This window comes from Brachypodium distachyon, chromosome 3 (assembly GCF_000005505.3).
Source record: "Brachypodium distachyon strain Bd21 chromosome 3, Brachypodium_distachyon_v3.0, whole genome shotgun sequence".
Lineage (NCBI taxonomy): Eukaryota > Viridiplantae > Streptophyta > Magnoliopsida > Poales > Poaceae > Brachypodium > Brachypodium distachyon.
In genome coordinates, this window is record NC_016133.3 from 44,216,811 (window position 1) to 44,355,421 (window position 138,611).

The 138,611-nt window shown below is 47.4% G+C and overlaps 11 protein-coding genes and 1 long non-coding RNA gene across 37 annotated transcripts; 10 read left to right on the top strand and 2 right to left on the bottom strand.

Moving 5' to 3' along the window:
- Positions 1–491: 491 nt before the first annotated feature.
- LOC100832571 (gamma-glutamylcyclotransferase 2-2) lies at positions 492–3,863 on the top strand. Of its 3 annotated transcripts, none has more exons than XM_010237111.2 (9): positions 544–745; positions 1,047–1,182; positions 1,287–1,363; positions 2,535–2,591; positions 2,675–2,731; positions 2,828–2,868; positions 2,949–3,020; positions 3,123–3,202; positions 3,423–3,863. In XM_010237111.2, exons 2-9 carry the CDS (start codon positions 1,074–1,076, stop codon positions 3,578–3,580), a joined length of 651 nt encoding a protein of 216 aa, XP_010235413.1. In that variant the 5' UTR covers positions 544–745; positions 1,047–1,073; the 3' UTR covers positions 3,581–3,863. The 3 variants fall into 3 exon arrangements, with proteins under 3 accessions (XP_010235414.1, XP_010235413.1, XP_003574952.1); XM_003574904.4 differs by having other exon boundaries at positions 547–745; positions 1,057–1,182; XM_010237112.2 differs by lacking the exons at positions 1,047–1,182; positions 1,287–1,363 and having other exon boundaries at positions 492–745.
- Positions 3,864–18,990: 15,127 nt separating this feature from the next.
- Positions 18,991–24,433, top strand: LOC104583758. Of its 3 annotated transcripts, XR_002964270.1 has the most exons (5): positions 18,991–19,278; positions 19,383–19,470; positions 19,940–21,770; positions 21,861–22,094; positions 23,907–24,433. It is a non-coding gene; the product is annotated as an uncharacterized LOC104583758 (long non-coding RNA). The 3 variants fall into 3 exon arrangements; XR_002964269.1 differs by having other exon boundaries at positions 18,992–19,278; positions 19,940–22,094; XR_001406865.2 differs by having other exon boundaries at positions 18,992–19,278; positions 19,940–21,957.
- Positions 24,434–30,853: 6,420 nt separating this feature from the next.
- On the top strand, positions 30,854–32,432 carry LOC100839314 (inositol-tetrakisphosphate 1-kinase 4). Its single transcript, XM_003572467.4, has one exon. The coding sequence runs from the start codon at positions 31,032–31,034 to the stop codon at positions 32,115–32,117; it is 1,086 nt and encodes a 361-aa protein (XP_003572515.1). The 5' UTR covers positions 30,854–31,031; the 3' UTR covers positions 32,118–32,432.
- A 12,672-nt stretch (positions 32,433–45,104) lies between these two features.
- LOC100832881 (cytochrome P450 CYP73A100) lies at positions 45,105–47,167 on the top strand. Its single transcript, XM_003574905.4, has 2 exons — positions 45,105–46,050; positions 46,173–47,167. Exons 1-2 carry the CDS (start codon positions 45,182–45,184, stop codon positions 46,915–46,917), a joined length of 1,614 nt encoding a protein of 537 aa, XP_003574953.1. The 5' UTR covers positions 45,105–45,181; the 3' UTR covers positions 46,918–47,167.
- A 3,786-nt stretch (positions 47,168–50,953) lies between these two features.
- LOC100833191 (UDP-N-acetylglucosamine transferase subunit ALG13 homolog) lies at positions 50,954–54,441 on the top strand. Of its 2 annotated transcripts, none has more exons than XM_010237114.3 (4): positions 50,954–51,234; positions 52,320–52,580; positions 52,807–52,918; positions 54,000–54,441. In XM_010237114.3, the coding sequence occupies exons 2-4, from the start codon at positions 52,416–52,418 to the stop codon at positions 54,254–54,256; spliced, it is 534 nt and encodes a 177-aa protein (XP_010235416.1). In that variant the 5' UTR covers positions 50,954–51,234; positions 52,320–52,415; the 3' UTR covers positions 54,257–54,441. The 2 variants fall into 2 exon arrangements, with proteins under 2 accessions (XP_010235416.1, XP_003574954.1); XM_003574906.4 differs by having other exon boundaries at positions 50,956–51,234; positions 52,822–52,918.
- An 8,024-nt stretch (positions 54,442–62,465) lies between these two features.
- LOC100833504 lies at positions 62,466–66,199 on the top strand. The gene is made up of 6 exons (XM_014900975.2): positions 62,466–62,807; positions 62,937–63,087; positions 63,617–63,877; positions 64,489–64,570; positions 65,240–65,433; positions 65,695–66,199. Exons 1-6 carry the CDS (start codon positions 62,578–62,580, stop codon positions 65,995–65,997), a joined length of 1,221 nt encoding a protein of 406 aa, XP_014756461.1. The 5' UTR covers positions 62,466–62,577; the 3' UTR covers positions 65,998–66,199.
- Positions 66,200–68,175: 1,976 nt separating this feature from the next.
- Positions 68,176–70,595, top strand: LOC100833812 (NADH dehydrogenase [ubiquinone] 1 alpha subcomplex subunit 2). The gene is made up of 3 exons (XM_003574907.4): positions 68,176–68,347; positions 68,466–68,572; positions 70,323–70,595. Exons 1-3 carry the CDS (start codon positions 68,262–68,264, stop codon positions 70,418–70,420), a joined length of 291 nt encoding a protein of 96 aa, XP_003574955.1. The 5' UTR covers positions 68,176–68,261; the 3' UTR covers positions 70,421–70,595.
- A 12,531-nt stretch (positions 70,596–83,126) lies between these two features.
- On the bottom strand, positions 83,127–91,295 carry LOC100834637 (ubiquitin carboxyl-terminal hydrolase 2). 6 transcript variants are annotated; one of them, XR_002965221.1, is made up of 6 exons: positions 91,170–91,295; positions 88,233–91,002; positions 86,624–87,140; positions 86,133–86,210; positions 85,471–85,611; positions 84,385–85,016 (listed from the first exon to the last, which is right to left on the bottom strand). XR_002965221.1 is itself a non-coding variant. In XM_024461907.1 (3 exons), the coding sequence occupies exons 1-3, from the start codon at positions 90,995–90,997 to the stop codon at positions 87,135–87,137; spliced, it is 2,805 nt and encodes a 934-aa protein (XP_024317675.1). In that variant the 5' UTR covers positions 90,998–91,224; the 3' UTR covers positions 87,005–87,134. The 6 variants fall into 6 exon arrangements, 2 of the variants coding, with proteins under 2 accessions (XP_003574957.1, XP_024317675.1); XR_001406986.2 differs by lacking the exon at positions 84,385–85,016 and adding an exon at positions 83,127–83,750 and having other exon boundaries at positions 88,233–91,222; XR_001406987.2 differs by having other exon boundaries at positions 86,133–86,206; positions 88,233–91,222.
- Positions 91,296–96,211: 4,916 nt separating this feature from the next.
- On the top strand, positions 96,212–100,265 carry LOC100834942 (pentatricopeptide repeat-containing protein At1g11290, chloroplastic). Of its 7 annotated transcripts, none has more exons than XM_014900183.2 (3): positions 96,212–98,171; positions 99,056–99,213; positions 99,754–100,265. In XM_014900183.2, the coding sequence occupies exon 1, from the start codon at positions 96,262–96,264 to the stop codon at positions 98,056–98,058; it is 1,797 nt and encodes a 598-aa protein (XP_014755669.1). In that variant the 5' UTR covers positions 96,212–96,261; the 3' UTR covers positions 98,059–98,171; positions 99,056–99,213; positions 99,754–100,265. The 7 variants fall into 7 exon arrangements, with proteins under 7 accessions (XP_014755669.1, XP_003574958.1, XP_014755670.1 ...); XM_003574910.4 differs by lacking the exon at positions 99,754–100,265 and adding an exon at positions 99,349–99,748 and having other exon boundaries at positions 99,056–99,235; XM_014900184.2 differs by lacking the exon at positions 99,754–100,265 and adding an exon at positions 99,349–99,748.
- A 2,993-nt stretch (positions 100,266–103,258) lies between these two features.
- On the top strand, positions 103,259–113,691 carry LOC104583759 (transposon TX1 uncharacterized 149 kDa protein). 5 transcript variants are annotated; one of them, XM_010237118.3, is made up of 4 exons: positions 103,261–103,939; positions 104,077–104,380; positions 105,158–105,269; positions 107,552–107,894. In XM_010237118.3, the coding sequence occupies exons 1-4, from the start codon at positions 103,891–103,893 to the stop codon at positions 107,654–107,656; spliced, it is 570 nt and encodes a 189-aa protein (XP_010235420.1). In that variant the 5' UTR covers positions 103,261–103,890; the 3' UTR covers positions 107,657–107,894. The 5 variants fall into 5 exon arrangements, with proteins under 5 accessions (XP_024317680.1, XP_024317682.1, XP_024317681.1 ...); XM_024461912.1 differs by having other exon boundaries at positions 103,259–103,939; positions 104,069–104,376; positions 105,158–107,894; XM_024461914.1 differs by having other exon boundaries at positions 103,259–103,939; positions 104,069–104,337; positions 105,158–107,894.
- Positions 113,692–114,105: 414 nt separating this feature from the next.
- Positions 114,106–138,040, bottom strand: LOC100840834 (protein IRON-RELATED TRANSCRIPTION FACTOR 2). 6 transcript variants are annotated; one of them, XM_024461917.1, is made up of 4 exons: positions 137,492–138,039; positions 137,028–137,381; positions 129,463–129,522; positions 114,106–114,408 (listed from the first exon to the last, which is right to left on the bottom strand). In XM_024461917.1, the coding sequence occupies exons 1-4, from the start codon at positions 137,744–137,746 to the stop codon at positions 114,313–114,315; spliced, it is 765 nt and encodes a 254-aa protein (XP_024317685.1). In that variant the 5' UTR covers positions 137,747–138,039; the 3' UTR covers positions 114,106–114,312. The 6 variants fall into 6 exon arrangements, with proteins under 6 accessions (XP_024317685.1, XP_003572517.1, XP_024317683.1 ...); XM_024461918.1 differs by lacking the exon at positions 114,106–114,408 and adding an exon at positions 123,450–124,003 and having other exon boundaries at positions 137,492–138,040; XM_003572469.4 differs by lacking the exon at positions 129,463–129,522 and having other exon boundaries at positions 137,492–138,031.
- On the top strand, positions 118,011–118,839 carry LOC112271792. Its single transcript, XM_024461921.1, has 2 exons — positions 118,011–118,135; positions 118,246–118,839. Exons 1-2 carry the CDS (start codon positions 118,043–118,045, stop codon positions 118,630–118,632), a joined length of 480 nt encoding a protein of 159 aa, XP_024317689.1. The 5' UTR covers positions 118,011–118,042; the 3' UTR covers positions 118,633–118,839.
- Positions 138,041–138,611: the final 571 nt, after the last annotated feature.

The following is a 138,611-nucleotide window of genomic DNA, read 5'->3' on the forward strand; positions in this document are numbered from 1 at the left end:
AGGGAGTATCGCTGTAGCCAACAGCTAGCTATAAGCTTTTTGTAACCAGTCTGCTAGCATGTATAATACTCCACGCTTTAAGATGTAACTATTTTATTAAAACATGGTCCACATTTTAGTCTCACAGACAACCTATGAGTTTATATTGCAGTTGGCTGTAACTTACAACCTACTTGCTCTAAGTACAAATATTAGATTTAAATTCTTATAGCTCTGACCGAAGAAGTGACCGTCCTCGACGACCTAAGGCTAGGCAGACCGAAGAACCGGGTTCATTGAACCGAGCCCCAACCCCTCTGCAGCCCAGAGAGCCGTCCAGGTCCATGTTGCCAGCCACGGCTCCGCCATCCCGCCCGTATCTCCGTGCATACTCACGTGCCTGCCCTGCCGACTGCCCTTCCCAAGCAAGGTCAGCTCGTTTTCCGTGGGAGCGAGTGACACGCCTTCACGGATCCACGTGCAGCCCACCCACACCGCATCCCCATGACCCGTCCTAATCCTAATCCCCAAAAGCCAAGGCCGCTCGATATAAATGCCCGCTGCCACGCCACCGTCTTCTCCCCTCTCTCCCCAATCGAATTCCCCACGGAGGCCGAGGAGAGGAGAGTGCTGCAGTGCACCCCGCGCGCTAGGGCTCGGGAGAGGCGGAGGAGACGCAGTCGAGTCAACTCCAATCCTTACTCCTCCTCCTCCTGCCCCGCCCCGCCAACCCACACCCGCGGCATTCTCTCCGGTGTTCCTCAAGGTGAATCCTTCTGGCTACCCTTTGTGCTCTTCTCTACTTCTGTTCAATGCGGGACCAACGCGGGTAATGATGCCGTGCGGTTGCGTAATGCCGCTGCCGAATTTGAGATCTCCGTCGCCCGCCGGCTGTTCGCCCAAGATGTGGGCCGGGGATTGTGATTTTAGGGGCGATGTTCACATTGGGAGCTTGGGTGGCTCTTCTGGACGGCTCATTGTGAGATTGGGACTTTAGCCAAGTTCCCCTCAATATTTTTTTTTGGTACAGTAAGAAAGCTCCCCTCAATATGTGTTGTCTGTACTAGGAAAAAAAAGGCAAGAGAGGCAGCAAGATGGTGCTGTGGGTCTTCGGGTATGGCTCCCTGATCTGGAACCCCGGTTTCGATTTCGACGAGAAGATCCTGGGGTTCATCAAGGGCCACAAGCGAACGTTCAACCTCGGTATGGTTGGTTGCGCCTCATTGGAAATCCACAATCGCTAACTGAGCCTTGGCACTATGTCTTCAGTCTGAAGATTTATCATCTATGACCTCCTTTTCGTGCAGCTTGCATTGACCATAGAGGCACACCAAAGAATCCGGCGAGGACTTGCACGCTTGAGTCCGAAGATGAAGCCATATGCGTAAGCATCTCTTAGTTGCAGCCATGAGTTAGAAGTTTACTGGATATGACACTGCATTACTATGCCGACACTGTTGAACATTCTTCTTTAGGACTTGCATTCAGTGTTAAAATGGGCAATACTGAGTGACACTTCTGAGACTTGCTGCACCTTTAAACACGCTTGTGAACCTGCATGCTCCTTGCTGCACAACATTAGTTTCTGAACCCATGATTTACCTGCGTGGCTATAACACTGAGTTTGCTAAAATAGTTAAACTGCTTGTGTGCGTAAGTAAAGGATGCTAAATGAAATTGACTTCCTCTTCTCGTGTTTTCTATGAAATGAAGAGATTTGGATGATCCTAAGATCCTTATTATAAGGTATGACCCAATCCCTTTAGCTGCATTTTTCTCCAAGAAAGAAAATTTGATCCTCCAAAAGTCTTGTTTTGTCTTCTCCTTGCTCCTCATCCCTATATAACTCTCTGGATGAAATTTATTAATAGATTTTGAATCGCAAATGCACGGTTCTTATCACCATAATGTTCTAGCATTGCATGCCTTCAATCCTGTAGATAAAGTACACAAATGTGCGAAAGATCGGAGGAGATTCGCTTTGGAAAAGTGAGATTAGGAAATACTTTTTTCTTCTGTGTAGTAATGTAGTTAGATTTTTTAGATGAAGTGAAACCTTCACAATCCCAGGAACATTGGTTCTCCAAGTGTGGTGCACTCTTATTGGAAAGCTAGACACAGCAGATAAACACATGTATCTCACATATAGGTAACATCCCCTTGAGATTGTTAAATTCCTGCCAGGCTCATAACTAACATCTGGGATCTGATGGCAGTTCCTCCACATTACAAAAGCAACAAGGCTCATAGTGTGTTACCGCTGACACTATTTTTGCTATTTCCTCACCTGTTCTTAGTTTTTGATGTACAAATAGAACTCCTGGGAAAATGTTTGTAGACATGACCTCAAGTATATTCGCTATTGACAGTCTTATTCACCAAAATGAGTAGGGCAACATGCATAATGTTCATATAACTGCACCAACATCACAAAGGTTTTACTACTTTACTCATGATCCAATTATGAAATGCCTCTCAAATGCTGTGATATGGCCCTTTCTTTTTGGTTTCCTTGTTTGAAATGTATTTACATTTGCAGTTGATTTTTTTTTCAGTGGGGAATTGCATATTGTGTCAAAGGTGGTCTAGAAAAAGAGCGAGAGGCAATGCAGGTGCAGTGACTTCACTTCTTGTTTTTTCCTTTAAAGTAAGGTTGTATTTAGCATGTATATTAATAATGTATTTGACATTATAGTACTTGGAGAGAAGAGAATGTGAGTATGACCAGAAGATTTCAGTTGATTTCTACAAGGTATTAGTTACTTGTCTAAAAAGGCAAAACATTTAGGCAAGTTTCTCGTTTTTCGTTCAGAACTCTCATTATCTCTTGCTGACATCAAATGATCAGGATGGAGATTCTCTGAAACCAGCTGTGACGGGTGTATTAGTGTAAGGGTCAAGCTTGACTAGTGATTTTTTTGGGACATTCCATGTTAATTTTCTGTCAAACTCACTTGGTCCATGTACAGTTTCGTATCCACTCCTGATCCAGTTGGCAACAAATACTATCTTGGCCCTGCCCCTTTGGAGGATATGGCAAGGTGGACGGTTGAACCATTTGTTCCTGATTTATGGATACTTTGCTTTAGTAAGCACCCACCTCATTCTGACTTATTTTCTTATGAACTTGTTTACAAAACCAGGCAAATTGCTACAGCCAATGGCCCTAATGGAAATAATAGGGACTACCTGTTCTCAATGGAGAAGGCACTGTCCAACATAAGTAAGAAACCAATTTCCATGGTATCTTATTTGATCTAGGATGTATTAAGTACTTTTTTTTTCTCATCCTTCTATTCCAATTGTCATTCCAACCGTGACAGTATAGTTGTCAGTAGTTTGTTCTGGTTACTACCCTGTTCCTTGCATATCATGAGAACACGACTGCATGAGTAGAGTCATATAATCGGTCCTTACAAATAGTGCTATGTGACTTTGTTCAGGCCATGAGGATGATTCGATCATTGAGCTTGCAAATGAGGTGAGGAAGGTCCTGAGCAGGTCAGAGAAGATTACCGGCTCCGACATATCACTAAAATCACATACTCCTCTTGTGCACTTGTCTGCCCTTCCAGAGGGCACTGTCGTGGATTCAAGATAGTAATAAAGAGCGGCATGGCTGGATCAGCGGAAGGAAAGGCAATTTTGCCCGACCATACTCACTCTTGACATTGTCTGGTTGAAGGATCTGCATTTTGATTCAGCTCTGGCATAACTGAGGATCCGTGTGTACTGATTGTCTTCCAAGGCTGTAAACCTTTGGAGTGCTAGTGTGAAAGCCTGAGACCACGTTATGTTGGTTCGTTTGATACCCTAATAAGAAACGCTTTTGGCGAGTTTACACACTTTTGTGCTGTTAAGTTCTGATGCCTGTTTCTGGATCCTGCTTTTCTATTTGACTGTAGTGTTATGCATATGATTTAGTAGAGTACCGTTCATTCTGTGTATGCGCTATATACTTGCATTGCATCTCCACCATTTGTTCTGTTCAGAACATTATGGGCCTATGGTAGGCAATTAAGGCCGGGTTTGGAACACAGGAATTCGAAACACAGGAGCAGGAAAAAACAGATGAACGGGAAAGGAATGCACGTGCAAAACTAAGGAATCTAAAACACATGAAAGTTTTACAAAAATCTGTTTGGAACACAGGAAACTGAAAACACATGAGTGTATCAATATTAAGCATAAAACAAGGTTAGATTACTCATTTCACTTTTCCTAAAATTCAATAATTATTGCATTTGCATGGAAAACTAACTTATAGTGAAATAGTAATTCCAGTTGTTTCAGTTACCTGCCGAAGGATTAATCTGTGGTAAAGCAAGTAGTACATGAAGCAAGAAAAAGCAACGTGTACTGAAGCAAGAAAAAGCAAGTAGATTAATCTGTGGTTCAACGGAGAGCAAGGGCTGCTGTAGACGAGGGCAAGCAGATGTCGTTTCTTGGTCTTACGCGTCTAGCAAGAAAAAATGGGATCGGACTGCATGTTTAGAATCCTGTGATTTACCTCCAAAACAGAAGGAAACCAGTTCCTATCCCGCCAGATTCCTGTGGCTGTTCCTGCGTTCCAAAGGGATAAAATGTTTCCTTCCTTTGTGAACAGTATCCCTCCATTTTTCCTGCATTTTTCCTTTAAACCAAACGGGCCCTAATCTACTTCTGTTCCGTCAATACAATGCCACTTGCCTGATGCTCCAGTGTCTGCGACGGACGGTATAGGTGTTTCTTAATTTTTACCCCAACGGCAGACTAGGGTGCTTAACCCCACAGAGAGACACTGTGCTACAAAACTGTAGCCTAAATGCTTAAAAGTGCTTATGCACTTATTGTGATCGTCGGGAGCGCACCGTCCTGCGTCGTCCGATTCACCCTGGGCGACAGCCTCTGCTTCTACTCCTATGTCAGCGACTGTGGTTTTGTCTGGAAAATACATCGGGCCGTCTCTTCCCTCGTTTCCCCATTCTCCGCCGATTTTTCGCCAAGGTCGTCGGTGAGTCTCTCGCGCGCGGGCTCCTCGCGGTGTGGTTAAGGCGACTGGAGTGGCGACGGAGAGTAAGGGCAGCAGGGAGCGGCTGTGTGGGAGCGCCAGAGGTAGGCGGCGCCGGGAGGAGGTGTCGAGTTCACCGTCGAGTGCAAGCTTCACCGGGGCTGCGGAGGCTTCTGCATGTCGCTGGGCGAGGTGGTGGGTGCTGCGCTGAGAGGTTTCGCGTGTTGAATCGGGATGGCGGGCCGCATCGAGCACGGCCGATGGATTGGGCACACTGAGAGCAGCGAGTTGTATCAAGGTTAGGTTAGATTCTTCTCACATCTTCCCCCAAACCCTCCAGATCTATCCTAGATTTCTCTATTGATTTTTTGGGCGGGTTCTATGTTTGCCCCTGATTCGATTTCGTTTTCTGTTATGTATCGAGATTGTTGTTGTAAACTAAGAGCCGAAATGCAGATTAGGTCAAGCTATCCCTATGTTTTCAAATCAGACTAGGTTAATTTGATAGAGATAAGCAATTTTGCATGTAAAATAGCTTGCAATTTTACCACTGTCATGGGGGGATGCCCGTGCAAGGTGTTCATCCAAATGTGCCCTAATTATAGCTTCTATTTGCAATCCTCTATGGAAAATGGATGCCACCTAATTGTGCTGGTTCAAGGTTTAATCCCCAATTCGATTCGCCGTGTGCCAATTCAGTTATACTAAAGCAACTGTGTTGAATTAGAAGTTGTACCAAATTAAGCTAAAATTAACTTCCTAAACTTTGTTAAATCATGAGTTGCTAGACTAAGTTTATAGTTAGTTGCTTTTGGGCCACTCAACTATTATTGCTCCATATATAGACTAAAAGTCTGCCTAAAGTCTGAAACTAGTTCTCTTTTTTTCAGTTCTGTTATTTGGTTGTTATTGTCACTTATGCTCGTTTTTTGTTGCCTATATATTAACTGCCTAGCCTAATGTTAGCCTAAACTGAATTATTTTTACTTTCTGTATATTAGGGCTCATCGTTTCTGTCGGAGCACGGGTCTCCGGCACCGGGGATGCTGAGCACCCTCTTCTTTGGTTCAGTGGAGGGCGAGGTGATTGCTCCGGCGATCGTTGACGTGACGAAAGACACGAAGTGTCGACGCGTGAGTTTACCCAGGTTCGGGCCACCTGAAGGTGTAACACCCTACGTCCGGCTTGGAGTTGTATTCAACAAAATGTGTGTGTGTTCTTACAGGTTGCCCCGTGGAGTTCTCGGGGGAGCTACTTGTTCTCCCGAGAGATTTTGCTATGAACAGGAGCAATACTCCTTGCTATTACTAACTGGGGTTCGGACCCTTTGACCAGTGGCATTGGTCCTCTTTTTATAGTCAAAGGGATACCACAGGTGCCAATGCATGCAGCGTGACACGTTTCCTATACGCGTGTCATTGCCACAAAATTCATACTATTGTTGATCCATGCTGAGCGCCATGCAACGCCCAGGCCACTGTACACGGTAGATAAAAATGGATTATAGGGTAGAAGTTCTAGCCTTGCTGAGCAAGACTAGCCTTACCGATGTGACTCCTGTCGGTGCATTAAATGCACTGCGTCCGCTGTCTCGTCCTGTCTCCACTGTTCTGCGGGCCCCACTTGCACCCCCGAGCGCGGGTTGCTGGGAGCCCCTTCCCGGCTAGCGCACCCAGCCAGTTGCTGGGACAGCGTTCCTTCCACTTCCCGGGACCAGAGTTCCCGCGCACCACCAAAGCGGGTGCTTCTCCTGTTCCGGTTCTTGGCTTTGTCTTCGCCAATGACCGTCTCTTTGGGGCGGGCTTCCCGGGTCTATCCTTCCCGGGAGGCCAACCTGGCAGGGCTTTGTTACTTGCGACCCACGCGTCCCGTATCAGTGGGACCCTGTGGGCCACTGGTACGACAGTAGCCCCCGGGCATGGGCCGGCAACCTTGAGGCCCCGGTTAGTGCTATCCTTGGCCGGTTGCTGGGCTACGCCCTATCTGACTCGTGGGTCCTGGGGGAGTATCCCGGTACCCGGCCTTGTGGGCCGCATTTCTAGTTCTACTCTCCCAAGCGAAACGGTCGGCCGCACGATCTCATCCCTTATCCCCCATAATCACTAGAGAGTTAAGGCCACGTCGCGCACCCCCATCTTAATTCCCGATTCTTTAGGACACTTTACTACTGATCGTGGGGGTGTCCGTTGCAGCCCGCACTGTTTCCTGCTTCCGCCATTGCCTCCCAAGCTCTCCGTGCCCCAACTCCAGCCAAAGTCACTCCCCACTCCCGCCAATGTCTTCCAAGGGCCAGAACCGTCCCAAGGGGAGGACCAGCAAAGGAGAGAAGCGCGAGAAGGCCATCAAGGAGCTATCGGAGCGAGCATGGAAGGATGAAGAGATGCGGGCCAAGTTCGCCTTCTTCTCCCCCGGGTAAAACGGCGAGGGGGTGGACAAGCTGGTCTTGGCGCTCGCCACCAAGCACAACGAGTATGGGCCGACGCGACTGGTGCTAGGTGCACACCGACAAGCTCCAGGATTTTCACGATGAGCCCCTCGGACCCCCAAAGGGCTCTGACGACTGGACACTCCACGACCAGAAGGACGAGGAGCTGGCCCCGATCTATGCCAAGATCAAGGCGCTCCGCGAGGCTGGGCTCACGGACACGGACGTGGCACGCCACTTCATCGGGAGGCGTGTGGCTCCCCTACAACGACGCTCACATCCGGCATGGATGTACACTAGGCTGGGCGACCAAACCCAGCTGCAGTGCATAGAACTCTCGCTAGACGAGATACAGTTCTGGGTGAAGGGCATCACCGGTGAGGATGAAGCCTTTCGGTTGCTGCCGCTTGGAGCGCACCCGCTCCATGCCGGGATCCCGGGATTTCCCACTTTGCGATGAGTGGGGGATCGTGGAAGACCCGTCGTCGCAGCTCTCCCCCCCGCAACCCAGGCCCCGCACAGGCAAGGAACCGGCTGCCGAGTCGGGGAAGGGTGGCCAGGACCGGGGCTCCGCCAGGCCGGAGGACTTAGACTCCGACGATTCCTCACCGGGCGTCGAAGGAGACTCCGACGACGATGATGACGATGACGGCGACGCTCCCCGGAAGCTGACGGGGTCGCGCCGGAGGGGGACGTCCCCCTGGTGAGGCGGTCCGTGGCTGAGCGGGCGAGCAGGCAGGAGGCCATCCCGCAGCCTCAGGCGCCTCACGTTGATGCGGGGATTGTGGCCTCCGTTGGCAGCAGGGCGGCTGCAACGGCCGCCCCGGCTACCCTGGCGGCTCCGCCAGTTCCCTTGCACGAAGCGGCTCCCCGGCGAGAATCATCCTGGCAGACAGGGTGCTCAAGCTCAACCCACCAGGGTAAGTTTGACGTTGCTCTAAATATTTTGGTTTTCACGAATTTTACATATTCCGCTAGCTTACTTCTGCATTTCCAGGTCTTCGAGAAAGAGGGGGTAGGCCAGTACTTTGCCGGCGGCCCCGGCCAAGAAACCCCGCCCGGCGTCGGGTGGCAGTGACAAGGACGCCGTTGATGCAGCTGTTACTGCGGCGGCAGCTGCCGCTAGAGACACGAGGGTCCCCGACCCGAGCTTGCAGGGCACCGGCCCAACAACAGGTACGCGCAAGCTCAAGTACTTCCTCTTCTAACTTATTTTCTCCACTGTCTTCTGACACGGAGTCCCCCGCAGGGTCCATGACGTCCGGTGAGAGTGTCTCGGCAGCTGGCGGGGAGGCGGCTGGCGAGGCCGCACACCAGGCCGTTGGCGAGACACGGCAAGGTACAGCCTTCTTTCACTCATCTGCGCCATCTTCTAGACTGACGCAGGTGTTCTTCGTGCAGTAGCGGGGGATGTCCTAGCTGCGCCCGCGCCCACCGAGTTGCGGGTAATCGACCTCACCGGCGAGGCCGACGATGATGCTCTGGAGGAGGTTGCCTCCGCCGGAGCCCTTCAACAACCTGTCCCGGAGCTTGCCGGGGACGCGACTGCTGCCACAGGTGACGCCACGCAGACGACGCCGTCTTCGGCAGGTGACATGGGGCAGCCTCTGCCAACCGAGGCAAGCAGCGGCGCCCTTGAGAAGCCCCCGAGCCCCCAGCCCGCCCCTTTGGGCGGGCAAGGAGCGGCGGGACTCGGCCAAGCAGGAGGCACGTCACCGAACCCTGACGTGGCCTCGGGGTCGTAGACGGTTGCAGTGGGGTCCTCCTCCTCCGCCGGAGCCGCCATCATTCTGGGAGTAGGGGAGCTCGCCGGGCGGTCATGGGGTCGGATCACTTTTGACCCCAGCGTGTTCCAACAGGTACACCAACTAAACGATAACATCCAGCAGCAACAACGGATGTTCGTTGATTTCTTCAATGATGTGCAACAGCACCATGCTCGCGTGGTGGCGGAATTGGGCGCCGCGCGACGGGAGGCAGAGGAACAGCGCACTAAGCTGCAACGGCTCCAGGGGGAGCTCCAGTGGGCACAGCAAGCTAGGGCGGCGCCCGCCGTGCATGGAGTGCCGGAGGCCGAAGTCCTCCGGCAATTGTGGGACCTGTGGCAAGAGCACCAGCGGGAGCTCGAGCTGGTGAAGGCCACGCACACCAAGAGTGAAGAGGAGCACCAGGCGGCCCTGGACTCGTTCTAGGGGCGTCTTCGGGGGAAGACGGACTTGTTGTCTACCTACTCCCTGGAGATCCAGCGCCTCCATCGCGAGGTCGGAGAGCTGGAGACGGTGGCTGTGACGGCAGTCGAAGTCTCGGCGTGCCGGGAGAAGGAGCTGCAAGACCAGGCTCGCTCCCGATAGCGCGAGCTTGCGGGGCAGCTCAAGGCTGCCCAGGATGCGGGCTCGTCCCTTCAGGGCAAGCTTGACATGGCGCGGAGGGAGCTCTGGCTCATCGACGAGGACAACACCAAGAAGGCGTCCGAGATCGGCAAGCTGAAGGCCGAATGCCGCGAGCACAAGCTGCAGGCCTAGGAAGCTCGTGGTGCATGCACCGAGCTGTGGGCCCGTAGGACGGGGGAGGTAGCCAGGCTGAAGAAGCTGGCAGACTCGGCGGTGGAGGCGCTGCAGGGGTTCGACATCCCGGTGACCTCCTTCATGGGGCGAACATCGGTGCTTCATCTCCTTTTTTGCAGATTTCGTTGGCCGGCTGCACGGCCTGCAGACCCGCGTCACGGCTTTCGGGGACCGGCCTCGCAGCCGAGAAAGTCGCCGGGCAAATTCTTACCCGGGTCCACTCCGCCCACCCTGACTTCCCGTTCGAGTCGGTCTTCGACGCCTGGTCAGACGAAGAAGAGGCCAAGACCCATCTGGGAAGTGGTGCAAGGCGTGGTGGGCGAGATGGTGGCGCGGATGCAGAGAAAGGCTGATGAAGCTGAAGCTGCTGACGAGGAAGCCGCCGGAGGAGGCCCCGACATCGAGGGGGCACCTGACGCCGACGCTGCTGCCCCGGGAGCACCTCCTGCGTAGTTATCTGCTCGTTTTTCTTTTGTATTTACCTTCCTGCAAGTGGCGCAAGGCGCCTTAGAACTTACTTTGTGTTAGCCTTTTTGTCACTCTGAATGTTATCCGTGACCTTGTTCGTTCAAATTTTATTTTATCCAATGCCATTTTACTTGCTTTTCCGCTTACGACTAGCTTGCCGGGTTGAGGCTTTGTCTCTCAAGTGCTTTAACCTTGTGTATCCGGGGACTTACCAACTACATGCTTGGCCAGACTAGGGACCCGGGACGGACCCGTGGTGCCAACCTAGGGCCAAACAGCAATGGCTAGCCACTTCGCCTGCGGGTTAACTACCCCAGCGCGCATGCCTTCAGGACGGACCTGCGAGCCACGTGTGGGGGGCGTCCTCCCCCCGCAAGTGTCCTTCCTATACTCCGACTACACGGTTACTGAGCTTACCTTGGCAAACCAGTGTCACGAAAGGAAGAACCAAGGACTCAAAACAAAGTACTTAGCTTTCCGTTCTCTTTGCTCTTGGAGCACCTCGTTGAGAGCCGTGGCAAGGACGCGGTGGCAGTGCACCCACCAGCGACACACGTGGCGGCATGCACCACCACCGCGTCTTCGCGACGCCTCTCGAATCTTGCACCGCCATTTCTGGTGTCCTTCCATAAGAGATGTGGCAGGGCCGTGATGGTGGGAACACCCTCAGCGACAAGCGCAGAGGGATGCACCACCATCGCCTCTCTGCGACATCTCTTACTTCCTTGCCTGTTGCTGGTGTCGCGCTTGCTCCGGTCTTTAAATAGCCAGAGCGCTGCCCTTGCCGCCACACGCACGGGACCGCCGGTTGAGGGGTGGAGGCACTGGCTCTGTCTCAGAGTCCTGCATCAAGCCTCGAAGTAATTGCCATATACGTACAGCTTACCCGCAAGACGATGACACCCGTGACCGCTCCACGAGCGCCACAGTGCGCCTTCATCCCCGCTTTTATCCTGCATGTTAGATCTTTACAATGCCCTGATTTTTTTTCAAAATGCATGAAGAAGACAACATTGATTGGATAACCTCCTGCCTCCCAGCCCTCGGGCACAGAAAAGTCAACCTCAGGCTTGGGTGTGAGCATCTTTTCTATTCCATGGTGTCGTGCAGGCACGCAGCACGTTGTGAATGGGTTCACCAACTGCTGGACCTCGTTCCAGGGTGGCCCGGGAACGAGCTTGGTTTTCAGGGTTCCGGCAGCCCCCTGTTCACAGCCAAGGATGAGGAGGCAATTCTGTGCACCTAGAGCAGGAGACAGAAGCACACATTAACAGTAAAGTACAATACTTACTGAAGCAACACTTATCTTTATTCAACTTTGTGTTAGTGGATTACAATCGGGCCTTGCCCAGCTACACTAGCTTAAAGAGGTACGCTGCCGCAGCGTCACCCGTGGGTAAGGCACCACCGTTTGACGGGTAGAACTTGCGCATGTGCTCAATGTTCCAACTATTGTGCACGGGCAAGCCTTCTTCGGTTTCCAGCCGGACAGCCCCCGGTCTGGTCACCTGCACTACCCGGAAAGGGCCTTCCCAGTTTGGAGTTAGCTTGTTCCCGGCCTTCGTTCCTTGTATCCGGCGCAGGACGAGGTCTCCAACCTCGATCCCCCGGGGACGGACTCTCCTGTCGTGATAACGACGGAGCCCCTGATGGTAGCCTGCAGCTCGCACAGCAGCCCGGCATCGAATCTCCTCGATGAAGGTAAGGTCATCAATTCTTTGCGCGAGTTGGCTCTTGTCGCCGTGCGCGCATACCCGAGGTGACCCATGCTTGAGCTCGAGGGGCAGCACAGCTTCTGCCCCGTAGACGAGGGCAAACGGAGTTTGGCCCGTCGCCCGACTTGGTGTGGTCCGTATCGACCACAGCACGGGCTAGAGTTCTTCAACCCAGTGTTTCCCGTGGCCTTTGAGCTTGTCAAAGGTTATCGTTTTGAGCCCCCGCGGTACCTCTGCGTTGGCGCGCTCCACTTGCCCGTTGCTCCTCGGATGAGCGACGGAGGCAAAGTGAATTTTAGTGCCCATGTCCTCACACTAAGCTTGGAACACCGCACTAGTGAATTGTGTGCCATTATCGGTGATGATGCAGTTGGGCACACCAAACCGGCACACAATGCCCTTGAAAAACTTGATGGCCGCCTGTGCTGTGACAGCTCGAACAGGCTCCATCTCGATCCACTTCGAGAACTTGTTGATGGCCACGAGTAGGTACTCATAGCCGCCAACTGCTCTCGGTAATTTCCCGGTGATGTCCAGCCCCCAGACCGCAACGGCCATGAGGACGGGATGACTTGCAGGGCTTGCGCTGGCTGGTTGCTCTTCTTGGCGTGAAACTGGCACGCTTCAAGGGTCTTGGCTAGTTGCTTGGCATCGGCTAATGTTGTCGGCCAGTAGAAGTTGTGCCTTTGGATGGCAACGGGGACGAAACCCGCCGGGTAGTGGCTGCCCAAACCCATCCCCGCGACCTTCATCCCAGATCCGTCCCGTCCCCGGTTGCGGGTTTCAGTTTTCTCCCAGCCCCGTCCCCATCGGGTTTTTCATCCCCGTCAGGGAACCCAAACCCGCCAGCATTTCAGCACCAAACCAAAGTTGCAGGAGGTTTAAGACAAAACATTATAATTTAGGCACCATTTCACACATATAACAATATCATATAGTTCTCACATATAACAACGGCATTTGGGATAGAAATATGGGCTGTATCGGGCCATTTTTATGGGCCATATTGAGTCTTCATGGGTTTCACGGGTACCGGGTTCGGGGAGTGCTGGACCGGGTTTGAACCTGTGAAACTCGTTGGGTTTCACTTTTGACCCATGAGCAAACCCGTGGGGATTGAATTTGACCAAAACCTGTCCCCTAATGGGGTAAAAACCCGTGGGTTTTCGGGTTTCGGGGCCCCATTGCCATCTTGAGCCGTGCCGGAATGCTTTTCCAGCTAGCGCCCTGGAGGCCACATGAAGCGAGCATGTGCCTCGATAGATATCCTCCAGCAGCGTGCGCTGTTCCTCCTGGGGCACGCAGAGGAGCATAACTCCGTTAGGACGCCTCCGGTAGAGATCCCCATCCGCCAGAGTGTACATTTTGGCTTGCCAGGCCACTCGCTCCGCGGCAATGTCTTTCTCCGGGAGGGTCCCGTCCCTGAGGCAGCTAACAATATCCGCCCTGCAGGGTGGCGGTTCCCGGCTCGTGCATGCCACGAGTTTGGTGGCATGGTGCCCCGCAGCTGCGGGGTCTCCATGGGTTGCCGGAGGGGCTTCGTCGGCAGCCGTCTTGGGATCGACAGAGGGATTTAACTGCCTCTGTACGAACACCCCAGGAGGCACCTTGCTGCGTTCCGCTGCCCACTTGGACAGTTCATCTCATCCGCAACAAAGTTGTCCTTGCGGTTCACGTGCTCAAACCGAAGTCCCTTGAACTTGGACTCCAGTTTTCGCACTTCTTCCACGTACGCTGCCATTTGGGGGCAGACATAGTCCTTGTTCACCTTGTTTATCACGAGTTGTGAATCCCTGCGAACAATCAGGCGCTTGATGTCGAGGAGGGCAGCCTAAGTGGACTGCCCCTCGGCTCCCGGGGCAAAGGTGGTAGCCGGGGGTTCCTCCGGCTCGCCGGGAGCCCCCGGCCCCCCTGTTTCAGCCCTCGGGACTTGTTCTTCCCTCTCGGCAACGAGAAGGAGCTCACTACCTGATCTGTCGCTGTCAGGTACAGCAGCAACGTCTCGCCTGGCTTAGGAGCGATGAGGACTGGCGGCGACTTCAGGTACTGCTTCAAGTCCTGGAACGCCACTTCCCCCTCGGGGGTCCAATTGATTGGGCCCTTCTTCTTCATTACCTTCAAGAAAGACAGGGCTCGCTCGCCCAGCCTTGAGATGAAACGCCCGAGCGCCGCAACGCAACCGTTGAGGCGCTGGACGTCTCTAACCTTGCGGGGTGCCTCCATCTTCTCGATTGCCTCGATCTTCTGTGGGTTAGCCTCGATTCCCCGGTGAGACACCAAGAAGCCCAGCAAGTGCCCCGAGTCCACGCCGAACGTGCACTTCTCGGGGTTAAGCTTGAGCTTGATCCTGCGGAGATTATCGAATGTCTCCTGCAGGTCGCCGATGGGCGAGTCCCTACGCCACGACTTGACGATGATATTGTCCATGTAGGCCTCGATATTGGGGTCCCAGACACTCGCGCAAAGCATGCTGAAATGTCGAGCCCGCGTTCTTCAGCCCGAAAGGCATGCATGTATAACAGTAACAGCCAACCGGGGTGATAAACGTTGTTTTCTCCTCATCTTCGACCGCCATCTTAATCTGATGGTAGCTAGAGAAGGCATCCAGAAAACATAAAGACTCACAACCTGCTGTGGAATCTACTATTTGATCGATCCGGGGTACAGGGAAGGGGTCCTTAGGACATGCACGATTGAGATCAGTGAAATCTACACACATGCACAATTTATTTCCAGCCTTAGGTACTACAACATGATTTGCTAACCAAGTAGGGTACAACACTTCCCTGATCGCCCCGGCGTTTTTGAGCTTCTCCAGTTCTTGCTGGATGAAGTCCTTGCGTTCCTGCGCTTGCCTTTGAACCTTCTGCTTGACGAGCCGCGCGTCTGGCTGCACCGCCAGCCTATGCTCGATCACCTCTCTGGGGACTCCGGGAAGATCTGACGGCTCCCAAGCGAACATGTCAGAATTCTCCCGGAGGAAGGCAACGAGGGCGCTTTCCTATTTGTCGCCGAGGCTCGCACCGATGGAGACGGTACGTGCCTTGTTGCCAGCATGCACGGGCACCTTCTTGACCTTGGCACCCTCCTCCTTTAGCTTCATGCCCTTGCTAACACGCGGGCTGGAGATGGAGCTGCCCCCGATGTCCTGTCCGGGAGTGGCTCGTGCCTTCTTCTCTACGGGCTGTTCACCCGCAAGTGGATACTCGTTTCCAGCAACGTCGTAGTCGCCAGGATCCGCCACTGCGGAGGCCTTTACGACCTCGCCCACGCACCAAGCGGCGTGCTTCAGGTCGCACTTGATGGAGAGTACACCGTACGTTGACGGCATCTTCATCACGCCATAGGCGCAATGGGTTGCCGCCATGAACTTGATCAGCGCCGGCCGACCAATAATCCTGTTGTACGGTAATGGGGTGTGAGCCATGTCGAAAACGATGTGCTCAGTCCGGAACGCCTCCCGAGACCCGAAGGTCACCGGGAGCGTGATTCGCCTCATGGGCTGCACCTCTTCGGGGTTGATTCCTCGGAACGGGTCGGTGGGCTTCATCTGCTCCAAAGGCAGCTGATGCTTCTCTACCAACTTGGCGGATAGGAGGTTAAGGCTTGCCCTGTTGTTCACCAATACCTTGGTCACCGTCACATTGTTTATGATCGGTGACACCACGAGGGCAGTACCCCTGATCCCAAGGAACGAATCGGGTGATCGTCCGAGTTGAAGGTGATTGGCACATGCGACCACCTCAACGGCTGTTGCAACTCCACGCTGGGGAGGAGGGCGCAAACCTCACGTGTGAGCCGCTTAACGGTAGCGTGACATGTGAGAGCGTATGCTCCCCCGTGGATGCAGGCGACGTCGCGGGGTTCCTGAAAGCCGGGCTCGTCGGCGTTGTCACTGCAGTCGTCCTCGCGCTGCTCGGCGCGAGGCTTGTCGCGTCCCCGGGGAGGCCGGTTCTTGCCACTGCAGGCTTGACCGCGACCCCGCGCGGGTTCTTCTTTGTCGCCGCCGCCGGCTGCGACCCGTCCCGCTCTGTTGTGGGTGTTGTTCGGGCAATCTCGGGAGAGGTGCCCGATATCCCCGCAGTTGAAGCAAGCCCCGGCAGCACGGCGCTCCTCGCGTTTCTCCTTGATGGTCTGGAGAGTGCGGCAGTCCTGCGTATCTTGGGTGGCGTTGGTGTGGATGGGGCAGCGGGCGGCGGGCGGCCGCCGCCGGCTTGCTACCCGATGCTCCCGCTGACGCAGCCTTCTTGGTGGGCCTCTGGGGAGCCCCCGGTTCCGCGGCAAGCACTTGCTTCCGGCGCGCTTCCGGGAGCCCTTCTTCCCGGAGCCCTCGGGTGGGTTTGCCGCCGCCTTGGCGGCAAGCTCGGGTGCTAAGCGCCATTTCTCGGCCATCGCGCACTTGTGCGCGAGAGCGTAGAGATCTCTCGTGGTCCGGATCCGGTGCGTGTTCAACTTCTCACGCATCTTCGGGTCACGTACGTTGATGGCGTAAGTGTTGATGATGGCAGCCACTTCCGCCTCTGGGATGGACTAGGAGATGTTGGAGAACCTGTTGGTGAAGTTCCGCAAAATCTCCCCCGGTTTCTGCACTACCGTGTGCAGCTCCGCCATGGTTCATGGGCGCTTGTAGCCACCCTGGAACGTGTTAACAAACTGGCTCGCGCAGGTCAACCCAGGAGGCGATGGACCCGGCGGGCAGGTTGAGCAACCAGGTTCTCGCTGATCCTTTTAGGACCATCGGGAACTAGTTGGTCCTGACCTTGTTGTCGTCACCGATGGGGTGCATGCCCAACGTGTAGGTCAGGAGGAAGTCCTTGGGATTCACGGTCCCATCGTACGTCCCGAGCGCTGGCGCTCGACACTTGCATGGCCATGTCACCCGACGCAGCTCGTGAGAGAACGCGGCGCAGCCGTCATCGGCGCCCATGGGTTTTCCTTCTCCTCTGGGCGTTGGCGCTCCACCTCACGCCGGCGGAGATCCTCCTGCCGGCGGGCGTTCAGGACGCCCCGCGCGTCACCTGGCGTGACGGTCGGCGACGAGTCCGAGTAGTCCTCGGGATCCTCGTCACCTTGTCCTCCCGATGGTGGGGGATGTTGTCCATGCCCCGAGACGCGGGGCGCGTCTCCGCGTCCCGGGTTCTGTCCTCGGTCTGAACCAGCTGGGCCTCCCTCACCTTGCGGTTGTTGGGCAGCGAGTGCGAGGAGCGCATCCAGCTTCGCGCTCCACGCGTCGTGTGCTGGCGTGCCTTGCGGTGGCTCGTAGCGCACCATGACACGCGCAGCGATGATGGCTTCCGCCGAGGTTTGGGTGGGGGGCTGCCGGTTCTCCGACCGGCTGCCATCCGCCCGGTCGCCCAATGCCCTCGGATGTGAGGGCCGAGAATCCGTTGGCGTCGCACGCGACGCGCTGTGGTCGCGGCACAGTTGTTGCTGCGCTTCCTCAGCCCGTGAGTGAGTGAGCTCGCTGGCACGTGAGACGTTGAGGTCGCCCGTGCGATTGGCTTCGGCGCTAGGCGCCGCAGGCCCCCTCGGATGGTTGTCTGTCGACGCCCGAGGAGGTGGGGGTGGCAGTTGCGGTTGCTGCTGCTGCCGTTGAGGGGACCAGGGTCCCCTTGGCCTTGCGACGCACGCGTGGCGCCGTGGGATCGAGTGCGCAGGGCTAGTGAGTCGCGCAAGTCGACCCAGGACTTGTCTGCCTTCTTGGGTGGCATGGCGAGCTAGTCATGGACGATGTCGTTGATGAAGAAGCCAACGAAGAAGCTGATGACGAAGACGATGACGTAGCCGATGACGTCGGCGGTCACCCGAAGTTCTCTGCATGCCCCCTACCTGGCGCGCCAGATGTCGGAGCACGGATCTCTGGCACCGGGGATGCTGAGCACCCCCTTCTTTGGTTCGGTGGAGGGCGAGTCGATTGCCCCGGCGATTGCCGACGTGACGAAAGACACGAAGTGTCGACGCGTGAGTTTACCCAGGTTCGGGCCACCCGGAGATGTAACACCCTACGTCCTTCTTGGAGTTGTATTTACAAAAAATGTGTGTGTGTTCTTACAGGTTGCCCCGGGGAGTTCCCGGGGGAGCTACTTGTTCTCTGAGAGATTTTGCTATGAACAGGATCAATACTCTACTAACTGGGGTTCGGACCCTTTGACCGGTGGCATTGGTCCTCCTTTTATAGTCAATGGGATACCACAGGTGCCAATGCATGCAGCGTGACACGTTTCCTATACGCGTGTCATTGTCACAAAATTCATACTACTGCTGATCCACGCTGGGCGCCATGCAGCGCCCAAGCCACTGTACATGGTAGACAAAAATGGATTATAGGTTAGACGCTCTAGCCTTGCTGAGCAAGACTATCCTTGCCGATGTGATTCCTGTCGGTGCATTAAATACACTGCGTCCGCTGTTTTGTCCTGTCTCCACTGTTCTGCGGGCCCCACTTGCACCCCCGAGCGCGGGTTGCTGGAAGCTCCTTCCCGGCTAGCGCACCCAGCCAGTTGCTGGGACAACGTTCCTTCCACTTCCCAGGACCAGAATTCCCAGGTACACACCGAAGCGGGTGCTTCTTTTGTTCCGGTTCTTGGCTTTGTCTTCGCCAATGACCGTCTCTTTGAGGCGGGCTTCTCGGGTCTATCCTTCCCAAGAGGCTAACCTGGCGGGACTTTGTTACTTGCGACCCACGCGTCTCGTATCAATGGTACTCCGTGGGCTAGTGATACGACAGTTTCTTACGCCCAATAGTGCAAAACCAGTTTTATTGTGATGATAGCTTTGTGCTCTGTCTCTGTCATGTGTTGTTACAGCAGACGAGACGATATGCATGCCAGCTTCTGTAGTTTTGCACTATATTACCGCCACTAGCTGGTCGCTGCCTCCGATTTGCTCTTGCTGTTTCTGATATGATCGGCGTCTGACGAGCGAGCTAGCAGAGGAGCGGAACGACCTTTACGATGCGGACTAGCTAACTGAATCTTTCTGAAGAATATTCATGTGACATGTCTGGTCTCTGATAGCGTAAACATGGGGAAATGAGAAGACAACGGGGAGTAGAAATTAGGGGAACCACGGGGTGGCAGATGGACAAACCGACCACTTGGAGAAACATCCCCCTCTTCCCATGTCTGACGGCGCCAGGTATTTCTCCGCCAGCGAGCAACGCCATGGCCTCACTGATCTTGTCCTTCCTCCTCTTCTGTGAATTCCTCTACTGATGTTCTTTTCTTTTCGTTGCTATACAGGTTTGGTTGATCTGCTCGGAGGACATATAGATACGGTTTCTGGTTTTCTGACGGGATCCTCTCTGTTCGACTTGTTTTTCATCTGGAGGTGAGCCAAATGCATTATTCACGCGCTCCTCGGTTATTTTGTTTTTGCTCGCATTGGTATATAATTTTTGTTACTGCTTTATGCTTGCTTTGATAGAAAAAAGAGATGCTGCCTATGTAGTTTGTGTCGTTTTAGGCCGCTTAATTAGTATTTTTGGTTATTAGATGTAAGAGAAGCCACTTCCTTCCCTGTTAGCATAACATGTTTGTTAGGCTGTTCCTTACCACTGTCTTGGACATGTTTGGGTGCTTCTGATCTTTTTGATAAATTTGTGATTAGCTAGAAATGACAGGAGATAGGAGGGTAACAAGCAGGTTTTGTTTTTGGGAACCCCTGATATAGAGAATCACAATAAGATGTGACGATGTGGTTCGGTTGCTCGTGCTTCTTTGTCATAGCTGCAGAGTTTTTCCGCAGTCTTTGTTGCTATGATTTGGTGAAGCTGAGCTTTCCCATGGCTGTACTGCAGTGGTGGCGTTGATAGAGATCAAGATGGAGCTATGGGACCACTACAACATCCTCAACAACTTGGATATCGACACTCCTTGAACTCCCAGTTGGAGGAAGGTTACTTGCTTGGCTGGCCGTCTACATGTCCATGCTCTTTATGTACATCATGTGTATGTTGAAATACCCCTGCTACCTCCCAGTCCTCTCCCTTATGTCTGGAGGTACTTTGCGTGGATACAGTTTGCACAATTTTTTATATAGTCTCATCTTTTGTCATTCGGTGACATAGTTGGTTAGGAAGCTCACTCGTGTGTAGATTACCTACTTTTATAATATTTCTGTATTGGAAGTTGAATTTTAGCTTTGCAAGGTTCTTTTGATTTCGATATTGTTACCATCCATAAGATCAATAGCTACTATTTACTCAGTATCAGAGAGCACTAAATATTTTCATCTTTTCACAAGTGACATAATGAGAGTTATTTTTTATCTTACAAAAATGAGATTGTGTGTTGTTTGACTAATTCGCTGTGAGTACGTATTATATTTGGTTTTACCTGAAAAATATTATGTCTTTGTATTTCTTTAGCTAACTTCTTACCAGTAATTTTAGGGAGCTGACATATATTAAACATAGGTTGAGATTTTGTAACTAATCTTATGCTTTGAGAAAACAAGTATTTTAAGTTTTAGTAAGTATTGCAACCTTATTACCTTTCTGTATAGATTTGCATTTTTATTGCTAATATAATGTTATACATCTTCCATGTTTATCTTACATTAATGTAGATATCCAATGCATCGAACAAAGAAAAGAGTCAGCACAAAGAGTTCATCGAGGAATGGTTTCGGTGCTTTGACTATTTAGTCATTTAAGTTTTTTTCCTCTCTATGTTGTCAACTAAATAAATAGATTATGCCATAATTCTTCAGGAGTGTTACAATATTAAACATACAATCAAGGCTACTATTTTCTTCTTTAGGTTATTTTGTAACATCATGATAATTGTCTGATGAATATATTTTGCTTCAAAGCTAGCAATTGCTTTGGAGTTCCACAACCCAAATAGAACATAATGGCTAGCTTGATATTGAAGTTAAGAGTGTGTGGTTTGTAATTTTGATATACCTTTGCAGTTTGTTTAGCTACAACATTTTTGCATCTTAACATACTTCTATTCTTGAAGGCTTTTCTTAAATGGAAGCCCAATGAGATCAGAAATGGTGGCTCCTCTAATTTCCAATGATATATAAAGTCACAATGAAGTCGGGATGTGTTTTGGTACTCCGTCCGGTCGGAATTACTTGTCGAAATATTACATTACCTATATATATGCTTTTTAAATATAGATACATCAATGTTTGGGCAAATTTGAGACAAGTAATATGGATCGGAGGGAGTAGTAAACTTTGATGATAAGGAATAAACGAGGCTGCTGGTAATAATCGCCGAAAACCTATTGATCCATTATATTTAATCTTTATAGGATTATGTAATGTTCTTTAATGTTCCGTACTCTGACTTGATTTGTATTTAGAGAACTCTTAGCTTAGAATATGTGGGACAATAGAATCATGTTTTCTTTTTGGTCCATATTATTGTTTTGGCATCTTCGGTGGTCAAAAGAAGCCTACAAGGGTGGTTAGATAGCTGGACGATTATGCTCACAGTTTGATACAATTCACGGAGTATACTTTGCTGTGTTTTTTCTTTTTTGCATATGCTTATTGACTAATTTTGTAACAAGTTATCATGTTGCCTCAATAGTGTATACATATTATGAATGAACATTGTTGAGCTACTATTATCCGGCGCGGCAAGGCGCGCTTACCCATCTAGTACAATCAAGGTCCATCTATTACTCTCCTTTGAGCCTCTATGGTAGTAGTTCCAGTATAGCTCAGTGTGTCCGACAACAGACTCTAAATTCTCAACTTAGGGACACTTGAAGACGATGATGGATCGCAACGGAAGCTAGCGAGAAAAGGAACCTGCTGCATGTGCTGCGACAACCAAATCGACTCGCTTCCTTACAGGTTTTTGCTTCAACTTGCCAGCTATATCTAACTGTCTGCACTTGTCTGCCGACTTGGGTTCGGCACATCGGGGGGACGGATCGAGAGGTGCAGCGGATTAGGGGCGTGGTCGTCGGGGAAGTCGGCGGCGACAGGGGGTGAGTTTGCTTTTGAATAGACTAGGGTATTGTAAATTAAGAGCTGAAACACCTATTAGGATATGCATTTCGAAGGTGCGTTTTTTATGGATATGCATCTTTTGTATGTTAATTTAGCTTGTAGTTGGTATGCATTATTTTTCTTTCTTGAGTAAACAATTATGCTCAATTACTGAGTAGGAGTTGCATGTTTTAACTATGCAGTCTTTTCCCATTTCATTTTTGTGTGAATACAAGTTGCCTGGACTAATCAACCTTGCTGAAGTAAAAGCAACTTATAGTCCGGTAACTAATACAAGGCTGATGATGTGTTGAGTTAGAAGTTTCTAGACTAAGTGTAGCACCCTTTTCACTTAATAAGTTGCTTTCTGATTAGTCAATTTTTTCTATAAATTGTATTCACAAGCCAACCTTTTTGAGAAGTAGCGCATGGCTGATCAGCTTTTTTATTTTTCAACCATTGTTTACTTAGACTGAAAGCAACTTATTCAAAGATTAGTTGCTTGACATAGCTTCCTAGAAGTTGATATAGTTGCCATTTTCTTTCTTTTTTCTCTAATAATGACAATGTGCCCATAACACCCATAGTATATGCCTTTTTTTAAGTATTTGCTTTTCCTAATAGCTATAAATAGTTGCTTGACATAGCCGCATAACGGTTGATATAGTTGCTTTTCTTTTTTTTCTTATAATAAATGTGCCCACAATATAGTTGCCATTTCTATATATAATTGCTTCATATAGATGCATAGTAGTCGATTTAGTTGTTTTTTTGTTTTCCAATACATGTGCCCATAACACCTATACTATATGCCTTTTTCCGATGTATTTGCTTTTCCTAATAGCTATAAATAGTTCCTTGGAATAGCTGCATAACGATCAATATAGTTGATTTTTCCTTTTTTCTTCTTCTAAATTTGCCCACAGTGTAGTTGATCCATATAGATGTATAGTAGTCAATTTAGTTGCTTTTTTATCTAAGTAGTTTTTGCTAATGTGTATCCGAAATTGGCAGTACCCAACACTAACTTTTGCTTGCAGATTTTGCAAAATTTTACCTATGTGTTTTTTACGGTACCCAACATTTTTATTTGCATACATATTCATACAGATATGTGGAAAAGATTCTTGCCTATGATATTTTTTTTGTTGCATTCTTAACACTAAAGTAGTCCCTAGGCAATTATGGGTGCATTAGGTCTAATATAGTAACAATTTTTTGAGGATAAGTTGGCAACATTGATTTTTGCCTACAGTTTTATGTTGCAAACATTTATCTACGGATTTATACTAAAGTTGTTCATGGTTAATACTAAAGTTGCAAATGTGAAGGTCAAATTGCGAAATGTTCTAACCAGAGTTGCAAAGGCGCCTCTGTAATTTGCACTAACCAGCATAAATTGTTGCCCGCACTATATAGACTTTGCAAATATCTAGCTATGTTTTTGTACTATAAAGTTGTCCAACGTTAATACAAAAGTTGCGAAATGTAAAGGTTAAATTGCTTACGTACATAACCAGATTTTGCAAAGGTGCCTTTGAAAATTTGCATGACTATATAGATTTTGAAAATGCATTTTTAGAAATGCCCATGCTGTTAATGATAAGTTGCTTTTAGTCTCTTTGAGCAACTTCTCCGACTTTACTCGCATTTTGCATGACAGATTTGGCAAATTCGGCCAGGAGTCGCCTAGGTGTTCAGTTTTTGTAGATTCAGTATGTGCTTTGCATTTAGTTGCTGCACTAATGTTTTTTCCAATGGCTGTTTTTAAGAGGTTGCTTTTAACTTGTGCTTCATGTTTTTTGTAACAGCTACCATGAACATAATAGAGGATGAAGGAGCATGGGGGTACCCGAAGATACTGAAACAGGGAATCTAGTGCCTCGTCGCAGGAGGCGGCTTGTACAAAAGGATCTGATTCCAGTTGATCCAATTCCAGAAGTTTATGGTGAGAAGCAAAAGACTCTAGTAGGCTGGGTGTGTGCTAGCAAAAATATCGGGGGATCCAGCATGTGTGTGCTGGCAACTAGTTTTTCGGGGGTAGTTTACACGTTCAGTGTTTGCTTCCAATGAGTGGCTGAAAACTAAAAAAAATCTACCTAGCAGGAGGCTTTGTACATTTTTTGGGGGATTCAGCATATGTGTGCTGGAAACTATTTTTTCTGGATGAAAACCACACTACTCCTTGTATGCACCGGAGCTACTGCTTGTTTAGTTTTTTGTAGTTGAAAGGTTCAGGGTTTGCTTTCAAATTGTTGCTGGAAACTAAAAGCTAAAAATGACCTGTACAGGTGATACTCCCTTTGTGCAGTTTTATTTTACATGACAGGTTCAGAGTTGCTTTTTGGTATGGGTTGCCTTTTTGGTATGAGTTGTTGCATGTGTTTTTGTTTTGCTGAAAATATATGTTTTTGTACGCATGCCAAGTTTCCTCCTGAACCAGATTTTCAATTATGGGTGTAGGATCATGGATGCATATGACATAGTGAGGGGAGAGGTTGCAGAATCAAGCAGTTTTTGGTTAGGAATCAGGTTTGATCTGCTAGGGTTTTTGCTTATGTTTGATACACGTTTGCTGGGAAGAAATTGCACATCGGTGTCATTGCCAAAATACCTCCAATCAATCTTTTCTCCTTTTTTCTTCAGCTAAAGTAGAGCATGTTCACGGGAAAAAGGTGGTGGGAGAAGGAGATGATGCGAGCTGGGGGACGAAGTAGACGAATCTGATCGGGGGAGGGCGGGGTTTGTTTTGCTTTGCTTTTTTTATTGTACGGGACAGCGGGACCAGAACTTCGCGTGGGAGGGGGGCCGCGCGGGTTGGCCCCGATGGTCATGCGCGCGAACGGACTGGGACACAGAGATTTTCTATTTTAGGAAAGGGGACAACGAACTTTCCATATATATAGGGTGTGCGCTACATGGGATCAAATAGTGCACGAGCACCCCCTAGCAACGTCCATTATTCAAAGACTGTAGTACCACACGAAAATACTGTAGTACCACACAATTTCACGAAGTTACCGAGTACTACTTATTTAGATTAGAAGGAACAGGAACAATATTGTATCATTCAGAATCTTCCTTTGACAACAGAGGGAAGAATGATTGAATAGAAGGAAACAACGGGTGAAGGAGGGGCGAAACATACCTAGCGATCATAGGGCGACGCTGAGGGGGAAGAGGGCAACGGTGTAGGGGACACGGGTGCCGAGGAGGGGACGGTGCAGGCGACGCCGAGAACAAGGGACACCCCAGCGAAGAGCACAGAGTCGAAGTATTATCTCTCGATAGAAAAAAGCGTTGTGCCCTAGCCACTCCCCAACGGCCGGGAAGGACATCCCTCCTTCTTCTACGTTTGGTGATACAGTAGTTTCTAAAAAATTAGGATTTGGTCAACCGGCAGCCGAGCTATGGTGGTGATGGTGGTACTGTGCAGGTCAAGAATAAGGTGTTCCCGACTCCTCGTCCACCTCGTCGACGGCGATCCTGCCGATGGCGTTGAGGAGTGCGTGACGGTTGGTCGCTACTCTTCGGGAGTGATGGATCTGGTTATGTGTTTGTGTTTTGCAGGTCGTCTACGCGTATCGATTTATTGGTTGCTTTTCCGATCGATGAGATTCGGCCAGCTTCGACCTCATCATGGAGTTAGTGCGGCCAGGTCTTCTCGGATCCGTTTGGCCGGATTTGGGATGGTCATCCAACCCTCTCGCCGTTTTCTTCTCGGGGACGGTTGTCTATTTCTCAGATCACTGTCGCCCGCGTCTTCTGGCTCCGACCAGCGACTTCCCGGCTGCTACGTCAACAACGGTTTCCTGGCACCGACGTGGTTCGGAGGTCCAGAGGCAGCATCGAGCTTCGCTCACGGTGCGCCACCGGCGAGTGCAGGAGGAAGACAACGATATTTACCTACAAGAACTTGTGTGTAATTTTTTTTTTACTTTAGAGATGGTTCTGTAAGGGGGTTGATTTTAATATATGACTTGGCCTTCTCGAAAAAAAAAGAAGAGCACGGAATCATCAGGCTTTGGAGGCGGCGGCATCGCCGACTCGCGAAGAAGAAGTCGAGACCCTGTGGGTGGTGGGCCGGCGCTTAATAAATGGTGTCGCCAGAATTTGGTGCTTCTTTCCGTTTCTTTTGTTAGCAGGCTTCTTTTCCTTTCTGAGAGGAAACGACGTGTCGCCAGACGAGAGGCTGGCTTGCGCACGCTGATCGGTACGGAGAGGAAGGCGAAAGACCCCTCGAGTAGCTGCTGGGCCGCGTATTGGGCCATGCAGAGTATAGCCAGTTCTGTATTTTCTTTGCCGTTTTTACACACCCAAACCTACTTGTGGATGCCATTGATCAATGGCTCCGGAAATAATCCTAAGAGACCTGCTCTCTCCAAATTTTTTTTAAAAAAGACACTTGCTCTCTTCTCATCATGTATAAGACCATGTCCATCTTATAATATGTAGAAAAATTCTTGTATTATAATCATGATTATTATTTTTTCTCACGTCTCATGCTTTGAGATTAGTTTTAAAAACATCATGATGATGCACGTGGTCTCTCGGAAAGACCAGGTCACTTTACTACTCCTTTCGTTCCGAAATAAGTGATGTGGATTTCACGTCATTTATTTTGAAACGGAGAGAGTATTATTTTCAATGCATTCTTTATGTGCTAAGATCATCACGTGGACTCTAACTCTAGTCCCATCCATCCGATAATTTGTCAGCTGCTGAAACCTCGGGATACACCCTGTGGCCTATGCTCATACTTTTGTCTTCTAATTGTCCCATGACTCAAATTTATCAAATATAGATATATTTATTTTTAAAAAGCGTTTGGATACATGTAATATTTCGATAACAATTTAGAACCGAAAAGAGTAGCATATTGAGCATACCACTTTCTTGCCTTGTATATACGCATAAAGGCCCAGCTTTATTAATAAGCCGTGCTCGTTACGAAGGAAAGCATTTTTCTATATCATAAGTCAGTGCGAGTGGGAAGAAAGAGGTCGCGTATCTGCCGATATCTTGCTTTTCACCGCAAAGCAGGACTGCAGGGGAAACGCCATTCACGTACGTCCATACATTTACAACCTGCAGTATAAAATAAAGCACACATCAACAGCTAAAGCAAAGTAGATAATATAGGGTATGATGGAATATGGATGACTCGGCAACGCGGGCAGCCGGGCATATTCTCACCACGAACCGCGATGCTAACTACTCTCCGTTATATAATTTTTGTCAGAATATTACATATATGTAGACGTTTTGTAAGAATAAATACATTTATTTTTAACAAATTTAAGAGAATAATGATGGAACGGAATTGCTCGCCGACGAATAAATATGCATAATTCATACGGAAGTGCGAGAAAGGAATATCTATCTAGGTAAAAGGGCGCATATGCTTGTTATTGGCAGCCTCACCAGTTGATCACCATGTTGGGATGGAATCAAGGGCTTTTAATTTCGCACCACGATGCGCACGTAAAGTCGCAACTTCTTTCCATGTAGTACATCACTTGTGCCGGCCTGCCAAAATCAGAGAAAAAGTTGTGCCGGCAAGGTTGTAACACTGTATAAAAATCGTATTCCGTCTGTTTCAAATTATAAAATGTTTTAGGTTTTTCCTAAGTTAAATCTTTAAAAAATTATCCAATATTACAGAAAAATAAATTAATATTTACAATATCAAATAAGTACAGAGACCTGATTTAATAGCCCCCCTCCTCCTCCCAAACTTAGAAAGGTAGAATGGTCTTTTCATGTTTTTCTTTCTTCTTTCTCTTGCTCTCCAGTTGCCTGCTCTTTCCTTCTTCATGTCTCCTTTTTCTCTCGCAAGAACTGTTTCGACGATCCCTTCCATGAGATTGTTTAGAATTTCGTCGCGATCTAGCGGTGAAATCTCCAACCGATACCAAAATACCGAGTTTTGTTTGGATTTCTTGCGGCCATGCGTGATATCACGATGTTCACATGTTTTCCCGATGATTTGAACAATGTTTTAACGATCCCTTCGGTAGAATTGTGCGAAATTGTGTCTAGTACAACTGTGTGAAGTTTCATTACGATCCAACGGTAGAATCTCTGGAAAACTTCAAAATACCGCGTGTTGTTTGGATTTCTCGCGACCGTGCGGGACAGCACGAACATCCGACTTGTTCACATGTTTTCCGATGCCTCAAAAAAGTTCTCGCCGATCCCTTCGGTGGGATTATGCATAATTTTGTCTACTACTACAATGTGAAATTTCATCACGATCCAACGATGGAATCTCCGGAAAACTTCAAAACAGCCAGTGCTGTTTGTATTTCCCCTGTCTGTGTGGGGCAGCACGAACATCCAACTTGTTTGCCTGTTTTCCGCCGGCTCAAGAAATATTTCACCGATCCCTTCTTTGTGATTGAGTGCAATTGTGTCTACTACTATTTCGTAAAATTTCGTGACGATCCAACGATGCAATCTCTGCCAAAATCAAAACCACCGAGTGTTGTCCGGAGCCGGACGTAAAGGAGAGAAGGAAATATTGTTTAATGTCCATCGTGTCCTTTTTTATGAACTGGTATGGAATGATGTGGACCGTCCTTATGTTTTTCATAAAAATAAGGAGGTGTATTGAATAGTATATTATGACGATATATATCTCGGTAGATTTATTGAGACTAATTTAGTGCCATAGATGTGGTCTTTGGTGACAGGCTGGCATTAATGCCGTTTAGGTGTTTCTTTTGTGTTTGATACTTTAGGGTGGAGAGAAACAGCTAAGGGCATGTTTTGTGTCTGGACTTTGCTACTCCCTGCGTCCCATTTAACTGACTTTTTATTACATGTATGTAGACGTTTTTTTAGGCATAGATACATTCAAATTTTGGCAATTTTGAGTCACTTAATATGGGACGGAGGGAGTACATCGCAGCTTTTGTTTAACAAATTGATAATACACCATCTTGGTGTATTAAAAAAATGGTTTTTCTATAAACGTGATCAATTTTAAGAAATTTGACTCAAATGAAGGTAGGACATCTTATCATTTGAAGTTAGTGATACCCGCTCCATGACCTACAGTAAAATTCATGGATAAATTAGAGAGTACTCTAATAATTTTCCATAGGAGAATTAAACAAGAACAAACTGTTTTGGGAAGAAAAAAAGAGCCAAAGAAGCTTAAAATATCTCTACAAAACCAGCAGCAAATTGTTTCAATTAGGACAATGGGTTGTCTTATTTATTTTAGAAGTAAAGTAGATGACCGTCTCCACTAGAAAAGCCATATCTCGAAGTCATTTAGACGTCATTGTCATGCTGCTTCAACATGTGGTCACTTCTATCCGAGGACAAAGATGGGGAGGGCAAGCAGGGGGCTACTCAGCGCAGACACAAGGAGGGGGGAGCAGGAGCCGGGTGAGGTGCCCTCCATATATTTTTCTTGGAAGGAGATCGAGTAAATTTAAGAGGAAAACGAAAAAACAACACTAATTACTCTCTCAAATATATTTAAACAGTACCTCTAACTGGCGTTGGAAATTTAACTCGAAACTTGTGAGCTAAACAGGTAGCTCGTTGCTCAACTCGATTTCGCTTGACCTCAAAGCTTAATAAGTTGATCCGATTTTAATTTAGATCTCATCAAGAAAACACAATTGAGTTTGACCTGAAATTTTAAACATACGTAAAACATCACTTTTCTAACATATGTAATTTTTTGAGAATATTTTGAACTTTTTTTCGATGAAATTTGCACTGTAAAGTTGGTTTTGACCGGATACGCCGCCTTGAAAACCTCCATTCGGTGCAAACTTCATAAGAGTGGGAAAAAGAAGAGAGGAAATAAGATGCATACCGTCAGTTAACAACCAACTACATTACAAGTTCTTAGACTCTTTGTGAGGGTGGGATTTGGGTCAAGTATTGATCAAGTAGTAAGTACTCACCACTATACATACTCTAGTCAAGAACATCAGGTACTGAAAACCATCCTTACAGTGCAGTTCAAACTAACTTCATAAAAATTATGTTTGAAAGTTATAGAAACAAGAAAAAAATACCATATGTTGCATATATGATGTTTTGCAAACATGCAAAATTTCAAGTCGAAACTCAGTTACATCTAGAAGGTATAAAAAAACATACAAGTGAAAAGTGTCAAATAGTGGAGAACCTCGTGTTGAATTTTTTTTTCATTGTCGTTAAACGAGATTGAATTTGAACTTGAAATTTTACACGCATACTCCCTCACATTCGTAATAAATGTCTCAGGTTTAGTACAAAATTAGTACAAAGTTGTATTAATTTTGAGCACTTATTATGGATAGGAGGGAAAACATCACTTCCCTAGCATATGCAATTATTTTGAAATTTTTTAAACATTTTACAATGGTTTTCCCAAGCACTAGAAAGATGGCTTCTATCGAATACGTCGCGAATTTGCTACTATATGCTATCGACTATACGGAAACAAGATAAAAGCATAGGTTGTCGCAACTAGAAAACGTTCCATTGCATGTTTAGGTTTGCGCGTCCTCGACGGATCAAGGTAGTGACCGCCGGTTATTCGCCGCACGTCAGCTCTCGCCATCGATGTAAAAGTAAAAAACCTGTAAAGTTGGCCCGCTTTTACATGGATCGAGGGAGGGAGGAGATCGACGAGGACCGTGCGAATGGTGGGGAAAGAACGTGGAAGGCGATCGACATCAATGCCCGGTGGGTGAACCGAACACGTACGTACAAAGGTCCCCATCTCTCAGCTTGGTCGACCAGCCAATCAACCACGCAAATGCCGATTCCCTTTGTGAACAAATTAAGTTTGCGGAGGATAGTACGTAGATGCCCAGTGCTGCCCTGAGTATAAAAGGCATGCGCGCCCTGCACGGGGCAAGAAGCCAAGAACAGGGGCCGACTACGACTAGTCGACTGCACACAAGCACACACAACACAAAGTCATGGTGACCGAGCAGTCGTCCGCAGCCTCAGGGCCAGGCCCAGCTTACAGCTACACCATCGGCTACGCGCTGCCGCCCAGCAAGGTGGAGAGCGTGATCCAGCCGTCCCTGGTGTCGCTCGCGGCGGAGCGCGGCATGCGGCTGGTGGCCGTGGACGCGTTGCGGCCGCTGGCAGAGCAGGGCCCCTTGGACCTCCTCATCCACAAGCGCTACGACAAGCCATGGCGCGCCCAGCTGGAGGCGTTCTCCGCGCTCCACCCATCCGTCCCCGTCGTCGACCCCCCCGCCGCCATCCTCCGCCTCGTCGACCGCCTCGCCATGCTCGACGTCGTCTCCGAGCTCCACCCCGTCGCCGTCAACAGCGCGGCCGGTGCCCCCGCAGCAGAGTACTGCTTGTCCGTCCCCAACCAGGTCGCCGTCCACGACGCGGCCGCCCTCGCCTCCTACGGCGCGGATCAAGAAGACCATCCGCTCGGCGCGCTCCGGTTCCCGCTGATCGCCAAGCCGCTGGCGGTGGACGGGAGCGCCGGCTCGCACGCCATGTCGCTGGTGTACCGCCGGGAGGGCCTCCGGGAAGTCCAGGCCCCCGTCGTGCTCCAGGAGTTCGTCAACCACGGCGGCGTGCTCTTCAAGGTCTACGTGGTGGGCGGCCGCGCCACCTGCGTCAGGCGCCGCAGCCTGCCGGACGTGCCCGCGGAGCGCCTCCTGGACCTCGGCCAGGACGCCTCCGTGCCCTTCGCCAACATCTCCAACCTGCCGCCCACAGCCGACAGTACCGCTGCGCCTGGCGGAGGCGCCGACGACAAGGGGGGCCCGATCTGCGGCGACAACGATGTCGAGATGCCGCCCGCCTGCTTCGTCGACGAGGTCTCGCGCGGGCTGCGGCGGGCGCTGGGGCTGAATCTGTTCAACTTCGACTTGATCCGGGCGACGGAGCTCGACGGAGATGGCCGGCGGAGGTACTTCATCATCGACATCAACTACTTCCCAGGGTACGCCAAGATGCCGGGCTACGAGACTGCTCTCACGGATTTCTTCTCCGAGATGCTTCGCGCTAGGCCCCCCGTTGACGATGCGCACCTTTGACACGCCTCCAGCATAGGTTCCGTCGCAGCCCACGTGCCGGGCATCGACTTGGTAGCAGAAACGGAGCCGGCGGCGCAAACTCGAGCCTAGATTTCGATGCTGGCTTTGGTGGACTTTGGAGTTTGGAGCCCATGTTTGACCGAGCGATCAAAATGACGTTGCTGATTAACAAGGTTCCAACTAAGACACCATGGCGGCATCTCATAATTCTTTCTCAAATGTACTTTGTGCTTACCCCTTATTCGCTTATTCCCCAGTCAAATCAACTTGTTGCTCATAATAATTCATTTATCCTTTCATTAGATATTTACTTGCCGTATTGTGTGCACCTACATGAACTTAATTATACTTCCTTCCTTTTTAAATTCTTGTTGTGGTTTTAGTTCAAATCGAATTAAAACCACAACAAGAATTTAAAGATGGAGGAAGTATTAAATATGTCTTATATTTTGGGTAAAATGAGTCTAATCTATATACCTAATAATAAAAAGAATAAGGTTTCCTTGGTTGGTCCGTGCGTCTTCGTCCGTTTGTGGCCGTCATCGTACAGACGAAACGGATTCTCCTAAATTCTGAAGAGCAGGAGCGCTCTCCTTTTCTCACGCGGCCTTCCCTGATTTCACGCACCCGTCCAGTCAGCCTCCTCGGTTCTGTCCCCGGTCTTTCTCCTTCCCGACCTGGCAAATACAACAGCAGCATGCCAACATCGCCTCTCCCCTTTTCTGCTTTCCTAATCCACCAACAGCTCCTCTCCTCCTTCCCAACGCAGCGGTCGCCTCCCTCGGCAGCGAGGAAGAAGATGAGAAGCACGGGCTCAGTGAGTGCGTACGTGGGCTCGGCGTAGACATGCACCGTTACATGGAGCCGAGCTGCGTGGACTCAGCCAAAGCGTGGCAAGCTCGACGCCAGCCGATTGGATGCGGCCACGGCGAGCGTGCTGCCTCTCGGCGTCGGCATGTTCGTCAGGCGTGCTGCGCGCTCGTCGGCTTCTTCGCCCGCAGGCTGCTCATTGGTGTCATGGTGTTCTCCGGCGTGCTCCTCTTTGCGGTCGACCACGACTCTCATGGCTGGTACACCACGTCCGCAGCAATGAGTCCCAGCCGGATGTGCCTCCACGGCAGCCGCGACGGGGCGTAAAGTTTCCGCGGCCAGCAAGCATGAGACATGCCTTCCTGTGTCTGGCAAAGTTAAAATTATTGAAAATCAAAATCATGTTGTTGTCTTTTTTATAAGCAAGTGAAAGCAGAAAGATTGAGGGGCCGTGACATCGCACGGACATTGTAATAGTTAAACCTTATGAGGGAAGATTCACAGTTTAGGTCTAGAAATCGGTTATCTTGCGGTCATGTACTGTAAAGGCTAAAGCATTGCGAGACAGTGTTCCCAGACGTTGGATTCTTCCGATGAACCACAACTTGGTCTCTCTAGATTTTTCCCTTTGTCGGCGAGTTTGGTGTTAGAGTGATCTCCATACCATGTGGGCCCAACGGCCCATCGGGTCTAGATCTGACGCGTCCTGATCGGGATGCCCAACCTAATATGGTTGGCGGCCCCCTGTCGCTGCGCTATATAAAGAGGTGGGGGGCCAGGGCACGTAACACGAGGTTCGTCTGCGTTCGCCACCACCCCACCGACATCCCTACCGGTTTAGGGTTGCGCAGACAGCGATGGGAAGCTCCGTTCCCGTCGTCACTCCCTCGCCGTCTCTCCTTCGCCGTCATGTCTTCCACGCCGGGATCCTCTAGGCAAAGAGAAGGTACTCTCTCTCTCCTCTCCCTCTCTTAATCCCGAACCAAATTGAATCACAGAAATAGCTTTCTATCGGCTAGATCCATGCCTAGTCTTATCTAGGAACTTAACATTGGTATCAGAGCTTGTTAGAAAGGTAGATTGGCTCGGGTAGAAAAGAGAAAGAAGAAAGAAAACGCAAAAGAAAAAATAAAAGAAACACTAACCCTAAAAGCTCACCGGGAGCATGGCCGCCGGTCGGCCATGGCGCAGCCGGTCGCCGTCGCCGTCGCCCGGACAGTGGCACGGCCAACGGCCGCTTGACGGCGACGCGTGCACCGTCGGGTGCACGCGCACGCCGGCAAGAGGCCGGGGACGACGCCGGCCGGGGAAAGCATGGACCGGCAAGGGAGCCTTCGCCAGAAAGAGATCAGGGAGGTGGGGGGAGAGGAGCCGCGCTTCCTCGCCGTCGCCGGCGGGCGGAATCCGGCCGTCTCTCCCGCCACCGCCGCCAGAGAGAGATGAGCATGAGGGAAAGAAAAGGAATTAGGGTTTTTGGCTGATTGGTTTCGGTCGTGGCTCTTATATGAACGAAAACCGCGCATGGCCGTTCGATCGGCCTGGACGGCTGCGATCGGAGCTGGCGTCGTGTGCCCTAAATGGGCCACGGGCCGCGTGCGCGCTAAAGTGGGCCGCAGCGCGGCGGCCCAGTGCAAAAGATGGCCGCGGGAGGCTGGCAAGCCTCGGGCCAGGCACGACAGGCCGTGCGCCAGGCAAATTCTGGGCATTAAAGTTCTTTTGTTTATTAACAGAAGTTGTTTATTTACAGTATATGCTCAGTTTTTGTTGTTTTTGGTATTATTTTTTCTCCTATTCAAACTGAACCAACGAGATGTTTGTTTTAGGAAATTGAAAAGTACAAATTTATAACTTTTGTTCATAGTTTCCGCTGCGAATAATTTAAAAGTGTTGTTTAAATGAAAAGAACATGATTAAAGTGTTTATGATAATTGGGATCATGTCATTTTTTCTTGACCAACGTCATTAATAGCATGATCATGATAAATGGTTAATATGTGCATTTAATTTTATTTTCTGCCCAACGGTGATATAGATTAAATTGCACAAACAATTGTATGTATTAATTTTGACCAACATTGGATTAATGCGTGCAATTGTTGTTAGCTTCTCACGTCATTGTGGTTTTAGGAGGGTACTACTTCATGGGATGCATCAAAGACGTGCTCACTCTCAGAGGTGACAACTACACTGAGTGGAGAAAGAAAGTTGACATGGCTTTTGTCTGTGCTGAGGTGGACTGGGTGGTTGACACTCCACAGCCACCAAAACCGACAAAGCCAGTCAGGGATGATAAAGATGATGATGCTACTTGGGAGAAAGAGAAGAGAGAGTATTCTCCATTGGAGATGTCATATACCCTTGAGAATAAAAAGTGTCTTTCATAAAGAACACAATTGAGCACGCAGTTGTGGGCTCAGTTGCAGAGTGTGCTTCCGTAGGGGAGTATCTTGAAAAGATATATGCTACCCAGCTGCTAAAGCAACTGATGACAGAAAAGTACACTGGAGGAGGACATGGCATAAGAGAGCATATCCTCAGGATGAGCAACATGGCATCTAAGCATGGATGTTGATCTAGAGATTAAGCCTGTAATGCTTGTTCATCTGGTTATGGCTTCACTGCAAAAAGAGTTTGACACTTTTGTTGTCAACTACAATATGCAGCTAGAGCAGCGGGATATTGAAAAGACTATAGCCATGTGTGTGCAAGAAGATGACAGAATTAAATCCTCATATGGTGGTTCTCTGAACTATGTGAAGGATAATAAAAAAAAGAACTTCAATCAAGGCAATCAAAGTTCCCCTTCAAAGCCACATGGTAAAGCTCCCATGCAACATCAGCATCAACAAAAGTCTTTTTCAGTGCACAAAGATACATTGCCTCCACTGCAAGAAGACCGGGCATTACAAGAAAGATTGCCCGACATGGCTAAAGTCAGTAATGGCGAAGAATGGTATAAACTCCATTTCTTTTGTAAATGAATCCTTGTATACACAGTTTTTGAAATCTACTTGGTGGATTGACTCTGGTGCAACAGTTCATGTTGCAAATTATTTACAGGGATTCTTTTTGACGCGGACTACGCAAAGAAACAAAGATGCATTGAAGTTGCAAATGGAGTCCAAGCGGACGTTGAAGCTATCGGCGACATCCCTTTGGAGCTTGCCGCCGATGGATTCATGATTCTACTTAGAGATGTTTTTTATGTTCCTTCGTTACACAGAAACTTGATTAGTGTTTCACGTTTGGACAAAGTTGATTATGAATGTCATTTTGGACATGGCAAGTGTGCCATATGGTTTAATAATGATTGTGTGGGTGTTGCCTTCCTTCACAATGAGCTTTATTTATTATCCAAACGTGAAAAAGTATATTCTGTGTGTAATGTGAATGAACATGTTGCCGCGTCGGAGAAAGCACAAAAGAAAAGAAATAGGACTCATGAATCATCGAAATTATGGCACTGTTGTTTAGGCCATATTTCGAGGGGGAGAATAGAAAGACTTGTTAAAACCGAAATTCTTCCTCCATTAGAGTTCTCAGAAATAGAGCAATGCATAGATTGCGTTAAAGGAAAGTATGTAAAGCAAATCAAAAAGGGTGCAACACGCAGCACCAGCACACTAGAAATTATTCACACTGACATTTGTGAACCATTTGCTGTGAACAGTGTGGATGGTTATGATTCGTTCATAACATTCACAGATGATCACTCCCGTTATAGTTACATTTATCCAATAAAAGAAAGGTCAGAAGCCTTGGATAAATTTAAAATATTCAAGGCTGAAGTTGAAAATCAGCATGATAAAAGAATAAAGATAGTGAGATCTGATCATGGGGGGGAGTACTACGGTCGTCATACCCCATATGGCCAAGTCCCTGGACCTTTTGCAAGGTTCCTACAGGAGACTAGAATAGTTGCCCAGTATTCAATGCCGGGCGAGGCTCAGCAAAATGGAGTAGCTGAAAGGCATAACCGTACCCTTATGGATATGGTGCGCAGTATGATGAGTTATTCCACATTACCATTAGGATTGTGGATGGAGGCACTAATACCGTCATTCACATCCTCAATAGAGTACCAAGCAAGTCGGTGCCCAAAACACCGTACGAGCTGTGGACAGGTAGAGTGCCCTCCGTACAACACCTACGGGTGTGGGGGAGCCCTGCTGAGGCCAAAGTATTTAACCCAAATATTGCAAAATTGGATATCAAGACAGTAAGTTGCCATTTCATTGGCTACCCTGAAAGATCAAAAGGTTTTCGTTTATACTGTCCAGACAGATACACAAAGTTTGTGGAAACAAGACACGCCGTCTTCTTAGAGGACGAAATGATGAGGGAGAGCACGGCATCTCTAAAAGTTGATCTTGAGGAGAAGAAGGTGCATGCACCTAATCCGATGACTCAAAAGCCATTCTGTTGTTGCCCCACCAACAATCCCTGAGATTGTGGTGCCTACACCTGTTGCAACTCCACACATGGCAACAATGAGTGAAGGTCCGGAACCTGTCCGTCAGGAGCCGACTCAACCCATTATTGCACATGAAAGGTAACTGCAACAACCACCTCCAGAAGATGTGCCGCAAGTAGAGACACAGAATGTGCCAGAAATTGAGGCCCCTAGAAAGTCTCAAAGAGTTAAAAAGTCATCCATTCCTAAAGATTATAAAGTTTATAATACAGAAAGAGTTCATATGGAGAATGATCCCACTTCATATGAAGAAGCCATGAGTAGTTCTCACTCATCGAAGTGGCTGGAGGCCATGAAAGATGAGTTCCAACAAAGTTTGGGCTTAGAGAAATTTCTAAAGGAGCCAAAACGGTAGGCTGTAAATGGGCCTACAAAACCAAATATGACTCTAGAGGGAATATAGAAAAATACAAAGCACGACTCGTGGCAAAAGAATTTACACAAAGAGAAGGAATATATTACAATGAGACATTTTCACCAGTCTCATGCAAGGATTCCTTCAGAATAATAATGGCACTAGTGGCGCACTTTGATTTAGAGCTACATCAAATGGATTTAAAGACGGCATTTCTAAGCGGGGATTTAGAAGAAAAGATCTACATGAAACAACCCAAGGGTTTTATCATGTAAGGCAAGAAAAACATGGGATGTCGCCTATGGAAATCCATTTATGGATTAAAGCAAGCATGTAGACAGTGGTATCTAAAATTCAATGAGACTATTAAGAAATTTGGGTTTAAAGAGAATGTTAAGGACAACTGCATTTATGCAAAGTTTAAAAATGGGAAATATATTTTCCTAATTTTGTATGTGGATGATATCCTGCTTGCTAGCAGTGATGTCAGTCTACTACTAGAAACAAAGAAGTTCTTGTCTTCAAATTTTGATATGAAAGATCTTGGTGAAGCGTCATATGTCTTGGGCATAGAAATTCACCGAGATAGGAAAAATGGGTAGGCATATGATCAAATGAAAGCAGTTCCATATGCTTCGGCCGTTGGAAGCCTAAAGTATGCACAAGTGTGCACTCGCCCTGACTTAGCTTTTATCACCGGGGTACTCGGTAGATATCAAGAAAATCCAGGCATAGAGCACTAAAAAATGATAAAGAAAGCATTGTGTTATGCGCAAGGCACAAAAGACCTCATGCTAACATATAGAAGATCTGATTCTCTAGAAATAAAAGGGTATTCAGAAGCAGATTTTGCGAGAGAGAGAGAGATGATAGAAAATCCACGTCAGGGTACGTATTCACTCTCGCAGGCGGGGCTATTTCGTGGAGAAGCTCCAAACAGTCAATAGTTGCATCATCCACGATGTATGCAGAATTTATAGCATGTTATGAGGCCACGGGGCAGGCGATATGGTTAAAGAAATTTATACCCGACTTGAAAGTGGTGGATTGTATCGACAAACCACTAAAGATGTACTGCGACAACCAGCCTGCGGTATTCTATACTCACAACAAGTCGAGTAATGCTACCAAACCAATAGAGATAAAGTATTATGTGTTGGAGATATGCCCTAGAGGCAATCATGTGATGATGTTATTTCCTATGTATTCATGAGTTATTGTTATTGTCCTTGAACATCATCACTGATATGTATCAATAAATACGTGATTTGTTTGTGAGACTATGTATTCTATGGTGTTGTTCTAATGGTCCCTGGTCATTGAGGTTATGCGGACACATAACCTAAACTAGCAATGTGAATCAGTATGATGACTATGTTTCACAAGTCATAGGGCAAGGTGTTGCCGACTGATAGCATGGACTCGACAATGAGATTGTTGAGTCGGACAGACCCGCACTGAGACACAACGAGATGATTTTCATTTGTTAATCTCAAGTACGATGTATATGCCAGTCCTAGACCTGAGGTCATCGCATGAGCTTGGGATGTGAATCGGTCTACTTAGGGGTTGCCAAACGCTACTCCGTAACTGGGTGGTTATAAAGATAGCTTTCGGATTTGCTGAAAAGCATGCTGCAAGTCATGGTTGATCAAGATGGGATTTGCCCCTCCTATTCGGAGAGATATCTTTGGACCCTCTCGAGTGATCAGATTCAGAAAGCATGGCCATGCGACTTGGGTTAAGTGTTAACCCGTTCGGAAATCTGTATCACAAGAACGAGAAGAGAGTCGAGCTATCCACAAGGATGACAAGCACTCGCCTTGAGCTCGACACACATATCGTGAGGCAAAAGGAATGTTGCATATGACACATTGTATGGTTCGTCAATATACCTTCTGGTTACTCGGGAGTTGGCACGTGCTGCTAGGCGCCGCTACCAACTATCGACTTGAGTCGGTGCCAGTGGACGAGTAAGGTGTTACTCGGACCCGCAGTCCGAGCTCGTAGTCGTGTCCGTCTGACCGTGAACCTGTAGGGTCGCACGCTTAAGGGGATGGGACCGAATTGGATCGGATCCAACTCATATCGGGCTTAGACTCCTAATGGGCCTCAAGTGTTGAAGCCCACCAGGGAGGTCTATTTAAATGGAGGAGGCGTACCCGGTTAGGGTTACACCAGTCTAGACGCGAGTTAGACTCGGCCGTCACACCTCCACGCCCAAAGCCTTGCGATCGGATCTAGCAGTCCGCCGCACGGAGTTCCTCTCTGTACGTGTGGATACCTCGGAGGCGCTGCACCTGCGGCGCTTGGACGAACTGTTCGTGGGATCGGCGAGGAGGAGCAGGCTGTTTGACTACTCGGCATCGACGCGCTACATCGACTCTACTTCCGCTACGGATCTGCGCGTGTGGTGGTAATCTCGTGATCCATTACTTACAGCATTGATCCGGGCGGAAGCGGTAGAAAATTTTATTTTATGCTAGCGTAGCATACCGCGTTCCCCAACATTATGTTGTGAAAGATAAAATCCAGGATCACACCATAAGTCTCGAGCATATAAGGACAAAGGACATGCTTGCGGATCCGCTTACGAAAGGCTTACCACCCAGTGTGTTCAAGGAACACTTAGCCGGCTTGGGTTTAAGGGAAAGCCTATGATTTCTGGATCAAGAATGGCCCCAAAAGAAACAGAATTTGTTTCAACACAGAAAGGTATGTTGTAGCTGTCTGATTCTATCGGCAATTGAGCTGAGACGATGAAACATGACCTACGTACTAATCTGTAGTGAAACGAGTAAAGTAAAAAGTATATAGTTAAAAGAAAAAATGTTGAGATCAAGGGGGAGAATGTTAGAGTGATCTCCACACCGTGTGGGCCCAACGGCCCACCGGGCCTAGATCTGACGCGCCCTGATCGGGGGCGCCCAACCCGATATGGTTGGCGGGCCCCTGTCGCGTTGCGCTATATAAAGAGGTGGGGGGCCGGGGCACGCAACACGAGGTTCGTCTGCGTTCGCCATCACCCCACCGGCATCCCTACCGATCTAGGGTTGCGCAGACATCGACGGGAAGCTCCGTCCCCGCCATCACTCCCTCGCCGTCTCTCCTTCGCCGTCATGTCTTCCACGCTTGGATCCTCTAGCCAAGGAGAAGGTACTCTCTCTCTCTCTCTCTCTCTCATCTCTCTCTCAATCCCGAACCGAGTTGAACCATAGAAATAGCTTTCTACCGGCTAGATCCACTCCTAGTCTTATCTAGGAACTTAACACTTGGCACTTATGTAACGACATCGTCTTCGACAAAGGGACTGCATCCGTGGAAGCATTTCCTCACTTTCTCTTCCATTGTGCTGACACTTTCCCTGTTGTTTAGTTGCCTTTGTGGGTTGTCTTTCTTTTGTGTTTCTCTTTGTTTTGTACTTGCGCTTTCTTCTTAATGAGAATGACACGTCGTTGGCATGTTCGAGAGAAAAAAGGGAAGGCCTACATCAGCGCTTAGGTCAGCAAAGTTTGTTGCCAATCCGGCTCCTTGGCCCTCTGACTAGAAGCCTCTGGATCCAGGTGCCCCACAGCTCAATGTCGATGCAACCTTAGGGCATGTATAATGGTTGATAAGACTGTCTTATATTAGGTGTTCCACATCATTTAGAAAAGACAACAAAAATGTTGTACAATGGGTTATCTCTTAGTGTTATATCTTAAAATTAATGCTCAGATGAATAAAATTAACTAAATAAATGTTAAGAAAAGGTGAAATCTAGTACAATAGGAAAATTGCCTTATCTTTGCCTTATCATTTTTGTGAAAAAATCATCTCTTAATTAAGAGAAGGCTTGTGACTTTTCTTCGTTTCTCTTTCTTCCACATCAGATTTTATCCTATGTGACACCGTTAAGAAAAGGCTGACGTCACCCCATTGTACACACTCTTGGTGTCCAAGTGCTGAAATAGGAGAGGCACTCGCATGTCTTGAAGGTCTCAATCACGCGTCTCAGACCAAAAGTGTGATTGTGCCACTGATTTAGGTTGCTCTTGACTCGATGCCTGATCGGTCATCGATTAGTGCTATCATTGATGATATTAAACATGCGATCAATTTGACCCAGGCATTAGATTTTAGAAAAGTTAAGCGACCGGATAGTGTTGTAGCTCATGAACTTGCTAAGTTTTATGTTAGTGTCAACTGTCAAGTGGGGTTGTTACATGATTCTGCGTGTTCTACCAGGTTGCAAAGACTTGTTGAAGCACGGACGCTCCTCACATCCTAATAGCACCAAAAGTTGTAGAGTCGGTTGTCTGAAGCCCGAAGCAACTGTCAGGTAATGGTATCAGCAGACAATTCTCCGACCAAATAATAATTGCTCCGTCCGGAAATAAGTTACTCGGATTTGTTTAGATCGTATATATATAATCTAGACAAATCCGGGTCACTTATTTCCAGACAGAGGAATTACATTTTTTTTTGAAATGGAGGAATTACATAATTTGTTGATTTAACGCACTGAACCAAACTAGATTTATCATAGAATTTCTACCCATTGCTCGGGGATAGTAGCATAGTCTTTACTATTACTTAATTTCATGGTTTTAAATAGCGCTATGGCATTTAGCGCCGGTCTCATTCAGATGCTATAGACGCTATAGCGTGCTATAGCGCACGTTATTTCAAATAGCGTTTTTCAAAAAAAATCAAATTTAGCCCAAAATTAAATGTTTCAGCATAACAACGTACTTCCTCCGTCCAACAAAGCATGTCTCAAGTTTGACCAAATTTGAATGCATTTATACGCTAGTCATGTCTAGATATATTCAAATTTTGACAAACTTGAGACATCTTTTGTTGGACGGAGGGAGTACTAAAAAGTTCTCCAATCAGTTCAAAGACCAAATCCATGACATAAACAAAAGATACGAGGCATAATTGAAGCACTGGAGCTGACGCTGCTAGTCGCAAGCTGGAGGAAAGGCGGTCTGTTGTGAGCTGGAGGAAGGAGTCGTCGCCACTGCTGCTGGTCACAAGCTGTGCGGATTTGCCGCCTCCGCCCTCATGGTAGAACCGGTTAGGTCTGAGAGACCGAGACTGGGAGATTTTGAGCATGGTCTTTAGATGGTCTTTAGGCCGACGTGGTACTATTTGAATTCTGGACGCTATGATATTTGGCGACGCTATAGCATATTTAGCGTCATTTAGCGTGCTAATAGTGAGAATAGCGGCATAGCGAAAAAAATTGCTTAAACGTAGCGCCGGGTCTTCAGATATGCTACAGCGACGTTATCGCGAGAAAATAGCGCGCTATTTAAAACCATGCTTAATTCTCAGCTACGTTAGTGCGTCCTCCTCCTCCCTCGCACGAAGGAATCCCACTTCCCTGATCGCGCCCGCTTCCCACGGAGAAAAAAACGAGCCCACATTAAAATAATACACTGCCTCCCGTTCGCCCCACCCTTGAGGCCATGATCCGGATCTCCTCGCCGCCTCCCGTTCCCCGCACCCCCGATCCGGATGGCGCCCGGGGGCACTTCCCGGCCCGCCTCCTCCTCGTCCTCCTCGAGGTGGCGCCCGTGGGCTCTTCCCACCGTTGACCTTCCCGAGTTGACGCCCCCGTCTTCGAGTCCGTGCCGCCGCCACGGTCGTCGACTCGTCGTCGTGGAAGAGTCCCTGCCAGCATCCCGTGTCCGCGCGTCTCCGACCAAGCGGACAAGGGCAACAACATCTCCTCCGCGCTCATGCGACCGCCGCACGTCTCAATCCTCATCTCTACGCACGTCTTCCCAGAGTCCACCACGACCCCAGCACTTTCCGTGTGTTGCACCGCCAAGCTGCTACAGCGCCAACTGCTTCGTTTGCGCTTGGGAGCTGTTGCGGCCGATCCCCTCAGGTAATGTCACCCTGCACAGCTGCTGCACTGTCGCAGTTATATGTCAAATTTCTTCCCTTTGTAAATTAGAAGTTGTCATGCCTGTAGTGTATTACTTTTATTTGAATGTAACTTGTTTGGCAAGTGCAATCATGCTATCGATCATGTCCGATTCAAGAGGTTCATTCTCCCGTTTAAGTTTTGTTTTGAAATTTGACCAGTGTAAATATTTGTTTATAATTTGGTCAGGGTAAATGTTGTGTATGCAATGGAAATTTTTATAGAATTAGTTTGATATATTTTTCTCCTGAAAATTTGTAGTTTGGCACAAATCGAGACTGATTGCAAGAGATGCAAAGCTATTTAAGGTGGTGTTATGCCACCATTTTTATGCTGCCTTTATTTTACACTGAGGTTACAGCAGCTGAGGGTATTTGTTCGATAGAAGGACATGCTTAGGACCCGGATATTACATTGATGTTTCATTGTTTTCTGTTCTCTATCTAAATATCGCCAAGCCATGCATGTGTAGGGTCTGCCATATTTTCTGCTGATGTGCAATATTAGTTCCCAACTTGGTCATGGTTTGCAGGACTGACACTAGGCGTGCTCTGCAAATAGGCTATGTCATGTCTTGCGGCACATTGAACTGAAGAGCAGTGTACCAAAGCCTACGGCGAGTTCCAACTTGATGTTCAACTGAAGAAAATAGTACCAAATCTTACACTAAGTTCACATTGGAAGCAAGGAAATTGTGATGGTGTGTGATTGCATCCAGTTCTTAGGGATGAATCATGTAACAGATATGTTTCCTATACTTACAAGTTAATCAGAATGGCATATTTTTTTGGTGAAATGGTCGGCTTATGGGTAGCTTACGATGTTTAGCAAGCCTGGGTTTGCTAACTTCCTTTGTTTCATTCGTAGTTGAAGATTTGTATCACGGTGTTGTACTTCATGTAAGATCATTTCTGCGTGTTATCAACATTTTGGTGTTCTTGATCTTTTATTTTTCCTACCAGTTGAGTTGTGTCATGAAATGTATTCCGTAACGAAGCACGGGCTAGTAGTAGTATAATACCGAGTACTGCACATTTGCCATGCCGACGGGTCCCAGGTAGAAAGGCGAGCTTGAGCAGGTCAGTCCAGAGCGCTCAAACGAATTGCCTACCAACCACCGTCTCTCAACTTTGACCACACGCTCCTGAAGAAAAGAAAAACTCTGAGCGCACAGGCACGGGGCTTCGAGTCTACAGACTCTACACTAAGTCTCTCCACAGCACGCGGCAATTCCACGCCCCCGTTCAGCCAGCCGGCTCGCGCACTCGCGCCTACCCTGTTTCCCTCCCCGGTCCCCGGCGGCACACAGGTTTGGTCCCAAAACCATCAAATGTTCTGGCGCAGCCTCTCGTGCCATATGCGCCCTTCCCCTGCCGCTCACACGTCGGCCCACCTACCATCCACGGTGTTATATAAGCACGCCCAGCATCCAACAACGCATCACCTCAGCGCTCGCTTGAACCCACACGACACAGCACTTCCATCCAACCTGCAGAGGAGGCAGCATGGCAGCCTTGGCGATCAGGGCGGCCTTCGCTGCGGTCGCCACCTCCTTAGCCGTCTACTGGCTCCTCAATTCGTCATTCCTGCAGACGCCGAACATCGCGCTGAGCCTGCCGGCAGCAGCAGCCGCCTTCGTCGTCGTCGCCATCGCGGCGAGCGGGCCCGGTCACCGCAGTGACGGCACGCCGCCCGGGCCGGCGGCCCTGCCTGTGTTGGGCAACTGGCTGCAGGTGGGCAACGACCTGAACCACCGGTTCCTGGCCCGTCTCTCGGCGCGCTACGGCCCCGTGTTCCGGCTCCGGCTCGGTGTGCGCAACCTGGTGGTGGTGTCCGACCCGCGGCTGGCCACGGAGGTGCTCCACACGCAGGGCGTGGAGTTCGGTTCCAGGCCCCGCAACGTGGTGTTCGACATCTTCACGGCCAACGGCGCCGACATGGTGTTTACCGAGTACGGCGACCACTGGCGCCGCATGCGCCGGGTCATGACGCTGCCTTTCTTCACTGCGCGCGTCGTGCAGCAGTACAGGGCCATGTGGGAGGCCGAGATGGATGCCGTCGTGTCCGACCTGCGCGCCGACCCCGTGGCGCGTGTGGCCGGCGTCGTGGTGCGGCGCAGGCTGCAGCTCATGCTCTACAACATCATGTACGGGATGATGTTCGACGCGCGGTTTGAGTCCGTGGACGACCCATTGTTCGTGCAGGCCACACGGTTCAACTCCGAGCGCAGCCGCCTCGCGCAGAGCTTCGACTACAACTACGGCGACTTCATCCCCATCCTCAGGCCTTTCCTGCGTGGCTACCTCAACAAATGCAGGGACCTGCAGAGCAGGAGACTCGCCTTCTTCAACAACAACTACGTAGAGAAAAGAAGGTAACTAATTAATGTGTCATAACACTGCTCGCGAGCATTCTATTTGTTGATCTTATCATTTTGCTACCGGATAAGCGAATATTAAGATATTGATATCGAATTGAATACCTTCCTGTATGCAGGAAGGTGATGGATAGTCCAGGAGACAAGGACAAGCTCCGATGCGCGATCGACCACATCCTCGCAGCCGAGAAGAACGGCGAGATCACGGCGGAGAACGTGATCTACATCGTCGAGAACATCAACGTGGCAGCCATCGAGACGACGCTGTGGTCCATCGAGTGGGCGCTGGCCGAGGTCGTGAACCACCCGGCCGTGCAAACCAAAGTCCGGGGCGAGATCAAGGACGTGCTCGGGGACGACGAGCCCATCACCGAGTCCAACATCCAACAGCTCCCTTACCTGCAGGCCGTGATCAAGGAGACGCTGCGGCTGCACTCCCCGATCCCGCTGCTCGTCCCGCACATGAACCTGGAGGAGGCCAAGCTGGGCGGGTACACCATCCCCAGGGGCTCCAAGGTGGTCGTCAACGCCTGGTGGCTGGCCAACAACCCGGAGCTGTGGGAGAAGCCGGAGGAGTTCAGGCCCGAGAGGTTCTTGGACGAGGACAGCGGCGTGGACGCGGCCACCATCGGGGGTAAGGCGGACTTCAGGTTCCTGCCGTTTGGCGTGGGCCGTCGCAGCTGCCCCGGCATCATCCTGGCCATGCCCATCCTCGCGCTCATCGTCGGGAAGCTCGTGAGGAGCTTCCAGATGCTGCCCCCGCCGGGCGTCGACAAGCTCGACGTCAGCGAGAAAGGTGGGCAGTTTAGCCTGCACATTGCCAACCACTCCGTCGTTGCCTTCCACCCCATCGACTCTGCATGAATGTGGGATTCAGAGACTACTCCGTACAGTTAATTTCGTTTTGTTTTACAGGTTATACAGTAAACAAAGTAGTACTACGGTATGTTGGTTGGATTAAGGCCAGTTCTATTTTATCGTTTCCAGCTTTCAGAAATGTATCTATGAAATCCAAATCATTCAGACTGAAACTGGAAAACAAACGTGTTCCTTTTAAACAGCCCTGTTTGATTTAAGAATTTTGGTTGTTTCCAAACAAAGCTGGCCTTAATTTTGTATCATTCAGACTACAACTGAAAACAAGAAATCAACTGTATGGCAAATATTCGTATTTGAAAATTTTGTAACAATAAAATGTTAGTTGTTTAAGCAACAACTTGTTGGATTAAAACAATCTCATCCGTGTTAAATGTTATATTTGTAACCAAATATTTAACTGGAAGTATTCTTATCTTTTTAGTTCTATATAATCCAAACAAATGTATGTTTGTGTCCGATATTTTCTTGCGGACCAAAACTTCTTAGATAATTTGTGTCATATATTCCCGTGGCAACTAAAATTGCTTCCAAGAATACTGAAAAATCCATTCCACCAATCATATGAATGTTTTAAACAAATGAAAATTCATTTCTACAGAAAACGGGAATTTGCTTCCATCTAACCATGGCAAAATGGCTCTTAGCATTAGGTTTGGCTTCGGCCTTCGGTGCAATGTGGACGCCGCTCGTGCTCTGTGGTGGTTGAGAGTCCCTTTGTTCTCACGCCGTCTCTTGCAGGCAACAACATCGCCAACTAATGGACACAACGTTAACCATGATGCACAAATTTGTTGTGCCACAACGTTAATGTCGCCCCATGGCATGCCGCAACAATTGTTGTTGCTGCTGCCCAAGGACATGAAGTCATATCGTTATTACCTTCGCCTTTGTCGGACGGGTGAAGCCTAAAATCTGATATTACCATTTTTTAAACCCACAGCAAAAATGTAAGAAGCACAGTACTAGTGCACACACTATTTTGCACATGCCACTCATGTGGGGGTCCTTTTTGGTGTAGGGTTAGTGCTGATGGCCCGGCTTCAATACAATGCACAGCTCTTGTCTGGTATAGCCGTATAGGTGGCCAACAGACCGGGCCGTTTTTTTTTACGGGATGACAGGGCGGTTTCCAAACGCCCACCGGCATGGCAGCCCGGCTCGGCTTGTGCATGCTCGACACACAACTAAACGGGCCGTGCCTCGGCCTCGTCGGCCGGCACAGATTGACCCGTTTAGCGCTTTTCATATTTTTTTAATATTTTTTTTTTGCATTTTGTATGTGGCCTGCCAGGCTAAACAACCCGGCCCGGCCGCCTGGGACTGGTTTCTTTTAAACTAAATTAAAAAAAACACCGTATTAAAGGTTAGGATTTGTAGCGGTCTACGTTTTTGTTAATAAAACCACCGGATTAGACTAAGCGTCCGATTGCTAGCGAATAACCCTGAAACTGACAGGGTAGGTCCACCGATCAGACCGACATGGCGTACCACCGTGGTAGCTGAGAACCGATGCATCTCTCTTCTCTTCCACCCTCTGTTCCCGATCTGCCGCGGCATCAGAGCCCTGGGCGGCCATGGTCACCGGTTCCGGCGGTGGAGCGATGGCGGCGGCGGAAGACTAGGTCGACGCGGCCACCAGTGACAGCGATTCCCCATCAGGAGGAGGAGAAGGGGATGACGATGAACCCGTCCACCATCCGCACTCGCTGCTGCTCCTTGCCACTCATGCCGACCGCCCTGACCGACCAACCAATCAACCAAGTAATCCGGACAGAGGGGTTGGTTATTCCTCCGCTCCGATGTGCGCCGGCGGAGCGACAGCAGCCCGACTCGACCAATAGGTCCTCCTATGTTTCCTCCTCCTCCTGGCCTTCCTAGTGGGCACGGATGGGAGACGGCGGTCGGGCGGGCGGCCATGGCGAGCGGGGCTGCACGGTGCACGAGAAGAGGAGCGGAGGCGGTTGGATGTGCACAGAAGACGTGCGCAGTCATGAGAAGAGGTGCGGGGCCGGGCGGTCATGGCGTGGCGGGGCTGGGCGGGGGCGCGCAGCCGCTGTTGGAGAAGAGCCGGCGACGGCGAGGTCGCGCCGGCGACCACGGGCGTCGTTGTGGGGCTCGCTGCTTTCCAAATCAAGGGCGCCGGAGACTTCCCGGGGACGAGACGGTGCTCCAGCTGCTCCCCGGCTTGGGGTCGGGGAAGGCGGCCGGTGACCCGCCACTCCCCGGCGAAAGGCCTCTCCACGTCATCCGCGGCGTCGAGCTCTCTTAGGGCCTCTCCTTCGCTTTCAGCGCTGTCAAGTACATCCGCCGCCGGCAAGCTGCAACTCGCGGCTGCTCGTGCCGCTCGCTCCCGCTGCGGCTCACCTACCTCGCCAGCGCCCGCCGCCCCGCGATAGCCCATCGGCCTTTATCTTTGCAACTTTTAGATCGGGAACACACAGAGAGTGCAGGGAGAAAAAAGTGATTTGCCGCGCTGGACGCAGGCCTAATCGGTGGACCCGTCTCGTCAGAAACATGTTTAACCGCTAGCGAGTAAGGGGTTAACTTCCAGTAATTTTTAGTCTTTTTTAAACAACCATCTGGCTTTATTGATTCGTAGAAGAAAGTACGATAGATTGAAACCAGCTAAATGAACATAAGGAACGAAAATCCACTATAGAACTAAGAGCTCCATCATGGTCTTTCGAAAACAACCTTTCTAGATCCATCTTCCACATCTTGAAGTTTCTCCATGTAACCGGTAACGAAATTACAAACACCATGCTTGCCTGTACTAACCTTATAGGTTTTGAAAAACCGCTTAAGTCACCCACCTCAAACAATGAGAACCTAAGATCGTTGAACGCACCATGGCTGGAGACACACCCTTTACAAGGAAAGCTGTGAAACTGCTTCTTTGTTGATGAATTGACAAGGAAAAATACCAAAAACACCAAAAGAATAATTGCGAGAACCGCTGACTCCATGGAATAGGACGCGATGCCTACGCCAAGACGAGGACAGAGCCAGGCCATAAATCTTCTAGACGACGTCATCTCCACCGTCAAGATGACACCGCAAAGAACACACAAATTTAATCAAAAAACTGCAAAATTAATGCTAAATGTTGATCCGTGGTTCTCCCCGTCTCTCAACGCCAAAAAGGCAGTCAGAAACGAGGGGAACCGCCGGAGATTGAAATTTCCTTCAACGAGGATGGCTAGGTCTTCTTTCATCCTTTTTTTTTGGCGGCAAAAACCCCCTTTATTGATTAATAGAAACAAGAGTTACATCATTCAGTAAGAGAGGGATTAAGCAAGAGGGAGCAGAAGACGCGCACGATCCAACCGGCGAGAATCTAGCTTGACGGGCAAGTTCGTGAGCCACGTTATTTGTGTTCCGACTGCAGTGAACGAACTGTGCAGAACCAAACTCTCCCAGCAGATGGAAGCAATCTTTCTGCAATGTCTCTATAACCACAAAATTATCACAGTTAATGATCACCTTCCTACAGCCCTGGGACACCGCCAGCTCCAGCCCCAGTTTGACGCCCGCAACTTCCGCCGAGACAACGTCAGCAACAAGAGGAAGCCGACCATTCGTCGCTGCAATGAACTCCCCAAAAGAATTCCAGATAACAGCTCCAATCGTTCCACTCAAATCATCGGCTGAGAAGGTTGCATCCACGTTGATCTTCACATAATCAACGGGTGGTTTCAGCCACATCTCATTTTTCTTTTCAGCTTTGTGGGAGCTAGCAATACTGCAGTTCCTGGCCATAGATAATATCGCAAACACAGACCTAGAAATGTTAAGAGTAGGTTCATCATGTACAAAGCAACGCCGTTGCCGCCAGAGATGCCAGGCTGTAATCACAGCAGTTTCAAAGAATAGGTCGATCATAACTTCAGTAGCTAGGGTTTCATCCTCGTGCCTTGCCTTTTCCATCCGGTAATTTTTAGTCGAAAAACGTCAAAATCATCTTTCCGCCCATTTATAAACGGGCCCGGCTTGGCCAGGTGCTTTGCCCATTTATAAACTGGTACTTACGTGAAATCACAGCCCACGGACGTTCTCTCAGGGAAAAAAAAGAAGCCCAGAGACGTGCCATCGTTCGCCTCGCTCTCCCTCCACCTCCAGTCTCCAGACGGCGCGCCGCCATCAAGCTCCGACCAGCAGGCGGCTGCTCCTTCCTCTCCCTTCCTGTACTGTTCCGGTATCCCCCTCACGCCCTGGCCCGCTCCATCCGGCTGCGCCTGCGCGCTCCTTCTTCCGGCGATTAGAATCGGCATCTGCACCCCACCTCCGCCACCGCCCACCTGCGTGAGTCCCCTTCAGGCCTTCACAGTTGCTCTGTCTCCCGAGTGTTTTTTTGTAGGTCTCAGATCTTTTGTCTTTAATCTGCGAGGCTGAGTAACTATACCGTGAATTGTGATGTTTAAGGGTAAATTACACTCTAGCTCACCGATTTCTCAATTTGCACGTCTGTTTCACTAAATTGTAGTGGGTCATTACACATCACCACCACGCCACTATCATCAGTTCATCACCATCCCCTCCACATCAGATGGCTGAACCAGCATAATTCTTGACGGCCGTCACTGCGTTGATATTTTTGTTCCAACCCACTTGCCTTTGAGACTCGTATTTATTGGGTATTTCTATACTGATCACATGGAGGAGGCAGAAAACGTTGATACTATTTACTAGGCCTGCTTACATTCAACTAAAACTTGGATACTAATCACAGAACATGTTGAATTTCAATCATCAATTAAATATCCCCATTCTGCTACTGCGAAATTCTAAATTCGAAACAACATAATCCTAATATTGCAAATCAATATTGACTCCTACTATGTTGGAGGTGGCACACCTGCAGCACTTGGTTGGCCATCTAGGCACCTATGCCCACCTCCTGGCTGGAGCCAACTCTGTCCTAGCCCACTGCTATCTGGCAAATCCCAATCAACGCCGCTTACTTGCCTGTGATCAAAGTCATGGTCAAATGATCCAAATAGGGACAAGGTTGATGTTGAAGAGACACATACTCTTGCTAGCCAGATGAGCTCGAACAAAACATTATGTCTTGAGATTGTTGCAAAATTTACGAGCCTATGTACCAGAGCTCTGGCACGGCGGTGATGTGTAATGGTCTACTTAATTTAGTTAGTGACCTACACAGGCAAATTAAGAGAATGGTGACCTGCTTAAGTTTAGTGGCGCAGAGTGTAATTTGTTGGTTAGTGCTTATGCTTGATAAAGATATTATTTTCCTAGAGTTAAGCTTTAGTTCATTCGATTCAGTTTCATAAAATAGAGGTAAGATGAAGCGGAATAGGAAATTGGCATCTTGTTTTTCATAACCAACTTTCCCTCTGTTTAGTTAAGAAATTTTGTTTTTGCAGGTTCAGGTTCAGGTTCTTGTTCTGTTGTCAATGAAGACACAATAGAATCAGATTAAAGCAAAACTTCTACAGGGCTATGTGCTTGTTTCAAAAGAAATGGGAGATAGAGAGAGAAGAATGGTGTTTGTCACAGTAGGGACCACATGTTTTGATGCTCTTGTCAAGAAAGTAGATTCTCCGCAGGTCAAAGAAGCTTTATGGCAAAAAGGTTATACTGATCTTTTTATTCAAATGGGCCGAGGGACATATGCTCCATCTAAGGTTAAGCTTATCCTTTTTATTTCAATCAGCATGTTGTTCCTACATAGTCAGGATGCTAAGTTTTTTTGTGATTAATTTGGTTATGCAGCTTGATGTCTTGTGAACAATTTTGTTCATACAGTTGCATTTTCTGAAGTAGACAGTCCATGACAGATTTTGTCATGGAAATGATATTTTCCATAAAAGGAACTGATAAGAGGCTAATACATCACAAACATTCATGTAGTATTCTCGAATACAGGTCTCAGGAGATGCAACTCTTAAAGTTGATCATTTCACGTTTTCGTCAAGCATTGCCGACTATATAAGAGAAGCTTCCCTAGTGATCAGTCATGCAGGTAAACATAATTTCTTTCTATAGTGGAAAATCTTAAAGGAATTGGACTTATTTTCCATGGCATTAGCTATTGTTTGTACTAATCCTCAATTTTTTTTTATCATGATAACTAAGTCTCACGAAACTTTGAGGGTTTTCCTTGCGTGGCCTTGTATGGTTTGATAAAGAGCATTTCAAATCTTCTACTGTCTATCTATGAGAAGCAAACGAACCCTTTTGCCCGTTCATACGCTAGCCCCCTTGCTGAGCAGTTCCGAGGCTAGAGCCAACCAGAAAATTGGTGTAGGGAAAGTAATCCAACCGGTCCTCAATACCCTCGGGTGGAGGCCTCAACATTTTTTGTACTGTGCTAAGTGCCTAAGTTTCTACTCCGTATTTTTTTTTTTTTTGCTTTGACATTTTCCTGCATGTTTTCTTCAAACCCGAAGTCATCTCTTTATGCTACACACCAGAAAAAGAACCAGATGTACATATGGTGTGCTTCGAGTTCATGTCATTGCCGGAAGGCTTTAGAAGTTTAACCCAATCACATGACATTAAGTTATATGTTGGAAAAAGGAACAAAACATTCAAGTGACATGGATAGCAATGAGCTACATGCTGTATAATTTGATCTGATACAGCTTGCATTGGGGTATCATAGAATAATTAATGCAGTATATTGAAAATGATAAAGCATAATTAATTAGTTTAAGTGGTTGTATCAGAAGGAAATTGGTTGTGTGCTCATGGGTGTATGTACTCCCACTCCTCATGTGCCACTTATACACATGTGTTGTGCTTCTTTATTACTTTGAGTGTACTCCATTAGTAATTACTACATGCTCCAAAGGTGATTCATTTGAAAAATTTCCCATGTTGCATATGTACTATTTTTATGTAAATAAAATGGTATATTGCCAAAATTGACCAGGGTGAAATTTTTACTTGCATGCTTTTTAAGGCGTCATCTATTCAACAGAGATATTAACACAAATGCGTGGAAGAATAATCAAGTGCTACGTGCTTACTTAAACCCACAAAACATCAAACATGTGTCATTATGCCATCGGAATTGTTTATATTCAGTGAGTTGTTGACAGGTTCAGGGAGCATATTCGAGACACTGCGATTGGGCAAACCTCTAATCGTTGTTGTAAATGAGGATCTGATGGACAATCACCAGATTGAGTTAGCAGAGGAATTGGCAGAAAGGAAGCACCTTTTGTGTGCACGCCCACAGACACTGGAAGAGACTATCCAGGGGATGGATCTGGAGACTCTCCTAGCCTACATTCCAGGGGATGCCAAACCAGTTGTTGCACTGATCAATAAATTTCTTGGCTTTCCAGCTGATTGATGTCTTGTTTTCCTTTTGACGTTTCTAGTCAGCAAATCTCTTTATTTTTGGCTAATTTTCGATTTATGGATGACTAGACCATGTTATTAGTCATGCTGCTTTGAGTGAGATAATTGACCGAATCTGTATGATATTGGAAGTTCATTTTATGGTGTGTTCAGTGATCTTATGTTTCCATTTTCTGAGGTGAACAGCTCATGTGTCTTTTCAGAACCTACAAAAGTTACTCTAGCTTGTGTGAACATGATAATTTGCAGTTTTGTCACCAAATATATGGATGACGTCAAATGCGAAGGGTGGAGCTAAACACGTTGACTTCGAAGGACCATGATGGAGCTTTTAGTTTTATCGGGAATCTTTGTTGTTTATGCTTTCTTATGTTGCTTCGATATATTATACCTTTTTCCATTTTCTTCCATGATTCAATAAAGTCAGATCTTTTTATTAAAAAAATAAAACCAGAACTTTGTTTCGGAAGTATAAAGAATTTTAAGACAGTTAAAAAATAGTCGGCAATGTTAAAAAAAACATTATGTTTTATGAAAAATAATGGGAAAGCTAAAAAAAATCAGAATGAACAAGTTAGTAAAAAGTGGGAATTAGACAATTTAGAATGGAAGGAAGTAAACGGCAAACCCCACAAGAAATTATGAACATTCATGAAACATAAACATAACACCATGTGTCTCCATAATATTTCAGGTTTCTTATGATTTGTTCATTTTTAAGAAAAATCCAGGATTTCTCCAAAATAGTTTCCTGGGTTTTCATAAGGGAAAATGTAGTATCTTTATCTTTACACTTATAAAAATCTGAGTTGGTGGTCATCAATTCACCCTACCAAGACTTCGTAGTTTGTTAAATGATCGTCACTTGATTGTTTCAATGTAGTAAATTTATTTATGTATCATGATCTTTTGATTGGTTTGATGTATAATTTTGGGATAATTATTTCTTAAATAAATATTTTGAGAACTCTTATTTAGCGCCAAATTAGAAAACACGATCGCATAAATATTTAAAAAACTCATACATGGAATATATATTTTTAGTTTTGTAGCAACGCATGTGCATTTAGCTAGTAGTTAGAGATAACCTACTTTTTTTTGACCCAGATTGATCGAGATTGCCGACTTCATTTCCCATACTTTTTGCTTTGACAAATACGAAGCTAGCAAAAAAAAGGATTAAAAAGCCAATTTAATCAAACATGGGAATCAGAATGAACCAAGATCGGCCCATTTATACCGATGGTCCCAAAAGAAAACTTTAATTGTCGAGCTCAGAGCAACGGTGATCCTAAAGCTATAGCTATGGCCGCCAGCGAATTAGAGCTTGGATATAAATACTCTCCCGATCTATTACATATTACTTGTCGCAACTGCGTGTTGGAATCTGATCCAGATTCCCAGGGGCCAGAAGTTCCGGCCCAACTTCCGGCCGAACCTTCGGTCGCTCTTTATTACTTTCAGGAAATTGCAGAACTTGCTGCGGAACTTCCGGATATTCAGGAATATGCGGAACTTCCTGCCTCCAACCGGAACTTCCGGTGTGACCGTTACGGATCTGACTTGCCCTAATGTTCCTGCTATATATATACCCCTTGTATGCCGCCGTTTTGGGTAGAGTTCGCACGAGTTGAGTTCGTGAAATCTCCCCGGCGTTGTAAACACTCCCATATAGTGAAATTTCGCTGGCTGGCGCCCGTGGTTTTTCTCTCTCGTTGTTTGAGAGGGGTTTTCACGTTAAATCTGTGTGTCCTTGTGCTGTGATTTCTTCTTCGTTCTTCGTTCTTGCTTGTCGCGTTCATAACAAGTGGTATCAGAGCCCCAAGTTCCGCCTAGGGTTTGCGACATGTCTACCTTGAAGTTCGATCTGCCGCAGCTGGACTACACCACACGATTCTCGTTATGGCAAGTGAAGATGCGGGCGATTCTCGCCCAAACTTCAGATCTGGATGAAGTGCTTGATTCCTTTGGCAAGAAGGATGAAAAGGAGTGGACTGCCGAAGAGAAACGCAAAGATCATAAGGCTTTGTCATTGATTCAACTTCATCTATCCAATAATATTTTGCAGGAAGTATTGGAGGAGAAATCCGCAGTAGCCCTGTGGCTGAAACTGGAATTGATCTGCATGTCTAAAGATCTTACCAGTAAGATGCATGTAAAGATGAAGTTGTTCACCCATAAGCTGCAAGAAGATGGATCGGTAATATCTCATATAACTGTTTTTCGAGAGATAGTTTCTGACTTGCAAACTTTGGAGGTTAAGTATGATGATGAGGATTTAGCCATCTTACTCTTATGCTCGTTGCCTAGTTCCTATACAAATTTCCGCGATTCAATTCTTTATAGCCATGACTCTCTAACCCTTAATGAGGTTTTAGAAGCACTTAGACAGAAAGAAAAGATGAAGTCTATGGTGCAGACCGATGGGTCGTCGTCAAAGGCAGAAGCTCTGCAGGTTCGTGGCAGGACCGAGCAGAGGAACAACAACTATGGCAACCGAGATAAGAGCCGGGACGGAAAAGCTCGTTCAAAGTCCCGTGGAAAAGATAAGTTCTGCAGGTATTGTAGGAAAAATAATCATGTCATTGAAGATTGTTATAAACTGCAGAACAAGGAGAAAAGGAACGATACCTACAAACGGAAAGATAAGTCCGATGGTACTGGTAAGGCCGCTGTCGTTTCCACCGACAGCTCTGAGGGTGAATGCCTCGCTGTTCTGGTTGCTTGTACTTCCCGTGATGATGAATGGATTCTTGATACAGCATGTTCCTTTCATATTTGTTGTAACAAGGATTGGTTCAGTTCTTATGAGTCTGTGCAGACTGGAGATTTTGTGCGTGTGGGCAATGACAATCCTTGCCATATTGTTGGCGTTGGGTCCGTTCAGATCAAGACCCATGATGGCATGACATGCACGTTGAAAGAGGTGAAGCACATACCAAGCATGGCAAGAAATTTGATCTCACTTAGTACCATGGACTGTGACGGGTACAAATACACCGGTGGGCATAGACTTTTGAAGGTATCTAGAGGTTCTCTTATTCACATGATAGGTGATATGAATTCTGCAAAATTATATGTTCTTAGAGGTAGCACTTTGCCTGTTTTGCTGCTGCCGTTACACCTAATGATTTTGATGGTTGTTCAAAAACGAATCTGTGGCATATGCATCTTGGGCATATGAGTGAACATGGGATGTCAGAGTTGGTCAAGAGAGAGCTCATCGATGGCTGCAACTTGAGTAAGCTTGAGTTTTGTGAGCACTGCGTTTATGGTAAGCACAAGAGGGTTAAATTCGTTTCTTCCATTCATACCACCGAAGGCATATTAGATTATGTGCATGCTGATGTTTGGGGACCTTCCCGTAAGACCTCTATTGGTGGTGCTAATTACATGCTTACCATTATTGATGATTACTCAAGAAAAGTTTGGCCTTATTTTCTGAAACACAAGTCTGATGTTTTTGGTGCTTTTAAGAAGTGGAAAGTTATGGTAGAAAAGCAAACTGAAAGGAAGGTGAAAATTTTGCGTACTGATAATGGTGGTGAATTTATTTCTGATGAGTTTGAGGAGTTTTGCAGCAATGATGGTGTGGTTAAGCACTACACGGTTGCCCGTACTCCACAGCAAAATGGCGTGATGTTGGGAATATGCCCTAGAGGCAATCATGTATGATGTAATTCCCAATGTATTCATAAATATTATTAAGTTGTCCTTGTTTGAACATCTGATATGTATCATTGAATATGTGATTTGATTGTGGAACTATGTATTCATGTTGTTCATACTAAATTGTCCTTAGTCATTGAGGTTGTGCTGGACACATAACCTAGACTAATGTGAAAGTTGGCTGATGACTCGGTTCCACTTGTCATGGGCAAGGTGATGTCATTCCAGCTTACACGGACTCGGCTAAAGAGTTTAGCGAGTCGGACTGACCCATATTGAGATGCAACGAGTAGGTCGTCATTTGCATGTCTCAATCAATGTAATCCTTAGACCTGAGGTTATCGCACAATCCGAGTTGTGGATCACCAACTTAGGTTCTGTCAAACGTTGTTCCGTAACAGGGCAGTTATAAAGGCAGAGTTCGGGTTGACTGAGAATCAAGCTGTGTGATGTGGATAACCAAGATGGGATTTTGCCCCTCCGACTGGAGAGATATTCTCTGGGCCCTCTCGAGTGATATGATTCGGGAAGCATGGCCATGCGCGACTCGGTTAACTGTTAACCGGGTCGATCGACTAAGAGTTAGTCGAATGAATCGTATATCACAGATCGAGAAGAGAGTTGAACTATGAAAGGGATGACGATTAATCACCTATAGTTTGACAAGGTATATCGTGAGGCAAAAGGGACTAAGACGTATGTCACATTGGAAGGTACGTCGTCATGACTCGATGGTACTTGGGAGTCGGCACGTTCTGCTAGGAGCCGCTACCGATTGATCAATTGAGAGTCGGACTCCAATCGTGTCCAAGTCGCCATGAGCCTGCGGGGTCACACACTTAAGAGCGGGAGCAAGTATTTGGTCGGGTTGGACCCGAACCGGAATTGGGTTGACAATGCGAGTTGGACTCGCAAAGTGGATGGGCCACAAGTGCTGGAGCCCACTTCCACTCGGTATATAAGCAGGGGCGTGGGATGCCTAAGGGGCACGTTTTTTCCACTCTCATGCGTTGAGAACCCTAGCCCCATTCAGTCCAATCGTCGCACCTGACCTAGCAGTCCGCCGCCGGAGCTCCTCCTCGCACGTGTGGATACCGGCAAAGGTGTTGTACGTTCAGCACTTCGACGATCGCGGGATTGGATCGGCTGGATCGGATCGAGGGACTGCACTGCATCAAGGCGTCGCATCGATAATCCGCAACTGCGCGTCTAGTGGTAATCCTCGTGGCCTTCTACCTCGGCTAGATCTTGGGAGTTCGCGTAGGAAAAGTTTTTGTTTATCTCTACGCGTCCCTTCACGTGGCTGAACGCATGAATAGAACCATCATATCCAGGGCCCGTTGCACGTTGTCCAATGCAGGTTTGGGCAGGCGTTTTTGGGCTGAGGCAGCTTCCACCGCATGCTACCTCATAAACAGATCACTTTCTATTCCACTTGACAAGAAAACTCCCATTGAGGTATGGTCTGGTAAACCTGCTGATTATTCACAGTTGAGAGTTTTCGGTTGCACTGCTTATGCTCACGTTGATAATGGAAAGCTAGAGTCTAGAGCTGTTAAGTGCATTTTTCTTGGCTATGGTTCTGGAGTTAAAGTTTTCAGGTTGTGGAATCCTGAAACTAAAAAGATTTTCTGAGCAGGAATGTTGTCTTTAATGAAAAAGTTATGTATCATGATACATTGTCCACTGATGCGTCTCGCATTGAAGAGGAGAGACTTAAAGTGCAGGTGGAGCACGTTGATGAAATTGTTGACAACGATGATGCTCAGGTTGATCATGGTAATGATGATGGAAACAATGATGATTATAATGGTGATATTGTTCCACCCTCACCACCTGTTTTGCAGCAACCCACACGGTCTATTGCAGCTGACCGTCCAAAGAGTAATAAAAGTCCTCGTCCACGTTTAATTGAAGAGTGTGATCTTGTTTATTATGCTTTGAGTTGTGCAGAACAGGTGGAGCATGATAGTGAACCGGCCACATATAGTGAAGCAGTTGTTTCCGGCGACCGTGTGAAGTGGTTGTCTGCCATGCAAGAGGAGATGCAATCTCTGGAGAAGAATGGCACATGGGATGTTGTGCCCTTGCCAAAACAGAAGAAGGTCGTTCGCTGCAAATGGATTTTCAAGAGAAAGGAGGGTCTGTCTCCTAATGAGCCTATGAAGTTTAAGGCAAGGTTAGTGGCAAAAGGTTTCAGTCAAATACCAGGTATTGATTATAATGATGTGTTCTCTCCAGCGGTAAAGCATAGTTCCATCCGTACTTTCTTTGGTATTGTTGCTATGCATGATCTTGAGGTTGAGCAGTTAGATGTGAAGACTGCATTTTTGCATGGAGAGGTTGAGGAGGAAATATACATGGACCAACCTGAAGGGTTCATAGTTCCTGGTAAAGAGGGGTTTGTGTGTAAGTTGAAGAAGTCCCTTTATGATTTGAAGCAATCTCCTAGACAGTGGTATAAAAGGTTTGATTCATTTATGATCTCACGTGGTTTTAGTACATCTCAGTATGACAGTTGTGTCTACATTAAATTTGTTGATGGATCACCTATATACTTGCTGTTATATGTTGATGATATGTTAATTGCTGCCAAGAGCATGAAAGTAATCACTACTTTGAAGGCACAACTAAGTAGTGAATTTGAGATGAAGGATCTTGGTGCTGCTAAGAAAATCCTAGGTATGGAAATTAAAAGGGACAGAAAATCTAAGTTGCTATTTCTTAGTCAGCAAAGTTACATTGAGAAAGTACTTCACCGTTTTAATATGCATGATGCAAAGTGTGTTAGTACTCCTATTGCTTCTCATTTCAAGTTGTCAACGTTGCAATGTACTACTTCTGATAAAGATATTGAGTATATGTCACGAGTTCCCTATTCTAGTGCTGTTGGTTTCTTGATGTATGCAATGGTTTGTTCACGTCCTGATTTATCATATGCTATGAGTTTGGTCAGTCATTGCATGGCTAATCCCGGTAAAGAACATTGGAAAGTTGTTCGGTGGATTTTCAGGTACCTCCGTGGCACATCCAATGCTTGCTTGAAGTTTGGCAAGACTGATGAGGGACTCGCTGGTTATGTGGATTCAGATTTTGCTGCCGATTTGGATAAGAGCAGATCCCTCACAGGTTATGTGTTCACGGTAGGTGGATGTGCTGTGAGTTGGACGACAACACTGCAACCAGTTGTTGCTCAATCTACAACCGAAGCAGAATATATGGCTATTGCTGAAGTTTGCAAAGAATCTGTTTGGTTGAAAGGTTTATATGCTGAGCTTTGTCAAGATGTTTCTTGCATTAACCTGTTTTGTGACAGTCAAAGTGCTATTTACCTTACTAAAGATCAGATGCTCCATGAGAGAACCAAACACATTGATATCAAGTACCATTTTGTTCGCGACATTGTTGCACAAGGTAAATTGAAGGTATGCAAGATCAACACTCATGATAATCCTGCTGATATGATGACAAAGCATGTTTCTATTGCTAAGTTTGAGCTATGCTCAAGCTTAGTTGGTATAACTGTTTAGCCCCTAGTGGCTGTCGGCGCCGAAAGTGTTTTCTTTGTTGTTTTAGGAGTTGTTGTTGTTCATGCTACAAGGAAGAATTTGCTATAAGGAAGAATTTGTCTTAAGGTGGAGTTAGTTGGAATCTGATCCAAATTCCTAGGGGCCGGAAGTTCCGGCCGAACTTCCGGCCATTCCAGGCACCGGAAGTTCCGGCCCAACTTCCGGTCGAACCTCCGGTCGCTCTCTGTTACTTTTCGGGAACTTGCGGAACTTGCTGCGGAACTTCCGGATATTCAAGAATATGCGAAACTTCTAGCCTCCAACCGGAACTAACTTCCGGTGTGACCGTTACGGATCTGACTTGTTCTAATGTTCCTACTATATATACCCCTTGTATGCCGCCGTTTTGGGTGAGTTCGCACGAATTGAGTTCGTGAAATCTCCCTGGCGTTGTAAACACTCTCATATTTTGAAGTTTCGCTGGCTGACGCCCGTGGTTTTTCCCTCTCGTTGTTTGAGAGGGTTTTTCGCATTAAATCCGTGTGTCTTTGTGCTGTGATTTCTTGTTCGTTCTACGTTCTTGCTTGTCGCGTTCATAACAGTGCGTATGTTTTACACAATGGAACACGCAGAATTGGGACAACTCAAGAGATGTTTTGGCTGGATTTATTGTACAAGCTCGTTTTATGCCAGTAATTTGTAACCCAGAAATTTATGAATATATCCAACGGATCGTGCCATGCAGCTCATCCAGAAATATTATCAAGATTCAGTCACATTCGTCCGAAGATTCCTACGGTCGATTTCTTGGAACTCACTCCAGTTTAGCATGGACCAATTGCATTGAAGCCAGAAAAAAATACTACGAAGTATTGATTTCTCAGCGCATAAACCCAGCTCCTCACCAAAATTTGTGGACACTTATCCCAGCACTGCTACCCACCTCTCGCTTTTCCTATTTTTCTCCGATTACTCTCTGTTTAGCTTTTCTTTTTCCGTCCTCAATCCTCCTTACCACGAAAGGAACAAAGGGAAACCCCCGCAAGCCAACAAACCCGGGCGGCCGGGTCGCCTCTCTCGTGGAACACAGCACTCCCCACCGCAACGCGGACCGATCGCGCCACCGGGACGGGCCATGCCGCCGCCGGAGATCCTCCTCGGCGCCGCCGAGCTCTGGCGCCCCACCGCTCGCGCCGGTGGCTGGGCTACCGCCGCCGCGCTCCTCCTGCTCCTCTTCTTTCACCTCTCCGTCCTCCTCGTCCGCCGCGCCCGCGGCCGCCGCGGACGCCTTATCCAACCAGAGACCACCACCGCGGGTTCCGCCTCCTCCGCAGCCGCCTCGCTCTCCTCCGGCTCCAGCACAGGGTTGGTCAGATACAACCTCCGCCTAAGCCTTCCTCCCCTTGGCGTGGTTTCTGATGGAGATTACCTGAGGATTGATTTGATGGGTGGAAGGATGATGGTTGTGCCTTGTTTGCATTTCACGGATTGCAGGATAGAGGAGCTTGTGACGGAGGACGATCTGAGGCAGCTGGTGAGCAGTTTAGGGGTGGGCGCCCGAGAGCCGGAGCTTGAGGGTTGGGAGCCTGTCATCGCCAAGGCGAACGACGCCGTATCGTACAAGGCTTGGTGCGACAAGCCCGCGGTAGGGCTGGCTCATTTCTCTCTTCCTTTTTGATTCATCGTATTTCTTATCTTGTGCTGTGTGCATCAGCAGTTTATAGTGTTTGAGTAGAGTTGTTGGGATTAATGTTGAGATACTAGGATGGAAACACGTTAAGGATTTGTGCCTCATAAGTCACAGCGAGGATGTTAAATTCACTCTAGGAGGACTTGTCCGTGTGATCAATTAGTTGGTCAGCACGTCTGAAATTTCTCAAAGACCACAATCCGATTCTGAATACTAGTTATGTGTGCTTCAGTGAATTGATTTGGATTTGTGTTTTTTTCCTGATAACTGAGATGAGAAATTAAGGTTCTCCAATGTTGAGAACTCATATTAATGTTTTCCTGAGACAAAGAGTAATCACTAATCACTGATTGACTATTGTAGTCTGCCTGGAATTTCCTAGGGCCTAAGTTTTTTTTGCTGGATTCGGAAGAGGAGTTTGCCATGATTGGGTGCAGAGTCTAGTTTAAGAAATTATTTATGTATATTATGCTCTCAAATGCAGGATGGCCCGCCTAAATATCTTAGCGTGACAACTTATGAGGGATGCACAACAGAACTTTTGAGGGACTTTTACATGGATAATGATTATAGAATGGTGTGGGATAACACTGTAACAAAGCACGAGCAGCTGCAATGTGATGAAAATAGCGGAATTGAGATAGGGCGTACAGTTAAGAAGTTCCCTCTTTTAACACCAAGAGAGTACATATCGGCATGGCGAGTTTGGGAATCAAATGAGAATTCTTTCTATTGTTTGGTCAAGGTTAGTCGCATCTCCCTCACCTTCCCTGTAGCCTGCATAAACTATTCATAGTACTGTGCATCAGTGATATACTGATATGATATCTTTTCATCAGATATCAATGGTCTAACATAGTGTTATTCTTGGTTTTGGTACATATGCACTAATTTACTTACAATACATACAATCATGTACACTTATCCTAATCACGAAGACTTATCTTTTTCCAAATGAAATGTTGGCTAATTCTTGCCACCTGGAAGGTTTTATCAATGTTCATGGAGTCAACTACAGAAAAGTTGATGAAAGCCACTGTTACATCAAAAATTGTCAATGCTAACCTGCAATTGAAGATTCAACTGGTTTACATTACAGCAACGATGCATGTCCATTTTAAAAGACATAAAATCATTTGAACTGAGGATGACTGTCAAAAAACATAAAATTACTTGAAACGAAATTGAACCAAAAAACATAAACACATGAAATGAATTGAGCTGGCATTCTTTTTTTTTTAAGTTGTCACTTAATCAATCTACACCTGAGTTAATCCGTATGCAGTCTGAATGAGAATGATGCTATTGCTATTGTATCATAACCTAATGCCTTGTTTAATTTGTTAATCCTGGCAGGAATGTGAACACTCTCTTGCACCAAGACAGAGAAAATTTGTTCGAGTACGACTTCTGAGATCGGGATGGTGTATTAGGAAAGGTAAGTCAAGATTGATACGAGGCCTTCTGTTCGGTATTTGTTGAGCTTGGAATAAGCTATCTTGTTTGGGTGACACTTTTGGCGTTGATGGTAGCTTTTTTTAGAAGGGGCATACAGCGTTGAATGTTTGTATTACATGCCTAACTGTGTTACAAGACAAAATATCAGCCTTTAGAATTTCTGCAAAATATTAATGTATACGTAGTTTTCAGATTCAAATGCAATCAATATACTTCTTGATAGAACAACTTAGTATCTAAATCGATCTGAAATTAGGTCAACTTGTTGTCTAAATAAAAGAATGTAAAGCTTTGCAACTTTCTTGTACCCATGAGGTGCGCTGGATGCTACATGCAGGTTTGATATCAGCTCAAAGGCATTCCTATAATCTGAATTTGTATTTGTTAATTTCTTGGAACAAATGCATGACAATCAAGCATGACGGCACAATTCTTCTTCCTGTCCCATTTCCTGTATGGCCTGATACGTGCCACTCTGATGGAAATGTAAAGTTTGGAATGAATAGGAATGCCATTTTATAGGCGAATCTTGTCTTTTTGTTCAATTTTCATAATAAATGCATCTGTCAAGTGTTCTTTTTGGGTTTATCTTACTATATCATAAGTGTGTGCTTTGTTATCAATTTTATATTCACTCTTAACCTTACAGTCCCTGGAAGAGATGCATGCCAAATCACAGTGTTGCATCATGAGGACAATGGCATGAACATCGAGATGGCAAAGCTGGCCTTTTCCAAGGGCATCTGGAATTACATTTGTAAAATGAACAATGCTTTACGCCGGTATCCTCAGAACCATGGCCCATCAGTATCAATTCTAACCATGCAAAGACTTATGAAGAAGGTTGGTGCTCTTTACTAGTTTATCAATTTATGTTAATTTATTGCTTGTTATCGATTGTAGTTTGTTTCCCGTGTCCTTCCATGCTCGAAATATAACAATACAATTTCTTTTAGAGATTTAATATGTTTATTTGTAGCATAAGTCTATTCTCTTGAAATTTAAATTATTTACCCACACATTCTGTGAATGGTTTACTGTTATATTATTGAAACATGGTCATTTACAGTACTTGCTCTGATGAAGCTCTCTCTTGTGCATCAGTTTTCCCAGGCCTTACAGACCAGCATGGACGAAGGTCATCTATCTCCAGTGAATACAGCTGCAGCTGTTGTTCCTTCTACACATTTAACGGGAACTTCACCCTGCAAGCTGGGGAAGAAGTCTTCACGGGAAACAATTGCAAGTGGACTTTTGCTTATTGGAAGCATCGTTTGTCTGTCCAAAGGCCGGTCTAATCTTGGCGCTCAGCTTGCGATGGCATTCTTCCTGAAGAAGGCGTTTAAGCAAGACAAAGGATCAGGCTCGCCGAGAGGAAGAACTGATGCCACTGTATCCAGGCACTAGTAGTAGGACTGGCTTAAGCTGCGAAGACTACCGTTTTATGATCCGTATTATAAACACACTGAGTACTGCTTACCTTTTTTCTTTTTTGAGAAGAGAGTATTTCTTACTTGAAAATGCACGACTATACAGCGTTTTCAGCCTGAGTTATGTAAATAATAAGTTTTGAAATAACCTTCTTCCCCAGTTAGCGCTTGGGATGGTATCCTGTTGTTTCCTAGTCTTCTGCCGTACTTTCCTTCCCCACGCGCAGACGCCCAATTCAGTACCGGGAGTTCCAAAATAACACTGAGAAAATCAAACTTCAAAATACCATTACACCTTTGGTTTTTATGCCAAAATACCACTATGTACGGAGTAACTGGGACTAACAGCAATGTAAGATGTCCTTGCCTCTTCCGTGCTCATTTCCACTCATTCGTGCAACGCCGGTGCTGACTTCAGAGGGAACATGCAACAGAGTAGCAGACTGACGGCAGAGCAGAAGAGGAAAGGGCGAGCTGCTCGTGGGCGGCAGAGGGCGCCCCGCGTCGGCATCAGGAGTGGCCGCGACCTGCAGGGAACCAGCGACCGACTCGTGGAAGGCAGAGGGCACCCTCGTCGGCGTCATGCGTGCTCGCGACGGGCAGTGAGCGGCGAGCATGGACGCGACGGACTCGTGGGCGGTGGAGGGGCATCAGGGGTGGCCGCGACGGGCAGAGAGCATCGGATGGGTCGGGCGTGGCCGCTGGGACGAGATGGCGGCTGGGGCGAGGTATTTAGAGGGAAGATTCGTCAGAGGCTGAGAGCGGCGGTGGATCGAGGGATTCAGAGGGAAGAGATGGCGGCCGGGGCGAGCCATCGCCGGCGCGGCGATGCGGCGGCCGGGCGCCGCCATGGTTCGCCAGGAGAAGGGGATGGGGCAGGCCGGTAGGGGAGATCGGGCTGGGCTAGGTGATGAGGGCAATTTTGGCATTCTTAAAAAACTGACAAGAAATATCTTGTTTGACTAACGGGAAACCTTTGACATCTCACGGCAGTGGTAATTTGGCATGGAAAGCCTTAACGGCAGTGCTATTTTGACAACTTCAGTTTTTTCAGTGCTATTTTAGAACTTTTGGTTTTGACTAGTGGTATTATGACTATTCTCTCAATTCTTTCCCTCCCTCGATTCCTTCGTATCTTCAAAAATAAAATGCAGCCCAATTCCCCTTGCTGCCCATCGCCTCCGGTTATTTTGCACAGAACAACGGCCATGGATGCATCGCGAAGGCCGAATACTGTCGTCGCCCGTCCCCTTGGCGCGCCCTAGCCACAGTCCCGCCGCCCCTTCCCCTCCCCGCACCCTAGCTGCCATGGACGGTGCGCCGAGAGGCTCCGCCTCCATTCTCCTCCCCACGCCCTAACCGCCATAGACGGCACGCCCAGAAGCTCTACCTCCGCTGCTGTCAACCACGGTGCGCTAAGAAGCTCTGCCTCCGCTGCTGTCGCCCACGACGCCTCGTCACAGGGAAGAGGACCTCATATTCTCACGCGAGGTGTGCGATCTTGATTTGACATTTCTGGGGCCAATGTATTTCTTGGGCTGATGTGGGAGACAATCATACAATGTATACATGTTTTTGTTTGGTTTCAGATGTCACGGCGTGTTGCCATAGTGAGTTGCACGTGTATCAAAATGCAATTAATCGATTTGGTTGTTTCGCTATTTTTACATGTAATTTGTTTGTATGTTTTTTAAATTTAACTAAAAGTATGTATGTGTGCAAATAGCCAAAACCAAAAAGTCATTTTCAGACATCTCCGTTTAGGGGATGCATGTCCATTTGGAATTTGGTGATACCATTGAAAATACAGTATCAAACTTTTTCAGTCTCGTATCGTATGTAAAAAGGTTACGGTACCATAGTTTTAAATAGCGGGCTAAGCCATTTAGCGGCAGCCTACTCCAGAAGCTATACGTGATATAGCGATGCTATAGCGGCGCTAAGACATTTAGCGGATTTTTAAATATAGCGGTATAGATTAGCGAAGCTAATAGAGTTTTTCTTAGGTTAGCGCTAAAATTGCATAACTTTAGCGGGAGCCCTCCCCAAACTACATAAAACTACGTACGGTACCCATACTATACCATAGTAGTTAACCTTGTAAACAAAAAAAATACATTTTAAATATCTATAAAATGATATTTGTGCGTAAACCACATCTCGCAACTGTCACGAGGCCGCAACCCAATAGGTCACCACAGACCGACGTGGTAGAGAAGAGAGGTTGAGAGTCAGGCGGCCATGGCGTGGCGGTCGAATCTGTCTCGCGGCGTGAAAGAGCTCCGCTTCCTCTTCTGCCAGTCCTCCCCCGCGAGCGCCGCTACCCGGTATTCCTCCACCTCTCCTCGTCTTCCTCCCTCTGCCCCCCAAATCTCATCCCTCGGCTTGACATCTGATGCGTTCGATCTCTTCGTGTCGATGCTCGCGCGCGTTCTGCCGCCGCAGCGATTTCGTGCAGAAGAACTACGGGGAGATCAAGAGCCTGAACCCGGCGCTCCCCATCCTCGTCCGCGACTGCTCCGGCGTCCAGCCCCAGCTCTGGGCCCGTTACGGTGCATATCCCCCGCTTCTCTACTCACAATCTTGGGCAAAATTGGTTGATGGTAGCTGACGCGGGACAAATTGACGTATTTGATCTGCACTTTTGTTTTCCCATATGGATTGTTTTGATTAGACCTGATAGATTTGTGCCCGCTGAGGTTCTTGGAATCTGTTTGACCTTTGACGATGGGTAACGATTTGACTAGAAATGGGTGGACGTTGGGTAAAATTGGGAGTAGAATAGGGAGGTCTGCGGAGCTCTGTTGTATCCAGGAAGGAATCCTCTGTATAATCGGATCAGTGGGTGCGAGGATCTTAATTCTGCCCATCTCAGGTAGGGATGCTTGTTGTAACTGGATGATTATTTTTTATGCGTGCGTGCATAGCTTTGCAGGGTAGTTTGGATTTTGTCAGCTATGGAAACAAGTCCTAAAATCTTCAGGAAACATAGTTTGCATACTTCCTACAAACTTCAGTACAACTGCCACCGGTTTTCCAAAAAGCCAGAAATATGTATTTATATCAAAATCTTGTTGGAGCTGTATTTAACAAAACACAGATATTGCAGTCCTCTTTTGTTTTGGCTGTCTTACGGTGTTGTTGCTATTGTCTCTCCAACTTCCATCTATAAGGTCACGGTCAGCATGAGTGGAACGAGCTTAGGACTGCACGACTTAAATAAATTAGGGATCCAAATATGCATTAAAAAAATTAGGACAACATCTTCATAATAATATTAGGACTGTGGGCATATTTTGCTCTTTTTTATTAATGCCTTTTTTTAATTTGTGATAATAAAAATATACATTTTGTCATTATAATCATCACGAATACAAGAAAAACATTTCATTTGAAAAATTACAATGATTAAATTCCTATCCAGATTGGCTTATTAGGTTGTAGGTTCACAAAAGGGTGGATACTGGCCCTAGGGCCTGGATGGGGTAACCTGGACCCAAGGGCGCGCGATGGCACCATGAGAGGCAGCCACACCTGAAGGGCAGGGAGGAAGGGGATGGGAGATACTAGATTGAAATTGTTCTTGCTTGATTGATTATAAATGAGTACATGGTGTCCCTTCTACAGGGAAGACTTGACTTGAATGCCTAAGAATCTAGTTATCCTCAATTAAAACGAAACCATCTCTAATTGAAAGGAAACTAATCTTATCTCTACCTATATTTTCCTAACTATTTCCATCTCTATGTATAACTTGGCAATTAAGATCCGTATCTCTTTATTTCATTCGATGAGATTAGGGTCTGTTGTAACTCTGCCTGTAACTTGGGCTAGGCGCTGGGTCCTCGTGACATCCCTACTCATCGATGGTGACTACTACTACTGAAGTCTGAAGTCCTGATTCATCGATGTTAACGGCCACCACCTCTGTTGACACAAAACAGACAGCGTGGAGGATGTCGCTTGACGGAAGTAGGAATGGAAAGGCTGATTCCTCGTGCCATGAAAAACGCAACTCAACATTTTGCAGAGCAGAGAATTTGGATATGGTATCTTGTTCTGTTAAAAACAAGCTGTCCTCGGTTTTATTGGAACTGAACAACTTGAGCACAAGCAAGTAATATCCAAACAGGGTCAATACAAGCATACAATGTAATTGCAATAACATTTTTCAATCCATGATAACTCAATATAATACTAACAGGTCCATTCTTCTTTTTGGTTGAACAAGCAATAGTAATGGCAATGACATCATTTGTGCTACTGTCTGATTTCCGTTATGTGTATGTTTGTTTCCTTCAGATAAGGGTGTTGAGAGGTGTGTAAAGTTGGATGGTCTGACGGAGGCTCAGATTAACAAGAAGCTGGAGGAACTTGCCAAGTCAGGAAAGGCTATTTAACAGCTCATAATATTGGCTGTCGTTTATTTCTGTGTGTTAAAGTGCATTTTTAAATTAAAAGAGGGCATCATCCTTCGACAGATATTGTGTTGGCATGATTATTGTAGAATTCAAATGTGAAATGTAAACGGCTACCATTTCCCCAATTTAGCTGCTTTCACGGTTGGGCATTGTAGTTTTGACCTCTCGGTGGATCCGATTTTATATTTCTGTCCAATGCTTCATTTGGCTTTGGCTATGAGCCTATGAACCTATGACGTATCGACGTTGCGATGAATGGAGTTTGGAAAATTTGCATCGATGAACCGCCTGGTGCCTGCCCCGATCGAATCGTCACAATCGAAAAGATTGCCCCAGCGACTACCTCCGCACCCGCTGCCATCCTCGGTGACTACCTCTGTTGCTAAAGAAATCTCCAACCGAGCTGGCCAGAAGCAGAGCCGTGAACCGAACAAAATTGAGTTGGGGCGTGGAGTACAGAATTCATGGATTTTGGGGGAGTAGAGGGCTTCCGAACAGAAAAACAAAAGTAGAGAGCAGCCATGGCGGCGGGCGTTCGCCACATGCGGCGGCGAAGCCGCCGCGCTCCTGGGGTTGCCTCCGCTGCTGCGGCGGTCGATGAAGGGGAGGAGCATCACCTCAACCCCTTCCACTTCGATGCAGCGGCTTCCTCCTCGAGGCTCGAGAGTCCAGTTTAGGTGCGTGCTCATCTTGCGGTTAATGATATGCTTGTTCTGCTGCTACCCTTCTGGATAGTTCATCGGGTTGTATACTGTGCGGACCAGGAATGTTGCGTCGCGAGCGCGGTGGGTGGAGGAGGCCGGCGCCCGGTGCGGCGGAGGTGGTCGATAGCAATGGAAGCTCTGGCTGACCACAGGTGTCACCCGGGGCAGCAAGCTGTACTACAACGTCGAGGAGATTGGGTACACGACCTGTTTGATGAAATGCCGTAACGGTGCAGCATTTCCCGGATTCCTCATATTTGGTTGTGCATGACTTTTTTGCCGCACATTGGGATTTGGAAAATCAGGCTGCATATATGGTACTGCGGTGAATTCTCATAGTGAATTCTCATAGTCCTGCCTTTGCCTGTTTTATGATTTGGCTAACCAACTTTTGATGCACAACATATTATAAAATAAGTTAAGCATAGCATGGTTCAGCAACCGCAAATTGAGATTTACATGATTCCAAAATAAAAAAAGATAAGAACTCATTGCGTATGGATTATGCATGAACTAAATGTCATGGGTTTTTTTATTCAAATACTTTGATTTCCAAGTTGACGCTTGTTGGCTGATGAAACTATGCAGGTTCTTAGCAGAAAGAGGGGCATTGGTTCTTCTTGATGACAAGGATGAAACGATAGGAATGCAGGATCTCTACGTGTTGCACCAGTGGCACCCGGGGTACCACCGTTGCGCGACGCGTGGACCCCTCTCCCGGGTTCCCGGGAAGGTCTCATCCTGGGGAGCGTCTATGAGCTCCCCGGCAAGCTACCAGCCCGAAAGGGGCTAGCGGGGCTTCGGGGAATATTCCCGCTCGGGCACCTCCTGGGAAGCTGCTTCCCGGGAGGAGGTTCCCGGGTGCGCTGGGCCCAGGTACTTCTCGGGGTCGACTTGCGGGGACTGGAGGTTCTCGTGCCCCCGCCTCGGGTCGTGGGGCCCAGTGGACAGCGCCACGCGGGCGCGTGGCGGGCGCGGGACGCGCGGTCCCACCAAGGCAAGGAGTAAGGTGCGCGGCTCAGTAAACGAGCCGACCGACGGGTAGTTACCCGTCCGATCCAACGAACAGTGGTTGTCTAATCCTACCCTAGGGTCTTAGGCCCTTAGCAGCGGAGGTGGCACCCATGCATGCCACCAGCTCACCAGGGGGAGTTGCATGCCTCCCCGTTGGACACTTGTAGCTCATGCGCCGCAGCACATGTGGCACCCCCTTTTGTATAAAAGGAGGACACATGCGAGCGGTCAAGGGGTTCGGTTCTGTTCGGCTCGGGTTCAGGCTCTAGACTCTCTGTTGGGTACGAAGTTAGACAGTTGGTAGGTAGTGAGTTGGTCAGTTGGTTCCGGTAGACAGCCAGCAGAGAATAGTAAGGAGTGCTTAGACATTGAGAGGAAGCCCGGGAACTGCCCCGGCGGTTTATAAACGTTTCATCCGCAATCAATATAAGTTCAGACAGGCAGGACGTAGGGTTTTACACCTCCGGGTGGCCCGAACCTGGGTAAAAAACGTGTGTGCACTTGTTCTTGTACCGGAGCCACGCGCTACCAGCAGGGACTCCGTCGTTGTCATGACAGACGAGTCCGTCCCCGGGGGCTCGAGAACGGAGACCTTGTCCTGCGTCGGATACAAGGAACGAAGGCCGGGAACAAGTTGACTCCGAAATGGGAGGGGCCCTTCTGGGTAGTGCAGGTGACCAGGCCGAGGGCTGTCCGCCTGGAAACCGAAGACGGCTTGCCGGTGCCCAATAGCTGGAATATTGAGCACTTGCGCAAGTTCTACCCGTGAAGCGGTGGAGCCCGACCCTCAGGTGATGCCTCCGATGCATACCTCTCGAACTAGTGTAACCGGGCAGCCCCCGTGTGTAAACCGCTAGTTAATCGTGAATAAAGATAAGTGTTTCGCCCCTGAGCTTTCGGTTTGCCTTGTTTATTCGCGTGCTTTTTCTTCCATTTCCTGCTTTAAGTGCACAAAGGTGCCTTTTCATACTTGGTTGTGAGCAGGGGGCAGTTGTGGCCCCGAAACGAAAACCCGTTGCCGGATCGTTCTGGCACGGGTCATGTCGTTGGCGGGCTCCCCGCAACGTGCATCACTGGACGTGCAGTTGCCGGGCCACCCGCAGCTTGCACCGCGCAGTCGCTGCGCCTGAGAAAGGAAATGCTCACATCCAAGTTTGGCATCGACCCCTTTGTGCCCGGGGGCTGGGAAGCAGGAGGGATTTATCTGATTTACCTGTGTTGCTTGTTTTTGTAAGTTTCGAAAGAAAACTGCAGCACCTCGGGCCTGGTAAGAGTCTAACCCGCAGGAAAGGGTGGAATCTTGTACACTATGGTGCCCGTGAGCTGCCCACGGGTCGCACCATACACCGGTGCCTTGTGGTGCGGGAGGACCGCAACACAAGGGGTTCACCGCACTCCGAGGCTTTTTGAGTTGACAGGTTGCCGCCACGTGTGCCGCGGTTACCCGGTAAACATGGCGGTCGGAAACTGCGCCGCGTTCGAGGGAAGGGCGCCCCGATGCTGCGCGGGTCCGTCACGCGCGGTGGAAAACCCCCCCTCCCGCGCCTATAAAAGGCGTGCCCCAACCATGGAACGGCTCAGAGCGAAGCCGAGTTCGGGGCCGTGAAGGCAGGTGGTGCCACGGAGGCGCGGAGGTGGTGCTTCCCGCCGGCGCCTAGCGCTGGCAGGTGCGCTGCCATCGCGCCCCTGCTGCATCACCCCATCGAGCCCACCCCGAGGGATGCCACAGAGGCACGATGGTAGTGCATGCCATCGGCGTCCTGCGCCGACAGGTGCACTACCATTGTGCCCCTGCTGCGCTTCCTCAAGGGGGCGGCTCCTGGGCGAGGGTCGCCGCAGAGACACTGTGGTGGTGCATCCCATCAGCGTCCGACGCCGACGGGGTGAATTGCCACAGTGCCCTTGTCGCCCCCCTCCATAGGACACCTCCGCAACGAGCAGGCGCTGCCGCGGAGACTCTATGGTAGTGCATGCCATCCGTGCCTTGTGCCGATGGGTGCACTATCATAGAGGCCCGGCCGCATTCCCTTTGAGAGAGCCTTTTCCGGCGCGGGTCGTCGCGAGGACGCTGTGAGGGCGCCGGTGCCGGCGCTCGTCGCCCGTTCCGGCCCATCACCGCGTCCCTACCGCGGCCCTCGAGCAGTTTTGCTCCCGGGCAACAAGGGTTGTCGCACCCCTTGCGACGAGTTCCCCCCCAAAAAAAAAACCAGGTTCTCCCAGTTGCGGGGGCTGTCGCTAGGAGGCTATAACTTCCTCGCCACCCGTGCTCGCCGTTCAGGATGGGGCGCAGCTGGCGGCGAGGACGTTATAGCCGTCTTGCGGCTGCTCCCGGGGTGGAGTCCTCCTAAGCCAGGGTTCCCCCCTGAAAGCCAGGGTCCGTCCCTGAAGGCGAGGGTTGCCGCGTGAGCGTGGTGGTAGCATCGTCGGCGGCAGTTGCCGCTGGCGGCGATCCTGCCCCCGCGCTCCTGCCGCATCCCTCAGAGATCGTTTCCCTTGAGCAGGTACCCAAGGTGGTTTCTTACAAAGGCAGTGCCCCGTCTGCACTCTACCGCCGAGCGTCACGAGACATTGGACCGAACGGAAAAGCTAAGTATCTGAACATGAACGCTGAATTCGCTAAGAGCTGAACGAAACTGAGCACTGTCTCGCTGGGTGCGACCCCGGGTCCCGCGCGTAGCCGGAATGTGAAAAGGGACGCTTGCAGGGGGAGTGCGCTCCCCGTGTGGCTTCGCGGGTCCGTCCCGGAGGGGCACGGCTTGGAGTAGCTACCCCGCAAGCGGAGTGGCTCCCCGCTACCGCTTGGCCCCAGGTTGGCACCACGGGTCCGTCCCGGGTCCCTGGTCTGGTCAAGGGTGGGGCGCGCGCGAGTCCCCCACAACACAAGGCAAAATACGCAAAGGCTAAAAGGGGCCACCCCGCTAGACAGCATCAGGAACAGCGAATTTGTTGAAAAGTTTACTCAACTAAGAGTTAGCGCTGCTTCGCCAAGTGTGGTCCCGAAACCTGCGCGTGGCCGGGGTGTGAGGAGGACGCTTGCGGGGGGAGTGCGCTCCCCGTGTGGCTCCCGGGTCTGTCCCGGGAGGGCATGGCTTGGAGTAATTACCTCGCAAGTGGAGTGGCTCGCCGCCTACCGCTTGGCCCCAGGTCGGCACCACGGGTCCGTCCCGGGTCCCTGGTCTAGTCAAGGGTGGGGTGTGTGAGTCCCCGGCAACACAAGGCCAAGCACGCAAAGGCTAAGGGAACCACCCCGCGAGGCAGCCTCGGGAACAAGGGACAAAAATTGAGCAAATTAACGAGCTGGATTGACTAAGTACCGAACGGTTACATGGACTAATCAAAAGGTCATTGTTCAAACGGCGCTAAGCGCCACACTTGCAGGGGAAACAAACAGAAGAAGGTACAGTGGAAGCAACGAGCACGGCCTGGGGCTGCGGCAACTAGTTGTCGCCGTCTTCGGCCGGGGGATCGACGGGGGGATCAGGCTCTAGCTTCATCTGCATCCGCACGACGACCTCATCGACGAACTCGCGCACTGCTTGGGTGTGCGTGGGCTCGTCCTCGCTGTCGGACCAAGCGTCCAGCAGGGACTCGAACGGGAATTCCGGATCCCGGAGATGAATCTGCGGGAGGATTGTCCCGGCAACCTCCCGAGCGCAGTTGGCGACTTCGTTGGCGCTATACTTGGCGATCCAGACATCGAGCGCCCCGAGCTTCCCCACCAAGTCGGAGAAGAAGGGGATCAGCGTCGTGACGTCCGTGCCGTCCACCTCCCCCACCTGCAGCTCGAACTTGGGCAGCAGGTCGCGCAGCGACTGGGCGATCTTCGCCAGCTTCTCCGTCTCGAGCTGCCGCTGCCCGATCAGCGTGCCATGATGGAGTCGGGCATCTTGCGCGGCCTTCTTGGCCTTGCTGACGCGGCCCTCCAGCTTCGCAAGCTCTAAGGCCTGGGTCGCATTGGCCTCGCCGGCCTTGGCAATCTCTTCCCGGACGGCGGCCAACTCGTCCTCAAGCCCGGCTGCTCTGCCTTTGGCGGAGTTGAGCTCGGCCTCGTGCTGAGCCGCCGCTCTCGCCGCATCCTCGGCAGCCTTGACCTGCACCTCCAGCAGGACGCGGAGGCCTTGGATTTCGCCGCGGTAGTTGACGATCAGCTCGCTCTTCTCGTCCAGCCACGCCTGGGCCTTCGCGAGCACCTCGGCATGCTCCTTCCGGGATGCTTCGAGAGTAGCCGCCATCGTGTCGAGCCTTCCCTGGAGCTCCGCGCGTTGGACCTCTAGTTGCCGACGGAGCTCGGCCTCTGGGACTACCGGCTCCCGTGCAGCCTCCAGGGCTTGCCGGGCCAGCCGCGCCTCCTCTTCGGCGAGGCACGCCTCCTCGCGCAGCCGGGAGAGTTCGCGCCGCTCTCTCTCCACGGCCTCCCGCATCTCGCCGAGTTGATTCTTGGCGGCGGTGTGGCGCTCCCTCACCTCATTGTAGGAGGTGACGAAGGCGAACTGCTGGTCCCAGACGGCGTCCAGGAACCGGTGCCCCCGCTCAAAGACACTTGGATCCCACGTAAGGGGGTTCCAAGCGACCCCGGCGAGGGTGCGAGGTCGGTGCCGAGGAGAGCCCCCGAGGATGAAGAAGCCCCTGCTGCCGAAGTGAGACTAAGCGCGGGGTCGCCAACTTGCTCCCGGGGGTCTTGCCGTCCTTCCCCGGCAACTTCCCCCGCGCCTGCGCTCAGGGACACCGGGGTTGGAGAAGGCTCCCCGCTCCCGGCAAGCGTTGCCTCCTGTTGGGCGACAGGTGAGCCCGTGCCTACCACGTCCGCGGCTTCGGACGCATCTCCAGGAGCCGACACGGCGCTGACGGCATCCTCTACTGCCGCAGCGTCCGTCGCAACGGGGCCGGACGTGAGAGCCGGTTCCGCCTCCACCTCCGCCCCCGCGACCTCGATGACCGAGTCGAGGTCGACCACAGCCGCGCCTGTTCTGGGCACGGGCGCACTTGTGCCTGCAACCATGAAGAAGCATGAGGGTCGGCGATGGCTGGTGCTATCGAAGGCGAACAAGGGCGACCGGGGCGGTTACCTTGTGCGGCCGTCGGGCTTGCCGGGGCAGCCTCCCCTACCTCGCCTGCGCCAGCGGGAGCGTCCAAGGGTCTTGCCGCGGGCGAGCTGCCGCTTGATGCAGAAAGAGAAGGCATGTTTGTGAGTTTGGCTAACAGGAATTGCAGTTGCAGGGAATCAACAAAGACATACCCGGTGCCGGCCCTGCATCTGTCGGGGCTGGGTCGCCAAAGGACATGCCCGTGCCGCCAGGGTTGGCGCACGTCCTCTTGCTTGGTGTGCCGGGCGGGGAATCGCTCCTCGCCCTCTTGCTGGCGCCCGCCGGCGAGGAGGACTTCGGGGGTTGCGCCGGAGCGCGAAGCCCCGGAAGACCCCTCGAGCGGGCGGCGCCGTGGGCGCCCGCGGTGTCGTCGTGACCCAGAGAGTTCCGGGTGTCGATGGCGATGCCGCCGCAGCGCCGGGCGCCAAGCTCGCGGAGGCCCCCGCCACCGGGGCGAAGACCGTTGCCGGGGCACCGGTGACCCCCGCAGGTGCTGGCGTTGCCGGGTACCGGCGGGCACCCTGGGACCGGTTCCCGCCACGGAGCTGGCGGCCGCTGCCAAGGCAGGGGCCACCGCCGAGGCACTCGCGGCCCCTGTTGCCACGGATGCCGTCGGGGTACCGACGGGCACCCCGGGAGCTCCCGCCACCGCCAGGTCGGTGGCCGCTGTCGGAGCGGACGTCGCCGTTGAGGAGACGGCTGCGGCCGCTGTGAACGCCCTCGATCTTCTTACGATCAAGGGCGCGCTGTCGCTGCTTTCCCCGTCATCGTCCTCCACGGCAACTACTTCCGGGGATGCAGCCACCTGGCCTGCCTCGTCGTCCAGCGACCGGAGGGAGGGCCAGCTGGGCTCGGACCCACCCTCGCTCTCCTCGAGCACTTACTTCCCGCGGGATGCCTGCGGGGGAGCGTGCGGGACCCGGGTGGGGGTGTCGTCCATCAGCCCCCACTTGTTGCAGGGCGGGAAGGCGCCGACGATGTCGCTGAGCGTCCTGACGCCTGCGTGGAGAGCGGAAACCCCCGGCGGGAACTCTGTTGATTGAAAGATCTCGCCGGAGATCCCCCTCACCCACGTCCTGATGGACTCCAAGTCCATGCCGTCCGCCTGGAGGCGTGTCCTGTCCCCGGAGCCCGTGTACATCCACGCGGGCCGGGAACGTAGCTGCAGCGGGGCTATGCGCCGATGGACGAAGGTGCGCGCCACGTCGACATCGGTGAGCCCCGCTAGCCGCAACACCTTGATCTTCTCCATGATGGGGAGGAGGTCGGCGTCGCGGTGGTACCTATCCTGCCAGCCGTTCTGGGGTACCGGCAACCCCGTCGGCAGCTGGATGAACTCCTAGGGTCCTCCACCCGGACCCAGCATCGGTCGGCCCGCCACTCTTTTTCAATCTTCTTCCCCGACCGGACGATGAACTCGGACTTCATCTGGTCGCGGGCGCGGAAGACCACCCCTGACGACATCGCCTTCGCGTTGTCGATGCGCGGGTAGAAGTAATGGCGGAAGAGCCCCACCGACGGCATCACCCCCACGAACGTCTCGCAGAGGAACTGGAAGGTGACGAGGAGGAAGAGCGAGGTGGGGTGGAGCTGCGCCACCCGCAACTGATAAGATTCCATCAGCGCGTGGAGGAACAGAGAGAAGGGCGGCACCATGCCGCATAGGAGGAGACGCGCGAACACCCAGAAATCGTTGTCCTGGTGGTCGACGCCCGCCGGGAAGATCTGTGTCTCCTTGTGCTCGTTGAAGCTTGAGGCGACGGCGTGCCGGAGCTTCCCCAACGCCTCGCCGTTATAGCCGGGGCGGAAGAAGGCGACTGTGGCGCGCATCTCCCACCTCTTCTGGTCCTTGGCGGCGGCCGCTTTGATGGCCGCCTCGGTCTTGCTGGTCGCGGGCCTCTTCGAGGTTTGGACCTCCTTCCCCTTCCTGGTGGTGGGGGCGCCATGGAAAGGGAGGGCGGAAGTTGGCAGGAGCGCAGGGATACGAGATGCGGAAGAGGATGGAGGCGAAAGGGCAAAGTGTTGTTCCCTGCTGGCAACAGTGGAGGCTTTATGACGCCCGGCCGTTTGGTAACGGCCAGTTCCGTACCCTACGGGTGCGCGGGGATAACTCCTAATCACTGGGAGTAATGCGCGGAGTGGCTTAACTATCCTATTTAGGGAGGAGTTAGGGCGGAGATCGCGCATCCACTGCTCCGCTTGTAACGGCGCCGTACACGGGGCAGCGAAGGGACGCGGGCCCACAACTGATCGGGGCCCACACGTCGGTTAAGGGCGTAGCCCGGCAACCAACCAGGGGGAGACCCTTTCGGGAACGGGTGATGCTGGCCCACGCCCGGGGGCTACTGTCGCACCAGTGGCACCCGAGGTACCACCGCTACGCGACGCGTGGACCCCTCTCCCGGGTTCCCGGGAAGGTCTCATCCCGGGGAGCGTCTATGAGCTCCCCGGCAAGCTACCAGCCCGAAAGGGGCTAGCGGGGCTTCGGGGAATATTCCCGCTCGGGCACCTCCCGGGAAGCTGCTTACCGGGAGGAGGTTCCCGGGTGCGCTGGGCCCGGGTACTTCCCGAGGTCGACTTGCGGGGACTGGAGGTTCCCGTGCCCCCACCTCAGGTCGTGGGGCCCAATGGACAGCGCCACGCGGGCGCGTGGCGGGCGCGGGACGTGCGGTCCCACCAAGGCAAGGAGTAAGGCGTGCGGCTCAGTAAACCAGCCGACCGACGGATAGTTACCCGTCCGATCCAAGGAACAGTGGTTGTCTAATCCTACCCTAGGGTCTTAGGCCCCTAGCAGCGGAGGTGGCACACATGCATGCCACCAGCTCACCAGGGGGAGTTGCATGCCTCCCCGTTGGACACTTGTAGCTCATGCGCCGCGGCATATGTGGCACCCTCTTGTGTATAAAAGGAGGACCCATGCCAGCAGTGAAGGGGTTCGGTTCTGTTGGGTAGGAAGTTAGACGGTTGGTAGGTAGTGAATTGGTCAGTTAGTTTCGGTAGACAGCCAGCAGAGAGTAGTAAGGAGTGCTTAGACATTGAGAAGAAGCCCGGGAACTGCCCCGACGGTTTATAAACGTTTCATCCGCAATCAATATCAGTTCAGACAGGCAGGACGTAGGGTTTTACACCTCCGGGTGGCCCGAACCTAGGTAAAAAACGTGTGTGCACTTGTTTTTGTACCGGAGCGCACCCTTAGCACTTGGCCTCACCGGCCCCGTAGGGCACCATCGGCCGTGCCGGTGACCACCGGGTCTCCGCCCTAGACGCCCCTACCGAACCTAAAAGGGGGACTTGTCAGAGCACCGAGCGACGACACGACGAAAAGATTGCTGGAGGAAATTTTTGGTGCTCCTGGGATGCCTTCCAAGCTTACAAGCACTTGAAGTTGCTTGGCTACATTATTGGACGATATGGTGTTCCCTGGACAATGAAGCATAGCTGCACTTCTGTAATTGCGAACTTCTCCAAGAGTATGGTTGACACTGATCGGAGCTTTGATAGAGCTAATCGTGCCTGCAAATGACGTCACCAAATTGTTCAAAGAAATGCACATAGATGAGATATGTCCATCCTTCGAAGTGCATCTACCAAACAGCAAATTTAAAAAGTCGGCCCCAGGAGTTCCTAGTTTCCTCCCATGTCTGTTACGGTAATGTTACTTCTTCCATCACTTAAACAACACACATTCATGCTTATGAACTAGTGCATTTTTGTCTTACAGGAGTTCAAGTCCTGTGGGTTTTTTAATACTCAATATTTTAGTGTAGGATGACAGGGTTTATCTTCATTCAGGTTGTCATTGAATGACTTTGTTAATTAAATATGTTTTGACACAAGTGTATAAATTTTTGGTTGTCTGTTTGATATGATTTTAGTAACCTCTTGTTTAAAATGTTTAAAATATAGCAAACATTTTTTTTAGCTATTCTCTCAAAAAATAAAATGTTTGTGATTGCCCTTGCACATATATGTTCTGAAACTTTTGGGTATTTAGGTATGCAGGATGTGTGAATGACATGCTATTAACTGGTTTTTCTTGTGTGCACATGGGCAGTATATTTTCGTGCTACAATATGTGCTATAGATTTAATCTTTCGCTCGGTTATATTCACTTACTTTTGGTTATGATGTTCAAACTGTATGAATGGAAGTAATTTAAGTTAGTAAGTTACTATCGGAGCTGAAGGGAAATATGCCGTTTCTAAATGTAAACGGATGTACAGTTATTCGAACTATGTCTTTCAATCAAACTGTACGGTCGGTCATGATTCTTTTTATCTATATATGCTGATCATGTGTCCATTAGTTGAATCACGAGTTCTTTTCTCGTTACCAATTATTTCTGAAATAAACAAATAACTGATTCTAAGCATTGGTAGTTTGAACAGAAGGTGGCATTATATCAATAACCTTCGCAACAATAGAGTTTAGGTTTAGTATATGGTTGTTTTCATGTACTCCGTTAATTCAGTTGACTGACATTTTCGTCCATCATAATTTTTTGTTTGTTCAATTTGGTGCAGAGATAAGCCACCCTCAAGACCTGAACTTTTTTTTTTGAAAGATAAACCGTCCTGCATTTATATTGGAACAACAGTGGGCGAGAAGACCCACCTACCATTACAACCCACCAGATGGGGCGAAATAAAAATAAAAATTACAAGCACACCCCTATGGGCCACGCGTCTGGTCGAAGGGTTTCTTGAAGCACACGTGTACCCAAGTGAAGCACGGGTTGTCTGAGGCGCCACCAAGACGCCTCTGGAGTCCTCAAAATTTCGCCGACGACGACTTGAGTTGATTCCGTCGGAGAGACGGAGCCAAGGCCGCCACCAGCAAGGCGGATCCGCAAGAGGACGAGCTGCCTCGTGTTGACCCATAGCATGGTCAGGAGGAAGAAGAGGCCGCCGCCACATTTGTTGATGAAGATGCTCTCGTCGGCGACCAAACCGACACACCCCCGAAACGGGCAAATGCTCCCTATCCGGTGGCCATGGCAAACGACGCGTATTGCCAAGGAACTGTCATTCCCACAAACCGCAGAGCGGGCCTCCTGAATGGAGGTTAAGGAGGGAACCGACAGCCCGTCAGCAAGCCGCGCAATTTGGGCTGGCCTCAGTCCGGCGCATGAGGAGATAGTAGAATCCATCGCCAGAAGGAGAACAGGGGGACACCAGAAAATAAACTAGAAAAACATGTATCGACCCTGAACCAGCTTTTCCCGACCAGGATAAGAGCAGAAGTGGAGCTCTATTAGTGGCTCGCCGGAGAACAAAAAAAGCACAAGACGAATCCGGCGAGTTCACAGAGAAATTGCAGGACATAGAAACAAATGTAAAATAAAGAAGAGAGGGCACAAATCTGAACCAAACCGGAGTCCAATAGTTCAGATCTGAAGACGGGAGGCTATTATTGGAAGGAGGGCAGTTGACCTTTTCCCAGTTGCCTTTCCCGGCGCCGACCAACAAGCCCACGACGACAATGGCAAAAAGGACAATGGTCCTCCGCGGGATGAGCCTCAGATCCGGCCGAGAGCACCTCTGTAACGGCATAGCGCCAGGGGTCCCTAAGGCAACAAACCTAAAGTTATTGTACATGAACGGGAGGCGCCCGAGCTCCCCTCCCCCTCTCTCCCGGCTGGCAGAGCCGGTGGAAGTGAGGGGGAGAGGAGGCACTGACAAGGAACTGTGAGAAGAGCTCACTAACTCAGGGAAAGAGGAGGGGGAGAGGAGTTGGGCGCATACTCTGTCTCAAGACCTGAACTAGAAACTGTGGAAAACAAGTTTGAAGGCATTGCTCTCAAATTTTACCATGTTGATAATGGCCGCGTCAGCTTTTTTTTTTTAGAGTATCATGAGGCCAGAGGCCACCCAGTCCCATTACTGAGTAATGAAACCATAGTACATTGTTTATTGTTTAAAAGGAAAGGTTCGACAAACTGAAACTGCTACAGGAAGCAGGTAAGCAGAACAGAGTTTTAGGCGGGGATCAACAGCATCAGGCCGCGTCTTCAGTGGCTGCAAGCTCGGCATCCTTGACTGGAGAGTAGCGGTTCAGTATTTCGTGGAGCTTTGACTTGATGAGCAGGCTTGGAAGGGTGCCCTTTGACTGTGATGACCCGGACGAAAGCAGTCAGCTCCCAGGAGCCGGGGAGATGTGCAACGAGGTATAGCCCCCTGACAGCGCATCTGCTAGAAGAGTGCTCAGCTTTGTTCATTTCCACTATAGCCGTACTGGCTCCTGGAGGAGACTACTGACATGCTTGTGGAAGCAATTGATTTGATCTTGCATCTGGTCTTTGAATAGGATCGACCACTTGTGGAAGCAATAGCAAGACGCGTCAGTTTTCTCTCCTTCGACAAAGTTGTACTTCCTAGTTTGCCCTGATAGACAACAGGTGTGTATTTCTGTTTGCTTGTAGTGAACTAATGGTTGCCAGCCAAAATGTGTTGAACACTTGCCCTTAGTACATGACTTGTTTGATTCTCGGCTTGAAATGGTCTCATCCTGATCCATCAATTTTCTGGATGGTGTTAACAATTTATGATTTTCATACGTATGTACCAAAGGAAAAAAAATGAATGCATGAATATAATAACGTAAATTAAAGTGCCACGGATAAGGACCAATCTATTTGAAACCGCGCCCTATTGACCTACTCCCTCTGTTTCAAAAATATAAGACGTCTTTCACTCCCTTCAACCGACCTTTTGACCAACAATTTTATCTCTCAAATGATGTATGCATTTTAAGATCGTCTTTGTTGTCGAACTTCAAAATTGGATCTCATATTGAAAAGTTCCAACAATTCTCCTTTTCCTTAAAAGTTATCACCAAATAACTTGTGAGCTTATGAAGTTATCACCCCTTTTCATAAAGATCGACGTATTTTGTTTCGATAAGACAACGTTTGACCAATAAAAACTCTATTGATATGTGTTTTTTCATACATGAAATTTACATTAATAAATTCGTCTTTAAAAGTTGTTGCTAATGATTATGGTTTCATATCATATAACTTACATATTAATAGAATAATTCTTCATTAAAGGCTTTGTCTTAATGAAACCAAATACGTGAACATTTGTGAAAAGGAGGGAGTAATTGGTAACAAAAGGCATAGCATTCCTATTCATCTCTATCTGTCACAAATGCAGCATTAGAATTTCTATCCGTCCAGAAACAAGTGACCATTATATACAAATCCACGTTACTTATTTCGGGACGGATGTGATACCAAAATATCATGCTAAACACTACTAGTCCACCGTTAAATTACATATCTCAAATGCAGTCGTAAGTGTTTTGTCAAATGTCATCTGCCGTAAGAGACATGGAGATGTTACATAAGTGTCATCAGAACTTCTGGATAGGCAACTGGAGGTATGCTCTAACAATCTTTACCACTATAGAGTTTGGAACTGCAGGTTAGATGCAAGTACCTTTGGACTTGGTAATCTAATGGTTGCAAGGATCCCACTATTGCATGCCCTCGTGTCAGATGGTGGTAGTCGTTGCTCAAAAATATAATTAGTACTAGCAGTGCAGTGATGCTTTAGAATCTTCTGTCAGAGACTAGCTAGGGGCTATTGGCACTCACTGATTTATGGGCCAGAAGGAATGATACCCCACATGTAAGTGGGTATTGTTTAAGGTATAGCATTTCCCTCTATCCAGTGCCTCCTCCAAAGATGTATATCAAGGGCCCGTCATTGTTGCCACAGGTTCTGTTCCACACAAATTATCTCCGTTTCGAGTGACTAAATTGTGAACCTACATCACCACACATGCACGTCAGAAAAATCTGAGGTATGGCCAAAGTAGAGTCAATTTGGCCAACAATTGCATTGATTTTTCTTTTCTTTTCCTTTGAAAGGGCGCGATCACTGAGTACGTTATAATTCTTGCAATTAGAGTAGAAAGTAATAGCACCTCACATCGTTTGAAATTTTAATTTTACTAGCCATTTTTTATAGTACATCATTGTATATAATGGTCCATTTCAAGAGTAAAAATAAGATAGCTGACATAGCAACTGTCGTAGCATATACATATTCCCATTGGCAACTATTTCGAAGGGACGATTTAGTAGATTCTTCAAGGGTCTCACATATTTTATTTAAAAGATGCACTATGTTTATCAGCAGGCAGTCAAGTGAAAAAACGCAACAGCAAACTCAAAAATGCTCGTATGCATCATGAATCAGAGCAGGTAAAGCATTCGAACCTTGACTAACAAGTCCAACAGTCTCATACTGGATTGATAAATCTGGAGTACACCTTGACTTATTTCTGTGCATAAGAAGACAACAGAAAAAAGGGAACAAAAGAAAGGATACACTGCTTCCTTCATGACTAGTTCAGCCATCTGCACAGAATAGACAAAACATTAGTGTTTTCCTTCTGAAGTGAAAACCAGGTGAGCTATTTCCTGTCCCGAAGCTGATCAACAATGGACTGTAAACTAAAATGACTCTTCCAGGCTTCCAGCAGTACACATCACTGAATTAAAAAAATACAGAATTTCTAAGTAATGAACTTCATGTACCACAGCACCTGAAAGAATGGGCTTATACTAAATACGTACTCATTGGAAATCTTACAAACATGCAAGGATAACCGAAACACTTTGCTGCCGAATCCTGGTCAGCTAGACAACAGAAGTAAAACAACCTGGCAATATTGGTAGACTCTTTTAAAATTTCAAATTCCAGTATTGCAAAACTCGTTTACTTGAAACACAAGGAATATCTGGCTGTGCTATATCAACTGAAACATTGCATTTATGATTCTACCAAGGTATTTGAGTAAGCTAAAATAGGATAGTTTGCAAATTGCAACAGAGTCAACACATAAAATTTCTCTTCAGTCAACAGACATAAAACACACCTGAGATAACAAACGGGCAACCACCAAAAGCCTCTTATGGTGTGACTGTGGTTTGCACCAGGCTTCTCCTTAGCCTGCCTATAAAAGAAAACATCAAGAAATTGGCCAACTGTGTCGAGGGTGAAGACTGAAGCAGTAGGTGAACAGGCAAGTCACTGTGTCTGTGAATCAACTACCAAAGAGAATCGGAGGCTGCAGAGCATTGGTGGGAAATCGGATGGCTAAAACAATCAGAATGATGTGGTATGCCTCTCCAATATTGAGAAGGTAACCGAATCTAGCTAAAGTACGGATTACCAAACATGACAGGGAAAATCTGAAAAGAGAAACACCTCCTGATGACGAGGTGCATTTTCCCCCTTAATCCCACGTGATAATGGTAATAACAAGAATCTCATTTCTAACTTTAACATGAGGCTACAGCATGTTACAGTATACGCCACCATCACTCAGAATTTAGGGGCACCCCAAAAATACCAAAAAGAATGTACCGTTCATGATTCGTTAGCAGAGCAATAACAACTGACGACACTGAACGAAGCCCTTGTCAAGATCTGTATGAAGCACCTCCATATATGCTCTCAAAATAACCCCAAAAAATGACTGTGGGCAGTATGAACAGAATAGCTGTTCAAGCCCACTTGCAAAATTCTCTTCAACTGAGAGCCACTCTCTGTCCAAACAAATTGTTGTTTCTCACCGTCTGCTTGCCATAAATCTTGTCCTAATTGCTCCCTGATCCATGAGTAGGCACCAGACAAATTATCTTACTCAGCCACCCTTTCGTAAAAAAGAATGTAAGCCTCACAGTTAAGAACCTCCTCCAGAGAGGCTTCTCTGACTTGTGCATCGCTTGCATAAAACCAAGACTTGGAGGCGCGGCTCTGCTGCTGCCGACCCCCTATCTTGCCAGATCTTACATATGCAACATAATGCCCTCCTGTCATGGTTCCCATGTGCTCGACAACAGCAACTAGCCGATAAGTGGTGTTGTCACTCTCCTTAGATCTGCATAATTAATAAAACAGTGATCTCCAAAGTCCAAGCCAATTTAAATTTTAAGTCTGTAAATGACTCTTTCTACCCATAAATCACAAATATGGACATTTCAAATTGTTGAAAAAAGTGCACCATATGTACTCCCTAAATTTGTGTGAGCTGTCACTTGGGTTTTAAAGTTTAGGATAGCACACTTACGCACACCAGACTTGAAGATTGCACATTTAGGCACCTAAACATGAATAAGTGTGTCAACAGAGATCAAGTGTCATATATCAAGTTTTACTCTAAACTATATAATTCTTAGAAATTAGAACTAAAATGATATTGCTCAAACATGACAATGCTGCTTAAACTCAGTTTGAGTCCCTAGTGTAAAACCAAATTTCGGTGAGCAGTCAGCACCACTTCAATTCTAAATCATGTATGCACCACTCAATGAGTTGGAATAGTGAACCTGTGCTACTAATTTAACCCTATCCTCCAGATTGACGTTGATTATGAACAGCATTTCATGCATTTCTCTTTCTTTCAGGATAAGAACATGGCAGACTTGAATCAGAAAATAAGATAAGATTGTGAACAAATTGTAAAATATGCCTATAGAACAAATTCTAGAATATTAAAAGCCCATGAATCAAGATCGTATACTATTTATCATTTCAGTTCTCTAGTTTGCTGGAACCTTCCAAATATAAGAAAACTTCTATGGCTGAAAAAAAATAATTTCTGTTCTATTGAATTGATTATTGAAGAAAAAATCCACCCAACTATGAGTAAGGAAAGGTATAGTGTCGTCACCCAACTATGAGTGAGGAAAGGTATAGTGTCGTTTTTATCTTCTTAGACCATAGTGGTGAAGTGCTACATGGCCAACTAGTAATTTAGTACACCATAGATAAACAGTGGTCAAGTGGTGTCTCCTTGTGGGCTACTAGGAATCACCTAGCAACAAAAAGCTGCAGGTAAGCAGGAATCTATTTGGTCGATTAAAAAATGGCGATTTCAACCGATTTAAAAAAAAATGGCTGCAGGTAAGCCCAAAATTGTTGGGTCGACTAAAAAAATGGTAAATACAACTGAGTTACAAAACGTTGGTACCTTGGGTCTATGAATGACCGTACATCGAGCATCTCCTTAAAGCACACATGCCCTTTCAATTTCTTGAACCGGCCATGGGGGTCTTGGCTGAATCTGTTCAAAGTAATCGTCAATACAGGTGGTGCCTTGCTGATAAGAATTCTTCTCATTGCAGCTCTGAAAACTTTTGTTTCATCCTCTTTCTGTTTATTTTGGTTATCTTGCCCTTTGTGTGCCCTGCCAGCCATCTTCATTCGCTTCCCCCTGCCCATATTCCTCGTGATGACATCTTCATTATCTTTGACACTCGGTAAGATGGTTTGTGTCTGCGATGGAAGGCTACTAGTCACAACTTCTTCAGCATTGGCACCAGACTCAACCATTCTGTCTATAGTAGTACTGGAAGAGGCAGGGTCATTATCACCACAACTCACTGGTGCACTTGCTTCTTCAGCAGCTATATCCACGGTATGCCCATCATGTTTACTGTCTGGCTGTTCAATCGCATCAACAGTAAACACTGTATTCAGTAAAGTACCATTTCTAGTGTCTGGAGAATTACCATTAGAGGTGTTTTCAGCATCAGGATTTGCACACTCCCATTTGTTACAGCACAAGTCAGGGTCTACATTGTCAGAGCAACCATCAGTTGTCATAATCTGACCAATATCCTCCTTTTTGCTGCAGTTTGCGGTAACCTTATCACCACCTTGTCTTGCATCGCCACTTGCCATCATTTTCTCACTGTCCTTTCTGTCACTAGCACTAGCCACCATCTCGTCACCCTCTTTTCCTTCGTTGGTATTTGGGCGTGCAACAGCGCTAGAACAGTGCTCACAATGCCACAACTCAGATAGCAGTTCTGGCTCAGTATACAAAGCTAAGCAGCCCTCAACTGATACGAGAGCATTACTATCATCCACCTCATCATCAGCACTGTTGCTACTCCAAGCCATGACATCAATAACTCCAGCTGTAGTTTCTTTCTTAGCTTCAGAAGTTACTTCAGGCTCATTAAACATATCACCAAGACCAATATAGTCATCTTGTTCTCCATTTCCACCAGATACAGGATGTGTATTATTTTCTGTTACTGGAGAAATGTCTGGAGCAGGACCAACATCTTTTGGACACTGTGAGCTTCTTACAGTTTCACAAATTTCGTCGGCCGTTGTACAAAATTCTTTGTAAGGAAGCAAGATAACAGGCTGTGAACAAGCTGCATCATCAACGATGTTCTCACATGAGTGCTCGGAACTCATGACCTTCTCTTTGGGCAAAGTATCATCTCGAGTGTCATATGAACCATGCATCTCACCATTCCTGTCCCAGATCTGTCCTGCTTCAGTAGAACACACAGAATCAAGAATCTCAGACTTTGTTTCATCTGCATCAGCAACAAAATCTAACCAGGAAATGTCATCCTCCACATATGAAGCAGCATTCAGTTCTTGTTTGGGAACAGAAGCGCATGACTCACTGCCCTCAGAGGGCTCAGGCTCTTTCTCACTGACAATCTGTCCCAGTTCTGAACCCAGAATCTGAGAATCATTGCATTCAGCAACTGTTTCAGCTTTTTCTTTGCTATTCTCCACTATTGTAGGAGATATTCTGGTGGTAGTTATCTTCCCATATCTGCGATTTTTGTTCCTATCTCGTATAGACTGCTTGGTTCTCTTGGCTGGTGGTGATGAAACACTCTTGGCTGGAGGCCTCCTTGATGGAACAGGTAGTGATAGATCAAGGAATTGGTCATGTTTAACAGACCCGTGTGTGCACTCTGTGCTGGACACAGTACTAGACAGCTGACCCCCAAAGATGGAATCAACAATTGTAGGAGCCCCTGAATTGGAAGCATCCTCCAGTAGCTTCCGTGCTTCAGTTTCCTCCGTGCGCAAACCATCAAGAAAACAACGGAGTAACTCATGGCTGTCCTGCATCTGGTAGCCTCTAAACTGCGGATACTTTGAGCAAATACTTGAGAAGAGGCTCTTCACGCTAAGTGCACCTCCTGCATCATTTGAAGCACTGGTTTCCAAAAAGAGCTTCTTCAGTAACATTGCAAGGGCTCCTGCTGGAACATCTGGTCCTGACATCTTGCTGCGCAACCTATCAAGTGCGAGGAGGCTCTGGAGCACCGCATTGAAGAAGCATGTGTTTCCAAGATTTGGCAGCCCTCTAATCACATTACCATGGCAATTAGCCAAAACTAGTGCATTGCTATCTACTGCACCAAACACCTTATCATCAGCTGGAGCTGGCACAACTGTATCTACTATAGGCATCTCGATAGACACCTTATTTTCACATGACAAGCAATATGCAACAGTTGGTTCATCATACCGTGCAGCCCACCAATGCCTGTCTTGCTTGGCATGCCTTCTGGCATGGCCGTATGGCTTGGTCTCAGACACCGCACCACCACAGAAATGCCGACCGCAGTCCAAGCAGATCCACATATCACTCTTCTCGACCTTTGCCTGCGCCTTGGCAGCACCTCCACCTCCTTTCTTCTTCTGTTGCTTACCGCCTTTCTTCCGTGGGGCATCCTCTCGGCAATGCTCGCACGAAGCGAGATGCTTGGAAGACATGATCTCCCGGAGGACCTTGTCCAAGTGGGGACTGTCACGCCCGTAGTGGCCGCACTGCTGCCAGTCGCTGGCTGACACAGCCGCTTCCTCTGTTGAGTTACTCGCTTCCTGCAACCCCGCATCGCCGGATCCAGCAGCGGCCAGCGGTTCCCGCTGCTGCGCTTTCTTGGCTTTGGTCTTCAGCTTCTTCCCCATCCCTTCTGAAACACAAGAATCCGGTGTGAACGCGAGCAGCGGATCTAGTTGGTTTGCCGAGCGTACCACGGGAACTAAGGAGATGAAACGGGGAGCTAAAGGGCGGAATCCGTTTCGTGGGGTGACTGGAGGAGAAACGGTCGGGAGCGAGAGAATCGAAGGGGAGACCAACCGGCGGTGGCGGTGGCGGCGCTGGCGCGAGGAGGAAGACGAGCGAGGGGGCTGGGGCGCGAGGCAGCGAGATGGGCCTAGAAGGGGGGGAGGGGTGCGGCTCTCACCGAGGGAAAAAGGGAGATGGGCTGGGCTCCTGCGCATGAGAAAAAGAATTGGTTTGAGAATTCATCTGGGCGAGTCAAACCATGTTACGGAGTAGAGTAAAATGCACCGCAGTCCCTGTACTGACACCGCAATCACTGTATGTGATCTGTATTTTCAATCTACACCGCAATCACTGTATGTGATCTGTATTCTCAATTTAATCACTGTATTTTAAAAATCAAACGTTACGGTCACGAAATATCTCACGCACGGTATTCCTAAATATTTGTTCACGCACGGTATTCTTAAATATTTAAATATTTGTACGTCTCACATGGCAGCTGGGCGCGGCGATTTTACAATTCGGTCCTTCTAGCGCGTGGGCCACACCAATTCCCCTGCCTTGAAAAAATTCCCCACCCTGTTCTTCCAATCCCTAATGGCATTCCTCTCCCGATTGCCAATTCGCTAGCTCTTTGCCTACCCGTTGAGCTGCTGCTGCTAGTTCTTTGCCTGCCCGTTGAGTTGCTGCTCTCCCGATTGCAAATTCGCTAGATCTTTTCTGCCCGTTGAGCTCCTGCTGCTGCTCTGCTACGTCTGCGGCCGCGCGGAGGCCCTCGCCGAATTCCGTTCCCTAGTTCCGTTCCTGGACACTGAGTTTATCAAATCACAATTCCTATAGGCAGCATCCGGCAGTCCGATTCTCCGTCGAGAGGGAACTGCTGACCAGCGAGGGGCGAGCAGATGGCCGTTGTTGAGGAAGGAGACGACGACTGGCAAGAACGGTGCTCCGCGACGGCGCTCGCGCGTCCAGGCCCCGCCTCCGCCGTTGGGCAGCACGGTGAGCACGCGGATGAGCCGTTCCACCAGCGCCGCCGGGAAGCTCACGTCGCGGGGCCGTCGGAACCCGTCCGCCCCCACGGCGAGGCCGAGGCAGAGCAGAACACCGGCGGCGAGGGTGATCCATTCCGACCGGTGGTGGCGAGCACCAGGCGACGAGGAGTTGGATCGGCCGGGAGTTGGATTGGGGGATCAGGTGTTGCGTGCTTGCAGCTTTGTGGACGAGGAGTTGGACGACAAGGTCGCATATGCTTCAGCAGCGCCAGATTGGTGGGCCCGCGTTCCAAAAGGGCCGTAATGCAAAATCGCCGCGTCCAGCTGTCAAGTCGGATGTATGAATACCGTACGCGTACGTGAAATTCAGTAACTGTAACTTGCGATTTTCAAAACACAGTGACTAAATTAAGAATACGGATCAAGTATAGTGACTGCGGGTGCATTTTACTCTACGGAATATATGCAAACTTACGTGTCCGCTCAAAAAAAAATGCGAACTTACAAGCTACTCAATGGAGGGAGTATCAATTTAGGGACAGTTAAATCTAGAACATGCAAAAAAAGCACGAATTGTAACTATCGCTTAACCATGTTTCTCTATACTTATCCAACATTATCTTATGTTTGATTCTCACCTTTCATCGTTGGCTCAATACAAAGGTTTGCAAATGAAGAAGGAAGGTCTTCCTTTTTTTTACCAAACGCCATCGACAAGGTGATCGGGATGGAAAAGAGAGAGAGAGAGGAGCACGAACAAGGCTCTTTTTTTTTGCTAGGGCTCTTTTTTAGGATTTACCATGAATCTATATCTATATCTATATCATCTGCCAAACTTTCCAAAAAAATTGTGGCACCACAAATTTAAAAATATGGACCGTTCTCTTCACCGTCGTCTGTCAAAACTTCCCAAAAAACAATTGTGAGAATTGGACTGGAACTCCGCGAGAGAATCCATCGCCAGCGGGATCGTTACGAGAGTCGGGCAACAACTCCGAATCTGACGATAAAAAGATCGCTCCGTCGAAACACTACGGGAGTCGGAAGAAGAGACCCGATAGGGCACCCATCGGGCAAGGAATCGAAGCCACAACCGTCACGGCTGGTCCCCTCTTCCGTTTCCCATCCACGACCGTCTCCTCCTAAGGCTAAATTACATGAGGAGATGGCGAATTGTTAGAACAAGCTGATGAGATAGACTGCGAGAGAGAATGATGGCTACGGCGCCTAGGGCATAGTAGAGAGAACGAGAGATGATGGCCGAGTGTAGAATGAGAGATGGGAGAAGGCGCCTCGATGCCTTTCTTCTGTGAGCCTGACTAAGCGAGAGAGATGGCCAAATAGGCCAAGTTGATGGGTCATCGAGTCATGGGCTACTGGGCCAATTTTGCACTTGATCTTTATTTATTTTTTTACAGCAGCGTCATCCGTTAATCCTTATTGCATCCAAGGGTCCACATTTTATATAATAAAAATAATATGTATTTAATTAAAATATTAACTGGGCGACCCATCGCGTATCCATGGGTATAAACATATACCCAAACATATACCCTGCCCATGACTAATCGGGCGAACCATCGGGTATACCATGGGCGTAAACGTCGACCCATATCCTACCCATTTGGGTTGGATATCCGCGGGCGAGTTGCCATATTTAATACTTGCCAACCATATAAGACGGACTCCAGCCGCCACGCAGAGACAGGACTACGAGCAGACAGATAGCCGAGAGGCCAACGACGTCAAGTCATCGAACTGCCCACAAGCCAGATCCGCCGAACAACTTGAGCAAATAAGTGGAAAAAAATTACACGTGCACTTCCAGTTTATTAATTAGGCTTGATTTAATCTAATATTGATAAGCTCTTTCAGAAACCAGCAAAATCAAAATAAGCATGCTCAATAAAATAATCAAATGTCTATACTCATAAACAAACATTCAGCTCCCAAAACATAATTTGTTGCCCTTCTAACTCTTTGTTTTAACAGGTGAAGTGAGATAGTGGAGAGAACTAAAAAAAATTAAGTGATTCCGTCTCAAAACTTCTTTGACCGGATGATGTTATATAATTTTCGGAAGGAAGTGTATTGTTCTATTTTGAGAGACTAGAGTATAGAGACACAAATCTTTGGAAGAAACCTTTTTTATAGAGATATTTGGTGATCGTTAAAGAAGAGCAAAGAGAGGTTTTGATGCATGTTTTTGAATGTATCATTTTATTTTGTTGTCCCGTTGCAACGCACGGGCATTTCAGTTTATATAGCAATCAAATACGAGTTGAATGTTGAATATAAAAAAAGTAAAATACAACATTAGTACTTAAACTCGGAACGAATATACAGTTTAATTCACGAATTCAAAAAAATGCACACTTAAAGGCCTAAAATGGTATTAGTGTAATAATTCAGTCAAAAAACGGTTCCGTGCGGTTAACCCCGGCCACGTGACAGCCATGTCGATTTAAACCAGAGCCGTGAGGTTATGTTTGGGTTTCGTGCGAAAGATGTTCAGTTAGTTTCTTTTTTGTTTTAACCTACCCCGTCCTGGTGGGCGGCTGTCTTACGTGTTTGTGTGAGTCTCACGCCTTTTTGTGCGGAATAGCAAAAGGGCATATATCACATCTGATAAGCAATAAACACTTGCTGGGTGCATTTTGCCTACCATTGTGGAACTCTCTCCCAAAGTTGGTGATGGCTGGCTGGATCCTCCTAGTCTAGTTCTACATCGACCTCCTCTCCTTCTAGTTTACTACCATCCCATTCGGCAAATCAAGAGTGGTCACGAATGTCACGAGGCAAGGACCGAATGGCGCTCGATCCTTAGCACCGGAACCTAAGAAAAAAGCTGACATGTCACTGCAATTAATGAAAAAAGAGAAGGAGCCGGTTCCTACCTAAGAATCGATCCTTAGCCCAAACGCATTAATTTCAATTGATCCCGTACGGCTGGTGCGGCGCTTTTCTCCGTTCCCTTTCCTCTTTGATACAACCCAGCCACACCCCGTCCGCCTTCCTGCCATAGCTCGTCGCCGGTCTCCTTCGCGCCCCATCCCATTGCCGCACGAATCCCGGCCGCCCTCCTGCCCTGCCCAGTTCGTAGCTTTCGCTTTGTCCATCACCGTCAACGTCCGTGCACCTCGACGCCTCCTATCCCCTGGCCATCGCCGCTGCGGACGACTCATCTCCACTTGCATCGAGCAGGGAGCTTCTCTTGTCCGCATGGTGTGCCACAGCTCGACCTGTGGAGGCAGATAACTTGTCCAGCGGCCGGAGCCTCACAGGCAGATCAACATCGCCAACCTGGAGGCATGGTTCAACACGAATACAAGAATCCATAGCTTCCCCCAATTCCTGCAATTTGTGGTCTCCATGAATAGCCTTCTGAGTTCTTTCTCTTACAAAATCCGTGCTCAATAGGATATCACCTTCAAATTACTGTCTTCCTCATATTCCCAGCATCCACACGAATCCATTTTTGCTTTTACGGACCTCCATGGTCGACCATGGATGCTAGATCTGGAAAGAAGTTTGTTTGAGAGGTGAGGGAGAGAGGTAGGGGATGGAGGGCAGAGAGAATGCGTGGAGGGCAGAGAGAATGCGTGGAGGGCTGGAAGCCAGCATAAGAGATATGCGTAAAGAATCCTGAAAAATAATTAATTATGTGGTTAGATAAAAAAAACCCGATGCAGTGGGGTATCCGTCCCATCAGATTGACGTGGCTACTATGGGACGCCATGCGAGAGACGAGCGCTGTGACCGGCCTAAGTGTCCATTGATTATGGTGTGCGTGTCTCGCGCATTTCATGCGCCACGGCCTTCACTGTTTTTGTCTTACGAACATATCTCTCTGTTGTTGTTTACCCGCTTCTTACCTCTCACGTTGTGTAATGATCATTTGCATCGCGTTAGTGCTGCCTTTTTTTATAGTCTGGAGTTATACAAATTCACGTCACTTATTTTGAAACGGTAAGGAGTAAAAACAAATACCAATGGCATACCGTTTCTCTTGTTTTTCGCCGCAAAAATCATTTTGAAGCAGCAAAAACCCGCTGTATGCCACTTGGCAAAGAAAAGAAAACCCCCCCCGCTCTCCGATCAAAAAAATAATAAATAAATAAAACCCCGCTCTGTGCCATCGAACGGAAACACTGCATGCCTCGCAGCACAGCATGAGCGTCGCCGCCCCGACGAGCACCCTTCGCCACTGGAACCGCCTGATTCAGCTCGCCGCCGCGTCCGGCTCCTACTCCCGCTGCCTCCGTCACTACGTTCCCCTCCTCGCCGCGGGCCTCCACGGCGACGCCTCTACCTTCCCTTCCCTGGCCAAGTCCTGCGCCGCGCTCCGCCTCCCCCGCCTCGGCTGCTCTGTCCACGCCCACGCCCTCCTAGTGGGCGCCGCCTCCGACGTGTTCGTCCTTACCTCTCTGCTTGACATGTATGCCAAGTGCGCCTGTCTCCCCGACGCGCGCCGCCTGTTCGACGAAATGCCGAGCCCGACTCTGATATCCTGGAACTGCATGGTCACGGCGTATAGCAAGAGCTCTTGTGTTACAGAGGCTGTTGCCATGTTCAACACGATGCGGGGTGTCGGGGTAAGGCCCAGCGGAGCCACACTCGTCGGTTTGCTATCTGGGCGTGTGGACTCCTTGTCCACACGAAATCCGGGTTTGTGCTTGTATGGGTATAGCATGAAATCTGGGCTTGACACGGATTTGCCAGTCTTGAACTCAGTCCTCACCATGCTTGTCCGTGCTGGCCAGCTGTACGATGCATGCTTGCTGTTTGACTCTATGCACGAGAAGTCTGTAGTTACATGGAGTGCAATGGTGTCGGGCTTTTTGCAGACGGGGGACTACATGAAAGTGTTTGGTCTGTTCAACCACATGCAGACAGCTGGGTACAAATTTGATTCTGTGGCGCTTGTTAATCTGATCTCAGCTGCTGTTCTGTTAGGGAACCTTTTGGTGGCCAAGGGTGTGCATGCTCTTCTGATCAAGAGTGGTTTTGAATCTGAGCAAGATCTTATGTCATCATTGGTAAACTTGTATGCTAAGTGTGGGGATCTTGAGGCTGCTCAAGAGGTTTTTGATGCAGTTCATCGGAAGAATGTAGTTCTGTGGACTTCAATGATAAGTGGATATGCTGAAGGTGGTCACCCGGACAAGGCGTTGAAAATGTTTGATAGCATGTTATGCACAGACGTAGAGCCAAATGAGGCAACGGTTTCATCAGTTCTTTCAGCTTGTGCCAATTTGGGGTCCGCTAATCAGGCAAAAAAGGTTGAGGACCATGTGGTGGCAATTGGACTGCAGAAGGATCTGCGAGTTGCTACTGGACTGATAGACACGTACTGCAAGTGTGGGAATGTTACGCTGGCTAGGGAAATATTTGATGGTGTTACCACTACTAACAGAGACTTGGCTATCTGGAGTGCCATGATTAACGGGTATGCTTGCATTGGAGAAGGCAGTGAAGCTCTTGTCCTTTTCAACGAGATGCAAAACCAAGGTGTTCAACCAGATGCCATTGTCTTCACTCATCTATTAACCGCATGCAACTACTCTGGTTTAGTAGATGAAGGCCTTCAGTGCTTTCGCAGCTTGACAGTGGAATATGGTATTGAACCATCTATTGAGCACTATATGTGCACAATTGATTTGCTATGTAAAGCTGGTCATCTTAGTGCCGCTAAGGAGTTCTTCAGGAAGATACCTATTCAATTACAAAACCAGGTTTTGGCTCCTATACTTACAGCATACAGTGCTCATTGTGCCGATTCTTCAATAGAGTTGGTATCTGAGGAATTACTTAACCTGGAGCCTCATAATTCTGATCACTGTGTCCTGATGGCTAATATGCTAAATTGTTTAGGGAAGTGGAAGAAGGCAACAGATTATAGGAGGCTAATAACCAAGCAAGGATTAGTGAAGGAACCTGGAAGGAGTTGTATTGAGATGAGTGGCTAACTATGCTAGGTGGCCAGTCGACATTTTTGGTGCAACAAAATGTGACATCAAGTAAGGAAAGAAATTTCTTGGGTTGAGGCTTTATGAGGGTCAGCTTCCCAGCCCTCCTACAGGTTAATGATCATAACTTGTAGACAGCTCCTGCAAACGAAAGTAGAAATACATCCATTAACATCTTCAACATAGAATCATAGAATCTAGCCAGAGTTGGAGCCTTTGGACTATGGTACTGTCTTGCTTACATATGATTTGCATTGAAGTTAGATTTTACTTCATTTTGGCATCTCATTATAATTAGACATTATATTATGTGTGTTCATTCATATGTCTTCTGTCTGGATCAATTTATTGTACCTACTAAGAGCATTTGCATTGCATTTACTATAACTTGATTATCAGTTGAGTCCATATTGAAGTATTAAGTTTTGAGTTAACTTGTAGTGAGAAACACAGTAACGTGTGTAAGTTCTGCATTTAGGAACTAGGCAGTGCAGTATTCATGACAAAGTAATATTGTTCATGCCTCAGTGTTGCGTTTAGAGAAAACAGTATATGCCAAATTGTTAAATTATATTTCTATGGATTGAAGATGCACACGTGCCCAAAAAGGAGCATTTCCTCATATAAAATGATATACTTTTATTGTAGAATTGCTTGGAATGCAAATAGCTCCTAATTTGTTCCAAGCACCTTTGCATTTAGGATTCATAATTCGTACACTAAAAATTGCTGTATCGTATCGGAGAACAAAAAAATGGCAGCCTTGTGAACTTTTAGATCATAAAACTTGATCTTATTAAGTCGTCTCATTCGTCTTTTTTTTTCGTCTGTGAAGTTTAAATTTATGCCACTCAAGCATTCCTGCTTTTTTTGTTTTCAGCAATATATCTCATCTTCTTGTATTATAAAAATATTGTTTCAATGGATGGATCACTAGGACTTTTACATACAATGGCACACTCGAGTTATTTTATGTAGAATAAGATCGCTTCTGCAGGAATTACCTCCCATGGAGTTGCAGAAGTGCCTGAAGGCCTTATTCAAAGATGGTGTTCAGGATTTGGTCCCATTGCACCTCTGAAAGAAAGCAAGTGACGTATTAAGAGATGGACTCAAGTTTCTTATCTGAGCCAAAATAATCAGGCAGGCATTCAGGTACCATCCATATTTTCAAGCGGTTAGTAGCTCGTGCAAAACTTTGTCAAAGTAAATGTCACGTCATTGAGGATCAGGAACAACATCTTCTGTATGTTGTACAGTATGATTGCTAATATGCAGTGTCATCTACAGGTTTATACATCTTATGCAGGTGGCCTAGAAATGATGGTAGTCCTTATTCAGTTTTTTTGTCAATGAAGAGGCTAGGCTTGGGCACATCTAATGAAACATAAGTAGACTTTGCGGAAGATATCTTTATCTTGTTTCTACATATCCTAAGGCATGTGGTCTTGTACAATCGTAATGTAAATTGGAAAATGTGTAGCAGGTGTGTTGTTCTGTTCATCATGCCGTTGTGTATGATCATTCGTGTAGTAAAATCCTGTTATCTTGGGTATGTTACATTGTACCATATGTACAGTGAACTGGTTTCTCACATCTTTACTTGATTTCGTCTGAGAATTGACGTTGGTATCTTGTAAGGTACGGAATAAGTGAATCTTTTTTATGTAATGTAACATACTTCACTGGATGCAGAACTTTGTCAACTTTACCTCCTTGATATGGGGCCGGTGAGTGTGGATGGCGCCTTCAGAGAGAAGGATGCATGGGCTGGTGCCTGTTTGGTCATGCGGATGAGCACAGTAATTTCCTGTGTGATTTACTTCCTGGAAAGATCCGTTTGGTTGTCTAGATAATGAAAGCATGAACTGCATTGGCGCACTGTCACTTGTTCTTTCGAACTGGGCTAAGAGGTGATGTGAAGTTGTACGAAGCAGGCATTGCTGATCCCTCCCCCAGTCAAAGCATTATTAGGTACAGACCAGGCACTTGGTGTTTGATACTCATACTAGCATGAAGGATTTTTTGCGTAAGTTGTGAGGTTAGTGAAATGACACAGAGACGATCAAGGTGATGAATGTACAATGTTTCGCTGATTGAGTTATAATGACCGAGCTACCGTAAGATAGCGTGTACATCTTTGCTCAAGTCGATGCAATACTTGAGGCACAGGGATCAACATGAGATGACAGCATTGTTCATGTTTATTCGATATGATCTTTGTGTGCAATTGGGGAACAGCACTGTTTAGTCATAGCTACTTGTGGTTGGAAGAAAAAGAAGGTATTTTCCAAGTCATGGTCAATAAAAGTTGGACTGATGGATGAAGCGGCATTGCTGGGGCATCTCATCAACATGAGAAAGATGGAGATATGACAAATCACGCGTCAAGTCGTCAAACGATCTATTCGTTGTATGCTTCAAAAGAACCTGGGACAAAGAAGCTCTTTAGGTCATTGTTGTGGGATGAAATGCACGCGCAGCCTTGGAACTTGAGGGACAGCGCAATTCAGCCCTCAAACTTCCACTGATCTTTTGCCTCGACTCAAAATGTAGAATGGTGAAGAACTTCATAGCTTGTATCAACGAGTCTCATAGAGGTGCCTATTGCCCTCTATATAGCTTTGTAATCACCAAAGCCTATGCTACTTTAGGCTCATCTCTGTACCTGGGGCCTAGTAGTGTCGCGTGGTCCAACACGGGGGAGCGCGGCCTCTTGCGATTGATTCTTTTCAACCTAGGACATGTAGTTTTTTTTAGGTAAGCCTGATGCGGTCTAGCTTAGACCATTTCAGATATTAAAGTTTAGGATGCAAAGCAGCCCAGCCTGGTGTAGCCAGGCTCCGTCCATTCCAAAAACTTAAAAGTTTGTCCCTGAAAAATTTAAAGTGAAAAAATATAGAAATCCTTCTTTTTTTTTTTGAAAATTTGTCCAGAAAATTGAAGTTCCATCTTAGAAATTTGAAAGTTTGTCCAAAAATTTGGAAGTCCATTCCAAAAGTTCGAAAGTTTCTTAAAAAGACAGTAGAAAGCTTTCCTTTAAAATTTGCATGTTTATCAAATTTGTTGGAAGCCCATCCAAAATTGGAAACTTCACTATTCTTCGATCGTCTCAAAAATTAGACTCCATCTTTTCTCCGAAAAACCAAAAGCTTATTTGTGGAATTCTCTGTTGGAAGAATAAAAAAGGAAGAAAACCCAAAGAGACCTACCAATATAGGGGCTAGGCTCACCGAACCCCTTTTACGTATAGAAACCCTGGCCTTGGCCCACTTACAGGACCATTTATTGGACCTCTGGATGAGTTTTGGTCCAAGACCGCACTGTTCAGCACAGATATTGTTGAGCTGGTTTGGCCCAAGTTCTGTACGGTTGGAACAAGTATTGATCTCTTTTGGCCCAAGTTGGGGTAGGTTGGAACATGTCTGATCCTGATCTGGCGCAACTTAAAAAATTGTTAATCCAAGTTTTCTGACACAAATTTGCAATCTGCAAAAATTTCACCAAAGATTTGGCCTGTACAAGATTTGTACAGATCTAACCAATGAAAATAAACCGATGCAAAAATTATAATGAGAACAAATCTAGAAATGGCAGAGATCATGGGATGAGCATCCACAGAAAATTAAACTAAATCAAAGATGGTGGGGATATTTCCGGATCAGAAAATTAAACTAAATTAGATGAGCATCCACAGAAAATCCAGAAAATGAAACTAAATCAAAGATTATTGGATGAGCATCCACAGAACAAATCTAGAAATTTCACCAAAGATTTGGCCTGTACAAGACATCATGCTCCGGATCCGAGCATAGAAAAATCCACTGGATTTTTTAGTAATCAAATCCACCCATCCATAACTCCGTTCGCATAGAAAAATGTCACAAAATTTCTGTACACAAAATCTGAACCAACTAGCTGGATTAGAACATCCACTGAAAATTCGTAGGCGTTGAATTAGAATTTTTTTTTCAAGATTTAGCAATCACATCTCTACCCACAGATCGAGAGACGAATCAAATCGAACCACAATTTGCGCAACAGAGAGCAATGAATCAAATCGAAACGTGGCGGAGGAAGACCAGAAAGCGTGTCCCGCCTAGGATCCGACGAGGTTCTGCGGAAGCAGCACCTGGACGACCTGCTCTAGGAGAAGGCGCGGCTAGAGGCGGGCCGCCGTACCCGGCCCCCGCCAAGGTCCGACCGCACATTGTGCCCGCTCGTACTCGGCAACCGCCATGCACCCGTGGGCATCGGTCGACAGAGATCCGGAGGTAGGGGACGGAGGAGCTGATGGGCGGCGGCGGTCGCTCACTGACCCAAGATCGACGAGGGGCTGCTCCAGCGACAAGATCAGGTGGCAGGCGACCGGATCGGGGTGACCTCGAGAGGCGGCGGCAACCGGATCCACGAGGAGCTGATGGGCGGCGGCGGCGACCGGATCAGGGCGTACTCGAGGGGCAGCGGGGCCTCGATCTGGATCGATGTAGGTGGGGGCTGCGAAGAAAGAGCCTTCCCGATCGATGTTGTCCCCGGCGGCATCTCGATCCGGAGGAGTTCTACTGGATCGAGTGAGAAGGAGAAAAGGAGATATTTAGGGCGAAGGTGGGGCCTAGTTTTTTGGAATAGCCCAGGTTCCCATCGTAAATGGCCCAGGTTCCCATCGTAAATGGCCCAGGTTCTCATAGAAAATGGTCCAGTATTTATTCAATACTGTATCCTGGGCCAGATTTCGGATCTTCATGGGCCAAACGGATGGACCTGATACAGTCTGCCGAGGATCCCAGGAGCTGAAAATTCGTGCTCGTTCAAACCTGGGATGCTAGGATGAGAAAACGCACGGAGTAGATGCTAGGACCCCTAGAACACGAGACCTGAAACAAGTCGCTCGGCTCCCACCTTACTCACCGGAAACATCGAATCGTTGTAGAGGAAAACCAACCGCGCTCGTCAAATAAAAAAACTATGCGCTCCCACAAGAGGAAAACTGTCTGGTAGGAATAGACCACGTGGCGCGGTGCTCTGCCGACTGTAATGAATAACTTGGTCACAAGAAAAACTGTAACAAATAAATTCCCTTTTTTAATAAAAGAATAAAAAGAAAAATAAACAAGAAAGAAAAAGAGAAACCCTAGACCCTCTTAGGGCTTTCACAATGTGCCAAAAACTAAATCTGCAACATATGTTCAGTTTCGCACCGATGCTAAATTCTAAATTTTCTGCAGTGTATAGGATGCCAAATTTACATGCAAAGTGGACCCACCAAACAATAAACTAAGGGCGCGTTCCGAAGTTCTCTGGCTTCCCGAAATCCGTCGATCCGGCTTCTAAATAGCGATTCCTGATTCACGGCCGGAGCGAGGAACGTCCGCTGCTGCTCTGTGGTTCAAGTGGGCTTGAAAGCCCAAACTCCCTAGGGCCAGTAGAGAGGATTCGTCCTCCCAGCCCAGTCAAGAACGGCAAGGAAGAAATCAGGGATGCGGCCATGGACATAGACGAAGAGAAACAGGGGAGGCGGAGGGGTTTCACTGGCATCCGGCGGCCAACGGATGGCGAGGGACGGCACAACACGGGCCAGGCTAGGGCTAGAATAGGGCGTCGAGGCAGTCATCCAGGGGTAAGGCATGGACGTCGCGGGCGCAGGAAGCCGTGAATCGACGGCGGCGACCGGGCCAGAACGGCCGTGACGGAGCCGAAGGCGTGAGTCCGTCGACTGCGAAGGGGACGGTAGCGGGGCCTGCTGAAGTCCAGTGCAACAGAGGAGGGGCTAGGCGGCGGGGAAGGCCCTCCTGACGGCTAGGGTTCCGGCCTCTCCATGATTGGACTGAGAAAATGGTGGTGCTCGCCTGCTCGGGCAGAGAAGGAAAAGAACCAAGAGAAGGTAAAACGAATCGTTTTTCACTTAAGCGGAGCTGTAATTTTAGCTGCTTCGAGTTTTGTTGTTCCACAAATCTCCAAAAGGGTCGCTATGTGATTTTTACATGAAAATGACCCCGCTTCTTGGAACTAGCTCCGCAGAGCTGGCTTGTTCGGTGACACTCCATGATGGATTTTACGGAAGCTGGAAGTTGGAGGATCTCCGAACGCTCCCTAACCAGATTTCCGCCGCACCTTCCTCTCCCTCAACCGTCCAAGACCATCTCTCCGCCTCCGCACAGTGCCTTGCGCTCAGGTCCGTCTGTGCCCCTGCCCCAGCGCCCATGGCCGCCTCTATGCCCCTGCGTTGCCTCCGCCGGCTCCTGCGAGCCCCACCACCATCGCCGCCTGCTTCCAGCGCAGGTCTGCAACGATTCATTTCATCGGCGCCAGAGGTGGAAGGCAGGTCCATCAATTTGTTTATTCCTCAACCAAATTTGGAACCGGAGCAGCCAAAATTTTCTAATTTGTCATCGGTCTCACGATGTGATCATGTGGGCTAGAAGCTGAATTGTCTCTTTTTTTTAAGAAGGAAGATTTAATTTATTGTAGGAGGGGATTTTAACATTAGCAGGGCCCTGAGGATAAAAATCATAACTATGTTCACTCTGGTTTCATTGACTCTTTTAATCCCATTATACATGCTTATAATTTGAGGAAAATTGCTTTAAATGGGGGCAAGTTCACTTGGAGTAACAACCAGGACCCTCCTGCTTTGGTAAAACTTGATAGAGTACTTATGTCTGCAATTTGGGAAGATATCTTCCCCTTAGTTACAATCAGGAAGCTCCCTAGGTCACTTTCTGATCATAATGCCCTTTTACTTTCTAGCGGTGGATCCCATCCTCATATAAAACATGGTTTCAAATTTGAGTTGGCCTGGCTCAAATAAGCTGACTTCCTTAGCAAGCTTAGAGAGATTTGGTGTGAACCTATCAGAGCTAAGTCTATCTTGGACATTTTACACATCAAGATTAAGAGATGTAAAAAATATTTTAGGGGCTGGGGAACAAATCTTTCTGGTCAAATGAAAAAGGAAAGAAAATCTTTGAAAAAGGAGTTGGATAACTTAGAAATTCTGGAGGAAGATGGATTACTTTTGCCTGATATGTGCACTAGGAAAGTGGCAATTATGACTAGATTACATCATCTGTATGCTGAGGAGGAGCACTATTGGTTTCAGAGGTCCCATCAAAAGTGGCTTTTGGAAGGGGGCTGTAATTCAAAGTATTTTCATAGAATTGCTAATGGGAGGAAAAGGAAGAATACCATTTTTTCTCTGGAAGCTGAGTCTGGTAATATTTCTGATCCTAAAATGTTACTGCAACATGCAATTGATTATTATAGAGCTTTGTTTAGACCCTTTTCTGAGGATGAAGTGAGTTTTGCCCTTTTTGCTATGGAAACTAACAAAGCTCTTGGTCCTGATGGACTTCCTATTGAGTTCTTTCAAGCTAGGTGGGAATTTATGAAACTTGATATTATGTATCTTTTTCATGAGTTTCACAAGGGGAGTTTAGACATTCATGGGCTCAATTATGGGGTGATCACTTTATTGCCTAAGATTTCGGATGCTTGCAAAATTCAACAGTTTAGGCCTATTTGTCTGTTAAACTGCTTGTACAAATTAGTTACCAAGGTTCTTTCTATTAGACTTGATTCTGTCATGCATAAGCTGATTAGTATTCATCAGAATGCATTCATTGGGGGGAGATATATAGTTGATGGTATCCTTTCCTTACATGAAATCATGCATGAGGTTAAAAGACAAAACACCACTGGTATTTTTCTGAAACTTGATTTTGAGAAAGCCTATGACAAGGTTGATTGGGCATTTCTGCTGTCTTGCATTGAAGTTAGAGGTTTTTGTTCTAATTGGATCTCCTGGATTAGTAAAGTCTTGTGTAATGGGACAGTGTGTGTTAAGATGAACGACATGATTGGCTCTTACTTCCAGAGTTTTAAAGGGGTTAGGCAGGGTGACCCTTTGTCCTCTTCTCTGTTTAATTTTGCTGCTGATTGTCTCACTAGAATGATCTTTATAGCATAGTATAATGACTTATTTCTGGTTTGATACCTCATTTGTTACCTCCCGGTATAGCCTTGATTTCTGGTTTGATACAATTTTATGTATTGAACATGACATGGATAAGGCTGTCAATTTGAAGCTGCTTTTCTATTCTTTTGAGCTGATGTCTGGTCTCAAAATTAATTTCCTCAAGAGTGAGATTTATATAATTGGAGGGGACAACCTCATTGTCCAATCATATTCAGATCTTTTTGGTTGTAATGTTGGGGAAATTCCTTTTTCTTATCTGGGAGTGCCTGTTGGTGGCTCCAGGCTCCTGAGCAAACATTGGGATTTTCTTTGTGCCAAAGTGGCCAAAAAGTTAGATGCCTGGAGAGGTGGCTCCCTTTCCTCTGAGGGTAGGGCTGTGCTAATTAAAGCCTGCCTAGAAAGTGTGCCTACTTATCATATGTCTATGTATAGACTACCTAAGAATGTTGTTGAGAAGCTTGACAAGTCTAGGAGAACCTTCTTCTGGCAAGAAAATTGCAATAAGAAAAAGTATCATTTGGTTAAATGGTCCAGGGTTTGCAGACCCAAGGAGAAAGGGGGTTTGGGGTTTAGAAATATTGAGGCCTTTAATACTGCCCTTCTGTGCAAGTGGTGGTGGCGCTTGGAAACCAAGCAGGGAATGTGGCTGCATTGTATTGGCTAAATACATGAGAAATGCCTCTGTTGCTTCTGTGACTGTCAAAATTAATGACTCTCCTTGTTGGAAGGATCTTATGAAAGTTAAAAGTCTCTACCTGGCTGGTAGGAAAGGTGTTGTTGGCTCAGGAGACATTATTAGGTTTTGGGAGGATTCCTGGTGGGGAGAAGCTCCACTCTACCAGACTTACCCTAAGCTGTTTTTGTTTTGCAACTCTAAGGATACTTCCATTGCTGTGTTTAAACATGATATTCATGATGTATCCTTCTCTAGATGGTTGCATGGTCCTCTAGCTTGCTACTGTGGTTCAGAACCTTGTACTCACTGACACTCCTGATACCTTCCTTTGGAAATGGGATGCTAAGAAGGTGTTCACTGTCAGTTCTTTGTATAATCATTTGTGTAGAAATGTTGCTAGTCCCAATTTCTCCTTCATCTGGAAAGCAAAGTTGCCTCTTCAAATCAAAATCTTCCTTTGGCAAGTTTTCCTGAACTCCATTTTGACTAAACACAATATGATTAAGAGGCAGTGGCCTGATAGCCCAAAATGTTATTTTTGTCACAAGAATGAAACTATGTTACATCTTTTCTTTGAATGTACTGTGGCTAGAGTGGTGTGTGGGTGCCTGGGCTACTTGCTTGGTATTGATATGATACCCTCTTCAACCTGGCAATACTTTATCTGGATGAGACGTTTTGTCCCTGGTTTAAAAACCTTTTTCGTGGAAGGCCTTGGTGCGGTTTGCTGGGCTATATGGAAAAGTAGAAACTCTGTTTGTTTCGAGAGAAAAATTGTTCATCATCCTACAGCTATTGTGTTTCTTCTGTGCTCCTTACTCCAATACTGGGCTGAGATGCAGAAGGATCTGAAGATGCGACAGGGGATCGTGGAGGGGGCACTTGAACTTCTGCAAGCTACAATCAGACTTCGGCGTCTACACCAGGCTGCGAGACCAGGCGACTGATTCTGAACTTCGTCAGTCGAAGACTCTAGCTTTGCTGATATTTTGTTTCGTCCTCGCACACTTGCTTTACCTTTTGGCCCCCGCGTGGGCTATGTTCATCGCTGTTTCTCTGTAACTCCCATGTTTGATGGGTTGAATAGTACTCTGTTGGTGGCAGCAGGTTTTCGTCCCATAGTGATCCTCCCGAACCGGGTGGATCACAGTGAGTTTCTTGCTGGTGTCCGAATCAGCTTCTTTCCACCATCCCCTTCTTTTACTGCTTTGCTGTAAAACTTGAGACTACGTTGTTTCTGTTTGTTGAAATGGAAAATGGGGGAAGTTACCCGATTCAAAAAAAAGAAGAAGGAAGATTTATTCTAAATTGCAATTTGGCACTTTAATTTGTACAGGGACGGGCAAAACACTGTTGTGGGAGCATGGACCTGGAAGAGGCAAAACGCGTCCAGAGTCTGACGACCGACCCAGGCACCCAGCCCACTGGTTTCCCCGACTCCTCTCAAGCACGTCTCCACCCCCCTCCCCTCGGGCCCCGGCGTCTCCGCCACGAGTCGGCGACCACCGCGTCCTACCGGACTACAGTAGACGGAGAAGGAGACTCGCCGGGCCGGAGCGCTCTAGGTCCTTTCCTCGTCGTCCTTGGGCGAGCTGCACGCGACGAGCCCCCCGTCGGCCTCTCCACGTCCCTGCAACTACAAGGTGCCTTCGCCGCTCCTTTCAACTAGAATCGGTTTTGTTCGTTAAACTTACAGCAATCTTGTCCTTCGTGTAATCTCTGCGGGATACTTAGAACCCTAGAAATCCACAGTTATTCTCCAACGATCCCTAAAAACCCTAGCCAGACCTGAAGGATTCAGTCGTGATTGATTCAGTTGATAAAGTTTTGCTTGAAACGTCGCACGTTTGTTTCATCTTGTAGATTACCGGTGGCGATTTTGGGAGGAAACCCGTGTGGGTTCAGTCGCCTTTTTTTTCTTCTTCTTTCGAGGACACTTCAAACGCCATTTACTTTTAGATTTACCTGTGGAGTTCCCGATTTGGAGACATTGGGCAATATTCGGCATAAACCGGTTGATATCAAGGGCAAGTCTTTGGCGAATAGGGAGAATTTTTCTGTAGCTCACAAGTATAATCTTCTAGATAGTCGGGGTGTAAAGGCCGCAGCTGTGTGCCTTGAGCCTCCCCGTGATGCTCTTGAGCAACAGGCTAGAGTGTGTAATATGACATTTCCTTATTAATACAACTCCCTATTCCAGCGCAAAAAAAAAAAAACATACCCTTTTGTCTCGCATAAAGAAGTGCAGACACTTTCTGTCCTCGAGTTCCTTGGGTTGGAAATAATTGAGCATCATTCATTGCCTAGTGCGATCTCTTCCGCTCTAACCTATGCTGTGTGTGCCTTGTTGTACACATGATATTCTGTGTTGTTTGTTGCAAGGATGGAGTGCAATGGAACACCTCGAAGGCTTGAACTTTCTTATTATTATATTGGGTATTACTTTCAAATGGCAGTTGAACATCTTATTCTTATGGCCTATTTAGGGTGGTGAGTAATACCTTTAGGGCCTCTTCCATCATAGTGAACTCTCTACTTGTATCCTGACTTCATAATGCAGCTCTGGCTGGCCAATTTGATTTTTTTGTACTACTCACACACTTGTTCAGGACATGTGAAATTTAGCTTGTTTCGCAATATATGTTTCTGCAGCGTCAAGGATCCAAGTAAGCTTCAGTTTTAGAATAAGAGTTAAATGCACGGGAGGTCCTACAAGTATGGCGTTGTGTCATCTAGGTCCTAATAGTATGAAAATGCAGTTTTGGGTCCTAAAAGTACTTTCAGTGTGTCACCGGCGGTCCTAAGCACGCCGGAGGGTCTGACCTGTAGACGTGTCATGTTGACCCATTTTGACTGGCCACGTAGGATTAAGAAAGGGCAGTAGGAAAAGGCCCAGCCTTCCCCCGGGAACGCGTTGAGGTTGAGCCGGTAGGTGAGCTCCCCGACGGGTGCCACGACGGCCGTCTCCATCACCTTCTCCGGCGGGCGCTCGTTGGTGGCAACGTGGATTGGGTTCCGCGTGGAGATGTTGGAGGTGCCGGGGGTGTGGTAGAGGCTGCCTTTTAGTGGGGCGGAGCTTGAGCATGGAGATGAAGGGCTGTCTCGTGGTGCGTTGGAGAGGTAGACGGAGAGGGCGTTGGAAGGCGTGAGGACGATGGATTCGCGGGTGATGATTTGGGAGTCGTCGTAGATGACGATGGTGGACCAGCGGGTGGCGCCCAGGTAGAGGTCGAACTCCGGGAAGACGACGCCGTCGTCGGTGCCGCCGCCATGGTCGTGGAGGAAGGTGGCCCGAAGGAGGTACCGGGTGCAGGTGGTGACCTTGAGGTGTAGCAGTACTTGTTGCCGTCCGCCGGGAAGTAGCGCAGGCTGCTGTACTGGGTGCTGCTGCGCTGAGGAGAGGAAGAAGAAGGGGGGATGGTGATGGCGGTGCCGGAGGTGATGAGCCCGGGGTATTTCTAGGGGGGCAGAATGCAATTTTAACTCCCCTTTATTAATCCTATGTGGCCGGTTAAAATGGGTCAACATGACACGTGGGCAGGTCAGACCTGCTCTGGCGTGCTTAGGACCGCCGGTGACACACTTAAAATACTTTTAGGACTCAAAACTGCATTTTCATACTATTAGGACCTAGATGACACTACGCCAATACTTTTAGGACCTGCAATGCATTTAACTCAAAACTAGTAAGTAAACATTTACAAATTCATCCCATGGTCCAATACTTAAATGATAAACGGGTGCTCAGCTGCTCATGCGTCTAATTAATGCTAATATGTATTTTAAAAAAATTGATGTACGCTGCCTCACCGCTTCCTTTTCTATTAACTTCCGTTTGAAATACCTTACTATCCGCTGGGCTGAACACAGTAGTAGTAGTAGTTACTTTTTACCCTGTAACCATCCATGTGTTTTCAGCCTTATTTGTTGAAAATAAACAAAGGGGCACAGTTAAATTCATGAATATTAGTGAAGTGAAATAATGTGGTTCTAGTTTAATTTAAGCTTACTTAAGCAGTGTCCTTTGCCTACTTGAATCAGGAGCCGACATAATTCTGCACTTATAAACCCAAGCCGTACCAAACTTTACATAATTTGTACGAGACTGTCAGGAAGTTTAATAAAGCAGAAGTTGCATTGCGGATCATTGAACTTGGCTGGTGAGAACAGTTTAGTCCAAAAAGTTGCAAATCCTGCATTTTATGTTTAAACAATCTGTTCTCTTTTCATATGCGCTTTTGGGGTAGGCATTTCCAGTGATTGACCTCGGTTTATAACCAATTTTGCACAAATAGGACTCAACTTGACATTAACGTTCAACTGCAGTCCAAATTTCTCTTTTTGGGCCTAATCTGGGCACGCGTGATGTGTGTGCTAACATGGGCGAAAGTCGATGAATGGAGTTTGTAGCAAATGCTAGCCACCATAATTCTACAGAAACACTCCTCCTTCCTTTTCTCTTCAACCCACGGTCCAGGCGTCCAGCCCTCATTGTCGCACTATTTCCTCACACTTCCCCTTGCTGAAATTCCCCTTTCCAAAACCCCTAACCCTAGGTTAGCCAAGATCAGAAATCCTCCTTCTCTGACAAGCAATTCCCCTCTCTGGTCGCTTGTCTGCACTTCTGTTGCTCTGCACCACTTGGTTGCTGGTTTGTCCTGTACCGTCGCCACTGAAGGAGTACTGAGTCCACCGCCTTGCTAACGGTTATGTTGGGGTGCATTTGGTACACTGGATAGACATTTTCAGATTCTAGGCCAGATTATACCTAAACCATGACGAATCTCAATGTCAAACCCCCACTGAGCACAGTACCGTCCAAACCTAGATGTAAGAGGGGAGAAAGCACTTACCGTAATCAGGAGGGTCAACATTGGGCGGTCATCGACAAGATTCCAGGGCCGGCGCTGATCGCACGCACATCAATCACTAGCGCGCCTGACCGTCCTCCACCCATCTGCTTCACCTCGAGCACGTCATTTACACAGAAGCTGAGAAGTTTGTTTGCCTTTACCTCACGTGCAGCAGGCATGAAGTGAGGGCTGGACTGCTGGTAGAAGGGGAAAAGGAAGGATGTTTCTGTAAAATTTTGGTGGCCAACATTTTGCTAGAAAAACTTTCCATCCATCGACCTTCATCCACGTGAGTACACTCGTGTCCAGATTACCCCTCGAAAGTGAGATTTGGACCGTGTGTGAACAGTAATGTCAAGTTGAGTGATTAAAATGCAGGATATACAATTTGTTGGACTAAACTGTACCCACCTTCCAAGTTCAGTGACCCCCATTGCAATTTCCTATTTTAAGAAACATTGCGACATTGGGAAAAGTGAAGAAAAGAAGTAGTACATTTATTCCATAATACAGGCTTTATTTGCCTGCGCAATGGTCAGTGACTTTAAGTCTTTTGGTTCGAGTACATGTTGTCTTTTGTGAAAAGAGTTCCTGGATACTTGACCGGAATTTTTCATTGGCTCAACTGAAAAATGGTCTTTGGAATTCCATCAACTCTTGGGCCTTGGCACTTTGTCACAAAGTTACAGGATCGTAGTATCATATCATTTGGTAGGGTACCCTCTTAGAGATTATACTGGTGTGGTACATATTTTCTTGTATAATAAGAGTTGCTGAAAAAGTGAGAAGTATTATTGGTTTGTGTCTGCTGATTGGTTTCAACATTCTAACGGAAGTTGGCAAGTGAAGGGTGAAGATTTTCCCCAATTTTCTCTATCTTTAGTGCTTTTAAGGTGCGAGTAAGTTTGTGACTCAGGATTTCTGTGTTACTGCACTCTATAGCAGCTAGTCTTGGCCACCTCATTTTTTTATTTTATCACTAATAGTTTGCTGCCAGCTGTTGAGAAGCTGATCACAGTTTCACCGAGCGAACTGCCGCCCTCTTTTGTCTTTGCACTAGCTAATATGATGGCATTTTCCGTAACTTCATTTTTAAAACTATTTCTGTGATTTTTTTTTGTTTTGTTATCTGATTACCTAGATTTTGCATATATGTGTGTGTTACCCTTTTTGTAGCCTATGATCTAATTTCCCCATTGTTGTTCATATTTGCAGGTGTCATACACCCCTTCCATGCTAAGGCACCACTAGTTCCGTGAATGACCATGACTTCTGAAGACGGAGACATCTCAGCTCTCCTATCTGAACCAAGTCTACCTGAAGAGGAGCCTGAGGCTTCTGGATCTGATGATTTCTTGCCTGCTATTTTGGAATCAATCAAGTCAAATGAGAAGGCAGTTGAGCTTTCACCCGAGGAGGTTGCTTGGGCTGATTCATGTTTTGTGCATACTTCTGAATTGTCAGATATTGACTGGGGAGCAATGAGGGGAGCGTTGCTTGATTCCCTTGAAAAGCCAGTGGAAAGTCCATATGGTACTAGTGAAGTCACTCAGCATGGTGATGTGGACATGGAGGAGCGAGGCAAAATTGATGATGATGAGGCTGCTCGTGAGGTTTGCAAGGTTGTTAATCTAATTAGAGGTGCAGATGAACATGGCAAGCAAATGGATGGGTATGTTGCAAAATCTGAAGATGGCGATGATCTGGTTTCATCTGAAGTGGTCGAGCAACCCGAGTCGAGAGATTCTATCTTCAAGGTTTGGGATCTAAATGTATCATTTTCTGATGACGAGGGTGAACTTGAACTCATCAATGATATGAAGGAACTCCTCAGGGACAATCCTCCAGAGGTTGCATATCCACCTCCTAGCGATTCAGCCAATGCTTTGAGCCAGATAAACATTGATGAACTTGTGGCAGGTTTGGGTGACTTGTCACTGCAGCAAACCAGCGAGTAGCTGATGCTGCGGTAGCTCTCTGACAGTGCAAATTAGTTTTTTCAGAGGCGGCTGTAGACTTCATGCATCCGTCTGAGTTTTGATGTGTGTTCTGTATGTCTGGATAATAACCTTTTTAATGTTTTTCGTGAACAATTTCTAGGATCGTGTATACTTCTTTCTTTGCAGAAATGCTTTATTCCTCCATCCAACAAAGGATGTCTCAACTTTGATTAAATTTGAATGCATCTATACACTCAAGTTATGTCTAGATATATCCAAATTTTGAAAAACTTGAGACATTTTTTGTTGGACGGAGGGAGTACTTGAATTCTGGCAGATTGAATATGCTTGTTTTAGTTTTCCTTTTCTCTTGTTCGTGTGCACGTGCGTTTGTCAGCTGAAATACAGTATCCATTTCGCGCACTTCTAGTTCTTTCTCCTCTTAGTAATAAACTGTTAGGGATACCCTAAATAATTTGATGACATACAGTCATAAATTAAGAAGCTAATATACAGCTAATTGGGAAGAGAAGTTGTAGACATCACAGGTGTACGCAAGCATGCAGCTGTGTAACATAGATTAGTTTGAGTAGGGAATCGCTATGAAGTATGAATAGCAACTAAACTAGTTTCGAAAATTATGGAATCGACAAGTACATGTCCATACAATGCATCCAAATATCCAATACATTCGTTCATACTTACATATAAACTTCAACAAATATATATAATCAATAATTTTATAAACACAGTACGTAATAATCTCACTATTCAGAGTCTTTACTTATTGCAACTAAGAACAATAATCCACTACTGTTGCAGATATAGCCTTGCCGTTTTCTTGATGGCTTCTTCCAATCTGTCACAGAATGATGGACATTCCTTGCTTAGGGCTCCTTGATCTCTCTGTCAACAAAACATAATGGATGAAACTATAAGCTCTGTGTGGATAATACTGCTATCATGACGCATGTAAAGAATTACTACCTCCGATTCATAATAAGTGTCGGGGATTTAGTACGAACGTTGTACTAAATCATCGACACTTATTATGGATAAGAGGAAGCAGCGCTGTTTTGGATGAGGGATAATATTAGTCTTCAAATATAGATTTTCCCTTAAAACAGAATAGTTTTTTTTTCTTCTGAAGCTGATCTTCAATATAGCTTTGAGTTGAACTAAATACCAAACCTCTCCGAGAATTTTCACTTTCCAAACATGCCTTAAGTATAGATTTCACACACAAGTATTGAAGACAAATCAAAATATTGTATGAAATTGCGCATGAACAAGTCTTATTTCATTCATATCACGGATGCACTTTCAAGGTCTCCCATACAGTTTTGCAGTTTAAAAAAAGGGAACCTAGGGCTACTTAATATGTGACCCATTATCAGAAAATGACATTTCTTGTCGATCTCTTATCTCAAAAGACTATATGCATGGTAGTCTCACATGCTGCTTAATTATATACTAATCACAAATTGCTCCATTGGCTCGTGGCAATCAAGAATTCTGAAAGTAAACAGCTAGCTAGTTATTCAGTTTCTCCAGGGTTTTAGGAAGAGTTTTTCCATATCATGTTTAACTATGGGAATGGCATTTCACACTTCGTTCAAATTCTGAAAATGCTTACTGGGGGTCGAGATGGCATATTGATATGATTGTTCAGGCCAGTTGCATGAAATTCAAATATTAATCACATCAGAGTAGATTCGATGTAGCAGGTCCTTGGAAGAAGCTTAAGCAAAGAAATTTCAGTAGAAATTGATCAGATCAGATAATAAAGCACAGCAGGTCCATGACCCTATTGTGACATAGACAAAGGTATTCAATGAAGCAAGTTGCTAAGTTTGAAGAAACTACATGATACCATTTACACAAGCATTCCCTAAATTTCAGGGTATGCGTGTGATTTGGTTTAATAAAAAAAAACAAAAAGGGGAAACTCTCCGGCCTCTGCATCAAGTGATGCACACAGCCAACTTAATTTAATGAAATAAATTAAGGAACATAACAGAAGGGATTCTTGAGTCAGGGGCGTACTACCCGGGCTGTATAGCATGGATCCGGCCCAAGTGAAGAACACGGTATATATGATAAGTTAGCCCGACAGCCCCCCAAGGTCCAACGGTCCCTGCAGGCCAGCAAAATAATCAAGTAGCTAAGGGTATCTGTTACCCCTATGAAAGGGCGAAGAATCTGCGCCCTGTCCGTGCATGTACGTGTCGTTATCTCGGTCGTTGGTATGTGTTATCCCTGCCGTTGGTTGGGTTTTCTTCTTTGTGGCTGATCTGCTGCGCCTGCGCTGGCTTGGATCTTCACCGAGACGGCGAGACGCCGACCCCCGTGAACCGTCCCGATCCCTCTCGAGTCTCGAACTCTCGATTCCCCCACCCCCTCTCTCTCTCTCCTGCAGGATCCCAGCGGCCCCCTCCCTCTGGGAATAGCTCAAACGAACTGATGACTGGCGGCCAAACACTTTGTAGGACGTCTTCTCAGCGAGAGGCGTTACGAACAGAGGTGCCTCTCGGGAACGCATTTGCGGATACCTGGGGGGCAAAGTGCAAAAATCAGAGTAAGCACTCTGTTTACATGCAGTCCGGCCATTAGCTTAGTTAGGACACTTAGTTATCAGGTGGGACCCACATTGGCCTAGCCCCCACGCAGCTTGCTCGTGCCGCCGCCGCCGCACCCGTGCCGACAGCCTCGCCGCACCACGCACCCCTGCTGGCCCCCGAGGTGCCGCCGGCACCCGTGTAGCGACCGCCAACCGCGCAAGCATCCTCACGGGCTGACCCCTGCCTTTCCTTGCACGCACCGGCACCCGCGTCCATTGCTCCCTTGCCTCCACCCGCGCCGTGTTCGAACCTGCACCCCCCTTGCAGTCCTCTCCTCACGCCGCCGCTGGAACGTGTCGAGAGCTTCGCGTAGGTTCTAATCCATCCGGGAACATCGTCCGCACCCCTGCTGCCACCAGCGCCGGCGGACCAATCCGAAATCGACGGGACGCCGCGTCGTGCTGCACCAGCACCTGAGGTAATAGAGCGCATAGATTCATATCCTCCCTCCCTTCCGACCCCTGGAATATTTACTATGATAAAGTTTCCCCTCGAATCGTCCGAGTTGAGCCCGATTTGAGGACGAATCGTCCGATTTGATCCCGAATTGAGGTCGATTTTGTTGGGGAACTCGGTAGGCTACGCTAGCACAAAATAAAAATTCTACCGATGCTATAGATATTGAAGCACGAGATTACCACTAGACGCGCAGACCCGTAGCGGAAATAGAGTCGATGATGCATGTCGATGCCGAGTAGTCGTTCGGCCTGCTCCTCCTTGCCGATCCCACGAGTAGTTCGTCCAAGCGTCGCAGGTGCAGCGCCTCTGAGGTATCCACACGTACAGGGGAACTCCGTACGGCGGACTGCTAGATCCGATCACAAGGTTTTGGCATGGAGGTGTGACGGCCGAGTATAACTCGCGTCTGGACTGCTGTAACCCTAGCCGAGTTGGTCTCCTCCACTTATATAGACGTCCCTAGTGGGCTCAACACTTGAGGCCCGTTAGGAGTCTAAACCCGATACGAGTTGGATCCGATCCAACTCGGTCCCCACCCCTTAAGCGTGTGACCCTTCAGGTTCGCGGTCAATCGGACACGACTACGAGCTCGGACTACGGGCCTGAGTAACACCTTACTTGTCCACTGGCACCGACTCAAGTCGATAGTTGGTAGCGGCGCCTAGCAGCACGTGCCAACTCCCGAGTGACCACAAGGTATATTGACGAACCATACAATGTGTCATATGCAACATTCCTTTTGCCTCATGATATGTGTGTCGAGCTCAAGGCGAGTGCTTGTCATCCTTGTGGATAGCTCGACTCTCTTCTCGTTCCTGTGATACAGATTCCCGAACGGGTTAACACTTAACCCAAGTCGCATGGCCATGCTTTCCGAATCTGATCACTCGAGAGGGCCCAGAGATATCTCTTCGAATAGGAGGGGCAAATCCCATCTTGATCAACCATGACTCGCAGCATGCTTCTCAGCAAACCCGAAAGCTACATTTATAACCACCCAGTTACGGAGTAGTGTTTGGCAACCCCTAAGTAGGCCGATTCACATCCCAAGCTCATGCGATGACCTCACGTCTAGGACTGGCATATACATCGTACTTGAGACTAACAAATGACAATCATCTCGTTGTATCTCAGTGCGGGTCTGTCCGATTCAACAATCTCATTGTCGAGTCCATGCTATCAGTCGGCAACACCTTGTCCTATGACTTGTGAAACATAGTCATCATACTGATTCACATTGCTAGTCTAGGTTATGATGTCCGCATAACCTCAATGACCAAGGACCATTAGAACAACATCATAGAATACATAGTCTCACAAACAAATCACGTATTTATTGATACATATCAGTGATGATGTTCAAGGACAATAACAATAACTCATGAATACATAGGAAATAACATCATCACATGATTGCCTCTAGGGCATATCTCCAACAGATTTGGCCGCCGTGGACAGGGATGGGGCGTAGTGGGTTCACAGACGACGGAGGAGCTTCCATGATGGAATGGCTCATCGATTCGGTGGAGAGTAGCATCGATTCTGTGGAGAAGGTGAGCAATTTTGCTTTGGCCGGCTTCATTTCGAGTTGGATATTCTGTTTGTTTGTTGCTTAGTACTCATGGCTGCTTCCATGGTTGGGGTGTACTGTTAAATTGTGTAGCGCAACCAGGGTTATTTTGACCCAGATTACTTGTTGGAGCATGAGCATGATGACGACGAGCAGAATCTGGGCGAGAGCAGTGATGTGATGAACAAGATTTTGGCTAGTTATGAAGCACAGGTGAAAGAAGAGAAGATGAAGAACCAAAAATTACTAGATGACATGTTAAAGCTTGAGATCGAGCTTGCTTTCCAGGACCAAGTGATAGAAGAGTTGGAAAGCAAGATTGCTGAAAATCAGAAGCAGAATGAAGAGCTGAAAAGAGAACTGGAAGAAAGGAAGATTTTGAATGTAGAAGTTGGACAAGTTAGGGATTTTGCAATGGCATCTTGGAGTGTGGGCATCACCTTAGCTTTTGTTTTAGCTTGTTTTGTGGCTTGGTCTTAGTTATGTCAATTGTTTAATAGTGCTTTGGTTTGTTGTACTCAGTGGCATCATGGGGTGTGGGCATTGCTTTTAGCTGTCGTTTTAGCTACTTCTGTGAGTGGGCCTAACTTCTGTCAGTTGTTGTATAATTGCTTTGGTTTGTTGTGCTTGGAAGCTGTCGGCATGTGTGAGACATTTTAAATAATGAGACTAGGAGTATTGTAACAACAGAAATGTGCTGCCAACATGAATATAAAAGACAGTGCAAGTACTTTAGCCTAATATGAAATTGTTACTGCATAGAGTACTTAATACAAGCCATGGGTTAATACATCCTAAGATCATTGTTGTCAAGCCAAATTACACATTCGGCGATCCTAAGATCATTGTCAAGCCAAAATACATATTCGGCGATCCTAATTTCCTTCTCGAGCACTAATTTCATTCTCAAGGACTAATATGCTTCTCAATCCAAAAGGTGCGCCAGCTCGAATTCTTGTTGCAGATTCTTGCCCAGATTCTACTATACCCGAACAAGTTGCACGAGTCACTTTTCGACGCCTCTCGCCAGTTCTGTCCACTCTTAGGTGCCCCTGCGCGTGAAGTACAAGCTTTCCGCACCACTGACCAACAGCACAAAACCAGCACCAGCCGCAGCTGCTGCATAGCAGATGTCATAGTAAACATCTAGGGGGTTGCCGAGAAGCGCTATTCGCAGCTGATACCCATTGGTGGTGCCAACCAGGACCACGGTCTCGTCTGGGGAAACAACAGTGCCAGGGCCCGTCCCAGAGAGCATCAAGAAGTTGCCGTGGGCACCTACAATCCCCTCCCCCCCCCCCCCCCCAAGCTGCACAACCACATGAGCCGGCCCGAGGTAGGGCACACCAAGAACCACACGGTAGAGTGGCGGCGTGGCAGCATTGCGCAAGGCACGGATGTTGGCTAGCAAAGCGGCACCTACTGCGGTGACGGTGCCGATTCGGGGACGCCCTTGGCCGGTGGCAACTTGGAAAACCCGGCCACCAATGTTGACTAGTAGCACTAGGCTTTGCTGGGCGGCGACTTGGGCGTCGGCTAGGTTGTCGTCCATTGCGGGAATGGGAGGCGGCGGCGGCTGCGGGTCGGGTTGGAGGAAGGAGGCGGTTGGGTGCGGGTCAGGGTGGAGGAATGGGAGGCGGCCACGGGTGGAGGAAGGAGGCGGGAGCTCGGGTGGAGGAATGGGAGGCGGCCGCAGGTGGAGGAAGGAGGCGGGAGCTCGGGTGGAGGAATGGAGGTGGCCGCGCGGGGAGGAAGGAGGAAGGAGGCGGGAGCTCAAGCTCGGGTGGAGGTGGCCGCGCGGTGAGGGGTGGAGGAATGGGAGGCGGCGGTGCGGGGAGGAAGGAGGCAGGAGCTCGAGCTCGGGTGGAGGTGGCCGCGCGGTGAGGGGTGGAGGAATGGGAGGCGGCGATGCGGGGAGGAAGGAGGCGGGAGGTGGCGGTGGCGGATGGGGAATGGGAGCCAGTCTGGCTAGGGTTGAGGCAGGGGTTATAGGGGCGCAGCCGGAATGTGTTTATTTTAGCATTGTTCTTAGGTACTTAGGAACAGACGACTGCACAGTAAAGAGTAAACGAGGGGTAAAATGAAAAAAAACCCGCAGCCCGAAGGCTCGTGGATGCTATTTGCCAAAGCGGGGGATCGAACGCGGGTGGCTCGGGAATGGGAGGATGCTCGGGGCCATGAACAAGCTGAGTGATCTGAAGAAGGGAGGGTGTGCTGCATTATATACATGCCAGTTTAAGCTAATTGATGTTTTTTTGAATATTCAACCATCCAACTTTGCCCAAATAGATTGAAATTTGGTATACACACGAATTTTGAGTAGTAAAGAAGTATGTAAAATTTGGGGAAAAAAATAAAATGTTTTGCCTATTATTTATTTTTGAAAACATTTAAATTTGAACAAATTTGGTGAAAAAGCGACATTATGTATCACAAAATGGTGAACAAACACTGATATAATGTTACGTATGACACCGAGGTGAAATAAACATCATTTCAACCGGTTTTGCTGAAGTTGGAGTGTGTTACACCTTTGAAATTCATTTTTTGTTTTTCAGCCATTTTGAATCTTTTAATAATATCAAATATAACTCCGAAAAATCTGAATTTTGGCATGGCTTCATATTTTGTCATGAATACATCCCATAAAAAAATCAGACGAAAATATGAATTTTACATGAAACATGGTGTGTAAACTAGCACATATGACTGAAGTGTTTTAGAATCTTCTATTGAGATGTTGGGGAAACGATGTTGTTTTGAATATTCAACCATCCAACTTTGCCCAAATCGATTGAAATTTGGTACACACATCACTTTTGACTAAGTAGACAAGTACGTAAAATTTAGGGGGGGGGGAATAAAATGTTTTGCTATTTTTTGATTTTTGAAAACATTTAAATTTGAATTCTTGATCAACTAATTGGACATTACCTTGGTTTTGTAATGAGTAAAGGATATTTGAAGCATGTAATAAGTTTAAGTATGTAATTTGAAGCATATAACATGTATACCTTGTTTTCAGATTTGAAAGTTTTTGGTACTTTTAAACCCGGTCAAACTTCGTCCAAATCTGGTCAAACCAAAATCGACTTTCTCAGAATGTGTTCAAATTTTATCAGCGTGCGTAACTTTTGATTCTGAATCATTTGGTACCAAATTCATTGATATGTTCTGTTGAGATTTGAAAGTTATCGTATGTTTTTAGTTCAAATTTGGGCATCTTTCATAGGTTCAAATGATTTGAATTTTGTACCAACTGATTTGAAATTTGGAGGAAGTGCATAACTTGACATTCTCAATCCATTGGTGCAATCAGAATCCAATTTGGAGGAAGTTGAAATTTTAGGCTTCCTCCAAATTGGTCCATTTAGGTGGGATTATATCTCCATTTTGTCATGGTCAACAAAAGTCAACAATGTCGAAATGTTTCCGAATTTGATCAGTGTGTGTAAGTCTCAATGTATATTCCATTTTTGCAATCTGAATGATATATGGAGGAGGTCGGTTTGAACGAAAATCTGGGAAAATGACAAGTGCAGAATACAAGTTCAGAAAACACTTCAGACAACACAAGTTCACGGTACAACTTCAGACAACACTTCGAACACAAGTGCAGAATACAAGTTTAGAAATCCAAAAGGAATGAAAGTCTTGCATGCTTCTTGGCTGGCTTCTTCTTCGGCGCCGCTGTCGTAGTGCGGGGCTCAGACACCGGGGATGCGCGAGCACCCCCTTTTAGGTGACGAATCCGAGGGCCCCTCAGGATGCCCGCCTCCTTGTCCTCCCTGCGGGGGAGGGTTTTCTCCCTGCCCCGAGGCGCGAGGCGCGTTTCCGTGCCCCGGGTTCTGTCTACAGCCTGAGCCAGCCAGGGCGCCCTCGCCCTGCGGCTGCTAGGCGGCGAGTGCGAGGAGCGCGTCCAACTCTGCACTCCACACCTCGTGTGCCGGCGTGCCTTGCTGCAGCTCGTACCGCACCATGACTTGCGCGGCAATGATGGCTTCTGCCGGGGTTTTGGCTGGGGGCAGTCGATTCTCCGACCGGCTGCCCTCCGCCCTGTCCCCTGGCACACCCGGGTGAGTAGGGTGCGATCCCGACGGCGTCGCTCGCGACGCGATGTGTTCGTGGTGCAGCTGCCGCTGCGCGTCTCCGGCCCGCGAGTGAACTCGCTGGCCGGCGCGGGCGGCATTGTGGCCGCTCGCGCGACTGGCTCCGGCGCTGGGAGCTGCTGGCCCCCTCAGCCGATTGTCCGCCGACGGCTGAGGAGGTAGGGGTGGCAGCTGCGACTGCTGCACCCGAGAGGGCTCAGGGTTCTCCTGAGCCTGCGACACGGGTTGCGCGTCTTGCGACCGCGTGTGCGCCACTGGGGCGCCACGCGGGTCGATCCGAGAGTCACCAGCCCGCTTGGGAGGCATGGCGATTGGCTCTGTTGTCGGGGTAGGCGAGGCCGATGTTGCTGTAGACGATGGCGTCGGCGGTCACCGGCGAGCTCTCCTCACGCGCCCCCTACCTTGCACGCCAGATGTCGTAGCGCGGGGCTCAGACATCGGGGATGCGTGAGCAACCCCTTTTAGGTTCGGCAGTGGGCGACGGGGATCGCTCCGGCGATTGCCAGTGAGGCCAATGTCAAGCGCTGGGACACGATGAACACAAGATTGTTTTTACCTTGGTTCAGGCCACCCTGAGGTGTAAAACTCTACGTCCTGCTTTTGAGTTTGCTATTAACCGATGAGCAAGGGTTTACAAGTTGCCGGGGGAGTCCCCGGGTGCTCTCTCTCTTCTTAGCTAAGTGCTACTTGCTACTCTTGGCTAGAATTAGTAGCGAACTGAGAGTTCATCCAACCAACCCCCCTTTGACCGTTGGCGGGGGACCTCCTTTTATACCGAAGGGGATACCACAGGTGCCTCGGTGCATGTGTGACAAATGGCGAACAAGGAGCCAGGGCAGCTCGGCCCTGCCGCGCTGGCTTGCATGCAGGATGGGTAGCCCTGCAACTAGGGTCCTACGTGCCTAAAAGTTACACCGGGCCAGTCACTATAGGCTGACTGGACGGGGAATCCCCTTTCTGCCGGTGCATTTAATGCTTGAGTGTGCTTCACTCCTTGTCCTGACGAACCCTGCGCACGGGGAGCCCACCGAGCGGCCACGTGGCGTCGCTGTCCTGCCCACTCGGTCCCGCTCCTGTAATGGGCGCCTGCGCCCGGGAACGCCCTTCCCGGCAAGTAAACTTCCTGGGGAGCGCCCAGGCGGGATTTCTCTTGCTGCCCTCCAGGGCAACCCCCGCAGCCCGGCTAGCCCTGCTGTGCTGGTGACTTGCCAGGCAGCTCGCGGGGTGCTGCCCAGGGAGCAAGCGAGGTGGCCCACGCGTCATGCAGCGGTGGTACCGCAGGTGCCACTGGTGCGGCAGCCGCCGCATTCTTCTTCGCTGGCTTCTTCTTCGGGGGCGTTGCCTTCTTCTTCGGCGCGGCCTGCCTCTTTCTCTTCCTCAAACCTCCTATGGGCATAGCCAAATCTTCATCAACCTCAGGAATATAATGGTCAACTTCAGGCCACTCATCAACAAATGGAACATGCACATCTTCAGGAAACTCATGAGCAAAAGGATCAGTATTCTGAGCACCAACATTGTCATCTTCATTCCTCTCATCAGCAACATGAACAACTTCAGGCCTGTCTTCAGCAAGACTGTCAGCTTCAGACCACTCATCAGCATAGGAACTCTCCTTTTCTTCTTCATCTGTCCAGTCTTCATCCTCAGAACTGCCATCCTCTTCTGCCTCTTTTGTTGTTTCTACCCCCGCTGCTGCAGCAGCAGCAGCTTCTGCTTCTTTCTTCTTCCTTCCATGCAGCCTGTGCAAATAACAGCAAATTCAGCAAATAACAGATAAATGTGAATAAAATGTTAAATTCATTAAATAACAGCAAAAAACTAACCTTGGAGCCCTAGGCACGCCGAATACGCAGTTCTGAGACATTGCCCGATGCCCTAATATGTGACACAGGGTGCACCTCTGTTTACCCTTACTGCATTTCCCTCTAGTTACTGCTACAGGGTCCAAATCATCCAAATCTGGGTCCCTTTCTTTTGTTTTGCCCCCGTTCTTGTGCCCTTTTGTTCCTTTCTTTCCCCTACGCTCGAAAAAGCTTTTGAAGCGCTTATGTTTGGGCCTACCAGATTTCCTAGTGATGTCAGGGGCACAAAGGTCATATCTAAGTTGCACTTCAGGCCATTGAGATTGGTCAGTAAGATTAGGCACAAGTCCAGCATAAGCAACCTTAAATCTCTCAACGGAGAAATACTCATGCAAGTATTCCCCCATCATCAAGTGTGTTCTCCCTGGCAAAAGCACAATGGCATGTAGGCAGGGCTTTCCAGTTGCTTGCCATTCAAGACAGGTGCACTCATACTTCTCAAGAGTGACAACATGCCTCCTGCCATTTGTAGTGTTCCTAACTTCAGAATTGTGAATGCTGGAAGTCCAGCATTCTCAACATGTAAGTGCTGTAGATTTCTACTCCTGCATACTTGCTGTTGGACAATTGATGGAATCTTGTCACCATACAACATAGTAGAAAGAGTCCTTCTCTTATTAAAAAGTTTCATTATCTTGATCCTAAGATTGTCCATTAGCTCATGAACATGCAGATCTTTGATCTCTTTGATCCAACTGTTAAAACTTTCTGCCAGATGATTGTTGATATGATCCACCTTAATATCTGTGTTGAATCCACTTCTGTACCACAACAAGGAGTGGTATGTTTTCAGGTAATCAGCAAATTCAGCACCAAATTCTTCATCTTCTTATTCTCCATATGATATTTGTATGTGCTCTCGCTGTATGATCTTGCTGCTGGCCACATCCTAACATAAACCTCTCCTCGAAATTTCTTGATCAAATTGAGCCACATGTGGCTGAAGCACTCTCTCAGCTCTGCATGGATAAAAACCTTCTTGGCAGCATTTGTCAAGCCTTTAGAAGCATCTGTGCATACTGCCAAGGGTTGCATTGGTCCTATGACCCTATGCAATTGCTGCATGAACCAAGTCCAGTCAGCCTCTGTCTCTGACTGGAACAACCCCACAGCCACAGGAAACATCCAATTGTTCCCATCTAGAGCTACTGCTACTGCCAACTGGCCATTCCATTTTCCATTCAGTGCAGTGGCATCTATGCTGAGGTATGGACGGCATCCTGTTTTAAACCCATCTACGCAACACTCCATAGCCATAAAGAACCTCGAAAAGTATACCTTGTCATCTTTGTTGAAGGTGTCGATCTCTACTATACTCCTAGGTGACCGCTTTAACATCTCAGCTCAGGAGTTGTACAACATGCTAAATGTATTCCCCCAATCACCATATAATTCCTTCATAGCTCTTTGCTTCCCCTTCCAGACAGTGCTATAACTCATTGTACATTTGTAATCCCTTTCCAACTCATTCTTCAGCACTTTAGCAGTTGTGTTAGGGTCTATACTCAAAATCTTCATGGCCTTCTCTGCAACCCATGCTTGGGAAGTCATTCTTGTCACTCTCCTTGATTGTGCCATACAAGGATGAGCCTCTTTCGGGGTCATTCGATTGACCCTAACAGCAGCCCCATCGGGAAGCTTTCTACATGACATATACCATGGACATGGCAGCATGTTCCCATCAAACCCCTTGCATCTCACGCAATACCTCTCTTTGGATGTCCACGCAGTTTTTGTGTGAAACTCATGTTGCACGGCGTATGTCTTGAAACACATCTTCAGTTCATTCATAGTAGGAAACATCCTTCCAACTTCAAAGACAGGACAATCTGTATCATAAGCACAACGCAACTCACCAGGAAAATCATCATCTACAGGAATTGCAGCCTCTGAGGCAAGCCTATCAGATTCTGCATTATCAGCAGCTGTTGGTGGAGGCACAGGAATGGAAGTTGGTGGCTGCTTCTTCGTCGGCTTTCCATCTTTATCCTTATCAACTGGAATCCCATACAGCTCGAACATATCATCCTCCTCAATTACAATATCATCAAAATCTGTGGGCTCTTCTAAATCAACTTTACTCCAATCAACAAATGTTCCCCCGCCCCCTTCGTCCGGCGCACTCAAATCTGCAAGAGTGGGTATCTGATTCGGACCAAAATCAGCAACATTCTGTACAGGAACACTCCTTGTTCTAAATGCTACATCGTTTAATGCCTCGGCAGCTTTTGATGCGACAAAGCCTACAACAGAGTCCTCACTGGCCTCAATTAGCTCCGCATATATGGCCGCGACAGGCTTCGAGGCATCTTCTCGCCGCCCACCTTCAATCGCTTTAACCAGCTACTGGGTTGTAAGGATCCTCTCATATCTCTTCTTCGGCCCATAATAGCAGTTCAACCTCTTGCCCTCTGCCCCAAGCCACCGTCTTCCCCAACTCCTCTATGAATTTCTCCACTGTGATATCCACTACCCCTACTTTCAATTTAACCACGTAATCCAATCCAATCCGAAACTTGCTGCCGTCATCTAGCCTACCTTCACATGGACAAAACTTGACAGCCACAATTTCTTTATTTTCCCTGGGTTCAATCCTAAGCAGCAGCACAGAATTGATCGATTGCAACAAGCCGCCATTCAGGTTATACGGGCAAGAAATTACCTCAATTCTTGTTCAATCGGTGGTTCCATCTCTCAAATCGTGCTTCGGCCGCGAACCCTAGAAATGGGGAACGAAAGACATGTAGCTCGGGAACTCAAATTGAAAACGTTGGACTGCATTTGGGGGATGATTCAGTCATCGACAAAGCTGCGGAATCTCGCCTGCGCCTTGTTCGCCCACGCCGCAGCCGCAGCAGCCTTCCTGCCGCCGCGTCCTCCCCGCCGCCGCGAACCCTAGAAATGGGGAACGAAAGAAATGTAGCTCGGGAACTCAAATTGAGAACATTGGACAGCATTTGGGGGATGATTCACTCACCGACGAAGCTGCGGAATCTAGCCTGCGCCTTGTTCGCCCATGCCTCAGCCGCAACAGCCTTCCCGCCGCTGCCGCCGCCTTTCTCTCCTCCGTTGGGGGATAGGCCAAAGCTCGGGCCCGACTAACACTTCATACAGGTGGGACCCACTCCAATTAACAAAACGCACATGACCAAACCCTACGTGGCAAGTTCGTGGGACCCATTTTGTGGGACCCACCTGTCGGGACCGAGCACCGTCTTATGCCTCCTTAACTCTAACATCTCTTGTCTCAACCTTCCCCGCATGACAGTTCTGGCCTTTTGCGAAAAGCTCCAAAAGGTAAATTTTGGGTATTGTCCTACACTCATGGAGTCCATTTCGTCTCTCGTCCATAAGCTCAGTCTGCTTCGTGTTTGCCACGACGTGCAGGTTCCGGATGAGCGGTTGGCCCCTTCACATCTATGCGCTGCAAGCGGCATGCCGCACCTGGAGGTGCCGGACTTGGAGTAGGAGACCCGATGCGACGCGCCGCCTCTCCCCCTCCTCGACGGACAAACTCGACGATGGCGTCTCCAAGACAATACCAAGCAACGGGGCTCCACTTCTACCCAACCACATGGGCGGCGGCCCGGCCGTGACTACCGCAACCACGGGCGCAGCAACTTCGACCACCAGGGCACCAGGTGATCACTTGAACTGCGCCCGTACGCGCACGCCTACCTCCCCCTCTCCGTCCCTCCTTCTATTCCTCTTCACATCTATGCTCATCAAGATCGAATTGAGTTGAGTCTTAATACGTGTACTGTTTAATCCAGGCTTCTAGGCTGCTTGTTTGTGCCACACTAGACAAATCTCAAGGCCTCTTTGATTTATAGGAAAACCATAGGAATATGAAAGTTTTCCTTTAGTGACACTATTCATCCATTTGATTCAAAGGAATTTAGTATAAGAAAAACATAGGAAAAGTTTCCTTCCATGCCACTTTCAAAGGAAAAACACAAGAATTCTACAATCCACCTAGACCTCTTTTTTGAATTCCTTTGCACAAACAACAAGACAATGGTATTTAGTGGCATATGAACACAAATCTTTTACTTCTATTGGTGGTTTGACCTTAATTGACCATCATTATTAGGATTCCTGTGTTTTTTCTATTCCTGTGAATCAAACACCAAAGTCTATAAAATTCCTGTGTTTCTCAATCCTCTGTTTTGCAGATGCATTCCTATCATGTTCCTGTGTTTTTCATATTCCTAAATTTTCAAAATCCTGCGAATCAAAGAGGCCCTCAATGTTTTACTTTTTTATTCTCTTGATTTGTGGTTAATTTCCATGATGTTCAGGTCAATAAGTGTGGGTTTCCTCCCTTAAGTATAGGGAAGCATCAGTTTCACTGCTTATGGCCTTATGGGGATTGATTTCTTTGGCGGAGGTGTCTTGTACAAAACATTCTCACTCATGATCTTTGTCATGTTTGCATTAAACAGCTGAGACTGCTATCACTGGAACATATTGTATGACATGTTTGTCATGCTTTCGGATGTTTGGCTGGACAATGCTGAGGTATGCTCTTGAATAGTTCTCTTTGTATATAACTTTGATTATTTAGTCCTACTCTCACGTTTAAACCAACACGCCTACTGTTGAATCTATCGTATTGACTATTGAGGATACACAGTTAGAGATGGGAACGTAGGTTTTACTACCTAAGGATTATTTACTTATTCAAAAGCTCAAATGTCACAACAAGTATTTGTTAATCTTTTCACCTCAAACAGCTCTATTTTATCTGTAGAAGAGTTTTACAACGTTATATGTACTGCATCGCTTCATGAAATATTTGCGGCATGCCCCTTTCTTTTGGTCCATTATGAATGTCAGTATTTTGATAAAAAAAGGAAGCTGCAGCGGAAACAGAGCACTTCTGAACCTCTGGATCCCCATATTTACCGTTGAATACTGAGATTTAAATAATTTTGCTGTAGGAGACTAGGAGTTCCTTTCATTCGCAAGACTTGGCAGCACTAAACTCTTAAGAAATCAGAGATACGTGTACAGTTCAAGGATTCCCCAGGTGATATTTTTCGATGTATGTGCTGACACTTTTGTCCGTCGCAAATGTGTTGTTATCAGATTTGTTCTTGCAAAAACCACAGCCTGATTTGATAAACTACTTTCGTCTGGAATATCTCAGTGAAGAGTTAGTGGAGATTGTGGCCCTAGGAAAGAAAAATTGTGTTCAGATTATAAGATCTTGCAGTACTTAATGACTAAATAGCACATGCCAAGTTTCCACTATAGTACCAAAGAATGTGAAATATTCCCAACAGTTTCATACGAAGACAAGTACTTGCTTAAAATGTGTAAGGATGTGATACCTTAGTAGTATGAGCACACTCCCTCCAGAAATTAGCACAATGCAGGCATGGAACGAGTTGCTGCATGGTAGGACACTAAATTTGACAAAGCCGGCTTTCACGTAGTAAGCACGGGATGATTTGCTACATGGTAGTAGGACACTAGATTTTTTTTTAGCTACCTTCTTACCGGTATTTTAGGGTGCTGACATATGTTGAACATAGATTAAGATTTTGTAACTAATCTTATGCTTTCAGCTAACAATATTTTATGTTTTTGTTTTATTCCAACAACGGGGGAGCTATTTTATTGTTGAAGTCCTATATTGTTATACATCTTCCATGTTTTCTTTTACATTAATTTTGAATATCGAATGCATTGAACAAAGCACACATAGTTCATTGATGGATGATTCTGGTCTGCTTCGACTGTTTTTGTCATTTTAAGTTATTTTCACTATGTTGTCAGCTCGATAAACATAATATGTCATAATTTTTCAGAGTGTTACAATATTAGGCAGGCCATCAAGGTTAGTATTCTTCTTGAAGTTGCTTTATTATGTTATGATACTTGTCGAATGAATTTATTTTGCTTCAAAGCTATCAATCGCGGCTTTCGAGTTCCATAATCCAAATAGAACATAATGGCTTGCTACCTCTACGTTGAAGTTAAGAGCGTGTGGTTTCTAATTTTGCTGCACCTTTACAGTTAGTTTAGCTAAAACATTTTTGCATCTTAACATCTATTCTCGAAGGTCCTGAAATGGAGGCTTAATGAGATCAGAGCTGGTGGCTCCTCTAATTTGGACCGATATATAAAGTCACCATGAAGCCAGGATGTGATTTGGCAGAATTTTTTTGATGACAAGGAATAAAGGAGACTGTTGACGATGACTGCTCAAATTTATCGTTCCATTATATTTAAACTCTATAGGATTAAGTGATGTTCTCTAATGTGCTCTACTCTGACTGGATTTGTATTAGAGACCTTTTAGCTTAGAAAATGTGGAACTATAGAATCACTTGTCCTTTTGGGTCCAGGTTATTGTTTCGTAACTTTTTTGCTCAAAAGAAGCCTAGGCCCAGATGGTAGCATGACTATTTTTCTTGCAGCTTGATGACAATTCATGAAGTATACTTCGTTGTGTGTGCATGCTTATTGATTGATTTTGTAACAAAGTTCTTCCTGTTGTTTTAGATGATGTATATGTTCTAGATAAATATGTCACACTTTGTTAACCTATTGTTATCCGGCGCGGCAAAGCGCGCTTACCCATCTAGTACCTTTTGGCAATTTAGTTTCTTCGCTAAAAAAGTAATTTAGTTTCTAGTATCTAGCTATGCGCTTCTTTTTTTTAAAACAAAATTATAGGACAGACTCCGACGGTATAATATACTTCCTCCGTCCAACAAAGGATGTCTCAACTTTGACTAAATTTGAATGCATGTATACACTAAGTCATGTCTAAATACATTTAAATTTTGACAAACTTGAGACATCCTTTGTTGGACGGAGAGAGTATTAGAAAAGGAAAATACTTACAAGAGTAAAAAGGGCCTAAGAAATGGGTAAATGCACAGGACTTTAAGTTATTGACGTGCCACTGTGGCCATAAAAACAAATGTGTCTTTCTAGCCACAATTAATGACACTATATCAAGTTTGTATGATGCCCTTTCAAAAATAGAAGTCTCTGTATCATGCAAAAGCAAGTTGCACCATCGAAATCAACCTAACATTGTGGCATGCTTATGTTCACATTGTTTTTTTTATGACTAGAACACGCCATTTAAAAAAGATTAAACAAGAGAGTTAAATGCACTACATGTCTTAAAAGTATCAAGGGGTGCAAAGTTGACTCATATTACGTACTATGAAATTGCAAATTTGATTCCTAAAAGTACAATAATTTAGCCAACAAATGTCCTAGTTGCACCGCATCGCCTCTGACCTACACGCATCACTCATGCCAGGTTGACCACTATCACGTAGACAATACTACTCCCTCCGTTTTATAATTCTTGTCTCAAATTTGCTCAAAAATGGATGTATCTGTTTCTAAAAAGTGTCTAGATACATGTAAGATTTCGACAAGAATTATGAAACGGAGGGAGTAGTATTTAACAGAAGATGTTCCTAAAGAGTCTCATTTTGTGGCTCCTCAACCAATTGCCTAGGTGTGAGCACACCTCACTCGCACACACTACGGGAAAAACATTCTTTGCCGGCGGCCTAAGGCCTCCAGCAAAGACCTTAGTACCCCCGGCAAAGCTTTTGCCGGAGGCTTTTCCACGTGACCGCCGGCAAAGGCCGTCGGCATGGAGCACTATCGGTAAAGGCCTCTTTGCCGACGGCCTTATCTCGGGCCCTTCGGCAAAGGCTTTGCTGGAGGCCAAAAAAGAGGCCGCCGGCAAAGAAAAGTAATAGACACACCACGGACGGAGGTAGACGGAAGGGCATGTGCTAGGAGGCTTTGCCGAAGGCCAACCTCCGGGAAAGAAAATCGAAAAAACAAAAATCATCCGGTCGAAGCTGGGTCCCAAATTCCTGGCCGGCTGCTCCCCTCTCCCGTTTTCGGCTGCCGCGAACGTCGCCCACCGCTGCTTCTCGCCTACCCCACCACGCCCGCCAAACCCGCAGCCCCCCCGCCGCATAGAGCTCGCCGGATATATCGAGGGGGCCGCACGGAGGGCGGCGCCGCTGCTGCTCGTCTCCTGCTGCTACTTGTCGAGAGAGATGGAGAGAGAGAGCGCGCCGCTGGGCACGCCCCCTGCTGTCGCGCGCGCCTCGTCCTGACGCCGCAGACCACAGCCGCTGCAGCGCCTCACCCCGCCGCCTCGTCCTGACGCCGCAGACCACAGCCGCTGCGGCGCCTCGCCCCGCCGCAGCGCCTCGCCCTGCCGTAGCCCTCGCGCCCCGCTGTGGCCATGCACCTGCAGTAGGGAAGAAGAGGGAGAGAGAAGGGCGGGGAGGGAGGAAGAATTGAAAGAGAGGGGCAGGGTGGGAGGAAGAAGGGAGAGGCGCTGGAGAGAGAGGGGCGCTAGAGGTCGCCGACGGCGGGCTGGGGTAGGCGAAGGTGGGCGGCTGGAAGATGTGCTGGTGGGGAAGAGGAGAAGCGAGAGAGATAAGGCAGGAGGAAGAATTAAAAGATGCGCTGGGTGAGGGAGGAAGAAGGAAGACAGAGATGTGCGGCTTGGATGGTTCCACGTCATCGATCCGTGGCTTCACGCGGATCGATGACGTGGCAAATATCCCTTTGCCGAAGGCCGGCCGCCGGCAAAGACATATTTTTTGTTTTTTTAATGTGTATACTTAGCAAAGACTTTTCTCAATTTATTTTTGTTATTTTGACTTGTAATTTTTATCCCATGTTTAGATACCTATAACATGACACCATGCCAAAACTTATTAATTTTTGGTAAAGTTTAGGTATTATTTCACTTTTGTCTATTGAACGTCTCCAATAAATGATAAGTAATTATATTTACATACAAGGTGTTAATTTTGTTAATTTTAATTGACATTCGTCATCCCTAATGCCAAGTGAAACCATAGTAAAAAAATCAACTCAAAAAGGGAAAATCTTATTGCAAAATTTGGTTTGGGACACAAATTGGACGTTTGAGCGCTAAGTTCGGGAACTTATACGAAGATGTTGCAATTTGTGAAGCATGCACCATTTTAATTTTGTGTATGGACCTGTAATTTTTATACCAAGTTTATATACCCATAAAATGACACCATGCCAAAAATTGTTCTGTTTTGACAAACTTTTAGTATTATTTCATTTTTTTTCTATTAAACAGCTCTAGAAATGATAAGTAATTATTTTTACATAAAATGTGGTAATTTTAATTCATATTAGTAATCATTTAATGACAAATGAAACCACAGAAAAAGTTTCAACTCAAAAATGGGTCAAATTAATGCAAAACTTAGTTCGGGATTCAAATTTGGAGGTTCACTCTTGAGATCGCTCATTTTGTGAAGTATGTACCATTTTCATTTTGTGTATTGACTTGTAAATTTTATACTAGTGTTATATACCAATAACATGGTACCATGCCAAAAATTGTGAATTTTTTACAAATGTTTAATATTGTTTCATTTTTCCCTATTAAACAGATACAGAAAATGATAAATAATTATTTTTACATAAAAAGTTATGATTTTAATTCACATTACTCGTCATCAATGTCAAATGAAAGTACAGTAAAAGTTTCAACTCAAAAAGTGGTGGTTTACATCATAATTTGAAATAAGAGAAGAAAGGGATACAAAAGAAAAAATATTGACAAACTCTTTGCCGGCGGCCGGCCTCCGACAAAGAATCCCGTCCGTTTTCTCCCCGTTAGGCCCCGGTCAAGTCCACGTGGGACCCCTTCCTTTGCCGAAGGCCTTTTTGTTCTTTGCCGGAGGCCTTTTTTATTTTTTGCCGTAGGTCTTTTCTTTGCCGGAGGCCTCTTCTTTTTTGCCGTCGGCAAAGCCTTCTTTGCCGGAGGCTTTTCCTCGGGCCTCCGGCAAAGAATGTTTTTCCCGTAGTGATAGCTACAGCGGTGCAGGTCACAAACTCACCTAATTAGGTGGCGCCGGCATAGCATACGTCCTCGACACCTAGGCAACCTCCTGCGCAACCACAACACCATGCACATCTTATTGGCCATGAGCACAGCCCTGCCGACGATCCTGACGACACACATGCATTGCTCCCTGTACCAGATAATATGTTGGACAACCGCAACTACGGTGTTGCTAGCACCGAAATGCCAAAGCCGGAGCCAGAACTGCGTATAGCAGTGTTCGTAGCATCGAAATTGGTTACATGCCGTGTTGGTCTAGTGCCTCAAACCAACCCAAGCTTTCTCTTCAAGACCGTGTGCACCCTCGCCGACATGCGATCTGTGGTCCACCACGATACCGTGTGCGTTGAGCAAAGTAGTGCCGCATATCAAGAGTGTACTACATCTAGCACGTGTGGAAAACCACTCGAATCTCTCTCTTATAGGCGGAGCGGCATGGCATGGTGTAATGCCCGGACGCCGCAATGGAGCCACAAATGACCTCACCGGTTGGTTATATGGAGCACAAAAGGACAACATGAGACTTAATAAGCTTTCTTTCACAAAAATAATGCCTACATGGCGGTGGACAATGCACACAAATCTCAAACCTCTTTATTCCTTTTAAGCTTTTAATCCTACTTTTATTGACTTTTACCAATTTTTATATTTTTTCTGTGACTTAACCTATTAATAGTTGCACGGAATGCACAGGTTCCTTGTTGCCTTTGATGTCTCGGAACTTTATGGAAATTGGATGAAAACTTAGGATACTTCAAGGTGCAGCGGAATTCGGAGTCGATTCAAATGTCTCTGCGGGGCTATAGTTCTTAGAGCTCGTCAGCTTGACCCATAAATATGGAAGACATAGTCTTTTGCTCCAGCGTGAAACACCATATTCATCTTATGACATGTGGCTAGATTAGTCCGAAAGCTAATCTCAAGGAAGTATATGTGAGAATTAAAAGTGGGAGAAAATAGCAATCATGATTTTAGGGTGCTGGGTTAGCCACGTATCGTAAGATGAACATGGTTTGTCACGCCAAAGGAGAGACAACGTCTTTTAGGATTATTTTCCCCTAAATGGACTAAAATGGACACATGTTTTAGTTAGGACCCTTATATGAAAGGAAACAAGGCGAACATCGATCAAGCTAAGTACCTCAAGTTGTTGTGTGTGTCTTCGAGCAGGGGTTGAACATAAGTTTTCAGAAGAGTGAAATTTCTTGCTTTTTGGTTAGGCAAAAGAGGAGAAAGCTGAATACATGCAATTGTTTGGATGTGGTGTCAGGTCTTTTTCAGTTTCGTTATCTTGTGATTCCTATCCATTATAAAAAATTCTCAATAAAGAATGGAAAGGGGTAGAAGATCCCTTTGAGAAGAAGTTTAGCAGTTGGAAGGGTAATCTTCTTACAAGCGTTGATCGACTTGTCCTAATTAATTCGGTGTTCATGCTCTCTTTCATCGAAGTGTCCATTAATTGGGGACTGCAAGAGACTTGATTTCTATCTGTCATCAAGGTGCGCTTTGGGTTGAGAATGGAATCAAAAATACTTGTTTGATTGGCAAGTGTCTTTTTAAAATTTTGGGTGGGAATCATTTGTGACTTGAGTTACTTCGCAACGAATATATTTATTAAAAAACTTTTTCTCAGGGTGACTCTGAGGGTGATTGACTCTCCATTTTGGAAGGGTTTGAGAATGAGACAATATTTCTTTCAGCATCTTTTTTTTACTATCAATAATATGGTTTGGAAGTTTCATTTTGATTTGGGTTCCTCTATGCAGAAGGAGCGTTCCCTGTGTTATTTCGTATTACACTCAATTGTCAAGCCTTGGTGGATGATGTGTTGGGTGTAGGCATCCACAATCTTACGTTTAGAAGGGCCATTTGTTGAGGCGCATATAGCAGCTTGGGACCAGTCTTGTGTGAATCTTGCTGCAGTGAATCTTACTGACCAACTTGATTCTTTCTCTTGGGATTTCACTACATCATTTGGGTTTTCAAAGAAATCTTATTATGGGACTCCAATTAATTAATACTTTTGCTTATTTTGCGTCATAAAATTATCTGGAAGCTTAAACTTTCTCTTAGAATTAAAATCTTTGTCGTGGTGTTGTGTACTTACAAAGGATAACCAGACCAAAAGGAATTGGCATGGTTGCACAGAAAGTGTTTTTTGTGACCAGTTTCAAACTATTCATCATCTATTTTTTGAATGTCCAAATGGCGAACATAGTATATATGGAGAGCTGTTTTTGTGACTTTCAGTTTACCTCCCACTAGTTGTGTGTGGATCATGAATATGTTTGGTTGTGGGCTCAATGGGTTGGGAAAATCAATTCAATCGCTCATTCTCGTTGAGGGCTTGTGTGATTTGTTGGTCGATTTGGAATTGCGAAAATGATCTGTTTTTTAACAAGAGAAAAAAACTTCCATTTTTTGCAAGTCATACTTCAAGCCATGCATTGGATCCGTATTTGATCTCTACTGTATCACAAGGTTCCAATGAAGTCTTTAGAGTTTGGGTGCGTATGGAATTCTTCAACCGCTTTGGATGACGTACCGGTAATAAGCTAGGAGGACCGTGGTTTTACTAGCATGTTGTCCTTTTGAGTTGGGATAACTTTGAGATACGATTGTTGTAGGCTGCAATAACATAAAGGCTGTGCATAAATCGATGCCAGGTCATATACACCCTTTTTGAGAAAAAAGAAGTGTAAAATATAACTCGGCATCGATCTCATTTGTAGTTGTCTTGACATGATCTGCAGTACAATGAGTAGATCCTTAGTGTCCACTTCTCCCCATGTTTAATTGTAATACGAATACTCATACGTATATATACATGTACTGACAAATATATATCCAACGGTGCGTAGCACATATCTGTCATGTCAAATGTTTGTATCTAGCTTGAAGAGGTATATGCGCTTGTCTGAGTGCATGTAGTATATAGCTTGCCATGTCAACAATAAATAAACATCGCCAACAGAAATTTAGGCGGATAGAGATGGATATATGTACCTGAAGATGGAGGTTATAGTACGTTTTGTCCCCGAAGGTGGAGAAAGTGGATGAACTGATGAGGCGAAGGCCTTCGTTCTCCAGCACACTTATGCACTTGGAGAGAGGAAGAGTAGTAGTTGTCGCAGCATCCGTGGTGCTCAACAAGCTGACCTGAACCATGATTTCCTTGTCGTTAAGGCAAGTAGCGGAGACCGTAGGAGCTAGAGCTATGCCGCCGCTCAGTATTACTCCTGGTTTGCAGTTGGCACTAGTCAGCTCCTCTTTCCTCTTCTCCAGGTCCTCGACCTTTTTCTGCAGCTCCGGGATGTACTTGAGGACCCGACACACCGTCGTCGGAATACTCAGCTTCTTCTGCAAACATCAAGATTAATTTCTTGATTAATTTCCCTTGTGTCTGCAGACATCTTGTCGTAACGCCGGCCGGCACATGCGCGCACGCAGGAGCTATAGCTAGAGCTTACGGTGTGATCGGCGTCTGGGAGGAGAGAACGGAGGGACAGGTAGAGCTCGTTGAGCTGCTTCCGGCGGTCGCGCTCGTACGCGTTGTGGCTGAGCTTCTTGTGCGAGCCGGAGCCGGAGCCTGACGAGGTTCCGTTCGCAGCCGTCGCGTCGCGGACGGCGACGGCGGTGCCCTCATCGATGTCGAGGTCGAGGTCAAGGTCGAGATCCAGGTCCAGGTTGGTCCACGGCGTTAACGGCGGCAGCTGGTGCCCCATCGCGCGCAGCTAGCAGCGTTGGTTAATTTGTACGTTGTTTGCGTGGAGAGTATTTTTCCAAGTCTGTAGACGGAACATATAGCTAGCTGGTCGCCAGTTAGCTACTCAATGACCATATTCTCTGTGGATGGACCACAAGAAGTAGTAGCCTACGCGACCTTAGCTAGCTGTTAGTACCGGCGAGGAGAGAGACACACTACTCCAAAATATGATTAGCGCCAATATGCAATTGTCCTAATTTTTAGATATTTGCCTGAGTTTTTCCTTCAATCTTTTAGTCACCTGTAATCGAACATGCATCATCGTATAGATTAATTAAGATTACAGTATTATTGAGGGAGTGCAATTTTAGCTACATGCAATTACAATTTAATGAAGTTCGTAGTAAGTTATCTGAAGTGTGAGATATCGATGTTGATCCATAGGTGACTAATTAAATAAAGAAAAATATCCACCATATGGATGGGGGGATGACGTGTGTGCTATAGCACCACATATGACAGCTGGCTTGTATGTATATACTATATAAAATGTAATTAAGCAATTTAAAAATCATGAGTAGAGTTCAAAAAATAAGAAGTCTGCGGTCGGTGTAAAGTAATCACGTGAGCGGAGCTAAGGTTCTTGTTTTGCATTTATTCTGCCTCCCATAAAAAGGGCCGGGGGTGAAAGTAACTCAATAGTTGCATATATTTGTGCCTTGCGTCCTTCCCTCTGAATCATATCTCATGGTATTAATTATGCCGTATGCCACAAGCTTATAGCGTAGAACTCCCTCCGTCCCATATATATTAAGTGACTTTCTATTATATGTATCTAGACGGTTTTTTTAGGAATAGATACATCCATATTTGGACAAATTTGA

Excerpts from the sequence above, each read along its gene's own strand:
- LOC100832571 (XM_010237112.2), top strand. The coding sequence starts at position 533 with ATGCCCGCTGCCACGCCACCGTCTTCTCCCCTCTCTCCCCAATCGAAT. Across the intron at positions 746-2,534 it reads TCTCTCCGGTGTTCCTCAAG|TGGGGAATTGCATATTGTGT; the intron begins GTGAATCCTTCT and ends TTTTTTTTTCAG. Across the intron at positions 2,592-2,674 it reads AAGAGCGAGAGGCAATGCAG|TACTTGGAGAGAAGAGAATG; the intron begins GTGCAGTGACTT and ends TTGACATTATAG.
- LOC100839314 (XM_003572467.4), top strand. The coding sequence starts at position 31,032 with ATGGTGACCGAGCAGTCGTCCGCAGCCTCAGGGCCAGGCCCAGCTTAC.
- LOC100832881 (XM_003574905.4), top strand. The coding sequence starts at position 45,182 with ATGGCAGCCTTGGCGATCAGGGCGGCCTTCGCTGCGGTCGCCACCTCC. Across the intron at positions 46,051-46,172 it reads AACTACGTAGAGAAAAGAAG|GAAGGTGATGGATAGTCCAG; the intron begins GTAACTAATTAA and ends TCCTGTATGCAG.
- LOC100833191 (XM_010237114.3), top strand. The coding sequence starts at position 52,416 with ATGGGAGATAGAGAGAGAAGAATGGTGTTTGTCACAGTAGGGACCACA. Across the intron at positions 52,581-52,806 it reads GGACATATGCTCCATCTAAG|TATTCTCGAATACAGGTCTC; the intron begins GTTAAGCTTATC and ends ACATTCATGTAG. Across the intron at positions 52,919-53,999 it reads CCTAGTGATCAGTCATGCAG|GTTCAGGGAGCATATTCGAG; the intron begins GTAAACATAATT and ends AGTTGTTGACAG.
- LOC100833504 (XM_014900975.2), top strand. The coding sequence starts at position 62,578 with ATGCCGCCGCCGGAGATCCTCCTCGGCGCCGCCGAGCTCTGGCGCCCC. Across the intron at positions 63,088-63,616 it reads CTTGGTGCGACAAGCCCGCG|GATGGCCCGCCTAAATATCT; the intron begins GTAGGGCTGGCT and ends TCTCAAATGCAG. Across the intron at positions 64,571-65,239 it reads GGGATGGTGTATTAGGAAAG|TCCCTGGAAGAGATGCATGC; the intron begins GTAAGTCAAGAT and ends TTAACCTTACAG.
- LOC100833812 (XM_003574907.4), top strand. The coding sequence starts at position 68,262 with ATGGCGTGGCGGTCGAATCTGTCTCGCGGCGTGAAAGAGCTCCGCTTC. Across the intron at positions 68,348-68,465 it reads CCCGCGAGCGCCGCTACCCG|CGATTTCGTGCAGAAGAACT; the intron begins GTATTCCTCCAC and ends CTGCCGCCGCAG. Across the intron at positions 68,573-70,322 it reads CCAGCTCTGGGCCCGTTACG|ATAAGGGTGTTGAGAGGTGT; the intron begins GTGCATATCCCC and ends TGTTTCCTTCAG.
- LOC100834637 (XM_003574909.4), bottom strand. The coding sequence starts at position 90,997 with ATGGGGAAGAAGCTGAAGACCAAAGCCAAGAAAGCGCAGCAGCGGGAA. Across the intron at positions 87,141-88,232 it reads CGGTCATTCATAGACCCAAG|ATCTAAGGAGAGTGACAACA; the intron begins GTACCAACGTTT and ends TTAATTATGCAG.
- LOC100834942 (XM_014900183.2), top strand. The coding sequence starts at position 96,262 with ATGAGCGTCGCCGCCCCGACGAGCACCCTTCGCCACTGGAACCGCCTG.
- LOC104583759 (XM_024461912.1), top strand. The coding sequence starts at position 104,101 with ATGATGGATTTTACGGAAGCTGGAAGTTGGAGGATCTCCGAACGCTCC. Across the intron at positions 104,377-105,157 it reads ATCGGCGCCAGAGGTGGAAG|AGGTCCCATCAAAAGTGGCT; the intron begins GCAGGTCCATCA and ends TATTGGTTTCAG.
- LOC112271792 (XM_024461921.1), top strand. The coding sequence starts at position 118,043 with ATGGGGCGTAGTGGGTTCACAGACGACGGAGGAGCTTCCATGATGGAA. Across the intron at positions 118,136-118,245 it reads GCATCGATTCTGTGGAGAAG|CGCAACCAGGGTTATTTTGA; the intron begins GTGAGCAATTTT and ends TAAATTGTGTAG.
- LOC100840834 (XM_024461915.1), bottom strand. The coding sequence starts at position 124,476 with ATGATGGGGGAATACTTGCATGAGTATTTCTCCGTTGAGAGATTTAAG. Across the intron at positions 124,004-124,087 it reads GGCGTGCCTAGGGCTCCAAG|GCTGCATGGAAGGAAGAAGA; the intron begins GTTAGTTTTTTG and ends TTATTTGCACAG.